Here is a 130568-nt window from a genome sequence, read left to right as displayed (position 1 = left end):
GACTGCATATAAGCTTATGAGAGAATAACTGTAATGCTCACTTAATATATGTCCAAAGTAAATACTTTCCAGATAACTTAATGGTCTCAATCAATGTTCCCTCTAAGCTGCGCACGTGCGCAATTGCGCACTGCTGGCATGGTCTCTGCGCACAGAAAATCTGTGTTGCGCACAAAAAAAATCTAACCTGAATTGAAATTAAAATTAATACTTTAACAATTCTGTTTTGCAGTGTTAGTAAGTGACTGGCTGCTTCTATATGGGATTAGAACGATGCCACCTTATCCCATAGTCCAGCCAATGATGCGATTTACATTCGTAAATACGCAGCTAATCAACGTGGTTGACAGGCTATGACAGCGTCCTTATGTGCCGACACCGGTGTTTTAGCTAGCAAAGCGGTGTGTCTGATGTGGAGTGAAGCCACGTTAATGACAATGTGTACAACCATTGGAGATGTGAGCAGGACAGACGGAACAACTGACGGAAAAAGTGTGGACTTTATACCAGTTTTTAAATTGTGTTGATAGGCCACGTAAAACCAGAGTTATGAAATAAAAATGTGCAATGTTTGGTTTTCTTCCTGAATACTGTCGTTGTTTATATTTACTGCGGGAAGAAACGGTAAAAACGGCGTTTTATAAGAAAAAAGACTCGAAAGCATTCTCCACCTGTGAGCAAAAACAAACCCCCACCCCCTCTCTCTTTCCTATTCGTCCAAAAAAGTACCATGTCGACCAATCAAAAAATGATATGGCAACCCGGCATTTAGTTGTTAAGAAACGGGAGGAAGTTTTAGGAGTGACGGCGGTTTTGAGATGTGAGAGATTTGAGACGTTTAGCGCAAATCTTGTGTAGTTAGTGTGTAGTGTAGTCAGTAGTTTTGTTGTGTGTGTCAGAACAATGAGGCGACTGCTGAATGTTACAGGTGTTACAGGAGTGATACATCTCCTGCTGTCAGGCCTGCAGGTATCAGGCTGTTGTTCTCCTTTATCTCATAGTGGACAGAAATTATTTTTGGAGTGGCACAAATAATTTGTGTGGCATCAGATTTGATGCAGAACAGCTGATTGTTCTGTAAATAGTTTGAAATGTTTATTTAAAAACGCCTTGACTGCATTTAAAAAAAAAACAGCTGCAAAAAACTTTGTTGTTTGCCAAACTGAGTTACGTTTTTGAAGAACTATATAATTGCCCAGCATTGGTCATTATATACTGTATTTTGCAGGCAGAGAACTACAGGACTCTCTCCCAGACCACAGACTCATACTCATAATACAAGTCAGAGCTTTTTTTTTAAAGAAAGAAAGTTGTGTTTTCAAAATTGGAGTTCAAGTTATTTTTACTTCCAATGGTGTTAACATACTACACAGGTCAATGGCTAGATTTTTTTTTACATTTTCATTGTAAGTGGGCTAAAGGAGTTAATTAAAAGTAGTCTAACATAAACGTAAATGCTGTAATTTGATTATTTTAATAAACCATGTAACTTGGATGGATTAGATGCTGGTGTGACCACAGTGCACATGTCTGATGTCGCTCACAGTGGTCCAAGGGATCGCTCAGGGAGTTTGTGTGTTCGCTCAGACACATGAAAAATTAGAGGGAACATTGGTCTCAATTACTGGTTTGAAGTCTTAGTTAATACAGCATGATGTTAATTTTGTGAATTATGTTTCCATTTCGAAAAAAGTCCCTGATAAATCAGGGTGTGTTTTAGGGTGTGGCTAAAGTGATTCACAATATTCTACTGTTTAATCTCTTCTTTTCTTGATCAGATCCATCTCTGATTTGATAACCCTATTTTCAAAATAGTAAGACATCCATCCATCCATCCATCCATCAATCCATCCTCTTCCACTCCAGGATCATGGGGAGGATAGACTAGCTGTGGTGTCATAGTGAGAGTGAGAGTAGGGTGCACTCAAGATAACAGCGAATCAGCAATAATCAAAATCTTTCACATAGTCTGTCATTGAGATATTTAGTAAAACACCACAAACAGTTACCTCAGGAAAGCGTTAAAAGAGATTTATTTCTCTAAAGCTGTGTCATTAACTATAACAAAAGCTTATCCAAACACATTTGTTGAAATTTCTCTCAGGATTTCTCAGGTGTTACAAAATGAGTATTATATTCTATCAACCTGGCTCCTATAGTTGGATAATTAATCTTCATTGAGCATTACGTAAAATGAGACGTCAGCCTTTGGAGACAAGGAGTTACAAATGTCTGCTTTAACAACCCTGTTTGTTCAGCATCTGCTGCCAAGCTCATATGTGGCTCGTCACACACCACTGGGCTCTCAGCATGAGCTGCTGCTCAGGCACTTCTAAAAATAAGCAGGCAGAAGTAGTCTACCTTGTACGCCCATCTGTCATGTAGGTATTTGAATTAGTATCTGTCTGTTGAGAGTGAATCCTCTTCGTTAAATACTTCCAGATGTCCATCTTCTTGACATTTTACACAAGCGAAACACAGTAAATTGATCAGGGGTGGGAAAAAAACAGAAAGGACTCGTGGTCATCATATGGGTGTAACATGTCAGTTTTGCTTAGTCAACCCACACCTGGCGCACATCGAGGTGTGGGCTAGTGCAGGTCATACAAGTGGCAATCATTGAAATCTCATTAAAATTACAACAGCTGCACAAATCCCTGTAGACAAATATGTAAAGAAAAAGGCAGGCTGCCACTAAACTGCAGTGGGTCTAAATGACCTTACATCTTGAGTTTACCTTCAGATGTATTGATTGATTGATTGATTAGAAAAATCAAATAATAAAAAATTATAATAATAATTAATAATGTAAGATGATCAGTTTTTGTCAGTGATAGAGAAGCAGTTAGGAAGCGATGTGAGGACAAATAGTGCTCTTAAATATAATTAATATAGAAGTCTGCATCATCAGTTTCAATACAAAACAATTGGAAAGAATTACACAGATGACCACAACAAGTCACAGCTGATCGACTACTCTGGCACACGTGCAGTTATATGCACACAGCGATTGCGGCTGATGGATAAGGCAGCCAAGTACACACAACTAAGCGGTGTGGCACATTCTTACACAGACGCACGTTCAGTCTTCCTTTGCTTTACACTGAGATGGAAATATTAGCACTGTCTCCCACCCTCACGCCTTCAGACACATCTGTCTCTGACATCTGTCTGTCTACCCTGTCTGACAGACTTTTCTCACTGTCTCCCTTTCTCTCTGTGTCTGCACAGAGACATGTCTGTTCTTCAGCATCAGTCGCGTTTCTTTCCTTGATGTCTTCTCCTGTCTGTTTGCTCCTACTGACCTTTTTCCTCCCTTTGGAAACATACAGGCTCAGCGACCTGAGACCACTCAGTCACCTCCCAGACTGTGGTGGAGGTCAGAGGACAAGACAGCATGTTTCAGGAAACCACAGCAAGGAACGTTTAGTGCACACAATATTCACTTAGCCTTTATGATACAGGCTGTCTGACAAAAACAGTTTAATCCCCACTGAAATTGCTTGACAAACCACACTGCCTTCCTCTCTTCACCGCAAACCAGCTGCAGATTCATACTTAATGCCAGCAGTACCCTTGCACTCAATCTTGGTAACTGCCCTGGTGTTGGTTGTGGTTTCTCGGCGAAAGGGAAAGACATTTGCAGCTCCTCGGCTCCCTAAATGCAGCTTTTATCACAAAGCACACCTTGTAAAATTAACACCTCCTAGAGTCAAGCTGCAAAAGTCCTCATTCAAACAAACCCTATACACAAACCGCAGCAACACAGCTACACACACACTGCCACAGCTGTGCAGCTAAATGACCAAACTGTTTACTTCTTTCCCTCTGCTTTGCTCAACCATCATTCTGGGTTTTCACAGCATTCTTTTGTCCCTTTGTCCAATGCATTCCTGAAGTTTGGTGTTGTGGGGTACAGCTATGCTGTGCCTGCACACACTCACTGTTTAAAAAACTTTTGTTTTATGCACACGGCCGACTGAATCTGTTGCACAGTAAGGTCACAGGCCACAAGGTCACAGGCCACAAGTCAATAAAGAAGGACGAGAGAGGATCACTGAAACATTGGAGGCCTTCAGAAAAATCTCGTAACACTTGAAATAATTGCATAAAAATTCAAACTTTTTGAAAATGAAGTGTTTATTGAACCTTCTGACGAAAACAATAAATTGTTTTTTTAAGGGGGAGGGGGTCACACTGATCAAAAACTCACAGAAATGCATGTGTCAAATATGATACACTTGGCTTTAAAGGCTTAATAAAATATGTTCCCCTTAACATCATGTGCAAAAACAAAACGTATGCACAAACCAATGTAAATGGTTAGTGTCAGATTATTAATTTAAAAGTGTTTACTGCTGTTGTTGTTGTTATTTTATGTTGAAACTGTATGTGATGTGGTTTCCACTGAATGTGTGACCAAGAACAGTGTTAAGGTTTAGTTACCAATGAGCCACTATCACTGAGACTTCATCTTTAGGTTAGTTGCTGAAATGTTTAATACAACAGCCTTTGCTAACTGGGTCATGCAAGCAATGAGCATTCTGATAAAAGTTATGCTGTGCCATACTTAAGCAATATAAATGTTATTTTTCACAGTAATAAACTGTTTATGGATACTATAGAACTGTATTTTTTTTACTATAAGAAAATAGTGACACTGTAAAACAACAGTAGAAAGCCTGTAATTGTGCCCCTGAGGACCGTATGTAAGTAAACAGTTGCATTTTTGTATTGGTGTGTTGTTTTAATTAAAAGTCATACAGCTTTAAAAAAAAAAATGTTGTCTCCTTAGTGTACTGTTCACTGGAAGTAACCTACCAGCTATTGTACATAGTCATAATCACAGACTTTAAGTGAGAATATAAATTTATCATTGCTCAGGCTCAACCTTTCCTCAGTTTGCACTCTCCTCCTACATGTCTGATCAGGTGGTTTGATCCTAATAAGAAATAGCCAAATCACGATCCTTTTACTGACAATGAGTCAAACCAAACTATGGAGAGACGTCAGAGAAAGAAAGCATTACAAAGCAAATCAGACCGCAGAGACAGAGCTGCTGTGGACCAAAGGCAGTGTTTGCTCTACAGTCTCTTCTCACCAAACTGCTGCTCTTACCCCCATCACATGCATCTGCAAGTTTGGCTTCAGCCTTTTTGCACACAGGCATGCACACAAAGCATTTGAATGGATATTTGCGTTCAGCGCTGGGTTTACTGAGAAGCTCAGAGTGATGCTGTGCATGAAGGATTTAGAGGAACGCCCATCCATCTAACTTAAGGGATGCTCCGCCAGCTTCTCAGCAGCATAATGGTGTGTCAAAATATTAATTAGATCTTAGCAATGTGTCATAAAACACAACACATGAGTTAAACAACAACATAATGGAAGATTAATATTTCTGGAACTTTAAAAAAATATATCTGTAGTATAATTTTATTCCTTAATAAAAGCATGCTTAAAAAAATCACAGAGAGAAGTGGATACCTTAAAATGAATGTCATTTCTAGTGTTATTAAAAAATATGCTATAAACAAACAAAAAGAAAAAAAGTATTTAAAAGATAAGATACAAAATTTCAATAATTCCTTACCTTTGTGAATAACTTTACTGGAAAAAAATCAGACTCTCAGACAGAATAGCAGACAGCCAAGCAAAGAGAACTCTAGCAAGTGAGCTCATAACACATGCACACCTTGAGAACTCAGCTTTTTATCTGCTGCAGGGTGGAGTCACTGGGGTGAGAGAGAAAGAGGCAAAGGGAGAGAGAAAGGGGAAGGGTGGGATGGAGGAAGCAATGGAGCGACTGAGATTTGACTGAGAGTAAATATCACTTTGCAAAAGGTTATGCCAGAATTTATAGTGGCAAAACATCCTCACATCCCCCTGCTGAGTGTCAGCAGTGGATGACAATGATGAAACGGGAATGTTTCCCTAATTAATCATGTGATATACTTGATGCAGTAACAAGCAGAGTAATTAATTAATCTATGTGAGCTCAGACACGGTGCAGCTGGCTGTTTGCAACCACCTGTTCTGGTACACACCTGGGAAAAAAACACCTTTAAAACAGTTGAGCCTATAAATAAGTTAAACATTACTGTACCTGCAAATTAATGAACTTCTAAGGAAATTGTAACTGGTATTGTCATCTTTACTTTTAATGTACTTTATGATCTGCACCTACATTAGTATTTAAAATAGTGTTCTTTGTATATAGAAGGTTTTTCTGATTAGGTAGATCTGCTCCCACTACTTGACTGTATTTCAGTGATAATACCTTCCAACCCCATGTGCAGTTCACTGAAACACATCCTATGTTGCCAGGAGCTTTGGTTTCACTCATGACGATTGCATTTCATCATGAGTGTTTATTCAACGTTTGTCCAAAACAGAGGGGAAAAATAACATCCTGCTGTGAACGCCTGTGCATGCAAAAGTGCGAACAAGTCAGCATCGAGTGCGGTGGAAAGCTTGCTGATGTGTACCTGGAGGGAACATTCAGTCACAGCCTCAGACTAAAAATACTCTTTTTCTCAGAGTTTCTTTGTCCGTCTGTGACGACAGATGCTTTCCAGGACAGTTTTGACACGTGTGTTCGACAAGTTTCTTATAACAACCTAGTAACTCTGACGTGTCTCGCCACCTAAATATATACAGCATGTACACAAAGTGTGACTCTGTTCTTCAGCTCTGACTGTGCGTTGGCATTTATTTCCTTTGCGTAAACTGCCATGCTCTTTGCTCGTGAGATTTTAGATGCTGAACAGAGACCAGCAGTGTGTCTTTCCTGAGGGTAAATTGAAAGCGTCTGTATATAAGGGACAGCGCGTGTGTGCGGTTCCAAAGTGACACAGTGGTGTAAAAGGGTGGATGTCCTGTTGAATCTCCAACAGCCAAGTGTCAGCTGAGTCAGCTTACTGGTTCAGGCCTGATTTGGTTGACGAGGACTGTTAATGTGGATGATGTTCTCATTGGTATCAAATATTTATGGCAAATATGTAACACAGTAAAAAGACAAATGCTCTAAAGAGGTTATCCTTCATTAAAGAGATTATCAGCTCAAACCATCTTTTTTTTAAAATAAACACTGCTGTGATGTTTGTAGATGTTGTGTAGGCCTGGCCTTAAGTCCAAACACCTCATGGCAGTTTTGATCTCTAAGGACCTTTGCTTGTAATTGTTCTCTTCCCTCCCACACAAACAGATAACTCATATAAATGCAATAAATGCGCCACGCACACACGCACGCACAGACACAGACACACACTTTGAGTTGCAGTGTGAACCGTACACGATAGCCAGGGGGTAATGAGTTGTGTGTGTTTGCCCTCGTGCTTTAACTCTCTTCCTGTTCCATTAATGAAGCCTCAATAGGCCCTCATGACTGCTGCTCACTGTCCAAACTCCTCCTTTTTGTATCCTGCAGCAAGTGAAAGTAGGCCCGGTGTACTGATCAAATAGTCAAAGAAAACATTATTGCCGCTTTAACAGATAGATACTATAGTCTCTTTCAAAAGAGGAAAAAAATAAATTATTCCTGGTTACTTGCTCTGTTTCATTTGAAGTAGGTAGTTGGAAGAGCTGGGCTCCCAGCCATAATGTTCAGTTGGAACACCCCCTGTAGGTGGACTCCACGCTCAGAAAGGCAGACTAGCCACATGAACCCCAACTTTGCTATTCAAGATGGCAGCAGTGTGCGTAAACAGCAGCAAAACTCGAGAATGTGTACTTTATGCTACCATTGTTGTGTATTATTAATTTACTAAATAACCCACACAGGAAACTTTAAATAAGTCCCAGTACATTCATAAACTGCTCACATATATGTTTCATATTTTTAAACTCACACTCAATTTGCCATAAAAGAGATGAGACTAAAGTAAATCTGGATGTTTTGCACATAATATATAATAAGTTAATAAAAAACCTGAATTTTGCTTCGATTCCTCCTTTAGAGGCACTTTTGTAAATGGCCTGTATTTGTATAGCGCTTTACTTAGTCCCTAAGGACCCCAAAGTGCTTTACACTACATTCAGTCATCCACCCATTCACACACTGGTGATGGCAAGCTACATTGTAGCCACAGCTGCCCTGGGGCGCACTGACAGAGGCGAGGCTGCCGGACACTGGCGCCAACTGGCGTCAACGGGCCCTCTGACCACCACCACTTGTTTCACAAGCTAATGACTGGAAAATCAGTAACTCACTAAAGTAGCGAAAAATGTAAAGACCAATAAAATGTAGCAAATATGTGAGAGGGGAAATTACTTTTCACTATATTATGAAGCTGGGAAGGACACTGAGGAAGCTCCTCATGATCACATTAATAAATGAAAGCTGACTGTATTCACAGTCGAGCTGTGCAATACTGCAAATGGATCTGATACCAAGTAAATGCAGATTGCCGACTACAATAGCGATACAGATACTTTTAACCTATAAAAGCAGCTTATGTAGGGCAGAGCATTGTGTCATGATTTATTAAATGAATTCATTTGCCTTGAATCATCAATAATTAATCATGAATTATGAATTCATTCATTCATTGGATCTGTTTAGAACACATTTTAATGACCACTAAATCACTGTGGTGTTTGCTTTCCGCAATAATTAGTTAACAGAAAAAAAACACACCTTTCAGCTTTTCATGTATTTTGAAACTGGGTTTTTTGGAGACCTGGAATGTAAATTTGTCAACGTAAAAAAAAGGTTCAGACATGTTTTCATAGTTCATGTTTGAGGTGTATTTTATAATTTTTAAAAAAAATTAACACAATTAAGTGGGCTACATACTGAACATAGAGGATAGAAACAAAGTATCGATTCTATCACACTAGTATCAATCTGACACCAATACCAGCACTGGTATCGATACGCCGATATTTGGATTGAACTTCCCACCTCTATCATACAGTGGCTGCAGAGTGAGTTATTAGGAGACTCATTGCTCAGACAAACACTGACTTGCATGCAGTATATAAGATAGAGTGGCTTTGTTTTTCCACCAGCTGGCAAGCTCCCTCTGTGCTCTGAGAAAGTTTATGATGCATATTATGCACGCCATTGAAAAAAGCCCCCGATGAGAGTTACACTGAGTATTTGTGTTTCTGCCTAAAAGAGTTCCAGAGGGACGAGCACCTAGACAATTAATTAAAACACTCATTTGGCCCAAATATAGGATATAGTTTGTTAACAGTATAAGCGAGTAGATTGCACATAGAATGGTAGCTAGACAGAAGACACAGTAGTATTGTGTGGAAATGTGCTGTCCTTAATTATTAGATGTAACCAATGTGTGCCCATTCTGCCATTCATTCTCACTTCTTGACTATTATGTGTGACCTCTACTCTTCAAATCATGAATACTTGTGTTTAGTTCATACACAGTGCATATACATCCCACCAACTGAATTCAACATGGCAACTGTCGATGCATTTTTAAATATTTGAAGGGCTGCAAGTGTACCTTTTACAGTTATAAAGCCCATCACCATAGGAACTGACTGTTAAGAATCTGCTTTTAACAGCTTAACAGTTGCCATCCCATAGCTTGGTCACAATTTTAGATGAGTTTATGGCATCTGAGTTTGTAAGGCAGCCACATTCCTTACTCCTTCCTTCTTCACCATGAGGCAATCTTGGAATTTGCAGTGCAAACAGGAGTAAACATCTGAAAGTGTCCATGTCACCTCATCCATAGGGACAAAAAGTTGTGGAATTTAGACCTGCTAGAAGCACCCCAAAATACTTGTGATCACTAGGCATCACCAACATGTGATCAGCAAGCTATGTTTATCAATCTTGTTGGCGTGGAACCAGTTCTATGCTTTTTATGAAAAAAAGTTCCTCCGCGATTACACTTAGATACCTAAATATAGACCTAAAGTCTTAAAACACATAGCATTTGCTGATTCTGATCTCACAGTAAGCTAATATTTACCTCTTTGTGATGTCACCGGCCTACCGAGGGATTCTTTAAGAGGTCAGCAAGTAAATCAAGGTGATACAAAGCTTTTCAGCAAGCGTGTGAGCCTCTTTCATTTTAGACTTTTACTATTTTGACCCTTTGCCCTCAGTGGCCAGAGCTTTGAACCTTGACCATCCTTTCCTCACAATGAACATTCCCTGGAGATATTTTAGGACACATTGCTTGAGAACCTAAACTATGTCAGGAATAACCATCACTATAGTACATGAGGCAGTTAGGTCTTGACTGATTGCTATGCATTTATTTACACACCTGTTGCATCACAGCTACTTTGGTTAGTGATAAAGACCAACACCAATGACATCACCATTAGCTTCAGCAGTACTGTGTGCTGTACTGCTTACATCTCCTAAATGTCAGTGCTTTAACATCATTCTCTTGAGCATGTAACAAGCAAGATGTAAGTTGTGGTTTTATCTGTTACTGGGCTCTTAAATCTGATTTTTTTAACAATTAAAAAAAACCAAAACATGTCAGCTTTGTGAGTTTATTTCTCAAAATCTACTTGCTTTAGAAACTTTTTGGATGCTAGTGACACAATATTGCTTTATTCATTCTTATTTTAAGATAAAAACCTTGATGTCTACATGTGTTTGGAAGAAACACAAGGTGTTTGTTGATGGCCTTAAAGAGCTTCCAATGCCCTAAAGTCAGAAAGCAGCTATCACGTTAGCACCTGGTACTTATGGCTCATTATTGCATTGGGGGTTGGGCAAAGTTATTATATGGTGGCCCTGAGAGGTCAAATGGACTGTAACTAGCAAATACAAAAACTAAAAAAGCATGAAAAAAAAATCATGAAGTGAAAGTTGAGTATTTAGGACTACGTAAAAGGATGGACGACAGAAGCAACAGAAACCAAAACATGCAAAGAAATGCACTAAGACACGTTACTGTGTTTTAATCACAAACATCATACGTATATAATTTTAATCATTATATGATTCATATAAAGCTGCAGATACATGTTTTTTATTAGCTGTTTACTGTTAGCTTGTCATTTCTGCTCCATCACATTATTCTGATCAGAAACACAGAAACACTATCAAAGTGAAGCGACCATACCTGGAAACAATAGTGGAGAAGTTATCAACTTAGTTAGCCCGTTAACTGCTAATCACTATTTAAGCAAAATTCATTTTTTCACCTTCAGAATTTGTTGCCAGGATTTCTCCCAGGCAATGTTGTAAATGTCAACTAAAGAGCCTACTGCATTATAATGAACCACTGCATTATATTTTCATTAGGTTTAATTTCCCAACAGGCAATTAGCATAATATGGTTTTTCCATCTATAAATCATTAGCATTTTAACAGTTAACATATAATAGATTCAGACAGTTAAATACAAGGTATCCCTGCACAGCCTGCTGGTTACCACATTTATTATACATCCACAGTTGCCACAGTTAAATCCCTTCCCCCCTCATCCTTGCTTGTGATGATCGAACTGTTGAAGCCTTTCACCCCACACCTGCCATGCTCAGAACATACTTCTTCTTTCTTGCCCCCTACCATGTGTTCTAGCAATGAATCATTGACTTTAGGAGCCCCCTGTGCCATTTAAAACCACCTCTCTCGCCACCAACAAGGTTAGAGGTTTGTTATTGAGTTTTTTAAGAAAACAAGCTTGTCTCTCACAAATTTTAGGCTGCCAGGGCTTGTACTGCCACATCCCTTGCACACAGAGCTCAATCTCATCACTGATGATAAAGAGAGAGCCATTCTAACAAGGTCAAAACTCTCTAACCTTGCTTTGGTACTTGAGCTGGTAGCATCGGGCATCTGTCATGTGTACAGTGTACACATGTACACACAGGAAAGCATTTTTTTCACTGTGGAACTAAATGTGTAATGTATCACAGGCCTGACCACCATAGCCATTCATCATCACCTCAAACAACAGAGTCTCCACTCAGTCTGGTAGACTGACCAGGCTAATGGTACAAGCAATACAAACCATTTGGTAACAGTCCAGCTATACCTGTACCTGTGCCTCTAATGTTTAGCTTTGGGAGTTTGCTGTGAATGTACAGGAGGCCCACATGCTCCCCCACTCACAGCTGGCATTCACCGTCTTCACACAGCAGTGTCGCAGCAAAGCCTCATACATGATGTTTAAGGGTAAAAAACACACACATACAGCACCTGGCCCACAAACCTTTGTGTCAGTCAGCAGACTGTAACATTGTAACTCTCACCAAGGACTTTCCAATTATCACTGTGCCAAAAGAGATATGTTTACAATGCATGAGGTATTCAGTGTTGGGGAGTAACGGAATACATGTACCGCCGTTACGTATTTAAAATACAAAATATGAGTAACTGTATTCCGTTACAGTTACCATTTAAAAAGGTGGTATTTAGAATACAGTTACTTTGTTGAAATAAATGGATTACACTTCGGTACTTTCCTGTTTCATATTGTTGCCGGTCAGGATTGTTTGGTTTTGTTTGACAGCTACGCTCTGTTGTTCCAAGCAGCAGCGTTATGGTTGTCATGGTTACAGGGCGACGCTCTCTCTCTCTGCGACTGTGTGTTTCCTGGGTGAGAGAGCGCCTTTTTGTTGTTGTTGTTGTGCTAAGCTAATAGGCAGAATGCTACAGGCCTAAAGAATGTAGCCTCATGGGCAGTGTAGTCCGTGTTGCAGGGAGAATGGACTGCCATACACGTTATGTGTCTGTGAGCAAGAGGAGGGAAAAAAAGGATAGTGGAAAAGTACGAGCTGTCATCGAGCAAAAATGGGAGCTGGAAGCATGTAAATATATTAATAATCACTGCAGCCAAGAAGAGTGCCTGACGAGCCCAGTTGTAAGTAAGCTATTAAGACTCGACTGTACACTGTGTTCGTGTTTTCCTCCGAAAACAATAAGTTCCGTTGGAGCAGCCTTTCAACGCCTTTCTCTGTCTCTCGCAAGCAAAGTTGACCCACACAACAAAGTAAAGCTATTTTTCGGCTACGAGCCCGACACGGATCCCGCCGTATTAGCCAGAGGTCCCTTTATTATGGTTCGGAGCCGCGGACCTTCAGTAATAGTAATAAATCACACAGCAATAGTACATTCATGTAGTTGTAAAAAGCATGATAATATATTAAGTAATCCAAAGTATTCAGAATACGTTACTATCATTTAGTAACGTAACGGAATACGTTACAAAATACATTTTGGGGCATGTATTCTGTAATCTGTAATGGAATACATTTTAAAAGTAACCTTCCCAACACTGGAGGTATTTTTGGGGGGAGTCAACGGTCTGTGTGGAATCAACACCTCAAGCAAAGAGGTTAGTACAGCAAAATGTAAAACTGACACTTGAGCTTTTGAGGGGGGGGATACAATAAACCAAAGCAACACCTATATATAAAAGACAGATGCACCCATTGGGCCTGAGTTACAGTTAAGCCAAAGAGAAAGTGTCTTAAATTGGCACTTCTTTTAAATGGCCAACAGAGGGTGGCACCTTTGATTGCTGAGTGCTGACATGATTTATGACCTTATTAAAAAAATATTAAAATCTTGATAAACTGAGTTTATGGCCTCAGTTGATAGTTTCAGGTGTACATAATGTTTTTGTTTTTTGTTTTGTTTTAAATATGGTCCCTTTTAAAGTAAAATACATTGCTAAATCAGGTTTATTGTAGGCTAATAGTGGTGTTACTGAATAGCAGCACTTACTAAAACAACAGTGCTTACTGACTGAAAACTTTGGGAAATCCTCAAAAACTCATCTCAGTATACCCGTCATCTGGCAGAAGTGAGCATCATTTTTCAGAAATTTTGTCAGATATAATTTTTTTATTCCCTATTTGTTGCTGTGTGTACAGAGGGTTAAGATTTTAAAATTGATGGTGGCTATCACAGGGGCTTTGACCATCTCTTATATACAGTCTATGTAAGCAAACTAAGAATCAAACAGACCAAACTTAAAAACACTGGGTCAAATATCCAGGACCAGGACTCAATACTTTTTATATATCTGAAGTTAAAAAAAAATTAGCAAATTAAGAAAATGTAGGATATATAAGTCCATAACTGAAAATATTTACAAGGCGCTCGAAAAAACAAACTAAATGATGTAATGCTGAGAATCAAAAAATGTTCCCCATTTAAGAAAAATCTTTTAGCATTAATTTATTTTTTGCTCATATTAGGTTTTGTCCCAGTTTCTGTTTTTTCTGTCCTGTGGTTTGACTGCCGCGTTCCTATTCAGCATCCACAACTTGACAAACAGACGGCGTCTCATGAGCCTTACGTTGTATGACATGTCAGAGACAGGCAGTCTGCAGATTTCTGCCATGCTTGGTGCTCTTCAAGATATTTTAGGTGGGTGGGAAAAACAAGTGAGTGATAAATAAAAATATTTGCAGCTGAATATAGGATTATAATACAGGTCTGAAAAATATGAGAAAAATATGAGAATAGTACAGGGTCAGAATATTTCACTCTTCAAATACATGTTCTTAAATCTGCTTTCTTTTCCTTTAATATCATTCCAGCCTTTTCTTTTCCCACAGGTTTCCCACACGCTTTAGATATTTGATGAGTTTTACTCATTTGCTTTACCTTTGACATGACACTGGGTTATTTTCATTAATTTTCTTTATTAATTTTGGATAATAAAGAGATTTATAGCATGGAGCCAGTCAGACATGAGCATACACACGTAATCAAATGGACGTCACAACTGCATTTTTTAAAAAACTTTGGCCTCATGTGACTAATGCGTTTCATAGCTTTGTGCGAATTCTTACACACTGCTTTTACCTCTAACCCACAATCTGATTTATTAACTGCTTGTGTGAGTGTGCTTCTCCTGCTGAAGAAGAATTTAAAACCAAAAGGCTGCCTTTAAATGACATCTATTATCTATGAGGAGACATTTTTTTTCTCAGTTGACAGGCAGGCAAACTACCTTTTTAACGACAATATTCTCAGTCTACTCTGTAAACAGGTATTGTTCATGTGTATTTTTTTTCCCCCAAAAAGGCGTAAGTGACTTTGTGGCTTACTTTTACAGACTGATAATTCATAATAAACAGCTCATTGCAGTCAGGAGTTAGGGGCTTTCCACAGTGTTGTAGATGAAGGCATCTCTTAGCAACAAAGCTAATTCAAGTGTGATCAGAAACAGGATGATTGCTCTGGTGACTGATTTTGATGTAATTATACTGGACTACAACTTCATGATGCATCAGTGAGCACCAGGATGATTAAGGTGGTAGTGCAGGGGGAAAACAGATTCTACAAACTTGGGATTTTGCTTTTTTTATCTTCAATTTGTGAAAGTTAAGACAAATACAACATGAAGGAGAGGGCTATAGTGTGAGATATATGCAGTTATGGTCAGAGGTTTAGGCATAAGGCTCATGGTAAGTTTGGGCTTTTAATGATTTCTTTGAACGCTTCCTTTTCCACACCTGAATGACTGCACAGCATGCATCTTCAATTGACTTTAAAAAAATAAAAACAAGAATTGGGTGCACAAGATCAGGATTTAGGAAAACCAGTAGATAAAATGTAGATTTTTATAAAGTTATGTTTATGTTTGACTGATGTGTGAAAATAAAACACAGAGTCATTCAGGAAGGAAAAGAATGGAAATACAAAAGGGGAACCAGACAACCATGGGGACAGGACAAAGAGAGACAAGACAGGCATGGGAACATGACTGGGGAATGGGATAACTGAATATTACAAAACCAGGAGGACGAAGTAGAACATAAACAGGGACTACAGAGGATATGATAAATGCACAAGGAAACTATCAACCAAACAAATATACATAAAGAGCCAAACTAAAACACAAGAAATCACGTAACTCATGGAAAAACACAAAACGACCCTGATGACTATGGCATGTTGTGGGAGGATGTATGGCAGCCAGTGGAACTGGGCTACTAGTGTTTACAGATGATGTCACTGCTAACAGAATCAGCAGGATGAATTCTGGATCTGCTCAGATTCAGCCAAACACTGACACATAATTTAGTTTCATCTTGCACACACTCACATACACCCTTAATCTTGCTGCCTCCACTTGCTTTCAACCTTTATTTTATTCCTGTATTTATCTGTGTGCAAAAATAGCACTACATTCACCTCCAGGTTAATTGGTTTGGTATTGTGCCATAAACACACATGCTTTCTGAAATGCATTATAGGGTATTCTGCAGTGAGGTGTTAGTATGTGTGGAATGCTCATAGGACTCAGTGTTGACTTGGGACAAACACAGAGCAATCTGAGATACAGCATGTGGGTAGACAATTGGCCCAGCCTCCCATGTGGTAACTAAAGCCAAAAAGTGAAGCCTGAATCATAGATAAAGAGAGCGTGCTTACTGCACACTGAACAAAAAAGTTTTTATTGTTGCACTCAAAACAAGAGGAAATTTCAACTGGAGGAGAAAATATGTGCAAAATATTTATGTAATTAAAATGTGCCCCTGAAGCAACATTCAGCTTTAGAGCATAATAAAAAACAAGAAGATATCATAAATCAGTTTTTATATTCCACTCTTCTCTGCTAACGAGTCAGGAGCAGTGCCACATGCAGACAACACGTAATTAGTGAGTTTGCAGTCTGCTTCACTTTATTTCAAGCATTTTATGCTCTACAATCAAAGTCAATCAGGGCTCAGCACACACAAAAGAACTATTTAATATCTACCCATGTCAGTGACAGCACACTGGAAGAATCTCTATAATAATGTGAATGTTGGCACTGATCAGGTAGCCTATATAGCTAATGTGGAGTCCACACAGTCCCAAAGGGCCTATATGTTAGGTAGCCAGCTGCAATACTCTATGTTATTCCTCCAAACACAGCTACCATTATTGAATATTACATTTCTGACATGGCAGGTCAGATATGTGTAAAATATCAACAACATTTCTCTCTCTCTTTGTTTGTTTTTGTGTGTGTGTGTGTGTGTGGGGGGGGGGGGGGGGGGGAGGGTTGGTGTAATAGAGAAGGAGTAAACTTAGACAAAGCAAGATCGTCTTTTCTTTTCTTTTCCAAAATTATTATCAAAATTAATATGTGAAACAAAAAATTTTGAATATTTTTGTTGTGCTAATTTTTCATAGAAACATCACAGGAAAAACTTTACATGAAATGTACTTTCTGACATGGGTCTGTGTGTAAAATTAAAGATGATAGCAGCTCTTCAGGGTTTATTGAGCTAGACCTAAAACAAGTCATAACCAGCAGAAAGAAACTGAAATATATTAATGTTAATTGATAATGAAGTAGAAAAGCTGTTTGCTGGGCCCAGTTTTATCACTAGCCGTAGCAGACTGTTGAAAGCCTGTGATGGATTAGTAGTTATACTGAAGGAGCTAATAAATGAATGAATGAGGTGAGCAACGGAAAGGAGAGGACGTGCAGGTCAGGTGATGCTTTTGGCAGGAAATGCAGGCAGAGGAGAACAGCAGATAAAAAACTGAAAAATACAACAGTTATGTAAAAACATTGAGAAAGACTAATTAAATGAATGACATCAGCCAAAACTTCTAGATATAAACTGAAGGCTTCTTTCTACCAAACTTACCACATATGTTCTCAGAGCATTTGCACTGTCAAGACAGAAATTTCTTCTGAAACCATTGACAGATTATCCTTGATCTCCCAGGAAGAAACTCAAAACAACCAAAAGAGATATAAGAGACATAAAATGAAGGGAAGAGTAATGAATATAATATCTCAAAGAGGCATCAAACAAAGAGATGCTTAGCAGCCAAGATGAGATGAAAAAGACACACGAAGAGATACAAACATACAACAAAAAGATACACAGATTGGTCAAAATGAAATCCAGAACGACCAGAACGAAATGCACCCACCCATAAAGCGATGCTAAAATGACAAGTATGTGATACAAGACAACTGTGAAGACATACAAAAATTACAGACACAGACTGGAGCAAATAAGAAGAAAAGATCAAAGAGAGGCAATGATGATCACAATTAGATGTACAATCATGCAAAACGTCTGGAAGACATACAGCGTATAGACAAAAAAAAAAAAAAAAAAATGCCACAGCGTATAGAGACCTGCTTTATGGTTGTTTCTATCTTACTTCTCCCTGGCTTAAATTGGGAGGGCTTAACACACATGGCCCATTTTTCTATAATCTATCCATGACCAAATGCATTCACTTTGTATCTCCAATCATACATGTTGACAAATGTGGATCAGGAATGTATCATCTCCAGGAGCAGGAGGCTACTGTCTGATTCATTCCTGCAGTGTCACTCAGCAGGAAGATGATTACAAATGTCTTCTTGTACTGCATAGTTGCTACTTTAAAATAATACCTGTAATGTAAACAGGATGGCCTGGAGCCTATATGAAATGCAAATGCAGACCACACACATACCCACAAATATGCTCCATATACTGTACAAGGAAGTTGCCTGTGGTTATAGGGACCTCCTACAAGTTGATCTTTGAACCCCAGAATACAGTATCTACTGCAGTTTATTTATCTTGTCTTGGAAGATAAAATATCTATAAAATATTTATTTTTTCCACCATTTAAAACTAGTGCCAAAACATCCTATAGTCACTAAAAATGGTACCCTGGTAACGTCAGGGAAAAACATATAATATTTATTTTCTTGTTTCTTCTGAAACAGGGTAAACGACTAGAGGGTTTTACGGGAATATCTTAACAAGATACATTTAAGGGCTCATTGGCAAAGAGATTAAACTTCTTTTATTGCATGCTTGAATAATGAATGAATTTGGCCAGGGATGGTTTACATGGAAGGCTCATGAGGAATAAAAAGAAAATACACAGCACATGGACAAGGAATGTGTTCTGACATCCAACAAAGCATTCTGGGTAGTGAACAATCTAGCCCAATTCAGCTCCAGCTACATTTCAGCCACAAGAAGAGCTCCAGGCCTTCAACCAAGACAACATATTACTGAACACTTTGATTTGTTTCCGTTCCAGAAGCTGCAAAATCAACTCCTGTCTTGAATCCAAACCAGGACCACAGCTTGTAAAAAAATTACAGTACCTGGATTGCGCACTTTAAATCTTTGCAGTGTGCCGAAAGGCCAGAAAAACTGAAGTGTGCATTAGAACATCACAAGCCTCAATGAGGACCACAAAACTGAAGCATCACTGCTCCAGGACACTGTTAATAACGAACTAAAATCATACGCAGTCACTGTAAAAAGAAAGCATACCTACTTTCATTTCTACGATTTGCTATATCAGGAGATAATAAAAATAGCACGCCTTAAAATTAGACAATTACAGTTTCGGATGAGCATGAACATGACATGTTGCATGGTCTCATTATTTATGTAAACAAAAATGACATCAAAATGCAGAAACAGTTTGTAAAGAATTCAGTACACCTGTACGACTCCCAAGGAAATATAAGAGGTCGAGCAGCAGCTAGGTGTTGCTAATCAAATGAACTTGATTAAATAATCATCAGCAAGTGTGAGCACCTCTATAAAGGTTCAGGCAGTTAACACATTCAGGTGTGTTAACACAAGAAATCAGTTTTTTCTCTCTATTAATCTGGGAATTGTTATGAGGTCATTTCCAAACAATCTTAAGTGCTTTAATCCAGCGGTCCCCAACCCCCGGGCCTCGGACCGGTACCGGTCCGTGAGTCGTTTGGTACCGGGCCGCGAGAGTTGAGGCTCAGGTGTGAAATGTATGGTTTTCAGGGTTTTTATTGGTTTTCAGCGTTATTTTGTTATCGTTTTTATCGTTAACTCGGTTTTCCTGGGTCTTTTCACGTGTGTTATGAATAAATCTTGTCTGTGAAGGTTCTCAGTCATCCAGGTCATCGTAGTCTAAGGAGCTTGGAAAGAAAAGCGTCTGGACTTCTTAAAGTTGCTTGAAGACGTTTCACCTCTCATCCGAGAAGCTTCTTCAGTTCTAAGGTCAAATGGCCGAGAGTCCCAGATTTAAACCCAGTGGGAGTATCCCCCCAAAGAGGGACAAAGGACCCCCTGGTGATCCTCTAATCACATGAGCCAAGGTGTGAAAGCGGGTGTGGGACCTAATCAGCCAGGGTTTCGGGTGAGCTCATTGTTAAACCTGGCCCCACCCTATCATGTGAATTCCTGAGGTCAGATGGCCCAGAATGTGAGTGGGCGTTAAGGCTGGGAAGGGATCTCAAAACTGGATTATAGATGGCAGACAATTGGTGTCGTAAACCACCGCCTCTGTTCAAAGATGGTCGCTCACAGTGGACATAGATGGCCTCTTTCACTCCTCTTTCAAACCATCTGTCCTCTCTGTCCAAAATGTGAACATTGGCATCCTCGAAAGAGTGACCTTTATCCTTAAGATGCAGATGGACTGCTGAGTCTTGTCCTGTGGAGGTGGCTCTTCTATGTTGTGCCATGCGCTTGTGAAGTGGCTGTTTGGTCTCTCCAATGTAGAGGTCTGGGCATTCCTCGCTGCACTGTACAGCATACACCACGTTGTTAAGTCTGTGTTTTGGAGTTTTGTCTTTCGGGTGAACCAGTTTCTGTCTGAGTGTGCTGCTGGGTCTGAAGTACACTGGGATGTCGTGCTTGGAGAAAACTCTCCTGAGTTTCTCTGATACACCGGCTACATAGGGGATGACAACGTTGTTGCGTCTGTCTTTCTTATCCTCCCTCGCTGGTGTCTGATCTTCTTTTCTGTGCATCTTTGCTGACTTCATGAACGCCCAGTTGGGATAACCGCATGTTTTGAGTGCTTCCTTTACATGTGTGTGTTCCTTCTTTTTCCCTTCAGGCTTAGAGGGAACATGTTCTGCCCGGTGGTGTAGGGTCCTGATTACTCCAAGTTTGTGTTCCAGAGGGTGATGGGAGTCAAAGAGGAGGTACTGGTCCGTGTGTGTGGGCTTCCGGTAAACTTCAATGTTGAGGTTGCCGTTTTCTTCAATGTGCACAGCGCAGTCCAGGAAGGGCAAACAGTTATCCTTTGTGTCTTCCCTGGTGAACTTGATGTTTTTATCCACGGCGTTAATGTGCGCAGTGAAGGATTCCACTTCTTGTGTTTTGATTTTGACCCAGGTGTCGTCTACATATCTGTACCAGTGGCTGGGTACTCTCCCTTTAAAAGAGCCAAGAGCCTTTCTTTCCACTTCCTCCATGTAAAGGTTGGCTACAATAGGTGACACGGGCGAGCCCATGGCGCAGCCATGTTTTTGTCTGTAGAAACCCTCGTTGTACTTGAAATATGTAGTGGTGAGGCAGAGGTCTAACAGTGTGCAGATCTGATCGGGTGTGAAGTTGGTCCTGTCCTCCAAGGAGCTGTCTTCTTGTAATCGTTTTCTGACAGTCTCCACAGCCTCTGTGGTGGGTATGCAAGTGAAGAGAGAGAGACTACATCAAAGGACACCATGGTTTCATCTGGATCTAGGGTAAGTTTCTCGACCTTGTCGGTGAAGTCGGTGGAGTTCTTGATGTGGTGTGGGGTGTTCCCCACCAGAGGTGCAAGGATGGTAGCAAGGTGTTTCGCAATGTTATAAGTGGCTGAGTTTATGCTACTGACTATGGGTCTGAGAGGGACACCTTCCTTGTGGATCTTAGGAAGTCCATAAATGCAGGGTATGGCATCCCCTGGATAAAGGCGGTGATATGTGAGGCGGTCGATGATTTTGTCCCTTTCAAGGTCTTGAAGGCAAGCTATAACTTTCTTTTTGTAGCTGCTTGTGGGTTCTCGCTTTAAGGCTTTGTAGGTATTGTTGTCACTGAGGAGAGTAGTGATCTTTGTGTGGTAATCCGTTGTGTTTAGGACTACGGTGCACCTTCCCTTATCCGCTGGTAATATAGTGATGTTGTGGTCTTTGCTCAGGGAAGCGACGGCCTTCTTTTCTTGTAATGTGAGGTTAGACGGAGGGACTTTAGCACTGGAGAGGGTGGCTGAGACTTTCATCCTGATTTGCTCTGCTTCTGTCTGTGATAATTTGTTGATCCGTATGGCAGTTTCTGTGGCTGTGATGAGGTCCACTATGGGCAACTGTTGCGGAGCAATGGCAAAATTGAGTCCTTTGGCTAATACGTTCTTTTCAGGTTCAGTGAGCTTCCGGTCTGAAAAGTTCTTCACCCATTTTTCCTGACTGTCCTCAGGTGTATGTTCTTCTCTGAGTTGTGTAGATTCAGACTGAGGAGTGAGTGTTTTTGAAAGCAAGGTGTGGAATTTCCTGCATTGTCTTTCTTTTCCTTTAGAGTGTTGGGCCCGCTGAGCCTTGTCCACAAACTTGTAAACCTCTTCTAGGATGGAGAGGGTAGAAGGGTTTCAGATTTAAACTCCCACTGGGTTTAAATCTGGGACTCTCGGCCATTTGACCTTAGAACTGAAGAAGCTTCTCGGATGAGAGGTGAAACGTCTTCAAGCAACTTTAAGAAGTCCAGATGAATAAATCTTCTTTTTTTCGGTACCCGTACTAGTTTTATTTTGTTGTATTTATCCGCGACACCTTAAAGGCCGGTCCGTGAAAATATTGTTGGGCATAAACCGGTCCGTGGCGCAAAAAAGGTTGGGGACCGCTGCTTTAATCTACAGTGAGAAAGATTCACAGATGGAAAAGATTCAAGACAGTCAACAGTCCTCCCGGGAGTGGACATCACAGCAAATTCACCCAAAGTTTAGACCCATGCAATCCTTAGAGAAACTGGAGAAAACTGTAGAGCTGCATCTCTACAGGCCTGAGTTAGTAGTTTAAATATTAAAGTTCATGACATTATAAATTGAAAAATACTGAACAAATATGTTTTGTTTGGAAGCATTGAAAGGAAAAAAGTCTCTTCTCTCTAAAAAGAACATGTCGGCATGACTTAGTTTTACAAATATGCATCTGAACAAACCCAAGACTTCTGGAGCACTGTTCTTTGTATAGATGAGGCCAAAGTAGAGATTCTTGTCTATAACGCACAGTGACACAACACAACATATCAACCTCATTTGACTTCATTTTTGTTAAATAAAAAAGGACACAGTGTAATATGTTGTGTGTAATTTTAACACTTGGTACGGATTATTATCTGCATTATTATTATTATTATTATTATCATTATTATCATATATACAATTATGCATGGCAGAGGGTGTACTTCCTTTTTACCATGGCTGTATTTAACCATTCATTTTTAGGAAAAGGTGTTTCTATTATTTTGAGCACTGTTTTTATGTTAGTGCTATACAGAGTTTGACTATAACATATATAGCAAGGTGATTGGAGCCCTGATCCCTCTCATTTACACTCTGTACAATGATTTACTGGACAGTTAGCATAAATATTAATAATTGGCATCAGGAAGCAGTTGAAGGCTGAAAGAAATGACATAAATCACCACATATGAGAACCAGATTACATGTGGTATTGATATTAAATGAAACAAACATAATGCAACACATGAATATTCCCCTTGTTTCAGTCAGAGCAAACAAATGAAAAGAGGCATCAGAGGTCATGCAGGGATTATACACCCCGTGCATGAGTCACAAATCATTTTACTAATTATACAAACTGTTTTTTATATTTGTATTTTCATCTGCTTTAAAAACTCCAAGAGAAAATAAAAAACACTTGTAGAATAATGGAAGGAACAGGTTTCAGTTTTATGATTGACAAAAAAGACTTTGCCTGGAGTGACATTTTTCACTGCTATGTTGTGGACTGAGCAGTTGATTTGTGTATTTGGATTCTGCAGTGACTCTTTCTTGGTTGAAAAAGCAGCAGTGTATATAACCCTGATGAACAAACGCCATTCGTCTATGCCGGCAATAAATAGTAGGGGACAACCAGAGGTCAGGAAAGAAACTAAAGAAGGGGAGAAAGAGAGGGAAAAAGCCAAAAATGAAAATAATAAAAACTGATAATAAGTAAAATGATACAGAAAACAACTTTCAAGATAGGCAGATGTGTATTATAGGACGTCTTAGTTTCAGTCATTATTCTAGCTGGATCATTCGAAACCATTTGGCAATTAGTATCATATAATACAAAACAAAGCCACGATGAGCTCCGTATTAGCAGAAAAAGATGTGTAGAGGAGTAATGAAAATGTATAGCATTTTTTTAAATTATTTTTACTAAGAAGTTAAATAGGCCAAGAACAGAGCCTTGATGTACTCCTTATTGCACATCATGATACTGAGTGTGAGAATCAAGTCATATATAATATCAAAAGGATCAGAGACTGAATGCCGCTTTGTATACAAGGACAGGTTAGACAGGTTTAATTATGTGAATTAGGATTTGGACAGTACTTAATAGGAAGTAGCCAATGATTACATACAAGTAATAAGTAATAAAGTGATTAACTATATCTCCTGCATGTACCTGATAAATCTTTATAGGATATTTTATTATTTCTGTGCATGAATGAGTGAGCTCCTTGTTCAGGTGTTTAATGCGTTATTATTCCCATAAATATGTGAGGCAAAGGACACCCCTCAGTTACACTCATCTCTGGTTTGGTTTGGAAGTCCTGGAATGATTTAGTCAAATAATTTGTTTCCAAGGTTCCCATGAAAACTACAGCGAATTCGTCAAGCTAAAGACAGCCATCTGTGCACTGGGTCTGATTACCACTGTTGGTTTGTCTGTAATAAACTGTCTGTTTGAATGAGGAGGCATGTAGGAAGCTCAGTATGTGATGTATGTATTTGTGTTGAGTGTCCCTGGAGGGTGCTGTGGTGTGAACATACATAGGTGGACCACCAGCCATGACGCCCATAAGACCATAAGACAGGATACTGACTCATCAGGTCATGCATGTTTGTTTAATGGAAGAAAAAATATTAGTAGAAACCACGTTTCCTTCCACAAAACCACAGACCCTTGGATACTTAAGCTGTCCTGTTCTTCTGCTCAACATCTGTAATGATGGATGAAGAAAGACACATCATGCACATGAACACACAAACACAAGTGCAAACAAACTGAAAACATTGAAAAATTAGATCAATTAAACGTCAGATGTCTTTCAAAGCTACATTTATTTTGGTGAACATAAATCTGAAGGGAACGAAATTTATTTGAATATTGAAACTGAAGCATGTACTGTGTGGTCATAGTACATCACCCAATAGCCTTTTAAGTCTCTTAAGTCTTTTAGCACTACAATTATTTTGTACATCTACAATGACACTAAAGGGCTATTCTATTCTGTTCTAGTGATCAGATTAATATGGCTCTTAATGACATTTGAAATAATCTTCTCTTATCATCTATGGACAAAAATCCCTAAAATGCCATGTCACACAAACACCAGATCCATACATTAGTAAGAAATGTGTGAGACTCAAAAATATCACTATAATTTCCCTTTATAGATTTATAAAAGGGTTTAAGTTATGTTAAAAATACTAAACAGTCTTAATATAATATAGTTTTCATTTCCCAAACAATAGTAATACAAGTATTATTTGCTAAACATGTTTTATATATCTTCAGAACATATATCTGTATATATAAAATAATATGGTGTCATTGCGTATGTCCCACAGGTTGGATGTTCGTAAAAGAGGAAAAAGAAACCTGGAGTTGGATGAAGTTGTAGAGTGGATTGGACTTGGGTTAAGGGAACATGGGTGATGCCAGGAATTGTTGGGTAGATATTATGTTAGGGAGAGGAATGCAGAAGGACGCACGTTAGAGGATTTTGAGAAAATGATGAAAATGGCTGTGGTAAACAAATATTTCAAAGAGAAGGAGAAACAGAAACTTAGGATGACGTACAAGAGTGGAGGAAGGTACACATGTAGACTACATCTTATGCAACCTGAAGGAGATGGGAGACTGGAAGACAGCAAGGGAGAGTGAAGCTAAGCAGCACTGGACGATAGTCTATAGGACGACTTTGGAAATCAAGAATTTCAGGGGTGAATTGTGGCAGAAGGATAGCAGCAACGGATTGCAGTGAAAGGGAATGGTAGTGAGACCTGCACAGCTGAAGATGTTAAGCTATTGGATGTTGGGAGTGACCAGAATGAACAAGACTAGAAATGGGTATAAAAGAGGGACAACTCGTGTTGTGCAGTTTGGAGACAAAGTTAGAGATGCAAGGCTGACATGGTTTGGACAAATGCAGAGGAGGGATAGTGTATATATGGGTCAAAGGTTATTAAATATGGAAGTGCCAGGCAGGAGGAGAAGGAGGAGGAGAAGATAAAGAAGAAGACAGCTTTATTTGTCAGGACAAACAGAGAAATGAGAATGAAAATTAGTAAAGGTCAAACCAATTGAAATCTCTGCTTATTGTATTTTAACCCATATCACTCCGTAGGATATCAACCTTCAGGTCACACTTATATTTAATTTTACTGCTTTTGTCAGAATGGATTTTAACTTCACAAGCTGTAACACTGTTTGAATACAAATGTCCCATTTTATCTTCTACTTTTATTTTTTATGTCACACGTGATGCTGTAAGCTTATAATATATTCTTTTTTTTTCCTTTTTTTTTAGTTTCAAGTGTTTTATTAGTCCCTTATCTTAGTCATTACTTGGCAGTAATTAACACAAAATATATAGTTGAAAGATGGAGCTTGCTAGTTTATACTGTAAGCTTATAATTTAGGAGTTTACCCTCTTTCCAAATATTGTAGGGTGATCATATAATATATTCTAATTAACACAGTGAGAAAAAGTTTGTATCTTTTTTCTTCACATATCTGCATTCATACAACATCTAACAACTCTAAGCCTAATTTGTATTCCTTGTAGTCAGAAATTATGAAGTATTGCTGATAAATTGTCACTTTGGACCATAACAACATAAGTATGCTATTAATAAGTATCTTTATATTTCCAGCATATGTTTTAACATGTTTGTAGCATGTTAAAACACGTCTTGTGCCCTATGCTGACTCCCAGTGGAGATGTTATGAAGTGCATGGATTTCATGTCTGGGACTAAAACAGATAACTTTAAACAGCAAGGTTTGTCAACACAAAGGACTAAATAAAATGAATTTCTTATTATGGATTTCATACACCAATGTGATTTTTACTGGTGGTTTATCATGACATTCCTATGTAAACCTATAAGCTTTGCATCACAGTGCCCTGAGGCTAGGGTCACTGGAAACTTGTGACCCTGTGGTCAGTATAGCTTCCTGGTTGAATTCTTTAAAGCTCAAAGCCTCCTTTTACAGCTGAGTGTGTTAGAATACCATCAGGTTTCTACTGCATCTGCTGACATTTTTCAGCTAAGCGGGCGAGAATGGCAACATGCTGAGACTTCAAATATCTGGAGGAAATTCCATGAACTTCCCTCAACAAATAGATCAATATAACATAGAGACGTGCAGACATGAATTGACTTGAATACAAGGGCAAACATATTAGTTTTACAATATAAGTAAAATGACTTACTATGCAGAATAACCTTATAAATCATCTTTAAGTACTGAAAATGTAGAAATATTATATTAACTGAATGTGTGAATTATGATAGTTCTCAGCTTCTGATTCTAACATTTATGTACTTATGGTATTTGCTCAGTTTTGATAATAAAACATTTTAATCTTAGTGTTGGCAATTCTGATCATGAGCTTGCTTTTCAAACAGACAGCCTGTACAGACAGGAGCCTTACATGTGATGACTCACTTTCTTGTAGACTGGTTTCCCCCCCTCAATAATGGGTTGCCAAGGCCTCATTACATTGTCTGACATGGAAAAGAAAAGAAAAGAAAAGAAAGAAGGATCAAACTTCCACAGAACTCTATCATTATATTCACAGGCTAGGTAAACACAATCATCTGTTTGTTGTCCAAATATCTAATCAGACAACTGAATGGAAGCAACTCTGTGGATTTGGGCTTCTAGACATTGGTCAAGATGACCAGCTAAAGTTTAAACTATCAGAATGGTGAACAAAGGTGACTTAATGTGGCATTGGTTGTAGGTGTCGTACGGCCTGAGTATTTCAGAAACTGCTGACCTACTGGGATTTTCCTGTACATCTTAGAGTTTCCAGAGAATGATCTAAAAAACAGAAAATACCCAGTGAGCGGCAGTTCTCTGAGTGAAAATGCATTGTCCAGACTGCTTTGAGCTGAAAAGAAGACAAAGTAACTCAAATCACCATTTATTACAACCAAGGTATAAAAGCATCTGAGTGCACCATGAAGCAGATGTGCAACAGCAGCAGAAGACCACATCGGATATTATGGACCTTTAAAAAATGTGGGTGATGTCAAGGTGGCTACTGTCATGTTTTATGCACAGTCTGATCTGTTTGTACACAAAACATCCTGTATGGCATACAGCTGGCTGTATAAGTATTTGGATACTTCAAATATATCCTGATTGTTCAGATTGTTGTGATTTTAAATGTACTATGGTTGTGTACAGAGGGAACATTACAAACAAATGTGGCATACTACAAAATTGTTATGCAGAAAAGTTTTTGTTTTTTGTGTTTTTGCTCCTGTGCACTGTCAATGCTGTATTTATAAATGTATCAGTTTAAATTCTGGATTTATATATTTTAATTCTTAACAACCACCTACTTGGTTGCTCTTTTGGATAAAGTACTATTCAGCGATGAGTACATGTCATGTGATGTGATGACAGGATATCATCCTATACTAATATGATATAGGGCAGTAAAAGAATTAGCCAGAGAAATATCACAGAAAATGTAACTTTTCCACAGGGTAAACCCAAACAAAAAAAGGAAGCTGTTGCCAACTTGTTATAATACAATGTGACCACAAAGTGGCGCAATCATTTTAGTAGTTAGACTGGATGAGCTTTCTCTCAAAATATGCAGTTTTCCAGCAGGGGTCCTCTCTGTAGCAGTTTATCAGTGTTTTTATAATACCAGCCGGTTAAAATAACTAATGTTTGATAGTTCTTTAAACAAGCTCAGCAGTGCAGAAATCCAGGAAACACTAGTGCAGCTCCAAGGAAGAGAAAGTACTGTGCATGTTTACTTCCAGTCGAGTAAATCATATACTTAGCAATCTCTGGTCAACAGAAAGATGACATTTTGTCCATGCAGAACGACATATTTACATCAAGTGTGGAAACAAATTATCATTAATTTTATTGATATATAAAATGTTATGAACGGTAATGTGTACAATAAATACCACCATAAACTCTGGAACAGAAATCACCAGACTGCATAGTTAAGTCAACACGTGTCACACTTCTCACCCCTGTTATATTGATTTATTCTGGATACTTCCTGACTTCTGCTAAAATTATGCAAATAAACATGATTTTGAGAAGATAACACAATGCAGGGAGAGGAAACAAAAGATGCATTGCATAGGGTGCTGTTAAAGTCACATTTTAATTAGATTGCTGTGCCAATAATCTATTTGTAGATTTGTTGTTGAAATTTGCTTATCAGATGCTAAAAATGGAGTTTGTTTCACTTTGATGTATAAACCATTTTTTTTCTGTGAAAGACATTTTTAAAGCAACAAAAGTAATTCACACTTAGTGAGATTTTTAGAAGATACGCCAGCAAACTCACAAGCCACAACCCAATACAAGAACTCAAATATCCAACCTACAGAGAAAAAATAAAGTTCAGTGATGTTATGTGATGTGAGAGGTTTTTAGGTTCACTGTTGGTTATTTAGTAGTGGTGTAGAACTGGACTGCCTATTATTAGAATAACTGTAGAAACACATTTCAGTATCATATCCAGCAAACCCTCTATAATGGTATTAAAGGGATACTGCACCTCACAGTCAATTATACATGTTTATTTTTCGCCCTCTGGCCAATGAACCCATTTAGACTGTACCGATGTTGGTGACCCAATTTTTTTAGACTAAACTGGACTAAATTGCTATCTCACTGTGACGCTCAAAGTGTAAAACAACACAAAACATTTGAGCAATTTCATGTAGAAATTATTTTCTTTCCGTACATCTGCCAACCAAAAGGAGTACGCAGCTAGCTAACATTACAGTTTAACTGAGTGGGGTGAATTAAAAATCAGAAGTGCACTGAGTTTATGAAGACCAAGTATGAATCATGGGTTAAAATCTATTTTCTATAAAATATGCTGTTTGTTATATTCCACTGGGTTGAATTATTCACCTTCCAGCCTCAAACTTCATATAGCGTGTAATCTATATTGAGCTTTTAGGGAAATTTGTAAGCGTGTCCCTCTAAGGGACAGCTCGATAAGTCTGCCACTGAGAATATACTGGAATTCCCCCTTGTGCACAAATGTCTCACAGAAAAACAGATAAGGAATGCAAAGCAGAAAGCGGGTGGGCCATGTGTAGAAGAAGTGGACATAGAAGTCCACTTCATTTACCCACAGAAAAGAATAATTTCAGCATAAGGGTCTATCTAGCTATTGTATACTTTTATACGCCCTCAATGATATCTGCTTATGGTCTATGGTACACACAGACACCCACATGGGCCCATCCAGCCAGAGGGGGGAGAAATAATTCTGAATCATCCAACATATTACTCACATGCTACAGGCTAAAAACTGTGTTTGTTGCTACATGTAACTATTGGTTACTCTGACAATTCCTTCACATATGAGCTCTCTGCCAAGTGAGGGTGTATTGGAGAACAATGATAAGTGGATATTTCTTAATTCTCTGCAGTGTCCAGCCAAAGCCTGGGCGTATGATACAGTATGTGCTACCCACCCATTAATCAACCTTAATCAGTGTCTTTCTATAAAGTCTCCTTGATAATCGGATTTCCCATTATGTAAATTCTCTTGTGTGGGATCTGGGTTTTCAGACAATACACTAATGGTGTAATAAATAATGGGTAAATGGGTAAAAAGACACTAAGGTCATTTGCTCACACAGATCCAGGAAAACACAAGACCCCTTAAGTCCCAGAAATTGCATCAAAGGTTAGATTGCTGCTGATTCACCAGCAATGCATATTCAGTCGAGTGCTTTATTATTTTCTTTGTTTACATTGTGCATAAAAATGCAGTTTAACTTCCTTGTAATTATATCAATTGTAGTGTTTAGTTTATGGAAAAGGAAAAAAACAGGAAGTGTGAGGCACCCTGTATTAGTTTCATAGCAAAAATACATAAAATTTACCATTATGTCATTTTGAATTTCCCTCTGCTAATTCTACTATTTTGTTTTATTGCATATACATGATGTATGCTTCCTAGAAGGTGGACCCCTTCTTTGCTGAATTCCCCCATTTTTATTTATTTATTTTTATTATTTCTTTCACCACCACCATAAGTATAGAAGGTGATTTTTTAATTAATTGGACAATAGATTCAGTGATACAGAATTGATATTAAATTAATGTATGTACAGGTGTACAGTCACATGCAGTCACCTGTACATCCCCATTTTGCTAGCAAATTGTGCTAATGAAATGCATTTTACTAATTCATTGTCACTGAATGTTGCCATCCACTGAAAGCAGAAGTTCTCACAGTTTGGTGGTCTCGAGCTTTCAGGTGTGTGTTAACACAATACTGCAATCTTTGCGGGAGTTGACATCCCAGCAAGGTCAAACCGAGCAACGCTCAGAGAAACTGCAAATAACCAAAACATATATCTCTGACTTTACGGGCCTCAGCTAACATGTTAAATACTAATGTTCACAACAGTAAAATTAGAAAAAAGCTGAATATGTATAGTGTTTTATTTAGAAGGGTTGCCAGGAGAAAGCCTGTTTTCTTTAAAAACAACATGGCAGGACAGGTGACTTTTGTTCAAATGCAAGTTTGCATTTGAACAAACCACAAGACTGCTGTAACAAAGTCAATAACACACAGTGTCGTGATTGGAGAAAACCAAACATAACATATTAACACAAACACCTGATACGAACTGTCAAGCATGGCGGTGGAGGGATGATGAGTGGGGGTTGTTTTGCACTGACAGGACCTGGATGCCTTGCTGTCACTGAGTCCACCACGAACTCCGACAGCTAAAGCTCCATTTCCAAGAATTATTACTTTGTTTTCATTTAGATTATTAGTATTGTCATATATACTGCTTTATTGCAGTTACAATCACAGTATCCTAAACATTACTATTATTTACTCTGTAAAAAGAAGAAGACTAAGATGAAGACTAAAAAATAAAATCACAGTGAGATGTGAAATAAAAAGTGTGTAAAAAAATAATAAAATGTTAAAAGCAGTAAATTCTATCATTTCATTGTCTATCTTTTTTTTTTTTTAAATAGCACCTTCTTTGTGTTGAACTCTTTAATCCGTAAAACCCAGCATGATTTGGTCCTGTTTCAACTTTAAAATCCTATTCAGTGTTTTAATAATGGAATAGAACAATATGGCTTTATACAGCAGATCCTCTAACTTGCCCTTGCAGGATGTGATCAGTTATTATTGACACCTGTGCTGTTCCTGCTCTGACATGTCTAAACCTGTGCGAAAAAGAGATTCTCACAAAGAGAGCTTTTGTTTTTGAAACATGAGCAGACTACTCTCTGCAGGACTTTTACCTGAATAAATGATTTAATTTCGCATTTACTAAGACTGGGGGAGTGTGGTTTAAGAAGCAAACAGAAGCACGGACTGTGGGGTCTGCAGGGTGTTGTCTAAGTGTTTCCTTTTGGTGACCAGGTGGATTTTTTTTGGGGGGGGTGGACGTTTTTATTATATGAGTGCAGCAGGTGCTGAAGGTTGGGGTGGGGGGTGCTTGCGGGCAGTACAGGACCATTTAGACCACTTGGGGGACTCGGGTATCCCAGTCCAGGAGGAGGAGCCTCGGTGGAGTGGAGGAAGTAGCTCCACAGATTGGATATGTGTGTGTGCGAGTGGAGCGTTTACCTCCATAGTGTGTTTGTCGCAAACCACTGGACTATTGAGCGATAAGCCAAAAGAAAAGAGAAGAAAAGAAGAAAAAATCCTCAGGAAGACACCACCCGCGGACTGTATCTCGAAGAGATGAAGGGTTGCCTTTCTTTTTATTTCCACGGTACAGGTTGAAGCAGCCGGCCAGGAAGCGAGCATTATGCATTCAGACTGCAGGCTGCTATGGGCAGAGCGGTAATGGTGGGCAGGGGACCGACAGGGGCCGGGGTTCTCGTCCTGTCGATACTCATCATTCTCACCACGGAGAGCTGTGGAGGGCAGAAAGGTTTGTACCACTCGGCAGTGCAGTGACAACTGGACGAGCTGTGTGTGACCGCGGAAACCCGCGGCCATGCCGATTTAAAGTGTAAACACAGACGTCTCGATGTTTCGTGGGATGTTTAAAGTGTGTTGTCATGGTCAACAAAACTTAAACCTACCTTACATGGCCCTGTGTGTGTGCGCGTGTACGTGGAGTTGAGCACAGCTCGCCACCGCCCGTCGTGATGTTTTTCTTTTTTGGTGGGAGACGGTTGTAGTAAAACCAGGCAAACCGGTTCCTAAAAAACTGATACTGTTGGGAAATAACTGCCGCCTTATAAAATGGGTGCTTACTGAATTAACGTGCTGCATGAAATGTTTTGGCTAACGTTGAAAGCAACAGTATGCTGCTTATGTGCTTTTCCTGGTGCCCCTGTTCTCTTTAAATTGACAGATTTTTTAATGGAGTCTGGTTTTTGAGGTCTCTACGAGAGGACAGCACGTTTGGGTGCTTGTGGCCTTGTTGCCTTTTTCAGGTAGCCCAATTTTTACTTTAAAGCTAGCATAACAACCCCGGATAACAATATATTTTGGTTGGAGAATGCTAACCTGACGCTATATTAAAGCTAAATGTAAATATAAGTATATATATATTTTAAAGTCAACAGTCCTCAGGTGGCCACAGATTGGGGGTGGGGTAGCAGTGGGGGTAATGCTGTAAACACGTGTACATAGTGTGTCATAACTTGCATTTCACGTTAACTGTACATTCACATTAATAGATGGGTGTGATGATAGACATTTGCTTTTAGTATTGTTTCTTGAGCCTGAGAGCTCTCCTTTTATGAAAGTAATCTGCACTCCTGTTAAGCACCATACAGTTGCTCGGTAACTTTTGTGAGTCAGGGTGAGGGAAGCTGCTTTGTTTTTGTCCTGTTCATCTGGATAATGTCCACTGAGAGGCTCTTACGTAACTGCAGGTCCACAGAACATCGAGTTAGCACCATGAAGCGTGACTGCTTAGTGTTATCTCAGAGCCACACACAACATCCACAGACTCAGAGGCTTTGCTTTCTCTCTCACACACACGCTCTATTGAAACACAGCTTTTAATTTTTGAAAAAGTCTCTAAATCATCTCACGTGTAATCATTAACTTTCAGGTTCATGTGTTGTTCTCTGGAGAACAGCCAACATTTTTTTTATTGTCTATAAAAACTAAACAAGAAGTAATACTTAGCCCTTCACTGAACACCATTACTGCATTGGATTACATAATTTAACAGGCACTGTTATTAAAAGTATGGCAGCATTAAAAACTTTGTTTTTGTTGTTGACCAAATGCTATAAGTTTTCAAAAAGTAAGAAGTTCAAGTGTCATTACGTATAGATTTTGCATAAAGTATGGCAGATATGTTAAAGTGAGAAACTGGTCATTCCATAAGTGTTTCACAAGCTAGTGGGCGACTTACAGTGAAATCCCTGCTGGACTCAGCAGCACTGGATACTTCTGCATGTGCCACAAAGGTCATTATAAACAACAGGAATCAGTCGCTCTGGAAAGCAAGCTGCGTATGTGAGGACACCCTCACTAAATTAGCCCAAACATCTTTTTCTGTATTATGCTCTGCTTAAAAAAAAAAGAAAAGAAAAAGAAAGAAAGATACTAGTGCATATTGGTCAACATACACTCACCAGCCACAACATTTAGTTACACCTTGCTAAGTACTCGATTGGACCCCTGCCTTAATTCTTTATGGCATAGCTAAACCAAGGAAGCATTCCTGAGGGATCTTGGTCCATATTGACATGATTGAGATCTATTAACTGTTCAGCCTGTTTGAGCTTTGTTACATGGTGGTTTATCTTGCTGGAAGAAGCCATCAGGAGATGGCTACACTGTCACTGATGTCATAGGTAGTACTCAGGTAGACTGTGGTATTTACATGATGCTCGGTTGGCGCTGAGGTGGCAGTGTACAAAAAAACCATCCCCCACACCATTACACCACCACCAACAGCCTGAACTGTTGATACAAGGCAGGATGGATCATTTATTTCCTGATGTTTAGGCCAAATTCTGATCCTACCTCTTATCAAGACTCAACAGACCAGGCGTTATTTTGTGGGTCTGTGAGTTGTAGCCTCAGTTTCCTGCCCCTAGCTGACAGCTGTGGCACCCAGTGTGGTCTTCTGCTTCTGTAGCCCTGCTACTTCAAGGTTTCATGTATCACGCATTCAGAGATGCTCTTCTGTGCACCTTGGTTGTAATGAGTGGTTATTTGAATTACTGTTGCCTTCCTGTCAGGTCAAACCTCTGACATCATCGGGGCATTTTTGCCCACAGAACTGCCACCCACTGGATAATTTTCTCTTTTACGGGTCATTCTCTATATTCCCAAGAAATGGATCTCAGGAAAATCAGAGTACATCAGAAGTTTCTGAAATATTCAATTCAGTCCAGTCCATCTGGCAACAAAAAGAACATTTAAAGTCACTAAAATCACGTTTCTTCCTCATTATGATTCTTGGCTTGGTCAACTTTACAATTTCTATATGTCTAAATGCATTGCGCTGCAGTCATGTGATTGCCTGATGAGATAATGGTGTTATCGATATGTTGAACAGGACAGCTTTCGACATTTTCCAGGGTTCACGTGCATTGTCATTGTTAGCCCCTTTTAAAGGCGACGCTTGCCTCGAGTTCTTCACCTTTTTCTCATAGACACCCTTTGGAGGAAGCTCATTTGCATTGCTTGTATGCAACCTCATTGTTTCAGTCACTACCCACTGCTTGTGTCCATAGCACAAGGTAGGAATGTAGACAGACAAGCTAATCAACAGTTTTACTGTCACATCTACATTACTACACTACATTAGTTCTTCCGCTTCACGCTGCAAAACGCCCAAGTGTGAGTGAGCCCAAGTGCCCAACTCAGCAGGACAGTGCAAGTTGAACTGACTTAAAATAAACCTCAGTTGTCACGTTTTTGCAATTTAATTGCTTAAGGAAACATTAAACCTTACATATCTTTGCTTGTTTTAAGTGAAACTGAGTAAATATATCCTCTATTGCAACAAGATCTCAGTGACCATGAACACAAAATCAACAAAAGCTAGTTTTTGCCCAGTAACCAAGAGATGTGGTGTTACTTTTGTCCTTTACATGGTGTAAATCACACCCACTCTTTGCTTGCGTTTCCTGAAACCGAAACTGTGTTTTTGTTGTTCCACAGGTGATGGCTGTGGCCCCAGTGTACTTGGCCCCGAGAGTGGGACTCTGTCCTCTCTGGGATACCCAAGGACGTACCCGAACAACACTGTGTGCGAGTGGGAGATCAGTGTGCCGCATGACAAGAGGATCCATTTTCTCTTTGCTTTATTGGACATAGAAGACAGCGACTGCCAGGTCAACTACCTCCGCCTGTACAACGGCATCGGACCAAACAGGAGCGAGATTGGTGAGGGTGACAGGCGGATGTTAAACTGGACTTAATGTTTTGTAGAGGGCAAATTCAAGTTGTTGTTAAAAATAAACATGCAGCAAACAATACAGAGTAAGGGAATCCTGCTTGTTTCAATATAAAGCAGCAGATCAGTCTGTGATAGGTTTTTGTCAGGTTTTGGACTGATCTTTGGAAAGCCCTTCTCTGTGCGTCATTCTAACACTGCCTATTGGGTGTCAGAGTCTAACAATTTTCTGAAATCGACAGTTCAACATTCACACCCACTCTGTGTCATGATTGGCCGGTGTCCAAAGATGAGAGAGACTGTACCCACAGTTTAATCATTTTTCTCTAGCTTTCCTTTCTTCTGTCACTCTTCTTACAAATAATTAACTACCACACTACTGAAGAGACTGTGTCATTGTTATTAACCCATTATCTTAATTCCGTTGCGTCTTCCTTTTCTTGATGATGTCTGGCTTTTCACTTCAGTGTTGTGTGCGGACGTTTGAAATGCCTGCAAACGCCTCTTCTTTCAGATGAGCTTGGAAAACGCGTCTTATGAGCAGATAATGAACATTATCTGTTTATAGGCACAGGAGAAATGTGGTTATTACATTAAAGGAGTTAAATGTCAGGAAATTGGAGGACATATTGTCTTTCACTGTTATAACCTCGCCATTGTAAGTTATTAGGCAGATTTCGCCCTGATCTCAGCCAAGGGTGGATTATTTTAAGCTATGGGTGTTTTTGGGCAGTTTAATACGCTAAAGTCAGAGTCATTGCATGATGCATAGGGAATATAAAGCCTGCTAAGGTCATGCGTTTGTTTCCAACATTGGTCTTTGCTAATACGAGGTGCTAATACATACTACTAATACAGATGCACAGCAGCGTCTCTGAGCCTTTTTATTATTGAGTTTCTCATATTTTTGCCATCAGACGTCTAACTTTGGTAGATCAGAAGCTATCAGAGCAATAAGAAAATTTTGACCTATTATCACAAGTGTTATATTTAGTATAAACTGAGCAAAACTCATTTTCATTGCCAAAGCCATCCACCTAACTTCCAGAATCCAGGTCAAGATTTTTTACTTTCCTATTTTTGAAAAGGTTAGAACACTGTATATCTTATTATAATGATTGTAGTGTATGTATGTACAAATACGTACACATGCAGCGATTATAAACATCTATACGTTTAATTTTTTAATTATAAATACCAGTTCTTCGTATTTTTGTATATATTTTACTTTCGTCACCCCCGTCTGATTGCGATGTTACGTTTGTGTCACTATATCAGATTTAAAGTAACACATGCTTAAAATAATTAGTTGTAACATTTCTTATGTCTTTGTGCTATTTCCAATTAAATATTGGCTTTAAATGATTTACAAAATACTGCACTCTGCTTTCATCTCATACAGCCTTAGCAACAAGTTTATGCCTCCTAGAATATTGGTCAAATTCTAGTGAAATGTGCACATGTTGATCACCTAATGGGTCTTTACCTGAACTGCGCTCACGGTCAAGGTCACATTTGTCATTTTATGTACAATAACCTGTGAATTGAGCCGGACGAGCTGCTGCCTGATTGTGAAAATTTTCAATAACCAGATTGACAATGCCCCAAGGTTTTTGGAAACAATGTTGCCTTATATCAATCTAAAATATTGCTATGTATGGATGTAAAGCATTGGAAAGTGTATTATAATAAATGATGGTGCACATTAATATTTCAACAAATATATCAGTCTGTGGCTGACGACTCTGCATCGTATTTATATTATCATTTAGGCCATTATGACTGTAAAGGAGGTGTTAGGTTGCTCTTTATCAGAAGGTTCTTATAAAGACCTGCATTTAACTTGGTGAATCCTGCAGAAAGAAAGTTAGATTGACTTTTCCCAGAATATATCCGAGACACTCCTCAAGTCCATCTTACTTAATGAAACTGATGAAATCTTGTTTTTGTGGTATTGTGTTGAGTTTTTTTTTGTTTTGTTTTGTTTTTTGGGGCATTAATTTGTGTAACTGACCGGCCTCTTTGTATCCCTGTTCTGCTTAACAGTGAAGCTCTGCGGGTTGGGTCTGAAGGTTGAACATCTGATCAATTCCACTGGCAACCAGGCCACTGTGCAGTTCATGAGTGGGACCCACCATACTGGACGTGGTTTCTATCTGTCCTACTCCACCACTGAACACGCAGGTAACGGCAGACTCTCAGCTCACCCACGCGCAAAGTCTCTCATCGTCGTCTTATCATCCCAGCCTGCAGTAACGGTCGTGTGGTTCAGAAATCTCAAGTTTGAGCTTGTGTGCATGTCTGCTTCGGGCCTGGGGGTGGGGGAATAAGACTTGATTCAGTGATTGTGAGTTTGGGTTAATCACAGCTATTTCGTTCTGCACCTTCACATTATTTTAACAGCTCTGAAGTAATCTGGGTGTTCTGGAAAAGTCTTGCACGCAGATCAGTAACACATGGGTTTGTCTAAAAGCTGGCAAACTGTTACTGTTGGTGTGTGAGAACTGCAGATCTCCCTCCTGTTGGATCATCCAGTTTTCTCTATGTTTGTCAAAAATCCTGCCGGTGTTAGAGGATGAAAACGTCAGTCGATCAGTCTGGGCAAAAGTGATACACCTAACACCTAATTGGCTAACACTGCAACCTCTAGACCGGACTGTCTAAGTTTTCTGTTTCTAATGGGTAAAGTTGGAACAGGTCTGACTTTCTATGGCTGCGTTAAACATCTTTTCGAGGATTGTGCATGCAGTTTTTCCACTGGGCCATTTTAGATTGTGTCCAAACACTTGGAACCAAGAGAATCTTTAATGGGGCTGGGCAGGGAGGGTGACTTGTTATTTTATTTTGCTAATTTAATCATCTGCCACTTAAAGAATTCTATTTGGTAAATAACAGACTGATGTAATGGAGTTGAAAGCACGTGCTAATAAATAGATATTTGGCCATTGTGCACATTCTTGCTGCTAGTTTCTGGGAAATAAGCCTTCTTCAATGTTCACTGTGCTTAAAAACAATGTCACTCTAAGTCATATTTGAAAACTAGTGCTTTTGTATCTCCTGGATATTTAATATCGTATATTAGTCGCAACAAGTTAGTCAATTAGAGGCTGCAGAACATCCTTTCATCTGATTGCTCGATTTAGATCCTTTGGCTTTCCCCCCCCAGTTTAAAACGAAAATGGTTCTAAATATTTGTGTGTTTGTGCAAAAAGCCCCTTCACACACACCGGCTAATATGTTCTCATACTGACAGTGTTATATGTATGTCGAATGTTTTTATGATCAGGACCAATGTAGATGACATGCATGCCTCATTATCCTATAAGCAAACGATATCCATGGTAAAAAAAAGACCACAAAAAAAAGAAAGGTGGGAGTTGAATAGAGAACTGTGTGTTCACTTCTGTGGCGACGGCGCTCGAGGCCGCATGAGAGGCTTTTTACGATGTGGTGTTTGCTCACCGCTGAATACGAATTTAACCATGCAGCAAAGATAAGGAGCTGCTCTGCTGTGAATGTGATGTTCTCATCAGCCACATGTCTGGAATTCCAGCTGCAGTATGTGAGGGTGATCATGCTAGTGGGCATCGTTTCAGATGGATGTTTTTCTTACATAAATGCGAGAACAGCGAGGGGTGGCATGAGCAGATGCTAACCACTGAATGTGCACAGTTTTTGGTTTAGTCAGATTGAAAATTAGCACAATACCATGACTGGGAAAAAAAGTAAATCTATTGTTTTCTTACTGGATGTGTTCCCACTGGGCTGTGATGGTTAAAGCTGAGTGTAGTTAATGAAAGTAGCAGGGAGGGGGTGAAGGAAAATCCAGACTTTTTGGGAAGTGGAAAAGGGGCAAAGCCACAGTGAAGCCACAATGGCACTGAGGGGTGAGAGGAAGTGAGAGTAATTGAAAAAATATTCATGGTTTGTGGTTTTATTGTAAGACTTGCATCCTGTGAGAAAGTCCTAATTGAGCTCAACTGTGATATATTACACAGTAGTGAGGTTGCAGGATTAGATGAATATTGACACACATGAGAAACAGCTGGTGGCAGCTCGATCCAAGCCACTCATGTTAAGAGTTCTGCACAGGGACAATGGGGACAAAGCTGTACGTTAGCTTATTACCAAGGCCTTAAAATTAGAGATTTATTTCCTTAGTAAGCATGTCCCTTGTTTCTGAAGACGTGCCTCGTCATGTGGATGCTTTGGAGATAAATGGATAATTGGAGCCACAAGAAGAAAGCCGCAGCAGTGACGTGTGTGTGGCGCAGTAATATTTTTGTCTTGGCGGTTATCTCAGCTCGACTGAATCACACTGCAAGGCAAACAAGGCCATCAGTGCGCCCAGCCACTTTTTCCACAAAGGCGCTGATGTGTGTGATGTCCTCTTGTAACTGATGCGTGCAGATGAGCGTGGGTGGACAGTTTGCACAGCTAAGTAACTGAGTAACCATGGTGACCTGTGGCGATTGGGGGTGTTTGTCATTTTTTTGACTCATTGGTTGGTCTGCCAGATAAAGGGTTTTATTTTTCTCTTTGTAATGTGGTGAAGACTCCCACACACTGACCATCTCCACGAGGTTTATTTACACTTCTTAGTAGCCCACATCATCCTGTTGGACTTCACGTCCACACCCAACTCGCATACCCTTCCAGTAACACACATCTTTCACTGGATGACTTTAACGTGTTCGGCCTGGATGTGGAAAAACAACCAAAACTGCCCCAAAATGAACTGATTCCAGCTACTTAATGCGATTACTTTGCTGTGTTTATTTGTCTGCTGTGATCCAGTGAGAGTGAACTGAACATCTGCTCGCTTGAACAACACAAAATAAATAAAAAAACGTTTCAACCTGAGTGCTCTGGATGGTTGCTTTTAGCCATTCTAGCAGCGGTGCACTCTGTTGAATGGTCCATCTCACCACTTTGCTCCACAGCTGTTTAATGTTTAATGTACCCACCCTCGTGGCACTCCGAGGAATCCCAGTGGGGCTTATGATTCGCTCACTGTCACCGTGAGGCCAAATTTAGTCAGAATGTTGGATTTGTCGAAATTTATGTTTAGCATTAATCAGCGATTACGATGACGATTAGCTGGATATGGTAAACGGTTCAAAAGGTAAAGAAACCAAAAGGGTGGATTGAAGAAGAAGAACAAAAAAAAGTGGGTGATACTTTATCAAGAACGTGCAGAGAAACCAGTTCTGACGCTGTTTATTTGCCTTTGCAGATCTAATCACCTGCGTGGACAAGGGAATGAACTTCACCGAGGCAGAGTACAGGTAAACAGTTTGCTTTTTGTGCATGTCGGCGCACTGATTATACTGGTAGATATGAATTGTGCATGTGCCGCTCTCTTTTTAGGAAGTACTGTCCGGCAGGCTGCTTGACATCTACAGAGGAGATTTCTGGAACTATACCCAATGGTTATAGAGAGGTGGGTACACACCCCGTCTATGCACAAATGTACACGTGCATCGCTTTTATTTATGTTTTCTTAGCTACAAGTTATCTTTGTGAAGGAGGCAAAAGGAGCAGTGGCTCAAACGTGTCTTGGATTGATGACCTCACAGCACCCCCGCTGCGTGTGAGGTCACGGGCACTAATTCTCTGGTTGATGACCTCATGTTTAGAGCTTGAGGATGTCTCATAAGGAGGGAAGGGAGGAAGGGAGCGAGAGAGGGAGTGGTGCTGCTGGCTGACGGGAGGATAGGGAGGAGCGTGGGGTTGTGCTTCAGGGAACGAGGCGCCCCACAGGAACAGAGGAGGGGCAGGGTCAGCGGGTGAAAGGGAGGTGAGATAATAGTTTGGCCGAAAATAATAACCTTGTAATCCAGTCCAGCTGGAGGAGGGTGCTGAGCAGAGCTGTGTGTGTGCGTGTGTGTGTGTGGAGTGTTTTTGGAGAGCAAAAAGCCTCAAGAGTGAATCAGTGTGATTAGAAGTTGGAGAAAACCTTTGTGTACGTGCATGCCTGAGCCGCTTTTGCTTTTGTGCATGTGATTCATTCATGATTGTGTCTTTGTGAGTGTGGAATATGATGGTGAGTGTGTGTGTGCGCGTCTCTCACAAGGATCAGTTTCTACACCCAGATCGTAATCCTGCAGCTGACTTTAGTTTTTTTAATAATTTTACTTCACAGATTTATTCGGTGATCCATGTTCTACTATTTATTTATTTATTATTTATTAAAATCCATCTCCCACTTATAACACGTGTTAGTCTTGTGTGTTAGTGTGGTTTCCTCTGCTGGAGGCAGGGCACTGTGGTTTGGAGCATTACTTTGTGTTTGTGTTAGTGGTTTTGGCTGGCTCTCTTAAGGATGCGGTATGTGTTTTTGGGGAAGTTTAAGAGTCACACGGAAAGTGTTGATTGCTTGTGGCAGCCTCTAACTGCTGTGCGTGTTTGTGAATACATGCGTGGGCTTGTCACTATTCCCCCCCTCCCCCTCCCACAATGCCAGCGTGGGTCTTTCCCGTAAGACGATTTTCCCCCCTCACACCACCAGCTGCTCATCGGAAGGAGCTCGTGGCCAGAGCGGGATCAGACTTTGTCAGTTTCTCAGTGATGTGGCACCAGGTTTTGACAGGAATGCAGCCGGGAGGGAATCATTACCTTCATTGCCACTTATTATCCTCTGCGCACAGAAGTGACATCATCCTGACTCATCAGCCTTTATCTCCCTCGGTTTGAAGGTTAAGCGATTATGCTGCAAAGCGGTACTGCCTGTTTCCACTCAGCAACTTGAAAATGGAGCAAATTTGCAATGGCACCACATGTGTGCCACATAGGAACACCACTACTACTCAGATTTTCTTTCCTTTCCCAAAACTTCATGATTCCAAAAAGTTTAACTTTTCAAAGTCTGTGTTTGTGAGGTAGTAAAGATATGGTTTTCAAGTTTTTTTTTAGCAAAGAAACATAATATGAAGCGTTTTTTTTTTTTTATTGATGAATCAACTTGTGGGTCCTCTGTTGGGGGGCGGGGGGATCCATCCATCCATCCATCCATCCTCTGCCTATCATGTCATGGGAGGCTGGAGCCTGTCCCAGCTTTCACAGGGGGAGAGGCGGGGTGCATCTGAAAGCCTTTTTCTAGTCTGTTTCTACTCTATATTCAGACTTGATGCTGAAAATCTATGCAAACTAATATGACCAGTCGTACATTAACAACATCAATGACAATGGCCCAACAGACTACAAGTCACAAGACTACAACATGCGGTCAGCATTCATGCAGACAGGAACGACTGGTAGAAAACAGAAACATCAAGACTGGATGTTTCTCTTGTGACCTGCGGGGTCTGATAAGGTATAAGAAGTGGACTTTTTAGGTGATTTAAAGTGGTTATAGTAGAAAACAAAGTTTCTCTGAGATGACACTGTTTAACTTTCATTCAAATTTCAACCTCTTTAAATGTCCTCCTTAACTGATTTACAAAGAGCAATAATTTTTTTTTTTAATCTCGTGAAAAGTGCATTTCAGACGTTAGTTGTATCTTTTATTTTGGTGAATCAGGTCTGATTCACCTACTCTTTAGTTAATCTGATCTGGTTTGTAACAACAAAAGGACATAATGATAAGAATATATCAGTTTAATCCTTTGTTCCTTTCGTTCCACAGTCCTCCCCTCTGTGTGTGGCAGCAATCCATGCAGGTGTGGTGTCCAATGCAGCAGGAGGGAATATCAGTGTGGTCAACAGCAAAGGCATCTCTCACTATGAGGGCACACTGGCTAACAATGTCACTTCCACTGTGTAAGAGATTCACCACAGTACACACATGCTCTTCTTCTCTGTTTGCTCCTCTTATTAAACCAAATGTACTTGGTCTCTGTTCTAGAGAAGGTTAAATATATATGCAAATATAAACAATTCTGACAGTTTGGTAAATCATAATATTTGCTGGATCTTCTTTCTTACTCCTTAGAGGAACTCGGTCAGACAGCCTGTTCACCTTCACGACCAACGGTGAGTCATCCAGGGTCTTTGCTGTATTGTTTTTCCTATTAAGGACATGATTTTCAGATTCTGTTCACTTGCTGTTGATGACATGTTTTTGTGACAAATACAAGATACAATTTAAAATTGATTTGTAAATAAGTTGCTTAAATGATTTATAGGTTGCTTAAGAAACATCCTCAGTTTATCAAACGGGGGGAAACAAGGGAAAGAGACACTTGTTTAAAGAATTATGATGAATTTCACTTCCTTACTGTCATTATTTTGGTAGGGGTGTTTTTAGGTGCTTATATGGCATTATTTTGTCAGGGGGCTTTTTAAAATGTGATTGTCTGTAAAGAAAATATCAATGTCCGAGCTGGAAAATTCTACAGGGCTCCAAAACTAATGTCAGAGACTGGACATCCAAATATTTTGGGGGACTTTCCCCTGGAATTTCTGTTGCTACAGGTGTTATCAACTAGGACGTACCTTTTAATGTAATGCAATACAAGCTTTATTTCATTTCTTAAAGATTTTGCATTCTTATTAATGAAGCTAAGGGTCTGTTTGTGCTTTCAGGCTGCTATGGAACGCTGGGTTTGGCATCTGGGGGCGTTGCTGATACTCAGCTCAGTGCTTCGTCTGTGTTGGACTGGAGCACTCGTGTGTGGGCACCGTCAGGGGCACGGCTCAAAAAGGAGGGACTGCCATGGGCCCCTTCTCAGAGTGACCAGCAGCAGTGGCTGCAGGTAGATCTCAAGAAGGAGAAGCGGATCACAGGTAAACAAAATTCTAATAACAACGTTGTGTTTATTCAATAAACACAACGCATACACATACATTACAGCCACTGTCTCTAATTTAGGTTATAGGCTTAGCTGTAAAATCTCACCAGGCTTCAGTTGATGATTGGCTGGTGATTCTCTGACGTTGTGTCTTGTGACACCTTCCTTTACACAAACGTTGACGTCATCCTCAGGATAAACTGTGACCACATACTTAATCTGTACCTTTACAAAACAAGGTCACCTTCAGGCGAGCTGATAAAGTTTGCAAACCTTTATGAGCAGTGGCTTCAGTGTTTAAGGAAGTTTGGCAGCTTTTGAGTTACATATCTGTAAATTTCTCTTTTCTTATATGCCATGCATTGTTGCTTTGTAATGTTATCACAAATCAGTTAGATCACTTTATTTCAAAACATTTAACAGACTAAAGTACAGTTGATGTATACGGACATTCAACAAAATAAAACACCAACTATTTTAATCAACTGTATATAAGTAACTCAGACTTAATGTTTGAGTAGAAAGAAGTATTAACACATACGATCCTTCCCCCTCCTGTCTAGTGAATGATCACAATAATATCTTACTTTCAAATCACATACCTGTGAGCCATATACACATACAGGTGCATTTATACCTATCCATTGATATATACATGTAAAGAGTGACGGTATTAATGTATTCATATACACATATTAGGGCTATGCGATATGACTAAAATCTCATATCCTGATATAAGACATCTATCGTCCCGATAACGATATAAATCACAAAAATTTAACATTTTCTGTAAATTCTGTGAATCTCGGGCAGCTCGACTTGCGTGAAGTGTTTCCAGTTGGGCGTCGTGTACCTGGAGTCGAGTGTTTTAACCGATGCATGAAGCAATACATTTTTAGACAGACGTTGTAACGGTCACCGTTTTCTTTGTGAGTATTTATTACACGGCATTGCTGCGGGGAAAAGCCTGTTCTAACGTTTGAATCTAAGGTTTATTTTTTAGCACCTGACGGCTCTTTTTTGCTTCTCATCTGTAAATACTCTGCATACTCTTTCACGTGATTCAGTTTATTTTGAAAAGTATCAACAGGATCTTGAGCTTTATTGTGAAAGGTTTATGTGGAAAATAAACAAGCCGACACGCGATGGTTTTACCGTCTTTGTTGCCAACGACAACGCATAAAAACAGTCGCTTGTCCGTCTGTAGTGTGGTTATATTAAATATAAGAGAAAGAGAGAACTTTAAGAAATTAATGTAGCCACTACAGTGACCATCAAAACAATGACAAACGATAGCGTAAAATGAAATGATAGACGTTTTTATATCGTCATCCGATATATATCGTTATATCGAACAGCCCTAACACATATGTACATACACTCACATGCATATGTACATATACACCTTCGAATGCCTATATGGACATTCAGATACCACTCAGACCTTCCTCATCAGTATTTTAGGAAAATGTTTGAACATTTCTGTGTATATGTAGTGTGCATGTCATGGGCACAGTTATAGCCCCTACCAGACATTTGTGTTATGAGTCATTATTGTTGTTCTCAATTCAGAAGACAGTTGTTTCCCTCTGAGCCTCTATAAAAGGGGCGGGGCAGTTGCACCACTATGGGCTCAAAATGTGGTCATAAATATTTTGTACTTGTAAATCAGGATTTGTATGTGTAAAAAAGATTTGTGTGTGTGTAAAAAAAGATTTGTATGTGTAAAACGAATTTGTGTGTGCGTAAAAAAGATTTGTGTGTGGACTTAGCCAAAAAAAAACCCTGCAAGTTACAAGTATGAATTTTGACCCTATTTTTCTTCCTTTCATCTAATTGGTCAATGTCATGTCAATCACAAATGTAACAATCCAATCAGAGAACAGATGGGTTTGGCTGTCGGAGGGGCACTTTTTTGAACTGCAGGTCCTTGAAGGGTAATACAGTTTGAAGCTGGAGGATCTCTATATAAATATCCGACAGAAGCTAGGTCCCCTAACTTTCAGCAGCTGTTGAAAGGATAAAGTTGTGGTATGTCAGTGGTTAGAAATACCATTATTACTTTAGGATTAGTTTAACACAAAGTCAGGGCTGACCCGGGACCATTGCTGTGAGTCACAGTGCGCAGCATAAAAGTCCTTTCACATCGGACGCAGGATGTGCTGCTAATGCTAACTAAAAGCAAAGGATCCAAAATTTGTTACGCTGGCTGCTGGGCTCTGTGGGTTTTTGCAGCAGCTCTACCTGTACTAGATGCACCTGCTCCTTGTCGTTTCTATCTCTGACTTTATGTCCTCTACAAGAGTTTGTTTTTTTTGCTAGTTCTTCAAATGTTCAATAAAAACATGTATGCTAATTCATAACGAAGAAAGCTTTGTAATGAAGACGGTCATTTCCAAAACACTTTTACACATACAAAACTGATTTACAAGTACAAAATATTTATGACCACATTTTGAGCCCATACACCACTGGCAGGCCACAAGTGTTTGGTTGATGCTTAAAAAAAATAATTCAAAAAATATATGTCAATGATAGAATTAAAACTGGTCGTAGCAAATGGCTGCCCTTCCCTGAGCCTGATTCTGCCGTTGGGTTCTTCCTGTAAAAAGGGAGTTTTTCCTCCCCACTGTTGCAAAGTGCTAACGCAAAGGGGATCGTCTGGTTGTTGGGTTTTCTCTTTATTATTGTACGGCTTTTACCTTACAATATAAAGTGCCTTGAGGAAGTGTTGTTGTGATTTGGCACTATATACATAGAATAAAATAAAAAACCTTTTACAAATTAATGAAATCAACAATTTTACAATATCTATGACTTTTTACTACTTATGTTATAATATAATTTCTATATAGTGAGATGAGGTGAGGTACGCCATCTCATTTACAACAGAGTCACAGACTTGATCATAGCTGAGATGATGATTGCATAAAAACAGATCTAAGAGATACCAGAGCTCAAGCTTCACAACAAATGCATTCCATGTAAACCATTTACTGTATGTGGCGCTTGAGGATGCCTGATGCAAGACTGTGGTTTCCATATAACTCAGTATCTCTTCTCATCTCTGATAAAAACGGCAGACGGTAAATACAGGATGTAGTAAATGGGGAGTGATTCTGGACACAGCCGCAGTCCTGAGCTTTCAGTCGAGTCAGCTGTACGTCATCTTCCTGTTTCCTCTCTCTGTGCATGCATCCAGGAATCATCACCACTGGTTCTACCCTCAGCGAGGAAAAGTGCTACGTTTCAGCATACCGGGTCCTGTATAGTAACAACGGCAAGCAGTGGTCCGGCTACAAAGAATCAAATTCTGTACAAAACAAGGTAATCAATAAACCCTGCTCGCTCAACAGTTACAAAAAAAAAGAGTGCAAAGCAAAATGACGTAACCCCCTTCTTCCAATTGGTGCAGATGGACCAAAATATCACTTTAGAAGTCTGCAGAGACACTTATATGGATTGTTACCAGAGCAGCTACTATTGACTAAGAGATGTTTATGGCAGGAAATTGGAGCAGTCAGTGGTTTGAGTTAAGTGCTGTGGTAGACAAGTCTGGACACTCGGGCATTAATAATGGATGGATATGGATTTAGTGGCAGAGTTCTTGGGCTGAAACTGCTGTCTACCAGTTCCTTTCTACTGGGATTCTCACAGTCTCATATTGTGTGGAGGAAAGTAATTATTAGCTTGCCAAGTTGGAAAGTAATCAGCTTATAGTGCATTTGTCCTCAAACTGAATTGTTCCTGCAGCTGTTACTACAGTTGGGTTCAAACCTGACACAAATAAGAGAGCTTGTTATTATTTTGTGTTAGATTTTCCAAGGCAACAACAACTACGGAGACGAGGTGAGGAATAACTTCATTCCACCAATCGTGGCCCGGTTTGTGAGGATCAATCCCATCTCGTGGTACAAGAGAATTGCACTCAAGTTGGAGCTGCTTGGCTGCCAAGTTCCTTCAGGTAAATGGAGTGTTTACTGGCAGATCAGCAAAGTGAGCTGATCAACACAGATGTATGTATTGTGCAAAAGTTTCGAGACATTTTTTAAATATTTTGCTTCTCTGGAGCCAAGCTTTCTCTCCAAAGTTTTTCTTGTACCTGATTATTATTCAACTACTTAACACTGACCTATGAATCATTCAAGCAAAAAAAAAAAAAACCCAACAAAATAAACAAACAAAACAAAAAAAGGGTACCAAACTCAGATGAAGTAGGATTGCCTCCCCATAAAACAGACAAACTAACCAAAGAGCCAATTTTCAATTTAGATTTAAATTTTAAATCTTTGTTACTAGTTACTAGATGGTCTCAGTGGAAGAGTGGTTGGCATGAAACCAGTCTTAAGGAAGGGAAACATGGAGAAAAGAGATGCCTAATTACAGAATAACAAAACTAAAAAACCAGGGGGAGGGGAGGTCAAAAAGCAGTGAGCATGTACAGCTACATGTAAAACATGGTGGAGGTGCTTTCATGGTTTGGGGCTGTATTTCAGCCAGTGGTGTTGTCAAAGTTGGTGCAGTACCATCTGGAAACCAGTAAAAACATATCTGAATAGGAAAAAAACCACAGTGGAACACCTCTCAGTCATGGATTGGCCTCCCAGGGCTTGGATCTCAACATTACTGAAGGAGCGTTGAATCATCTTGCGATGGAACAGAACAAAAGGCAGCCAACATCCAAAGAAGAGGTTTGAATGTCTTTTAAGATGGACAACTATTCCTGAAGGCTGCTTAAATAGATTATACAAATGCTGCCTAGCAGAGTTCAGGCTGTGTTGAAGAATAAAGGTGGTCATACCAAATGTTGACTTTCAAGCCCGTTAGAATTGTACAAACTGTGTATTTCCATTGAATATTTGCACATTTCATTAACTTGCTAGAACAAAATGTTTCCATTTTCCCAGCAACAAATAAAGAACTGCAGGGTGGCTTGAGACATTAGCACCGTACTGGAAGTACATTTGTATTCATTTATTTGCAGAAAGGCGAACGACAGATTTGAGGCCAAGGATGTCCCCTCCCCGTCATACTCCAGCAGCTGCCGGCACAAAACATCCACCTCACCTTGGCCAAACAACACCTACCCCGAACATCAGAAACACCACCATGCCTCCCCACACTGGTAAAGGTGCGTGCAGTTTTTGACAACGACACTTAAAAAAAATAGTATTTTATATTATAATAACTGTGCATTTCCCCCCTCCCCCCCTTTTTAGATGTGGCTCTGGCAGCAGTCCTGGTTACCGTGTTGGTCATGGTCGTGACTCTCATCCTGATTGTGGGTTGTGCTTGTCACTGGAAGAACAGGTATTCATCTTCTTCTTTCTTCGTGTTTTTGTTTGTTTCTTTTTTTTTTTTTTTTGCCCTTTTGACTTTACTCGTCTCTGACAGGAAAAAGACTTCTGAGGGAACGTATGATCTTCCTCACTTGGATAGCACAGGTATGTCATCGCCGTGCAGGACAGCTCAGTTTGCCTGGATGTGTTTTGTGGACTTACTGTTGCACCTCTGTGCATCTGTAGCAGACTGGTGGAAAAGCATGAAGCAGCTACTGCCCTCCAAGATGGTGGAGACGGAGGATTCGGTGCGATACAGCAGCAGTGAAGTCAGCCGGCTAACGGGGAGGGGTGTCGTACCAGGGCTACATGCTGAACCTGCAGGTAAATGCTGTCGCCTGCAGAAGCTGCTGAAGTAACCAGGCGTTCTTAGTACAGGGTACTGTGTTGATCTGTTTGCATATTAACACTTGAAAGATGCCTCCAGTATGTTAACATAAATCATTCAGTGGTTCAGTAGAATCAGTGCTAATTTTGTCGAATTAGGTTTGTATTTATTGACATGCAGTGTTGGAAAAACGCATCTGCAGCCATCCTGATTTCTTTTTTTTTAAATATTGTTTTTATGCATATTTGTTACACTTATACATTTCAGATCATGAAGCTAATTTTAATCTTAGACAAAGAAAACCAGACTAAACACACAGTGCGGATTTTAAATGATGATTTCTTTTATTGAGGGGGAAAAAGTGATTCAGACCTATCTGGCCCTGCGCGAAAATGTAATTGCCCCCTAAACCTAATAACAGGTTGTGCCACCCTTGGCAGCAAAAACTGTAATCAAATGTTTGCAGTAACATAACGATGAATCTTTGACATCACTGCAGAGGAATTTAGGACCGCTCTTCTTTGCAGAATTGTTTTAATTTAGACACATTGGAAGCTTTTCCCAGCATGAACAGCTTTTTTAAGGTTTTCTCATTGTCCTGCTGCGTAACCCAGGTGTGCTTGAGCTTCAAGGACTTCCGGGAAAAAACAGAATTCAGGATTCCACCAATGACTGCAGTTAAATTATCCTGAAGCAGCAAAGCAGCCCTAGGCCATGACACTACCACCACCATGTTTGACTCTTGGTTTGATGTTGTTCTGGGGTCTTTTGTGACCTGGATGAGTTGTCGATGTGCGAAGTTTTGTTGAAAATTTCTCCTATTGTGGATTGTGTGGTTCACTGGAACCTTAGAAATGCTTTTGTAGCCCTTTTCTACTTTAGCTCCAGAGTGATAGGTGTCAGTGACTTTGTTTCACAGCTGTTTCTTTAGCTTGTAGCATGATGTGTTGCTTTTTGAGATCTCTTAGCCTGCTTCAGGTTCGACAGGTACAACAGGTTCTATTTGAGTGATTTCTTGATTCAACAGGTCTTACAGTAATCAGGTCTGGTTGTGGAGAGTGACATTTACCACAGGTTTCCAAAAAATGTCATTAATCACAGTTAAGTGGGGGAAATAGTATTTTCCCTCCTTAATAAATGATATAATTTAAAAACTCAAAATTTTGTGCTTATTTGTGTTAAAATTGGTTTGATCTGAACCAATTAAGTGTGACAAATACGCAAAAAAAAACACAAATTGGGAAGGGGGCAAATATTTATTCACAACACTGTAAAATGTGTTTCTATCTAGTGTTTTCTTTTTCACACAAATCCAGAATCAAAGACTTTCACTTCCTGTCTGTAGCACTTAGCTCTGAGTGCACACATTCAATATCTGAGTGGTATTTATCTGATGTCCTCTAAATAAATCACACTTCTTAACATGTGAAGCTGTGACACAGATGTCTATTTTTATCAGTTAACTGTTGGTTTTGTTCTTTCTGTAGAGTATTTGGCTAAAACAAAAAAAGGATTGAATAACATACTTTTATATATACCAGTTTTTCCCACTTCAGGGCAGAGTTAACATGTTTTGGGAGAGAATAGATATCCAATTAGTTTTCCACTAATTGCAGGGTTAGCGGTTTGATTCCCCACATCCTGGATTGCTGCTATAAACCTCTGTGCAGCTGCAGATTGCTTCTATAAAATTAGAAAGTTAAAGGCTTTTGTAACATAGAAATTCAATTGTTAATCGGTTTCCTTAGTTGCTTAGCATTCTAGAGAATTTGGGAGCAATTTCAAGAGGTAACCTGGTATCTGTACGATGCCCTTGATTTTTAATATTTCTTTACTGTACACTTTCCTTTCAGAATATGCCCAACCACTCGTAAGTGGCGTAACAACGTTAGGAGCAAGGTCAACCTTTAAACCAGATGATGGGCCTTCCCCAAGATACTCTGATCCAGACCTGTATGACGCCCCCATCTCTTCAGGTTTATGCCACGCCTACGCCGAACCCCTGCCATCTTCAGGATCCGAATACGCTACGCCCATTGTGGTTGACATGGGTTTGAAGCAGCCCTCGACTTTGTGTAATTTCATGGGCGCCAGGCCCGGCTCACTGCATCCATGGACAGACAGTGGCCAGTCAGGGAGCACTGCGTATGATAGACCCAAAACTTCCACTGAACTTGCCACACCCACTGAGGATCTGACTTATCAGGTACCTCAAAAAAGCACTCAAAAGCCAACAGGACAGGGCTGAAAAGCTTGAATGCACATGGCCTTAATCTGCCCCTCACTACCAACGCGACCCAGAGGATAAAGATGGGGTTGAGAGCCGTTGAGCTTTGGGCTTGAGTCTTGAATGAACACTACCTTCGCTTTAGATTCATCCGGAGATGTCTGTTTCCTAATTGTTTCTGCATGGCCACAAACAGCTTGTGTAGTGCCATTAGAGTCCTATCACTGAAATCACAAAGATGAATGTGCTCGTGCCAGGCGTGAGTCGGAAATGGATGAACGGAAAGAGTGGAGGGTGAAAAGAAGAAAGCTGACTACTATTTGATAAAGACTTTGTCCCTGTTTTGTGATTTTTATTTTTTTTTCTCTTTTTAAAGGTCTTGCATCCTGTGAAACTGTGATTTCCATTCTGCCGCTGTCTGTTACACACTAAACTAGATCCAACTGAAATGTACCCGATGATTTACATCCATCGAATCTGAGGGTTTTCGTACTGAATTAATTGCATGTTGAGGAGTTCCTCGTTTGCAGCGAGACTCTTGCTTTCCACGGTACGTCTTTGTCTTATTTTGTTTTAAAAGCATGACTTGAAATTGTGTATAGTTCTAGTAATTCCATTACTGCAATCCTGTTTAAAAACTCAAATGATTTATGAATATTTATTTTTTATTTCACATCCTGCTGATAAGGAGAGATTCTTTAATAGTAAGCATCCCGCCACTCAGTAACGCGCTGTTGTCGACACCTGACTGACAGTAAATTTTGTTTTATAGATGTATAAAAGAGAAGGTCAGGAGAATCAATCCAGTGAACGTCCAAAAATCCTTTGAAAATACTCTTTTTGTAGTATTGGGAGACCAAATGTTGCCTTTTCTGTGTTTATGCAATGTTGATTCACAACAGAGCCGACTTTCACAATCGTGCCAACATCCCAAGTTTAGCCAAATAAACATTTGCGCAGTCTTAAAACTGATTTTTTTTTTCTGTTTTCTACATTGTTGGATGAAACAAAAAAGGTACAAGTATAATGCGGTAGATGAGCAAACATGTTACAGCTGTGATAACTTTATAGTTTGTGTGTTTCTTAGATCGCGTTTTGTGGATCGTGGTGATTGTCTGGTGATGAAATTGGGTGTTGTGACTTGTTCCATTATTCGTATCTCTGTGCATCAGTGTCTGTACGTGCGTAAAGCTGTCGTCATATTTTGGCCTTGTGGGGTTTTTGGACAATTTACAGTGTGGCTTATAGTAGGACGTCGTCTGTAGCACCGATAGACCTGCGTTCCTCTCCCTCGCCTGTGCTACTCATGTGGAGGAGAAATGCAGAACAAGCTGCTTCATATCTTTTACAGGAACAGCAACCTGATCCTAAAGGTGTTGTTCCAACAGCTGTGCCACTGTCACGCTTTGATCGTGCTCAGTAACCAGTTTTCCAGAGCTCCAGGTGCTCCCTGGTCACAGAAGGGTTGAGTTTATGTGGCTCTCACTGATTGTATATAGAAATAAAGAGTTTTTAAAATAAAATGTTGTAGTACTTGGTATTTTTCAAGAAGATTTACTAATTATTTGTCTGTTTGCTTAATGTTTGGTGAAAGAGGTTCTGGGTTGAATCCAGCCTGGCGGCCTTTCTGTGTGGAGTTGGATGTTCTTGTTGTCTGTGTGGGTTCTCTGGGTTTTTCTGCAGGTATTCTAACGTCCTCCCACAGTGCAAAGACATGCATGGGTTTAGGTTAATTGGTGACTCTGAATTGATAATAGGTGTTAATGCGAGTGTTGGAGGGTTAACAGTCTTTGTGTTAACCCTCCAACAGATTAGTGGCCTGTCCTGGGTGTACTCTCCCTCTTGCCCTATGACAGCTTGGATTGCCTCCAGCCCATCTATGACCCCGAGCTGGATAAGTGGAAGAGAATGGATGGATGTTTTTTCCTTTATTTTTTTGTGAAAGCTTTTTAACGTGACAACCCCTTACCATAAAAGATGCCTACCCCTTTATGCTGGACTGTGAGCTATCAACTTGCTAATTACTGCCACATTTTATGTTCATGTTCTCTCCCCACCCCAGAAAGAGTAACATGGGTATCAAACTACTTCCTCAGGATTTGCTTGTCCAGTGTGTTGGACTGCCAGTGTAGCAGTTAACACATGGAAGACTGGCAGGAGACAAAATCCCAGTCTAAGAAGCTAGAGTACTCCCAGCCCCAAGCCTGGATAAATGGGATTGTGTAAAATCTAATCTACAATCAAATGTGGCTCAATCTGCTGCGGTGACCCGTTGGGAAATAAGAGAGGGGCCAAAGTACCTTCAGTACATTTATTTGACAAAAACTGCAAAACTACACCCACTTCCTTCAACCTGCCCATGCTTGTAGTCTTAATTTGTAACTTAGTATAGCAATACGCTAACAACGGAACCTGTAACTGTTTGCAACACTTGATTCAACAGGTCATTTTAATTACAATCCTTTATTCAATTTTAAGATGTGGCACTTTGACAGTTTTCGCACACAAGGATGCAAGAATACACTTTGCATTAGGAAAATAAAAAAAAGTTGGATCTGTGCTTTTGTTAATGTAAGAATTCTAATAAATATTTGTACATATTAACAGTACATGAGAAATGGTGTGTATTATAAAAGCAAACTTCAGCAAGTAAAAATCAAGTAAACAGAGCTCAGATGTGTAAACACAGCAGCACCACGATAAACCCGTCACACACATGGATCTGAAAAAGAAAGCAGTTTTCCTTCACGTGCTGCCGTGAAATCGAACACAACATTCCTATTTAAACCATTTCCCCCATCCATCATTTACTCACACATGATTAGCATTTAGCTTTTGTTGTCTCTTTAAAAAAACAAAAAACAAAACTTCAAATCAACCCAGCAATAATCTCTTTTAATCTGCTTGTAAGTTTTTCCCAGCATTCCTCTCATTAGTTTCCTGAAGCACCTCTTCCTCTTCACTTCTTCATGTTCTTCCCATCTTTTCCAAACTTCCACCAGACCACCGTGAGGACGACAGCTGTCAGGAGGATCAGGCCGCTGGTTACGAGGTAAGCAATAGGCAGGAAATAGTTCTGACCTCCAAACCAGGTCACCGTTGTCAGCACCACTTCCTTTCTGCCTCGAAAATACTGCACGGGAAAGTCTGAAAGAGCAGGAGGTCAAGGCCAAAAATATCTGATCAAAGAGAAGCGTGTTTAAATTGAATAACAAAAGATGGAGGGAATGTGCATTTGGGAGTTAAGATGCCTCTAACAGCAGTGAAAGGATACTGTAGGATATATCGATGCTGTAATTGCCTGCTGGAAGCCCCTTCGTGAAAGGGTTGTCGTTTCGGAATAAGATTCCATAAAGTTTCTTGAAGTTGGGGAAAGCTGCCTCCCTCATCCATACAATGAAATCGTCATTGATAAAACCGTTGTTCATGGGATTCGAAGGATCGAGCTCGTACACGGGCTTCTGCCAGTATGGAGGTGGCGCCGTTCCTGTGGGGAAAACATTTAAAACGTGACACAAAATGATTTCTGAGGAAAGAAAAAAAAAAAATTCCTTCTTTACCTTCAAACACTTCGGCTAGAGTCAAGTTGTCAGTCTTTGGGTTGCGGAACTTGATGTATTTGTCCGTGTACCACGTGAGGCCTTCCCGCATCAAAGGAACCTCATCTTTGCCGTTGGGATGATGATACCACAGGGTGAAGGAGTCTGGGAAAACACATGCAAGTTAAGAGCGACAGGAAGGGGAGAGCAGCTATCTGCTAACTGATGCCGTGTGTTTTGAGTTGTGTTTACCGTTGAAGATGCTGTTGGCCACAGCGCCACAGGGAGCAATCGGGCGTCCGCTGGGATCTTTCAAAAATGGCTCACAATATGAACTTGGGTCCTAGGGAAGATGTGGTATTTAATCAAGTCGAGTATTCAAGTAAAATTCAAGCTTCTTCGGCTTTAAACACTACAACGCATGTCTGGTAGCTGAAGATTCATGCATGTGGGGTCCCAAAATACACGAAACACACTAAAATAAGGTCTGTTGTCATAGATTAAACCGAAGATTACCGAAGGTTAATTTTAACTCCGCCAACAACATGAAAGCGCTGCTTACACTAATCACCCAGCATTATCATGGGTGTGGCTCATCTGTACTTCTGTTTTTTTATCTTCACAAACCAAGTACAACAGATGACACGACTTAGCTTTAGTGACCATACAAGTCAAAGTTTCTGCATGATTAGTGTGGTCCTGTTTCTATAACGGCTCTTCGGAGCTGAACATCTCAGAGAAGCCGTGTTGTGGGAGGAGATGAGCATCTCCTAATGCTGCCCAGCCTCTTCTTTAACCTCTGGAATTAGACGGATCCATCCCTTTATTCAGAACTGTCACTCCATGCATAAGGTGACCCAGCAGCTTTATGCATCACACTGGGGAGAAACTTCACGTAACTTAAAACAGCAGGTACTGCCCAGTGCACGCTGTCAGATTTATATACAGGCAGTACTCTTCACACCCAAAATAACTTCTTTCAACTACACCCATCAAGATGCAGCTGATTTTAAAAATAAAAGGAGAAATGATGTGCTTTTCCCCCCACATGAACAAGTATGGAATTAATACTCTAAGAGTTCAAGAAGAAAACCACAGCTGACTAAAAAGAACACACAGGCTCGTCTCACATTTGCCAAAAATGGTCTTGAAGATTCCCAGAACTTTTGGGAAAATACTCTGTGGACTGACGAGACAAAAGTTGAACTTTTTGGAAGGTTTGAGTCCCGTTACATCTGGTGTAAAAGTAACACGTTTCATAAAAGATCACACCAACAGTCAAGCAAAGCAGCTGCTGGTCTGCAGCTGCTTTGCTGCTTCAGGACAATGGTGAAATGCTGTAGTTGATGAAAACATGAATTCTGCTCTCTACCAGAAAATCCCGAAGGAGAATGTTCTGCGATCACTAAAGCTCCAGTGTACTTGGTTATGCAGCAGGACAATGATCCGAAACTTATCAGAAAGTCACCTCTGAATGACTCCAGATAAATTCAAATGAATGTTTTGGAGTGGCCTAATCAAAGTCCACACTTAAGGCATGACCTTAAATGGGTCATTCATGCTAGAAAACCATAGAGTGAGGCTGAATCAAAACAATTCTGCATAAAACAAGTGGTTCAAAATTCATCCAGTGATGTGAAACATTCAACGCCAGATACAAAAACTTGACTACAGTTCCTGCTGCCAACGGTGGCGTCACCATTTATTAGGTTTAGGAGGCAATTACTTTTTCACAGATGATATTTGATCTGAAACATGCATGCGTGACAAATATGGAGAAAAATAAGATATGAGGAAGAGGGCAAATACTTATTTCTTGGCATTGTCAGCATTTCTGATGACATGACGATGATACCTTTAAATTTTTCTTCCTTCCAACCGTCTGCCCATCATCTCTGGAGTCCATGTATCTGCGAAGGTTCTGATGAAAGTTACGGAGTCCGTAATAGAAAAAGACATCTCCCTGGGACACACACACATACGCATTCACATCGTCAAGTGGATGAGTGTAGAACCACAAATCCTAAGATGAATTTAAGCTTTAAGCTTCAAAGCACGGACAACAAACGCAAGCACTGACAGTGGGGCCTGTTAGATACAGAGTGTGAGAGTAATAATCTTCACACGAGACCCACTTCCAAGCTGTTTCAGAGCTTTGTGCCATACTTAGCGTGTGCTACTGAGGCCTCTGGAGTAAGATTATAAGTGGCCCTCAAGTTAGGATTATGTTGTCACTCTGCCGAGAGGTTCTTACCTTAAATGGTTTGTCAATCCTAAAATTCACTGTGCAGATGCAGGTCTTGTTTGCGTTGCTCACATTTTTACGCATTTCAAAACACTCATTGCAGGTTTCGGCCTCTGTGTAGTCCAGCTGAAAAGACAACGAGAGAGAGAGAGAGAGGGAGAGGGGAAAAGTGCAGATAGTGAACTTGATCTTAAACTTTTTCAAACATAACCTTCGACCTTTCCTCATGTTGTCACACCCTGTTTTTATTACACACAGAGGCACTGGGGCCTCTCTGACATGAACAAAGACAAACACATAGCGCTCTTACGCCATCAAATTTCTAGAACTGAAAGTGAGTGTTTAGAAGCAAATGTGGTTTTCACTCACCTTCATTTCCTGGGTGTTCTGCACAGTGAGAAGCAGCCATACTCCCAACAGCAGACAAATCAAAGCCATAAAGTAGAAAAACGGCAGCACGGTGTTAGCAGTTAGCATTGGAGACCAGGCAGGTAACCGCTGCTGTTTGAAAGCAGAGTTGTCGGGTCTCCGAGCCAAGGGCCCGGACTTGCCTTTCACCTTCCCCATGAGAGGGAGAGCTTTGGCTTCAGAAGAAGAACTTGATTGACAGCTGGAGACTCAAAAATTGCGTGTAAACCAGCCCTCCTCTTGTCTTCCTGTTTTTTATTTCAGCGATATCTCTCTGCACACATACTCACACACCCCTCTGCTTGCCAAGGGACTTTCCCAGCAGGCTTTGCATCATGGGGGCGACCGTTGTGTCCTGTTACTTATTAACCACAATTCTTTACTCAACTACCTCTTTCTGTTACTTCCAATTTACCACAAGATTGTGTACTTCCGTCCTACAACACACAGACTCATACAGAACAGCATTTTATATCGTCACTGGCTGCGGGAGATATCGGGGTGGTTCTGGGCACCTTTGTATCTGTAGGATGCTGAATGGGGCTCCCCGGTGGTTTAAGTAAACTCATGACCTCACATTGTCAGTCGGGGGGACTTTCCAAGGTCAGAGTAAACAAAAAAAAGGATGTGGCTTTAATTTGAAGTCTGTTTATTCATTCATCACACTCCCTGACATTGTGTTGGTCACAAAAGTGAACAAACAATGCCGTACATTTCACACAGGGTCTGGAAATATTAAAAGCTCGGGACAGGATCAGCACAAGGAATAGTGAAGACAAAGTCTCTTTAAATGTCAAGCAGTCAGTTAAAATAGTCCAATTTTGACTTTGTCTTCCTTACAGCGAGCCAAGACGCCACTCTCCAACAGCTTCATAAGATCCTGTTTGATCTGAAAAAAAGAGGCAAATATGAAGTGAAATTAAAAGGGAACGAAAAACTAAAAGATCCTCTCCAAAAAGATTACTCTGCAATGCAAATAGGGTTCAATATTGAATAACTTTTAGCTCTTTTTTTACTCATTAAAGGGAACCCTGACTACAAAGGCATGCATGCTTTACTACACAAACAGTAACATAAGATTTTCAGGGTTTTCTGTCTAATATTGTAGGTTCTCCTTGAGGCGACAGTTGCTGGATTTGGTGCCATGTAAATGAAATCAAAATGAACTGAATTTCAATGTAAAGTCTTTTCTTACAATAATAATTGTAGCATATGAATATCTATATGTCAACTTGTACCACCTCCCCTCTTAAACAGGTGCATCAATATGAATGAAACTTTGCATAAACATCACTTATAACCAGAGCATCTGTGACTTCTATTAGTTAACTAAAAGTATCAAATGGATCAGGTGAGAAGAGCAGACAACACAGCTATGGCTCTTCTGGAAGTTCCCCCACAGCCATTTTCTTGCTCCTTAACCCACGCTCTGTGCCACCTCCACAGTGTCACCAGCTTACAGCATACACCCAGTGCATTGTACACACAAAATAATGGAAGGTCAAAATATTAATTCAGGATAAATATTTAGGATATTTAAAATAATGGAAATATTTGATACGATTCACATTTTAACGCTGTTTTTGCAGGAGACGGGAATTCTAGGATAACAAAACTAAAGTCAAATTAGTCAGGCTTCAGAATCTACGACTAAACAAATATGTCCAGTTTTTAAAGGTTTAACTGCTGGAAAAAAGTCATAATGGTTTAAAACATCCCACGTACATAAAGTATATGTTCAATTAAAAGATCTCCACTAATTTCTTCCTCATTTCTTGTAGACAACAAGCCAAATCTAAAATAAAAAAAAGTGCATCACAAATATTTAAACTAATTTTCTTCATAATGTACTTTAAAAGTTAACTTTTACACAGGAGTGAAATATTTAAAGGTTTTTCCTGTTTTAATGTTGATGATTATTGCTTACAGATCATAAAAATCAGGAATCCAGTTATTCAAATTATTACAACATTTGATTTCAAATTTGAGTAATGTGCTGATACATAAAAATGTAACTTTGACATCAATATTTTTTCAATCTTAGCATTTCTTTTCTTTTCTTTTTTTTTTTTTTACTTAAAAAAGACTCTTCAGGTGATCTCTTTTCTTTTTCTTTGTTAATTAACTAAAGGATTAAGTTTCTAATCTTAAGCGCAGCTTTAAGGTGAGTACAGAGAAACGATGATCAGGGAAAATTTGCATGTTAATTATTATAAACAAAAGAAAAAGAAGCTCCAAGTCAAAGTGGAGTAACAGCAATAAAAACACATTTTTCTAGCCCAGCAGGGGGCAGTAGCTCACCTCAGGAATGTCCACCATCCTTCTGAGCTTCTGGTCCCTCCAGTTCCAGTCCAGAACCAGGTATCTCAATGCCTGCAAGCTCAAACCCTCTGGGGAACAAAATCAGAGTAAGAAGACTTCAAAAGCTTTGAAGTTAAACGAAAGAGGCCGATCACAAACACACACCTCTCTCAATGAGAGCACTGATCCTCCCTGGTGTCCCCACTCCTATGTGGGAGATGCCTTTCTGCAGCAGCTTCACCTGCTCTTCTATCTATGCAAAAAAATGACACAGACAATAGTTCTATGAAATCATTCACGGTTCACAATCTGCACACACCGCCTGTGATTAACAGTCATCTCCACTACCTTGATATGTTTCGCAAAAAGCTTCACTGCTTTGGCTTCACCCTTGAAACTAGTCAGCTGCCTGTGAATGACACAAACGAACATCATTCCCATCACTTTAATTTGAAAGTGGTAACTGGAGAAACACGACAAACATCAGTGGTCTGTCACTTACTTGATGAGCTCGATGGTTCGGAGAGCAGAGCTGCAGACGACAAGCAGAACCACAGAACTTTTTTCCGTGTGCTGCTTTTGAATCTTTGCCCACTTGGGAGCAACTAAGAGGAAAAAAAGAAGAGCAATTAAAGTGATGGGTGTTTATAAGTGGAATCTAATGGAAGACTTGGTCAAAGTTTGCAACGGCACTCACTCTGTTTTAGATAAGAAGAGAGGGTGTGCGTCAAGTCATTACTAGACAGGAAAAAGGAGTCTGTAGGATGGGAGAGGACACACTGTGATCTCTGTGAGTCAACATTTCAGCAGATATCGACTGAATGTGCAAGCTTAGGGTGATTTGGCTTGACTCACCCTGCACTTTGAGCTCCTCCTGCTCGATTACAGACCGCTTGTCTTTAAAGTACTGCGTAACCAGATCCTGCAGGTCAGCTGGACAGCCTGGTTTTGGCTCAGAGGTGGCCAAGACATCTGTTATCGTTTTCTTTTTCTAAAACAAAAACAAAACAAACAAACACACAAGTAAGAACCCCAGAAGCAGCCAAATGATAGCCCCACTTTAGCCAGTGCACACTGTTGTAGTTGATATTTGCAACACCAGGTGTCGCCACTCCCACCTTTCTCTTTTTGGGGGGTTTAGCAGACTTTTCATCCTGAGTCTCCTTCCTTGGAGGGATCATCTGCTCGTTCTGTGACAACAGTGCATGCAGAACACACAGTTCAGGCAATTTATGTTAATGAACATTTGAAATTCTAAATACAAATTCAATTAAAACCTAATAATCCTCAGAGGTAAAGAGCACATTTTATAATAAAATTTAAATGTGTCAAATTATATTATATTACATTAAAATTACATCAAAATGTCCAAATGCTAGGACAAAATCAAAGGATTTCCATTTCCGTCATCAGTTAATATGATAATTGCTTTTAACACTCTGGTTTATTCACCGTCTCAAAGAATGAGGGTGTATGTATAAGTATGTGGTGGACATTTATTTTGAAGGTATTCTATTCATCTATCCTGACTTCTTTCTTCTTCCTTGCAATGACCGTTGAAATTACCATTTGTGCCTGTGAACTGGTTGAGTACAAAATGACAAGGAGAGGCTCAGTTTGCCCTATTAATATGATACATTTTCTTACACACTTTATACTGTAAAAACATCTAACAGGCAGCCTTTGTAGAGAAAGGACATAAAAACCTGCTCATTATTTTTCTTCTTCTTGGCTTTAGCAGGCTTCTCTGTTACAATCTTCCTCTTCTCTGGTTTTGTCTTTGTTTTTTCTGCTGGCTTTTTCTTTTGTTCCGTCTCCTCCTCCTCCACCTCAGATGCATCTGGGAAACAGAGGGAGAATTTCCTCATTAAACTGGCAAAAGAGCAAATGCGTCCACACCTCAAACTATATTTAGTTCAGGTGAGGAACAGGACAGACACTGTCAGCAGAGTAAAATGAGCACATTTAATGCGAAGGATTTGCAAATTGCTCTTTACAAGTTTTGGTTTTATGGGTTAATTTGTAACTGTGCGCACTATGAAAAGAAGAAAATTGCTAAGAAGGGCCAACACCACGCTTGTTTAGTTTGATCCTTGGGCCAGTGATCTGCAAAGTGTGTTCAAGTCTTTGGGTTATTCATCAGGTGTGGCTGTGAGTGCAGGTTTCAGTCAGAACTACACAACTAAATGCTACCTGAGGTAACAACAATGCAGCAGATCTCAAACAGCGCATCTGGTTATATTTAGCCTCCCTGTTGCTACCACTTCTCTGTGCATTCCTCACATCTCATGCTACGGGGTCACGCTTAGATCTTTTGGCATTTCTGGTTTCTTGGTGAAAAGCCTTTAAAACAGCTGTCGGAGTGAAATCAGCAGTAAATCAGAGCATTTTCCTGCAGTGTCTATCCTAAATGTGCTGTTTTATCACACTGGTGCCATTGCACTTCTTCCTGTGGCTCTGTAATATCGAAGACTTTTTTGAGCCAAAGCTTTTACATGGCAGTGTTTCATTACTGAAAACTTCACATTGCTTGGACTGTGTGGATAATAAATAAGCACATCTTATCTCTGCCAAATCCTGATCATTACCATCAAAACTCCTTTTACCATTAACGTGAAAACGAGAACTCTGGTGTGTATGCAAGCTGACCTCAAAGTGATTTTTCATTGAACAGTTTGTGGAACTATGGTCAGCATTTTCCAGCACTAACCAGTATATGTACTTGTATCATGTCATCTTCTACTGGATTCAGGGTGCTTCACATGTTCACAAAGGAAATAACAGAGCTTGCTGTCCGATGTATATTTTCTTTACTTGATATATACATTTATGTTTACTGTTCATTCTCTTCATTGCTGCTGGGAGGCTTTTATAATGAGGCATTTACAGAAAACACATTGAATTTGTTGCCAAGGTTACAGATTTTTAAGCATTACAACTTTTACCAATTCGGAGCTATAATGCTCTTTGAAGCTGAAATGAAAGAAGGGGCGTGTGGATATGCTCATATAATATGGCTGAGACACTTGAGCATGTCTCTGATCTGCCACAGCGGGTTTCTGCTCCGGGCCACGAGAACTGACAAAAGGCACACCGCACGCGAACAGTTGACCAAATTTTCTGCCTTGTTCTCTGATTTCCCATTTTACAATCAATTTTGCAGTGGTTACCATTAACTCCTTCCTCACTACTGTGCGTGTGTTTGTTTTAAATACAACTAAATATCTTCAAGGATCATTTAAAAAGGAAACTCTACACGGCATCATTGATCCATCTTGCTCTCCCTTTCTCTCAAGGGTCTCTCTCAATCATTCAAACACCACACCCATTTACATGTTATCCCTCACAAGACCTTCATTCATCCTTGTTTTGTGCATTCATCTGTCCAGCAATGCACTCCTCCGTCTGAAAGACCACTCCCACTATTAATGGACCAAGCCAATCATTCCCCACTCCTACTCTTCTTGGCTCTCATCCTGTTCTCACACTTGCTCTGGATGGTTGTAAGGACAATGCCGGAGGATGAGGGGAAAGACAATTAAAGGCAAGGTTAATTACAGAGGCAAGGAAGCCTTTATGACAAGATGCTGGATGTAAATGGACCATAATTACAGCAAAATCCAGGCCTATATATAAAAAGGGGACACTCTACCTGTCCCATAACAAGTAAGTGCTTTACTTCCTTTTGGTACAGCTAACAGCAATCTGAATCTGGCACTGGGTTAGTTGTGTTTACTAAGGAATAAAACAGGATTTAAACTTACTGCTACTCATTATTTGTTTATATGATCACTGGGAAAAGAAAAAAAATTATATATATATATATATATATATATATATATATATATATATATATATATATATATATATATATATATATATATATATATATATATGCACACAAAACTTTTACAGTAAAAACCTTAAACTAGTGATGAAGGTACTTTCAGGAACACGTGGTCGCTGCATTAAATGTTTGCGCGTGCTGATTTGACACCGATTTTGGGGCTAGGAGGGGGACTGGAAGTACACTAGCTTGTGGTCACCTGAGACTGGGTTTGTATCTCTTCCTGGTTTCATGTCTAAGGTGAATGTAATAACTACTGAGCACTAATGCGCGGCAGCTAAACTGAGCTACAAAACACACCATTGAAACCAGCTGCAGCTTAAGTAGGTCCCCCTTGTGCCACCGAAATACCCCCGATCCACCGAGGCATGGATACCATAAGACCTCTGATAATGTCCTCAAGTATCAGCTGCCAGGACTTTAGCAGAAGATCCTTGTAAGTACTAGGATAGAGCCTCAAGATGGTGTGATCGAACTGAGATCTGAGGGATGTGGAAGTTGAGTCAACTTCTTGAATTCTTTGTTATGTCACAACAAACAGGATATACTGTCACCATGAAGACTAGTTCATGGCCTACAATTTTCATGTGGGTGATGTATGTCAGAGTAACATGAATTCTATGACCCAAGGTCTTCAGCAAAACATCACATAGATCGTTATATTGTTCAGTTCTGACACTTGCATGTCCACTTAAAGCAACTGAGGTGGTTGGTGACAGCCAACAAGAGTACTCTGTGCATTCTGTGGGTGAAAACTATGATGCTCTGTGTGACCTTTATATCACAGCCAGCCTTCTCTTCCTACACATATTTTGAAACCTTGAGCCTCTGTCGTCAGTTCAGCAGTCATCTTTTCTTGTATTAATTTTGGTAGCACTTGTGGAGATGCCCTGACCATGTTTTCAAGAATTTTGTCGCTGGTCAAAGTCATTCAGAAAATTATGCGTGCATATTTGTTTCTGCTTCAACAACTGATGATGAACATTTTCAAACTTGTCAAGTATTTTAATGTGCAAAGTCATTTTGTTCATCTTGTGAAAACAAATCTTCAATAGCTATTATTTTCGAATATTTGCACCGTCCACAAACAGGATTTATGTGCTTAAATTGACTTAAAAAAATGTAGCTACTTATTATCGATGCTAGAAGTTAACCAAACCCATAAATGTGCAAAATAGTTCTGACATATTCATGAAAAAAAAAAAAAAAAAAAAAAAAACGACACAAAAAACTAAAAAGAAAAAACAATTTCCTAATCCAACAAACATTAGTATTTACAAAACGCCATCCATGCAGTAATTTCTGTTCTGGCTCATCCTGTACTTTTAACATTTTCTCTCTCTCTCTCGTATTTATCCCTTTAACATTTTTTTCCCCCTTCACTTGATGACTTAACATTTCTACATTTCAATTCATTCTTAATGAAATGCAAGACGAAGCAAGACAGCTAACACAAGGACATGTTGAGGTTGTTATCAGAAAGTTGAAAATTAGCTAGCTTCCAAAATGACTGGGTGTGTATCAAAATTTAGTGAGGGTGATCTCTGACTATACAGTTTATTAGGGATACCCTTGGAAAAACCTGGAACCTGTTCCAATAGTTGAAAAACAAGGTCTTTATTGATACACATTGAGGTGTCAAAACTTGTCATTAACGGTGCAGATGAGGTCGTCAAATGTTAGGAAAGAGTTAGGAGTAATACTGAATTCATAGATTGTTTCCAAATGAAACAACTTAGAAAAAGATGTCGGACATAAAAATTTAGTGGTCTACATAAATTAATTTCATGGTCACATGAAATTCTTAAACTCAGGAGTTCAAGAAAAGATTCCAGAAAGGAATATATACCTCAAGTGAATTCAGTGAATGAAGGGAGTCTGTGAGGCCACTTCCATCTACACCAGATCAGTACAGAAAATGACTATTGAATATAAAACTTCCTATAAAATGAGTGAGGAGAAAAAAAACCCCCCTCAGTCTCAATCATCATCTGAAAGAGGTAATTATCTTGAGGAACCCCCAACTCTCAATTGCCTTCTTGCCACAGTCAAACAATATGGTGGAGTAACGATTAAAACGCATGCTTTCAGATGAATGGAGCACAGTAAGGTTACAGCTCAGATAACCAGAGATCAGTGAAAGCTAATGCCTGTGGAGCAGAATCACATGCAGGGGAAATGGGGCTGCCTGGTAATCTTTAACGCCCGATCAATATGGATGACTGGTCTTAAAGGGTGGTCAATGGTGCTGGCTGGATGTAATGAGGATCAATTGACTAGCTCCAGGAAACAGTTGATTGTTTCAATTCCAGACAAATGGCACCCAGAAATACTGTTTAAGGCTAACATGCTCACTCGAGTAAAGCACCCCGCCAACAGAACTGCATAAAATCCAGTTGGCCATGAACCCAGAAATGCTCAGTTTAAAATGCTCAGTTTTTATATGTTTGAATAAAAACAGCACTTTGGATTAGGAAGAGGGATCAGACAAAGTATTTACTCTTTTCACCATACTCCAAACCCAATATTTCCATTACACAGTAGAACTTCCATCCCCACTACCAAAGATACTTTGGGGCAATTTTCTTGTAATGTTCATGTTTCTATAAAAACAATAAGACACTTTCCATGAAATCAATTCGGGACATGTTGAAGTGATCAATAAGTCATTTCAAGGCTGCTTGTTTGGTGTTGGGAGTTGTGTGGTTCGGTGGGTGAGTGGGCACAGCAGTTATTGGTTTTGAAAGCCAACAACTTCCTCTTTAAAGCCACAATTTAAATATATGTTACCATTAAATCAATGGGGACTTTAGACAGAAGGCTAAAAATGAAGTGGACTGGTCAAAGACAGCAAATACCGAACAGGGACTGGTGTTCTGTCTCAAACACTTCTGGCCTGTTTAATCAGTGCATTATCCCAACACTCGAACGTTTGGGCACACGTTGACATTTTGTTTGCAAGTAAAAGTAAAAGATTGGATTGTAGAACTAACTAAAACATGTGGACATATGTCTCGAAGGGGTTTGTTAGTACATTTAACCTTTTGTCAGTGGCAGGAATTAAATATCGCCAGGAGGAGCAGTAATGGGTGCACAGTGAGGTTGACAAAGATAAATTCTCCAGAATTTTTACAGTCATTTAGGTCTACAAAGCAAGACATGCTTCACAACCACCCACACACACACACACACACACACACACACACACACACACACACACACACACACTCCTATTAGCTCACGAAATCTGGATCAGTAAATGAAAGAACAGCTACACACACAATCTGGTATTTATTGCCTTCAGAGGGAACAGATGTTCACCAGCGTTCAAGGCAGCTCGACTTGACCTTTACATAAAACCAGCCTTAATGTTAAGAGAACTCGGTCACCAGTATGTGGGATGTGTGTGTTTGTGTGTGTAGGAACGATCACTGTCATGTCTTATCAAAAAAAAAACAGAAAAAAATCAAGTGTCTAATTCATTAAAGAGTCTTTACTCTGACCTCTACTGTCTCTTGTCCTAGAAGAGTGGTCAGTCATGAAAAATGTTTAATTACCTCATGTCAGCGAGGCTTCATTTTCAGCGCTGGCAATTGACTGATTGATCTGTGTAGTTTAATGTTCAAAGTTATACTGAAAGACCAACGTGCACGTGTTTGAGTGAAGCCAGTCCTGGCTGGCAGAGAGTGATTGTAGCTCCAGAGGACATTGCTAATCAGAGATAGGAAGGGTATGTAAATAAGGCAAAGCTTTTAAGCTTTTACGAGAACCAAATGAGAAAACCTCTTTTGAACCAGGACCACATACTGCAACCTATACTGGTACTGTACTTAGTTAAAAATCATTTATTGCTTCTAGATACCTCAGTGGCAGGTATCACATGGGTGATCTTTACATTTATTTGATATTAATAATCACCATATATATAAATAAAATACTGATTCGGTGTATGAGGAATCTAGCATCTGATCTCAGAATGAGGGTAGGGGGCTGTCTGTCTGTCTGAACAATCCTGCACTACCACAGAGTCTCGTTGAACAAAAATGACTCCAGAAGGACACGGCTTACGTCACAACAAAATAATGTACACTGTATTTTATGAAACCACTGGCTACTAAATGGCTGTTGTTTTGCTCTCCGCAATTATGGTTACCATTTGATTTATTGAGCGTTTACTGTTATGTAAGAAAGACCACCCACAAGAGCTAAACCATAAAACAACACAACTCAAAACAACGATTTGGAAAGAAGACTAACACCATTAACATTATTTAGGATAGTAAGTGTAAAATGTGAACTTACAGCACAGTACTGCATTACCTCATGGCCCTAGAAATGTCTACTACACTCTCTTATTTTAGTTGACCAGCATTACAATAATTAAACTGACTTAAATACAGTCAGATAGGTATGTGATATCAAATGGCATATAAAATGTATATAAAAGTGAAGAACTATGATAAGGCTTATGTCCAAAAGGATTTTAAATTAACAGTAATTCAAATCAGTCACAAAACAAAACATTAAACGCCCTTTATGCTTGAAACATTTAGCATATGTAGCCTAACCACACTCATAATCATAAAGACCAACAGTTGCATTACTTGTGACGAAACTGATTTACAGACTCTTCAGCACTCCGCACCCCTCTATCTAGCTGGCTTGCAAACTGTATAATTTCTCAGTTATACCACTCTTGAAGTACTGTGCTCTAGCCAAAACACACATCAACCATACCGAATATGAATTATAGAGTGCTGTGCCAGCTTGACCCTGAAAACTGAAGGCCAAAGAGGACTCCAGCACTCAGACTGATCCAGCCTCCCATGACAGGTGGATATAAAATGGATGTGAGCTGCCTGGTGAGAGTGAGCAGCTGAAGCAAGGGCGTCAAAATTAAATTACCCGGGGGCCATGGACCAGGTTGTATTGCCAAAAACTGTAGTCATGTAGGCTTCCATTATAAAAGAGCTGTCTGTAAAACTAGCTGCTCAATATGACTGTGCAGGGTAAAAATGGATGTTTTTAACTGTGACCACTAAAGCAACTTATAAATTAAGAATCATCAGCCAGAGAAAAAGTTAGAGAACAGACAATTTGTTGCTTCTCATGCAGCACTCATCCTCTGTCTGGGTAACAAACCCCTCTCCATATACAGAAATGGTGCAGTAATGAATCTTAACACCGAAAACCATATTTTTAATCCAACAAACAAATACCTGTGACTTTTACTGAAAAATGATCAGGGTACAGGCATGGGACAGACATGACAAATTGCCTCCAGATAAATGGAAAGAAGATGAATGTCCAGAATCTCAAGAGATGTGCTAAAAAAAACTAAACTGTGTGTCTGAAATAAAGTTAAAGCAGTCCACTCAAAGCTTCATTAAAAGTGGCATATATGTGACAAACCTCACCCTTACGGAATTTTTAACACATGAATGGAACATGCCTTCGCTCATTTTCCTTGTCGCCTCGACAAGGTAATGTCTAGAACAGTCCAGGGCTGTACCGCATGTGTGAATGCAGCTGTAGTTTGGAGGCCAATTACACAGCTGGTTGGATAATACCAAGGAACAGGTGAACGGTCGTTGTTTTTGGTCTGTGGACAAATTAGCTGCAAAGATACTGCCTGTATCTGCCTGTGACCACTTGTGGCTAGGACAAGGTGTTGTGAATAAGATTAATTTTAGGAAATGGTACTGGTCTATTGTGAGGGCAGCCAGTGCCCTCTTGGGTAGAAAGGAGCGGGCAGGAGGGGTGCAGGCATGTTGCCCCCGGTGGTGTTCGGATAAACAAACAGAGGCACAGCCACATGTGAGGCTGCCAACTTGCCTGCCAGCGGACTGTCCTCAACAGGGCAGACCTGGCAACCATTATTAAGGCTGACTTTGGCTCTGAGCCACAACTGAAGTACCGAGGTATTTTCACATGCCTGGCATTGTGTGCGAGTGTGCTTAGACATCAGTAAGCATGTGCTGGTCTAGACACTGTGTGGGCACTAAAGAAAGCACAGCCTGGCTCGTGTCCGTGTGTGTGTGTCCGTGTGTGTGTGTGTGTGTGTGTGTGTGTGTGTGTGTGTGTGAGAAAGCGAGAGAGTGAGAGCAAGAGACAGCAAGTGAGGCGTTCCGGCCCCATCGCTATTAATCAATTGAGTGCCAAGGGCAAGGAAACAGCAGCACGTGTCATGACTCGACTTGCACACATTAAAAGCACCGTCGGACGGAACGACAAAAGGAACAAGAAATATGTTAATGCTCATGTCCAAGGAACACAGACCCCAGGCCATCACAGAAAATATGTGCCAAAGCTCACTAACTCACATCAGACCCTCTGCATTTATCTGAACCTATTCAAGATGAGTTATAAACTTTCCCTTTAGTGCACAAAACTCAATTCCTTCCATCATTCAAATCTTGGCCTCAGGACAAATAATATCAAATTATAATAGGATATGATAACTTTGTAGTCATGTATATTGCAGCACTCAGCTTTCCAATTTCTATCTACACTCCCAAAGAGCTGTGCTGAGTTTTTATTGTCCTTTTCTGTAGCTAAATGTCAAGGGAAGTACAAAAGAAATGCATCGACAGCCCAGACAGCTTCATCTGTCTTCCTAATTGATACAGAGAAGGCATCAAGAGGAGGGGGGAGAGTTTGAGATTGTCACTCACTCTCTTTCCAGACCAAGGGCAAGAGAAAAATACTTCAATGTGGACACCTTCCTTTAAGTGAGCCAGCACTCTCACAGTGATTTAGTATCTGAAAGATGTTATTGGCTAAAGTCTGAACTAGTTAAAGGTTGTCTTTTTTTCTGTTTGGTTTGTTTCTTCTTGCACAATGTTTGTCTCTTATGTACCAGTGTTCACCTTGTTTAGAGCCTCAAAGTTGCTCTCAGGCCTTGATGAAAACAAGCAGATGCTGCCTGTCTGTGTGCTTGTGTAAGAGCAAGAGCTACTGAGAAAAATAAAGACTCTTACTGCTTTTCTGTTCAGTATCAGACTTTCTAACATGCACCAACGAAAGGTATGAGAAGGTATAGCTGTTTTCAAACAGACATACTGAAACTAGGGCTGCCACAAACGATTATTTTGATAGTCGACTAGTCACCGATTATTTTTGCGATTAGTCGACTAATCAGATCATGCATCCACTGGACGTACAACGTACAGCTTATTGCACCAGCACGCATCTGCTCTTATATAACTATCATTAGCTTACAGCTTTAAGTGTTTAAGGCATGTGCTAACTAAAAATAAAGACAAGATGATAGTTTATTAAATTTTAATGAAATTTGCAGATTGTTTCGGTGAAGTTTAATAAACTCAGCCGTCTGCTCCGTGCTATCTAAAATATAACAGGACACCGGAGTATATTCTCGAGCAAAATAATTTCCCCTAGGGATCAAGTATTCTGATTCTGATTTCACACTTCTGATAATCAGTTGTCTGCTTGACGTTTATTCAGCTGTGTACAAACTATAACTTTAATCTCAGCCAAACCGATTTACTCAGGAACAAATAAAATACTGAAAAAAGCCAAACAATAACATTTTAAGTTAGCTAAGTGACTTATATATCATGTTTAACCTGAGTAGCGAAAGACAGCGGTGGGTTTGAAAACGATTTGCCGGGACTCCGGTGTTCTCACGGGCGCTAGTGAGCCTTGCCCCCGGCTAGCTATCGAGCTAGTGGGTAACAGGCGTCTCCGAAAACGTCGGAGCGCTTTTGAAAATATGTGGTGTCTTGATAAACTGAGCAGATATTTGAGATTTACACAGCTACATTCTCGCCTGAAAATATGTTAAACGTTTATTTTGTGACCCAGAAAGAATAATAAGAGTAATATTAAAACTAACTAGCGGCCGCCATTGTTGGAAACTTAGCTATGAATTCTGGGACACAGCTTCTTCTTCTTCTTCTTCGGGGTTTAACGGCAGCTGGCATCCTTGTACATGCAGTGCTGCCATCTTCTGTTTCAGTCCGTTATTACACTCTTAAATCCTGCTACTTATTCCTGCGTGTTTTGGAATCTTACAAAGCTTCAAACGACGTGTCGACTATTAATTCAGTCGTCGACGATTTTGATAGTCGACGTAATCGTGACTAGTCGACTAATCGTGGCAGCCCTAACTGAAACCCTCCCCCCCCAAAAAAAAAATCTGTGGGCACTTTAAATTTTTAAATACTTTTTCTCAAAACACAAGGCCCTTCAGTTACTAATCTAAAAAAGAAAGGACCAAATACTATAGAATAAGGACTGTTCTTGCCCACAGGGAAAACTTGGGCCTGAAAAGCAGAGCTGAAGAGTAGCGAGATGACATCATCTTTCACTAATATGAACCTGATTGCTTTCTGTGTCTCGGGTGAGAACATACAGAAAGTTGGCCGGCAAACAATGTTTAACTTATGTGATTAGCTTTAATAACACACACACACACACACACACACACACACACACACACACACACACACACACACACACACACACACACACACACACACACACAGTATCTAGATATATGGTCAGTAATCACTGTCCTACTTATGGAAACATTTAGTCCATTTTATCAGCCAAACTAACAGCAGTTGCTGTAAATGTGCTAAGAGTAAGACTATGAGATGACATAAGCTGCACGCAAAGTAATGCCAGGCGCGGGCCTATCTATTTCAGTAACACTAACTGTTATGACAAGAGACCCCTTTGACTTTGGATTAGCTCATCAAAGCTTATATGATCTGCATCACTTACAAAAGCCACACAATAACCATTTGCACTGTAAAAACAACTCATGACCTTGTTTAACTTCTTTCATGCCAAGCATATATTTTTCTTTTTCACCAATGTTCAGCTGTCACCTCCAATCATTTCCTATTTCTCAGCTTTTCCAGCTCCACGACAGACTTCACATACCCCATTGGTAAAAGCAGCAGCATTTCTTCCCATCTTCGAGGTTTTATAAAGAAATACCTAAACGGCTGTCTTTTAACCTAACCAGGCTCTGATAATCAGAATTGAAAAGGACAATATGCCAGAGAAGAGAGAGAGGTGGAAGGGAAGACACACAAGAGAAGGCCTGTCCTGTGATGACTTGCTGTTTCTGCTCAGCATTTTGGAGGGGGAACTACAGGTAGGATGATTTACTTCATATTGGATTTGCATTTATTTTGTAGTTCACTCTAACTCTTGTGAACTCATGAGAAGAAACTGAAATTAAAGCCACTGTTCTTCTGCTGTGTTTGTTGAACCAGGCAAGGGATGAGGTAATTGCTGTTTTGAAATCAGAGAAGACAGATTCAGGTCTACTGAGGACCCACTATGGTTTCAGCAGACAGAAGATGGTGCTTCATGCCCTGCGGAGAGACTCCCTCTGGGCCCAGCAGGACCACTTGCAGGATGTGTATGAAAGACCTAATGCTGAGGTACTAACTGCCAACAGAAAGAAAGTAGACACCATCTGGAGGAGATAATCAAATTTAATGAGATGGATGCATTACTGTCTGACAAAAGAGTGTCTATTACTGCTGCATCATTGCACACATTTGTTAAATTGCAGTACAGGTGTTGCATGTTGTGAATCCATCCTTCTGCCATGGTTACAAATCTGTAAGTGAGCACTTTTTCAATTAATTTCTACCACAGCAAAGTGGACTGGGTGGCAGCAAAAATCTTGGAAGAAGCTCATCAAAAATGCCTACTGTTATAATGTGGGCAGAATAATTCTTGTTGCTTTTACATAATAACAGCTTTACTCATCAGATTTACATACTATGTTGCATTTTGTAAGCACGGATGTTTGTATTGTGGATTCGGTCTTGGTTTCAGAACGGCAACAGGAGAGAACTTTCTCCCTGTGGTTAACTCTCAGCAAGTCAAGGTAAACTAAAGTTTTACTCTTCATACCCATTTTGTTTTCCCTTCCCCCTCTCTTAGCTCAAACACTTGGTGGAAGCCCACGAGCATTCCTCAAAACAGATGATGAAGCAGCTTCAGGAGGTTACCCTCTCTCATTCTGAGGCTCTGCACAGGCTGGAGGAACAAGAGAAAAGCCACAGGGCTTTGATCCACAAGAGCAACAGCCTTACCACTCTGCTGAAGCAGGACAGAGAGAGGTTTGTGCAGCAAACCCAACACATGTAAATGCATGCCCAAGCAAAGACAACACTGATATTTTATATTTATACTCCATGCTGGCCTATATTGAGGCTAGGCTTATAAAAATATCCACCAATTCCTTTCAGGAAGGGAATGTTACAGCAAGCTAGGAAAGGCTAAGGGATTAAAGTATTTCAGTACACTGGAATAAGACCTGATGGGACAGACCTGAGCTCTGATGTACACTTGTGAAGGCTTAAATTCTTTTAGTCTATGTTGGTCTGTAAAGCTCTTCATGGCAAAGTGAGTGGCTGCTCCATCTCAGCATTTATATATACACACATGTGACCTTAAGACAGTACTTAGGAGTTACTCCACTCAGACACAGTCCATTACGTTCTGGACTTGGTTAGACTTTGTGGCCAACCTGGCTCAGCTCACTCCCCCTTGTAAACACATAAACATGCACTCACTTGCAATTACATGTAGAGGCTAAATTGGCACTCTCATGCCCCATTCAACAGCACAACACAGTATAGGCTAAAGGTTTCTTCTAAACTAAGGAAATGTGCTGAGGGTTTGTTGGTGGGTAGAAATGTTCCCTTACCAAATAGAGACCGTATTTAGATGTGGCCTACGGGTGAAGCTAGGTCTAACATGAAGGTGGTGACTGGTTCTCCTATGCAATTTAAAGGTCGTTTTGTCGAAGTTCCCGGTTGTCTTGGTTCATGTACCTCCAGCGTCCACTCTGTAATCTAGCTATGTAGAGACTGGACCCGCACTGGGCTTGCAGCCTTGGAAGGAGACTAGTTGTCTGCTTCTGCATGCCAAACTGAAAAAAGGCTTTTACTGATCCACCACAGGCATATATGCAATTAAAGACCAAAAATAGTCATACCAGTAGAGTGATTAAGTTCACTAGAATTTTCTCTCTTCAAACACAATGTGGAAAGCTAAAATATATTCACTTAAAGAGTCTGTGGTTCATCTTGGCCTAATGATGATTAATACATGAGTACATGGCATGTCTGTGGTGTGTCTGTAGCCCCGTGTGACGCATTTATTCCTGAGTGTTCATAACATACAGGTTCTTTCATCTCTTTGCCCGCTCTCCTTTCTAAATATCTAAAACATCATTCTTTATTAAATAATCTAAAGCATAATCCGACTGAACACACACCTACGCTGTCTTAAAAGAATGATCTTAAAAGAAGGAGACCATAAAAAGGAGCAATATCTAGCTGCCTCTCCAGTGAGTCCCTCGTGCCCTGGTCAAGTCTCCAAATTCCACTGTCATGGGGAGCAGCTAGTGCTTGTAGTCCTTGTTCTGATCTGCAGCCTCTGTGAGACGGTGGAGCTTGAGCTCATTCATCTGCAGGATCAGACTCGGGAGAAGTAGGCGAATGATGGTGGAGGGCCACGACAACAGTGAGATGGGTCAGCAAGCCAGTTGGCAGGGAATGACGTGATGGAAATTATGAGTCTGAGTCACCAAATGTTCTTGGCCAGGAATTAAAATACCTGTATACACTGTCCAACTAAAGTCTGTGTGGGAAACACTGGTTATTGACTGGTTCACTTCCTACCCTTGCTTTTAGGCTCTATTTGTCAGTTAAAAGAATACTTAACCGTTTTGATAATCGGTTAAGTGTTTCAGTCTGCTTTTAGGCAAAATGCTAAAATCTACCTTGTAAAATTTTCTGATTTTGTAGCATTTTACAGCATTAAAATTTGCTCTACTCTTAAATCACAGTGGTGAATCACATCGGATAGAGCCAGATATTTGATTTAACGCAGACTTTATGCTGGTTCTTGACGCAACCCTGCCATTTATCCAGGCACTAGGAGAACACCAGTTTCAGACTCCCTGAGGATGGGTTTTCTGTCTCTGGCTGGTCTCAAATTAGGGATGTTTAACGTGTTGGGTATCTGTCCAACTGCTGAATTAAAAAATTTTTTTGTTTTAAATGCACCACTAATATTATTTTCAAAATAAATGTATTCCAAAGGTATAGTTTGTCTAAAGTGCACAGGTTTCTATTGCCCTTCTTTGCATTCCTGACTACACTTCAGCTTCTTTGAGCTTGGCTTAAATAGGTTTGAGCCGAGTTAAATCTTGCATTTATCCCCTGGGTAAACAACATAAGGCACATGGTGATACGCTTGTCCCTTTCATCTCTTTCCCAGTCCTGTCTTTTTTTTTTTCTTTGCTTCTTGCTTTGCAGATGCCTAAATATTTAAACGAGAATTTCCACTCTTACTTCAAATCCTCTTCAACTATCTTTCAATCTCACTCTGTTTCTTCTCAAAGTATATGCTCCAGGCCAAGAAAGCCACACAGCCTGGCTAAAAATCGGCACCCCTCACTTTTTTCCCCCCCCCTCGTTTCCCTGGAAAAGTAGCTCCACCAGGTGCCATATGCTCAACAGATGACTTGTTTTAGCCATAATTTAATACAGAAAATTCAACACACATCGTATCACCACTTTGCGCAACAGTATGTGTCAAAGGATGATTACATCTTCACGTCACTATGCCATTGCAGCAATCTGGCTGTTCCAACCTCAGCTATCAGAACATGCTCTAAGACTGCATATTTTCTATGGTTTATTACTGGGCTGACAGCATCTCAGCATTAACCGCACACACATGTTCAACATACAAGGGACATCAATGCTCTCATCTGTCCATTTCAGTTCAGAATCACAACCTCTTCATAGACTTTACCCAAAACCCACAAAGCACTCTTAGAGCTATCATGTTTTCACTTTACAACTGATGTGGCTTTCTCATCAATACATCATCAGTGAGCACTACAGATGCAGGAAAGGAATGCACATGATCTAAAAAGGATTATTTAAAACAGCCCCATGAGGCTGTACACTTTAGTCCTTTGGGTTAAATTCTCAAGTTAGCTAAAATACTTTCATCCTAACATGTTCGTTTCATATGCTCAAAGGGACAATGCTTACATATAACTGTTCAGTGTTTATCGCCTTAGTTTAGGGTGTTAGCTTATATTGTTTGCCAATTAGCACTACAGCCCCCCCCATATTTCTTTTCCTGTGTTGAAATGCCAAAGGAGGAGGAGACTAACCAGACGGGAGAGCTGGACAGCCTAACTCTGTAAAGTCAAATTAGCATATCAACAAGAATTAACGTCAACCTGAGTATCTGGTACAGTTTTGGTTTTCTTCCTTCATTCTTTGTTTTTCTAATCATTTAGTCCATTTTAGCATCATAATAACATCCGTTACCAAGTGAAAACTGTGGCCTCGGGTTTAAAGACGCTGATGTGTTTTGCAGCTGCAGCACGCTCAGCTGCAAACTGTTTAAGTGAGTACTGGGAGTCCTCCTGGGATGGTGGCTCTTTATCACCTGCCCGATGCCTTCCTTCCTCGCAGCTTCTATGCCTTCAAATCTGGCTACAAAATTTACAAAAAGTAATAGAGGCAAGATCAAGCCTAGGCCAAAGTTCAACACACACAATAAACAGGTCCAAATTATTGCCAAGAAAGTAAACACGTCTTTCAGTTCAAGGGTTCAGGCAATGTATAGCAAGGAGAGGCAAACCCTGGTTTTCTCTGTGGAAAGCCCTGCAGAAACCCTTGGGGAATCTGCATTGTTAGTCTACATACCACATGTAGACTTATTTAGTAAACTCAAGGCTCCTCAGTGCAACAAAAACCGCAGGAGGGTAAAACATTAGTCTGCTGCACTATAGCCTAGATGAAACCAGCATTCAGCCTAAAACTGAGGCTCAACTATCAGTCTCAACCCATTTTTCAGGACTCTGGCAGAGAAAATAAAAGGCAGGCGGGAAGGGTGATATCCATGTAATTGGCACACACTGTCCAGTCCCTTTTCTTAAACAGCTTGACTCCAGACGGTGAAACTGTGATCCCATTAGTGCTAGCATCAGAGCAGAGCCTTGATGCCCAGTCAAAACAATGCATCTTAGCTGGTTAATCCAGCATGTGTAAAATGTCTGTAGACAAAAGGAGTTGTTTGATAAATTACTATTAAACACAACTGGAAAGGAACTGAATAGCCTCTTCTGTTTTTAATTTTATTAATTTAACACTGGCTAAAATGTAATTGCACTGGCTGCCAACTCAACACAAAGACTTGAAGTTTTCACAAAGAGAAGAAGAGGAATATTTGTATTTCACATTTGCTTTCAAGCCAAGTTTTTCAGGTCATAATGAAAACTCTTTAACTAATGAGGTATTGTATTACATGGTTAATAAACAAAACATTTTCAGAACTTCATATCCCATACATGCAACAGATGTGCTGTTGCAAATGAGACCCGCGGCAATCCTTGTACAACGTTTTATAGTTGTACAAAGAACTGAAAATGTTATTCCTGTATTACCTGAATTACTAGAAAACCAAGAGAAAAGCAACACAATAAACACGGCTGTGCCAAAGCAGAAACCCGCAGATGTTCTGTTCGTCCCTCACTCAAACGCATTCGCCATCTGCCTGCTCAGCCAATGAAGTGTCAGAAGATGTTCATAAATTATCAGGATCTGGCAGTGAATCAACTCAGAGAAGAAGCACTGCCCCGATCACAAGCTGTTGGGCCCATTTATTAGCTATAGTGAGCAGATGAGGTCAGTTTAGTCATACTTTCAATTTTATTAAACATTCAGATAAATGAAGAGAAGAAAGCCAAGACCGACTGACTAAGCAGCTGCTTTTCTTTCTGTACTTTCAATGTGCCATTTATATGAGCGCTCTTAGAAAAAAGAAGGATTTGTCAAATGTGACAGCCTTAAAAAAAAGAAGAAAAAGGAAAATTATACCTCTGCATGAAAATAGGAGCTAAGAAAACAGAGGAGAGTGCTACACTCGGATAAGAGACATATTACATATCGGCATTTCTTGTGTGTGTGTGTGTGCGCACGCGCGCTCTTTTAACCCCCAAATATGAGTTTTCAAGAACTGGATGAAATGCCAACTCCTCCTCTATGTAAAAGAGGACCTCATGAACTCTGATATGGGAGTTGGTATGTGCATAGATATTCAAAGGAATGAGGAGGATCTCTCTCACACAAGAGAAATATCTCAAATCTCTCTTTCCTGGCAAAATAATTATAAAGGTCATGGCAAAAAGCAAGTTTGAATCTTATAGTATTTAGTATATAATACAGTATAAGTATATAATTAAGATAGTGTCACTGTCTTCCATGGTGGTAGAAGTAGTAGAAATGGTTTTACTGATAAAAATGCAAAACACAAGCAATGCAACTTGGCCTGGCTTTTGATCATTTCAATATTACTTTGATCAAAAGTTAAAAAAAGGTTCTTTTAAGTGTTGTAATTTCCAAAGCATATCAAAGCATAAAAGGCCACTTTTGATAGTGAACATATTCTAAGATGGCAAAGGTACTTTAAATAGCCAATAATAAATCATCATACGTGCCTAGACTTTTATCAACCAAATCCTGTGACTCCACTTTGGGTATCCTCCCAGTTGGGCAAGATCTGTTTTCCACTAAGGGGCTTCAAGTAAGGTGTGAAGTTTTAAAACTTGGAAAACTGACTTTCAACTTTAACTTTCTGCATTTTGGTTATCAGATTAACCCAAAAATCCCAAATGAAAATAAAGGAAAATAACTGTAAATCTCAGACCCAGAAATAAAGCAAAAAACAACAAGGCTGTGTGTGTCTTAGGTGGCTACTTCATGGAATTTTTTTTAATTAAAATTCTGCTTGTGTCGTGTTAATTACCCTGTGGCACAGTACATTTTATAATGACCACTGCAGACCAAACAAGTCTGATGACTCATGAACTACCCGTGCTTAGCTGCTGCCATTTTATCAGCTACATTTTATTAAAACAGAGCCTAAGACAAGAGGTCTATTAATCCTGCACTAAAAAAAAAGAAGAAGAAAGTTACAATTTATGCAATTAAGGGCAAGCTAAATATTTTCAATGCCACTCAGTGTTTTAATAAAACATGATAATCTTCTTCAACAATAAGTAATCACCATTACAAACCAAAAACAATTAGAAATGAAATGTTATCAACCACAGCTATCTATGCCTTTAGAACAGGCAGCCACAGTTGCCATGAAGCAATTAAGGGATTAAAGCAAATACCAACCAGGCACAGAATACAGCCTTACATCACCAAGTTATGCAACTTGTAGAGTCTGTTATGAAGAGGAGGTTGTGTCTCTAAATGGAAGACGTTCACATGTTAAACTATGACACAAATGATTTGGGATGGATTCTCTGCTGACAGAAACAGCTTAAATATTTTTTGTGCATTGCACACACATTGCATGTGCGATTTCTTGTTTCTATACCTGACCTGTGTCTAAGTAGTTTTAGTGGGGTTTAATTTGGCATGCCTCATATAAAAAAGCTTGTGAACATAAATGTCTAAAAAGCGAAGTTTAAGTGCACCTTTTTGGCTGTTTTCTAAATTCTTGTGAGACTGCGACATGCCTCATGAGGGAAAAGGCCTCTTTTATTTGAGGCCTACATGAGTTTGCTCGACAGAGGGAAAAAAGAAAGTACCACCACAGGTTTATTTAGCAGTGAAAAACATTGCAAATAAATGGAGGAGCAAAACCTATATTTTTGGATTTTGTTTAGCACTTTCAGCACAATCATTTAAAAAGCTTAAACATTAACACCTATTTATGATCTTTTTCATTCCTGTGACAGATGAGACTAACTGCGAGAATAAAGGAGTATAATCACGCTATACTGAGCACGCAGTTCACGACTTGAGTAATCAAAAAGAAGACATAGATAAAGTGAAAGTTGATGATGGCATGAGAGGGAAAAAAAGATTGGCATTTTCATAGCTAGAAGCAAAAATGTAGAAAGAAAATAACTCACAAAAGAGAGAATGTGGTGAAGAGAGAGAAAGAGAGGAAAAAAGAGGGACATATGGATGCAATTGAGGGCCGATGAACTGATGATGTCATCTCCCAGTCAGGTTATCGGGCCCCAGGCAAAGCTGCTACAACTCACAAAACATGTTTTTTCTTCTTGAAGCATATTCAAACTCCAAGCACACAACATATAAACTGGTCTGCATGCTTCTGGGACACGCCAAGGCAGGTTAAGCATTTATATAGCATGGTTATGGTTAAATGTTCAGTTAAACTAATCCTGCAAACTGAGGGTGTTATCCTTGCAGATTGAATGGTGATTGAAGATTTTTCTTTGCACGCACACACACAGACACACACACACACACACTCCTTCCCATTAGCCTCTTTGGCATTGCTACACAATGACCTCATCTGCAGTGGGCTGAACTCCAGAAAAAAAGACACACACACAAACACACATGTTCACACACACACAGAAGTAGAGCCTGTACAGTCCCATATAAGGACTTGCTGATGATGTAATGGGCGCCACTGAGTGCGAGAGTGTCTCAGTGTGCGGAGCACTTCTCATAATGTTTGGTTTTCCGGATGGAACGTCCACATCACTGGGATCTCTGGGAAAGGGAGAGGTAAAAGAGTGGAGGCAATTTATTCTTTGAGGATTTTTTTTCCAAAAAGAAAAAAAAAAAAGGACACGGGCCAGCTGAACTGCACAGGTAGGAACGAAAAAAAATTTGTTCTACAGCGAAAAGATGCAGACATGCATTTAGAAACGTTTCCCAATTTAAAACCCGATTTACAACTGCAAGATAAGCTGATAAGGATAACGTAACTGTTGGCTAATTCTACACAGATTAAACAAAGAGATTGCTTTGCAACAGAGCTTTCAAAAGGTATCCAAGCTGTTGATTTAGACGTAGAAAATTATTATTATTATTTTGAAGATTTTGCTTTTTGCAATTTTCTGCATTTAAAAGGAATCAACACATTACTCAAAGTCAAGAGAAACAATATAACAACTCATCTTACGGTAAAAGTGAATCATCTTATTAATAACAGAAATACTTAACAGCGAGTTCATAACCACCCATTTGTTCCACTTACAACTATTTAAATTGCACTAATTAAACTCACTCAAACCACACTCCAAGATTAAAGTTGTAAGAGAAACATCTTAACTAACAGCGCACTTGATTCTTTTCACTAACACAATGTTCAGTCTCATATTTGAGATTTAACAATAGTAGCCTAATATTTTAAAAAATTAAACAAAAAAACTCATTAGTTTAAAGTCAATATAGAGGATCTGGAATTATACACAAGTAGAGCTCAATGTCTGGACTACACTGTCACTGTTTTGTCACTGCTATGTGAACTGTGGATATACCTCTAGAGTGCAAAATAGCATGACACAAAAAGTCCAAACTCTCCCATTCCAAACAGTAAAAATACACCGGTGACAGATCACATTGGAGTATATGTCCCATGCACTAAGATGACAAAATACACAGTATGAATTAATGATTGTACAGAACTCGTGCGCATCTGGGGGAATGTGAGGAGTGACAGCACTTGGTAAAAGTAGCCAGTCTGTAATTACTTTAAGAACAGAGGGGAATTCCTGACTCTCTTAGCTTAAAATGGGGTTTACATTTGAGGTGCACAGAAGGAGGGTGATTGGATGCAGCATTGAGGGTACTCAAGGGTAAAGAAACTTCTTAATTAACAAATACTCCCTGCCAAGGGACCATCTGCCATGTGAGTCAAAACATCCCACAGAATGGCTGTTGCTTTGAAAGAAACACACAAACATAAAGAAATATACACACATGTCCTCATGTTGTACATTTCACAGGAATACACAGATGTGCACAAAAAAAAAAAAAAAAGCCTCCTTTGCTTCTGGGGGAAACTGAGTGGGCAACAAACTGTTATTCAGATTCTTCTAAAAAACAAAATAAATGTTTATGCTGGAAATACACAGCTTAGGACATTTTGTGAGTTCAAGAGGTTAGCTGTAAACAAAAAAAGTGCCCTTTGGGGGCTGAAATGAGTCAGTTACACAATAAAACTTGGCCGCATTATTTTGTTTGACAATACATTTCAATTCTTTTCCTCTGCAGACTCAAGCTGTTGCTTATAAAGGAAAGAGAGTACCAGGAAATTAAAGAGAAGAAACATGAAAGAGAAGCATCCATTCTAAAAAAGGAGCTGACCGAACTGAAGGCTTTTGCCCTGCTGGTTGTAAAGGAGCAAGAGAGACTGAGCAAGCTGCTGGAGGAGCAGAAACGCTGTACCAAAGAACTGACGGCTATCACTGACCATATCAAGCAGAGGCTTAGTGCTCCTAGACGAAGAGCAAAGGTGGGGGAGGAACTGAAATCTCTGCATATCGAGGTTGAGCGCCACAATCAAGTTTCCCTCTTCCACGAAAGCCAGAACAACATGACAGCCCTAAGCCTCCTGTCAGAGGTCGAGGTACTGAGGAGAAGGGTGGTGCAAATGGAGGGAAAAGACGAAGAGCTGATACGCATGGCGGACCAATGTCGAGACCTGGACAGCAGACTAGCGAAGGAGACCAGCAACTGCCGTAGCCTGAAAGCTGAAGTGGATAAACTCAACAGCAGAATTAGTGAACTGGACAGGATGGAGGAGGCTTTAGGCAAGAGCAAACAGGACTGCAGCATCCTAAAAAACAGCTTGGAGCAAGAGAGACAGGTCAGCAAAATGCTTTCTGATGAACTTGACACTTTAAGGCTAAAGGTAAGAGATCTAGAGGCTGTTGAGAGCCAACTGGAGAAGAGTGAAATGGTCGTCAGACAGGATCTTGGCAAGCTCAGGTCACTTACTGTAGCTTTGGTGGAGGACAGAAAAACTATGGCTGAGAGGCTCCGACAGGCTGAGGAAAAACTACATAGGAAGGAGGGCAAAAGAAACGAGCATGGCAATTTGGCCACAATGACAGAAAAGCTGAGAGAGGACAGGCTGCAGGCACTGAGGTCTCAAGTGGACTTGGAAGAAACAATAAAGAGCATAGCAAAGGAAAAAGATGATCTCCTGGACAGTCTGAACAAAGAGGAGGAAAGAAACAGAGAACTACAGAATAAGGTAACCATAATGAAGAAGAAGTTACAGGTCTTGGAGAACAGGAAAGAAAAAGAGGACAAATACTCATACACCTCTATTCCAAATAACACTGCCTATTACTGCCAAACTGAGGACAACAAAGTTAAAGAACTGACCCGTGAGTTAGAAAAGCTGCAAAAGAGACTCCAGGATAAGGAAGTGCTGGAGGGAGAACTGATGAAACTGGAAGAGGACTTTGAGTGTCTTGAAAAGAGGCTCCATGAGGAAAAGACGAGGACCCAAGCTCTAACAGAGGAGCTGGAAGTGACAAAGAGCGAGCTTTCAAGGTACGAGCAGGCAGAGAAGCAGGAGGTCAACCAGGAGCACCTTCTCCTTTGCCGCCTTCAGAAGGAGCAGGTTAAATCTAGACTCTTAACCAGAGAAGTAGACAGCCTGAAAGAAAAACTCCAGAAGCTGATGGGAACAGAAGAATCCATCTGCAGGATGCAAGTGGATCAATCCGCACTGCAAAGAAAACTGAGCCAGCAAGAAGCCAAGAACAAAGAGCTGGCCAGAGAGATGAAGGAACTTACTGGTGAGCTAGACAGATACAGACAAATCAATAGTGTGAAACCCAGTGCCAGCAAACACACTGCAGTCCATGATCAGACCACCAGAGAGGTACAAACTGAACCTGCACAGAGCCTGCTTCATGACTATCGGAGGCACAGCAAGAAACTAGATGAACAAAATGGTGACACAGACCCAAACCATAATGTAGAGATCATGAACAAAAGGAGCTCTCCTGTCAACAGCCTTAACAGCTTCAACAGTTCAAATAACAACCTAAGCCAGGACAGCAGCCACTCAGGGACAGAAATGCACCCAACAATTAATGGAGAAGTTATGATGTTAACACACACACCAGGTCAGCCACTGCACATCAAAGTAACACCGCATCATGTCCTCAACACAGCAACGCTCGAGATCAGTAGCCCAACTGGAGAGACAGCGTCATCATACACCAGCACAGCCCTAATCCCGACAAGTGGAGCTTCACCTAAGCAGAGAATTACCATCATCCAGAACCCTAAGACCCCCACTTCCAGCCCTGACCGTGCCATATCCCCCCTCGACGGAGCGAACATGTCTCGGATGTTGAGCCCAAATTCCTCACGCTCTGTCACACCCGACCACAACAGCTCTCCTATTCAGATCGTAACTGTCAGGAGTTGCTCTCCGGAGCCAGCAGAGGTTACAGATCAGACCATTTTCTGCAAGACACCTGAACAGCAGAACGGCTGGCACCATTCGAGGTCCAGTACCCCTGACTCAAGTCCCAGTATCATCACAACAGAGGACAGTAAGATCCACATCCATCTGGGGAGCCCATATTTCCAGCCCCGACATGGTATGACCCACAATTTCCCACAGCCCATTGGGCCATACTATGTTCGACATGAACAAAGAACTCAAGTACTCACTAATGGCTGTCATGTAAAAGGTGTTGGAAAGATTACAAGTAGCATCACTATATCCCCTGCTAGCTTGCCAGGATCATAATCCTTAAATGTTACAATAAGCAGCCTTTGTATTTAGGTGAAATACAAATATATAATATGTATTTTGCAAAAAATATGTCCTCAGTCATCATTTTAAACTCTACACAACCAAAATAATTCTGCAAATGAAAAAGTATTTTGATGTATTTGAATGTTTCGTCATGTTTGTTTAATGAGAGCCTTTGTAAAGCTTACTTTATTTGATTACTGTCTCAAGATTTATTGACTTTAACAACCCTTCATTGTATGTCAAGTGCCTGTCTAAGACATAAGTGAGATGTCAGTGTTTCATTAACGTTCCTTTTTTTCCCTTGTTCATTAAAAGTTATCTTGTTTTCTATGTATTCATACTGAATACTTCTCAGAGGAACTGGGTCGCTTGCCAGTTTAAATGCAAAACAGCTGGATTTGGGAAAAAGTGAGTGCAAAACAGTGCTTTGATGTTTGATGAATTACTGGAAGAAAAAAAAGCTTTATATGTTTGCTGAGCTGGGTTCGACTCAAAAACCTTTTTTCCCCCCTAATGCAAGGAAACTTGGAACACTTGGTGATGGAGGAGGTGTCCAAGTTTAATTGTGAATTGACCACTAATTTACTTTTTAGTAAATATTATGAACTGTAATTGTTATTATTAGCATTTAACTCATTTCAAAGTGACAAGTGATCCAATTAAATCATTTAAAAAGGTTTAATAGATACATTTCCACTGCTTTCCTGTGCTGTGAAAACAAGCAAGACCCCCCAAAGTATTCAGCATGTGCCTTCTCCTGCCACACAAATATCCCAATTTATAGATTAATGAGGCATTGTGTCACCATACTGATGTGCTTACTTTATGATTCTACAGCCTGTATGATGTAGACAAAAGTAGTTTTGGTTCTCAAAGTTTCACTTAAGTGATAAATTCAGCTAAACAATAATTCTGTTGTTTTCAAGACACCTATTTAAGATTCAGATGAAGAATGCTAAAAAAAAAGCAAGTGCACTGTTGAAAAAAGTAATGGAAAATTAAATCTGTTATGAAAGAAAAATATGCACAGGAATAAGGAATTACTGTTTATCTTGGAGAAAATACAGTTTACTGCCTTAGTTTCCGAAATAGCACAGATAATCCTCACACATTAGGCACAGCGATAACTTCTGCAAAAGCTCAATAAGGCTGTAAAAACACACAAGTTAAACAACAGCAATCAATTTATTATTTTTAATTAGGTCAGCTGATTCCTTTAAATAAGCTTGCATCAACCCTGAAACCATAGCAGCAGCCTTTGCTGTTTTAAGTGAACACAACCCTTATTAGATATTTTAAGTGCAACATGACAAAATGAACAGTTACACAGTGTGGCAGAAATAAATAGCCTAAGACACTTCAGCAAATGAAATCTAGTTATCAAGTCATGATGAGCTGTGCCATGTAAATAGGAAACTAGCTGACAACACTGGGGGATACCATTACATGTCCTGTGGGGGAGAGATGCTGGCAGCAAGCCTACACATAGTGTGTATCAAACAACAGTTGCAGAGAAATATTAATGTGCAACTTGACAGGGGCTCTCGTGAGAATCTTTATTATTGGTTTGAGAATTTGGCCACGAGACACATCATCACAAAAAAGGAAGAAAAAAAATACAGGAAAAAGCAGGAAAAAGTTGCACTGCTTCTTGCAAATTGCTGCTTTATTCTTAAGACTTCAAAGTCAATCCCATCCTCCGTCTAACAGACTTCAACTCTGCTTTACAGCCCTGTCAATTTTCTGTCAGCCTTGCAGCCATTTCTGTCAAGCAGCTCTGTGATATGAACGCATGGAAGGACGGTTATGCCAGGGGCAAACCTACAAAAAGAAAGCGCTGCACAAATCTCTGGACATAAAAACACACATGGGTTTACATAAGTAATAGCATGAAAGGTTGGAGAGTATCACCTGTGCAGATAATACATTCTGCTGAAGCGTTTCAAGGTGATCACAGCTCATTGCCCAGGACACATGGAGAACAGGCAACTTGTAGAACCCTTCTCACTGCCTGGTCATGACTTTCATCATGAACAAATCCTAACTTTTATGAAAGAATGCAGATTTTACAGAAGTGGCCAATCAGCCCCAAGAGGAAACTGTAGTAAACAAATAGGCAAACTCTAATAAATTAATATATAAGTAAAATATATGTATTATATAAGTAATAGATCAACTAATCAATTAAAGTCTGCGGCTGATCAGTAAACACATAGATGTTTATTATTTTAAAGCAACGTTAACACCTGTATAATATTAAAGAGCGGTATATTGCATTATATAAATAACGTAATAGGGATCAGAAATTGAACTGAGGCTGGTATGGCTCAATTCAATATATTTTACTGACACATGCACTAACACCTGGCATATTGTGTTTCGTTTCTGCGTGCATGTGCGGAGACAACAAATGCAGAAAACGTGAATGAACATATTTAGCTTAAAAATTGCTAATGACTCTCGAAAATACAGCATCATGCTCACATTCCAATATGATCGCTACACAATCAGGTCATTCGTCCTAAAACAGCACGACTGCCCTCTTTTGGTATGCAGAGTGCATGAAGCTGTTCCAGAAGCAGCCGCAGGGAACTTCCTGTGTTGATATGTGGCAAGAAACGTGGGTACAGCCCACTGAATGCTTAAACCTATATGTGTGTAAGACAGTTAACTTTTAAGGTGAAAGAAAGCGAAGGGCACGATAGGGGACATCAGAGCAACTTTACCGGTCCTATAACCTCGTTTTCTGCAGTGACCCGCACATAAAAAAAACAGGTGAAAAAAAAACAAACACGTGTTAATACACCCCCTGCTCATAATAACTACTCCGACCAAGGCGGATAATAACTAACGAGACGTAAGTCACATTTAGCACTGCTTTGTCTTTTCACTTGCCGCTAAGTGTACTTTAGGTTAATGTTGCAAGAATGTACCCAGAGGTTAACAGTAACTCAGACTGCTGCGATTGTTGCTAGCTAGCGTTAGCTTACTATAGCCGACAATTTCTGCAACAGCTCCAAGCTACCGTTGTGTTTCCTTAGAATACACCAGGACCTCCAATACAACAAGAGAAGTCAACTGTACAGGGTTAACCCAAATACCTGATTTGTACTCGTGTTGCCACCACTCGTCACCCAAGTCGTCACCCATTTTCTTTAGCTAATACTCCGTCCAATCCAAATATACCGCTAAGAGTCAAGCTAGGGTTGCGTTCACAGTCAGTAGGATTTTTAAATGTACCAAAGTGATACAATACTGATAAAAAGACTAGCTGACACACTTTATACTGTAGGCATACATGTGTATTGATTACACATACAGATTCAATAATTATACATTTTTCGAAGTTACAGTTGTTTGCACATTTTTTTTTTTTGGCTTGGTGGAACTCCCATTGAAATGTTACAGTATTTCAAATTATGCTAAATGTTTTTGTCTCATCACAAGATTACTAAGTGGCTTATTGTTAAATAATCTCTGGGACTCTTAAATAAAGGTGGGTAATATACGACAACCAGGTAAACAAAACAAAACAAAACTGGTCTCTACTTGTGTACACATGGACAGTGAAGGGGCCTCGGCCTCAGGATCCCTAACTATCAGAGAGCGCATAAAAATAATGTGTCTGGGAGCCACCCCATGTAGTGACAGTCAATGCATTAAGCAAGTTGCTATTGCTTTTTTAATGAACAAGTGTGATTTAATAATAAAATTACTGTAATTCACTGTAATACTATAATAACTGGCCAAAAAAGATATATATAAATATGAAATAAAAATGAGGTCAAGTTAAAGATGAGTAAAAAGTAAGACTGTGCAAGCAAGTAGTGCAAATTGCATTAATAAGTTATATGTACACTATAAATCTGAGAAACAGCTGCAAGAAGAAATCAGTGCAGTATTTTCTGATTAAACACTGCAACATTTTTTGGCACTTTAGATATATCACACAGTATCATGAGGGAGACATGTGACTGGCCTCAAATTTATTCTTCAGCACAAATAAAAACAACTCTAAATTTGCAGCAATGCAAAAACATAAAGCATCTTATCAGCTACAAGAAGGGGTTATAGCAACAGATAGTGTCGAGCCACAATTTCAAAATTCTGGACTCATTCTAGAATAAACTTTACATGAGCAGCTGAGACAGCCTTGCCAGAGGACAGTGGGAAGTTCTTCAAGATGCTTTGAGCAACCTACCTGGCAGGCACCTTAAAAACAGTGCACAACACCCATCATTTAGGTGATTTATGTTTTTTTCTGTGTGGGCAGTGGGTCATCTGCCCCTTGAGCATCCTCCTCTGTCAAACCAACACTCTCTTCGTCCTCCTTTGCTGCATCCACAAGTCTTCTCTGTGATCTTCCTCTTTTCCTGTGAGCAATAAAAACAAAAAAATATATTTTTTTAAATTTCCCAGATGCTGACTTTCTTATCTGGGTGATAATGATAATCTGTTTATCATGCAATTAATAGTAAAGATTTGCTTAAGCACTTAACAAAAGCTCCAAAATAAAAAACAAATTCTTTCCTTTCTTGCACTGAGGGCAATCACTCATGCCTCACTCGGCATACATTTGTCCTTTGCTCTTCAGTCATCAAAAACAGCTTTTCTTTTTAGGGCTGTTATCCTTTCAGTAGGTAGTACTTTACCATTTCGAGATGACGGATGTTTTGTTGGATGGGAGAACAATAAAGATGACAAATAGGTTTGCGAAATAAATTTTACAAATGACGAATGCAATTACAGGATAAACCCTCATTATTAATCACACAGTGACATTTCTCTTGAGGACGAGAGCGCCGTCTTACTGTTCTTTTACTTTGTGTACATTACAAAACACGTCTTTACATCCTCTGTCATTATTGTTTGGAGGAGGAGGAGTTTCAGCACAGAGAAGAAGTGAAAGGAAAAAGGAGGAGGATGCGTTTGGAATAGTGCCCTCGTTCCTGCAGCTGTAGTGGAGAGGAGGGACGGCTCCTCTGGGAGTAATTGCATGCTTTTTTGTTTTTCTGTCAGAATAACACATTTCTGGCTGGTATAGGGTATGAGATGTTTGATTAAAGCTTTACTGCAAAAAAAAAGAAAAGAAAAAAAAGAACAGACTGATTACTGTGGAAATTATGGAGGGTTTAGAATGGCTGTGCTGTGTAACCCTCAAATGGGGGGAGAAAAACAAATAAAGACAGAGAAAGGAAGGATGCAGTGAACACATTGTGCTAATGTCTGCCAACTTTCAGGCAGGACAATAGGCTCTAAATGGCAGCTATGTATGTAATTAAGAATCATTCCTGTAAAACACAGGGCTCGTCCTCATTTGTCATTCTTTCTGTTCACTGTTTGGCTGCGTTTTCAAGGGAAACAATGCTGTAAAAACACACACACACACACACACACACACACACACAATCCAATCTTTTCTAGGCCATTGGGGAACCTGTATGACTAAAAATTTCCCTGTGTTAATCATCCAACTTGTCTGAGATGAGATGCATTTTAAAAGGGAAAATTCCCGACGTTGAAGAACTTAAAAGTGGAGCTTTCTTTTTTCTTTTTTTTTTGCACGAGTCATTTCGAATGCATGAGCGCTCATGCATTCGAAATGACTCTAAGGAGGTTGTTTGAATAAACACAGTTGAAATGTTTTTAATAAAATATAGATAGGTATATTTTATCCAAATTTAGCTAGACTTTGTTTTAAACTTTAGAAGCAAAATGTTGTGCTGTTTGATATCACCCTTAATCTCCAGGTACACATTAAAGGGACATTTCCACTTTAAACTTGAAGTAGAAAAAGAGCAATGACAGAAAAACACTGCTAAGGCCTTTTTTGTATCTCAGATTTCAGAAATTTTATATTTGAACTTATGGACTTAAAGCATTATCTTATTTATATATAAGTAAATGTATATATTTCCAGATGGGCCTAGTATCTCAGAAGCTACAGATAACTTGGGATTTACTGAGAATTTAAAAAAAGAGAAAATATCCAGTGAGCGGCAGTTCTCTGGGTAAAAGCAAAATAGCTATAGCCAATATCTCCCTTAAAATGGATCTAAAATGAGCATAATTGGTCAGTAATTGGACAAACACACCAAGAGGCTGGTCACTAGGAAACATTTGTATTTCCCCACCTGGTTGGGGAGTGGTTTTCTGCAGATTGCTGGCAGTTGCTAGGTGAAATTTATTTTAAAGAGCTATAAGGTGCTGCACTGAAATCTTGCAATAATTTTAGTGGCTAGTCTATAGCGGTAACTTGTATACGAGATACCAACTTGTCTAAAAGTCTGCAACTGTTCGCTAAGTCGTAGTGAAACTGTTAAAAGTGTGATGCAAAATACATACAGAAATAATTTGCCTTCAAAATAAAAGCACCACCTTTCAGAATGTATTAGTTTCAGTGTTCAGGCAAAACTTTTACATTAGAGTGCGTGCAGACAAGTAGGTGTCCTCCATGCAAACTATGGCCAATTTGCTAGCAATCTGCAATTTGCTGCAGCATCCTCTTTATGATTGTAGCGACAGGCAGTAACCACTTGGCAAGTGGTTAAAAAATACACATTTTCCCCTAGCAACCAGAGGTAGCTGTGGGGAGTGGTCTCTAGCCATGTAAGACTGAGGTGTAAAGCAAGTCAATTTAGCTCCTCTTTAAGTCTGGTTACCCCTGAGATCTACATATTAAGGATATGAATCCTGTTTGACAGCACATGGAGCCAAGAATAGAAAAACTGTATAGAATAAAGTCAGTCTGAAGCCTGGCTGGTTTTAGTTCATAGACATTACTTGCAAAAACATTGATTCTTCAATATATTTACATATACAGACATGGCAGGAAATAAGGAAACTTATAAAAAGTCCACATAAAGTTAATTTTTCTGAACTTAGAAGTTTTTTAACCTTTATGCCTTTCTACTCAGCTTGACCACTCAAAGCTCAAAGCGCTTTCATTCATGCAGTGCTTTTATCTATACCTAAGGCCTTTTTATCCAACATTCAAACTCCGATGGTTGCATCTTGGCCACTTAGGGAATAGTATCTTACTCAAGGATGAGGAGCCGGGAGTCAATCCAACCTTTCAATTGGTAGATGGCCTGCTCTACCACCTGAACCACATAACCTCTGACATCCTGTAGAGTTGAAAATCTCTTACTTAAATCTCTCTCTCTGGCCAAGGGAGCAGCCATATGACCTCTTAACAAGACCTGATCAAGCTCTCGGTGGAGGAAAGAATCTGTGTTTGAACAATTTCGTTGTAGCATAGGGAAGAACTGGGATGCAACAAGATCAAAAATAAAGACAATAAAAGTTTGAAAAGTTGTCAGAATAAAAGAAAACAGCAGAAGAGAAGATAAACGTCAGGCTAGTGTAATTAAAAGCGGGCAGCTGTCTCTTCGGGCCTGTGTGATTGCACACTGTGGAACATTGGTGTTAATGTGTTTATTTTGTTCTGAGCAGCTGTTCCTCCTTTTTTTCATTTTAATGATCACAAGAGGATGTGGTTTTGGTTGTATTTTCTTTGGCTGCCTCTCTTTTTCCCCCCTTCTGAACACAGCGGAGGAGAGGTAGGACAAAACAAGAATTGACACAGACTAATTATGTCTTTGAAAAGTTCACACCTAATTACTATACAAAAGCCATCATGCCACGTGATTTCAGTGATAAACACACTCTTCTTTACCTAAGACTTGTGCTCATTCTAGATTTCCCTTTCTTTGTTTTGCCCACTGAGGAATATGCAGTTCAGTTTGATGTTCTAACAGTTAAACGATGAGATGACATTCACTGAATAACTTTGTTGCTTAATTGTGCAGTAACCTTGTGTAAACAGTGGCCAGGAGATCTGAGGAGAATCATATATTTATAAAAGTACAACAGTGCTGTCAAAGTGAGGGGGGGGGGAAAGGGATGAATTAAACGAATATGAAATTAAATACAGTAACTGTCATGTCGGTATGCCACAGTTTGAAGAGGGGGGGGGGCAGAAAAGCGGTCAGTGCCTTGACAGCAAGTTTGTGACCAGAAGAGCAGCAAGTGACCTTGAGCTTTCGAAAACTTCACAACACGCAACCCGTGCTCGTCTGCGACTTACAACTGTATTCATGAGCATCTGGCTGAGCCTGACCTGCATGGCGATGGGCTGCATTTTAAGCAACTGGTACGTTTTAATCTGTTTTATTTGTTTGTTTGCTTTGATTTTCCTTTTTTGTCCTTTATGTGTGTTTGAGGCAGCAGTAAAATCTGAAAAGCATTAACGATACATATCAGTTAGAGACATCTGAAAATGTCAAAAATCTCATTTTCAAAGCAAAGTTTTAGTGGAATCCTCCTGCAAGGAGAGTGATGGTATGTGACAGGGTTTGTAAGTGTTTGGTCACATGTATACACGTCTCTCTGTGACCACGGATAGGATTAGCAAGCAAATGCCCTCCTGTAGATGTGTCAGGGGGTTAAAGGTAAGACAGTAGGTATCTCAGTGCAGATGACATTATCCAAAAGGTCCCAGTTACTGTCAACCTCACCAAATGTCCGACCGCATGCTCTGCAAAGTGTACTGGAAGACAATGGACTAGAAGTTACAGCATTACATGACATCCAACTTTTTTATTTGCTGGCATTTCAAAACAGGGCTGTAGGATTTTAGAAAGTCATGTTTGTCTGCCACCAGGCCCTGCATGTCGAGTTATAATGAGTTCAAACTTAAACTTTTTTCTCTTTTGAAAGAGATTTAAGGGCCATGTCACTGATTGTACATCAGTATTCATTTACAAGTCCAGAGTAGTTCTACTACAAATACACTCATTGGCCACTTATTTAGTTGCACTCGTTCATCTGTTTGTTAATGTAAAAGAATATAATCACCAATTACATGGCAGCAACCTGATGCATTTATGCATGTAGACAGGGTCGTGAAAATCTGCCCAAGTTCAAATCAACCATCAGATTTGGAATTAAAATGTGATTTAAGTGATTTGAACATGTGATTCTTTTTTTGTGTCGTCTTGGTGTTTCATAAACTGCTGATCTTGAGTAATTTTCTCACACATCCATAACTAGAGTTACGAAAATGATTCAAAAAAGGGAAAATATCCTGCGTCAGTTCTCTGGGTAAAAAATGCCTTGCTGAAGCCAGAGGTCAGAACAGAATGGCCAGACTGCTTTGTGCTGACTGAAAGGCAACAGTAACTGAACCACTTTTTACAACCAAGGTATGCAGAAGGGCATCTCTGAATGCACAACATAGAGAACCTCGAAGCAGATGGGCTACAGCAGCAGAACACCAGGTGTGACTCCTCTCATCTAAGAACAGGGAATTTAAGCTACAGTTCACACAAGCTCACCAAAATTGCACAACAGAATATTGAAAAAGGGGAAATCCTTGCCCAATCTGATGAACATCTTTGTCTCTGGTATGATATTTGTATGGTAGGGTCAGAATTTGGCATAAACAACACGACAGAATGGATCAACTTTGGACCTCTTAGTACCAAATGAGCATTATTTAAATATCACAGCTCACCTGAGTATTGTTGTTGACTACAGTTTACCCATTTTATGCTGTTACAACATGTTAGCCCAGTCCAGCTCAAAATGATTTCTTAAATGTGGCAATGAAATCATTGTACTCAAATGGCATCCACAGTCACCAGATGGCTTGCAAGGAACAATGGAAGCCAACCCAGTACTAGCAAACTGTAACTAATAAGGTGTTTGGTGCCTGTAATATGTTGAAAATGTTATAAAGTCATTTGCGGTTCCAGAGCAAGCTATTTAAAATTCATATTGTTCCAAGTGATCTCACTTAAGTAAACCTTGGTTGGGGTGAAAACCAAAAGTTGGAAAAAAATGTGGGTGTAGAATTAGAAAGAAGTGAGCTCACAGAACCTGTTTAAGCCTACTCCTAAACTCAGCTTGAGGCGTGTTAGCTGCTAATAGCATTAAACACCCAACTGTTAAATTTCTGCAAATGTCCCCGCCCGTTTAAAATGTTATTTCAATTTTTTCTCTGCACTGTTAGATGAATAGTTTCAGTCGAGAGATGTCTCTATATTTAGCTATATATATCTATATCTTCAAATTTGATTTGTATCACAATGATCAGTACAGCCCTCGGAATAAGCATAGACTGTAGTTATTACACTACATTGTCAAGTATTATGTGAGTTGAAATGAGTGATATGTCATTCTTATTTTAAATTTGGTCTGTTAATGCATTTCCAGATGATGAAAGTAAATGAATAAAACAAATGTGCTGTCAAAACTTTCAGCTGTCTGGTGCAATTGTTATCAAATGAGTCTTTGTTCTGCTGGATTTGTCTTCTCATTCATGCCAGGGTTTTTTTTTTTCCAGCAGATGCAGCAAAACATCAGTTCTCATGTGTGACACCTCCGAGTGCTCGGGGATGGTGCAGACAGCAGAACCAACTGTGTGGGAAGAATGACAGGACATCGTGTCCCCTCTCTAATTAGGATAAGTGACAAGAGTGATTGTTGTTAGCTGCAGAAGTGATGGCATTAAAGGGCTGAGGGCCAGCCACACAGCTGGGAGATTAGGACACGTGCATATTTTGGCCTCGACACGTACGTCACCAAAGGGACACGGAGGAAGAAAACAAGGTGAAAAGGGACTGCTACGTAATGCACCTGTCAAATGGGTCCTTGCAACATGTGTGGTGTTATGTGACCGAGGAGAAGAAGGCCAGGGCATTTAGAAGAAACAAACACTTGTGTTCTTAGCTAAGTGCGATGAGGCTTATAGGATGCAGACTGCTGTGTGAAGTGCTGCATCCTAGGTGCACAGATGATGTTTTATTTATCACATTTAGACTTTCATGTCCATTGTTCTGTATCAGTATTTGGACGTTTCTGAGTGCAGTCTTAATAATGCTTTGAATTAATTTGCTTTCAATAGAAGTTCAGCATTACCTTGTAAAGTGTAACACTTTGTGTAGTTTCTCTATCGCAAAACTGTGGAGAAGTGAACAAAGTGTGTACTAATGGAACCTGATCAAATGTTGTAGCTAATGTTATTGAAAAAAATAGACCCCAAAGTGAACTCAACCATAAATAAAAATCGTGTTGCTCGATGCACATCAGAAGCAACAAATCTGCAGAACAGTCTGTACAACTTGTCAGGCTCTCAGTGGTCATCAATAGCAATTGCTCACGAACTCAGTGTGAATGTTATTGAATTAAACTTAGGCCTTGAAAAGACCAAATGCTCCAAATGTCTGCCGCCATTGATTGTTAGTCAACAATGGAGAGCTGACATTTTCACCAATCTGATTCATTCCATTGTTACAGAGCTTTGAATTTATTTTGTCTGTTCAACCATGATTTGTAGAACGATAGACGGGACAGACTGTGTCGGCCCATGTCACTTCCACATTAAAAAAAAACAAAACCCAAAAAAGTGAGTAATCAATGAGTGATCATGTTCCCTCCTAAATATTTACTTTGTTTCCATACTAGTTACTTAATGTTTATTATACTATTTATTTCCATACTGAACACCGTCTGATAAATCTTTTTACAACTACTAAAAACTGCTATCCAAGGTCAACAATAAACTGTTAGCTTTCAGCTAACATGGGTGCTAAGAAAAACAAGCATCTAGATAATCTAAAGTACCGTGACAACAGGGCACTGCTAGAAAAACATTTAGTTTAGTATCTGTACAGTTTTTCTTTACTGTATTTTCATTTATAGTGCCTAGCTGCCTTTTTATTCCACTACATATAGGATGGGAACTATAAGGTTTAAGACAATAATAAATATCATAAAACATGGATTGTCTGTTGTACTGTATAAGTGGCCATAATAAAGTCTTACTGCAGAGTTTGTCTACACAGCGTCCAAAGTCATAAAGTTGAAACATGAATGGAAATGCATGCAGGAGAAGTTTCTTCTCCTCTACTTCTTCTTTTCTATCCTATTAATCACCTTCTGAGGCTCTACATTCTGCCTTGATCCCTTGGAAGAGGCACAAATCCAAGATTTGAACCACTGGAGTGCAAAAGCTAACTACTGTACAGTGTATGTAAAGAAGTTAATGCTTCATCTCCAGCAGCAGCAGTAAAATATTACTCAAGCATTGATGCATCAGTATTAAGAAGCTACTGTAGTAATGTTATATGGAATAATATAACATTTTTAACTGTTAAGACGTTTAACCAAAGTAAGAGCTTGAATAACTTTTTAATAACTTTTAATGGGATATTAAAGGAAAATAGATTGGTAAATAATATTATGTTACTGTAAAAGATACTTTAACCTTTGTGGTATTTTTATGTTCCCAACATCACCAACAAGGTTTAACTTATAAAAGGTCAAATTAAAAAGGGGGGAAAAGAAAGCCTAAACTTGCGTAATCTACAAAAATTTCAAAGACTAAACAAATAAGTTAACAGCCCTGCTAGCATCATGCAAACACTGGAGCCTATGCCTGTTAAGAGTGTGGTACACCCAGTGTACTAATACACAATGATTCATTCTCACATTCCCAACTACAAAAAGTTCCCTGACATTCATGTCAGCAAGCTAGAGTAAACAGAGGAAACTCATGCAGGCACAGTGAGAACATACAAACTGTAAACTCCACACAGACCTGAGATTTGAAATGAAACATTAAACTTTCATTATCAATGCATCTGACAGGGGAACAAATTCTTTAAAAAAATTTTTTAAATATGTTTTTATGCCTTAGAAGCTCATTGAACCTCTGCATGTGTGACTGGGAAGTACAAATGAGCTGAATTCAGTTGAATTAAAAGGAACAGTTGACTGTTTGTCCATTTAATAAGCCACAACAAAATGAAATATTAAATGAACAACAGCAGCAACAAACAAAAACAGGAAACAGCAAGGTGTCTGTCCAATACAAACAAACAGGGATTACAGAACAGAGAGCTGCTTAAAATGCTTAGTTACTGATTTTTTTTTTTTTTAAATCCACTTGATTTTTATGTAACACATCACAATCTGACTAATTTTCTTGTGCACAAAAAGTTTTCTGTCCCTCATCAGTAATCTTAACACTGTATAATATCTTTAATATATCAATCTGGGCATTAATTCATCTTATATAATATAATAACATCGCCCCTTTAACTAATCTTAAATGAACCTGCCATTAATTTCTCAAATGGATGTTACTACCTTTAATGCATAATTAGAGCTGATTATAATAATGAAAAAACATACTCGCTAATGCTCTTAGGGCTGACGCTTTACCCAAACTCCTAATGCTGCACTATATATTTTATGTAAATAAGTAATTGCTCATGAATGCATAAGCTTAGCGAGATATCACACACGGGGTTGATAAGATGGCAAATGAAAGAATGAGGAGAATGCAAGAGTGTGCGTGAGAGATAGCGAGAAAGGAGTGAGACTATGAGCACAGCAGTAAGAGGGCAAGTGAGGATGTCCCGCAGGTCATGAATAAAAGACGAAAAGAATAATTTGGGTGTTTCTCATCCTGGTACAGAACACCATAGTGTGGGTATCAAAGAGATTAGCACCGCTGAATAGCATCTCGCTCCCCTTCTCCTTTTTGTTTTTATCTCTCTCTCTCTTACGTTGTACACATACTGCAGTCTCTTTCTGTTCCTTAGATTAACATGTATAGTATTTTTTTCCCCACAGCATCGCAGACACACACTGAGCAATAATATGTTCGTCTTTTAGGTGTAGTCACCACGGGGGGATTTGTATGGCGCAAATTAGGTTGGATCTCCTTCTTCGAGAAGCTATTAGCCCCTCATTACCACCCTCTGCAAATGTGTGCGCACGTGTGAGTGTGTGAGCGTGTATTTGTGTGATGCCAGGGTGCGATATCATCAAGGAAATCTCTGCTCCAGCAGTACATCATGTTCTCTTCTTCGGAAGAAAGCCTGATTCTTATACGTAAACAAATTACAGTTACTTACCAGAGAAAGCAAACAACACCAAGAACAATCTTATTACATTTTCCTGCGTTTGTTTTCTGTGGTTACATAGAATAAAGAAGGACCTGTGTGTTGCTTCACACTATGTCCTGAAGGACTGCGAGTAGAACGAGGGAGTCCTTTATACATACAGCAGCAACTCATTTTCTGATCTAGCCGGAGATAGCTCCTGTGAGGGATCACGCTGTGGTTTCTAAAAAAGATGTTCCTACGAGAAAGATTTGTCTTGTCACCGTTCTCTGCAAGAGTATTACCATTTTACAATCAGCTCCTGAACAGCTGTTTCCATTGATAACAAACTGATGTATAAGTCTGTAATTGTAGGAAGATAGGAGCACTTTTACACTTACACATATACAGACCCATAACTGCTATGGGCGGATACATAGTCGAGAAAGTGCAGATAGCCTGCGCATTTTGTCCGAGACCCCGACATTGAAATGCTAAGCTGTGTGTTTCCACTGTAACTAAATGCCCCACAAGCTCTTCTTGCTGGGAGGAGAATTTTTACAAGGAGCAACACAAAAGATTTTATTATTCTGCTGTTCTTCTGTAGGCTATAAGATGAATATGAAAAGCACACTGCCAGCAGAATCCATCTCAAAACAGCTCTACAGCTACATAGTTTAGCCAAAAATAATACCACCTTCAAGCCTTCCCTTTATTCAAGGGGACAACATTATTTTGTTACATGTGCCTAGAATCGTTTGAAAGAGAGAAACCCCTAATATAAGTATAGTAGGTAATTTCTTGTCCTAGTAATCTGCATGAGCGTTAAGAAAAAATGAATTTTGAGGTTCACGTTAATGTTATATATTTCTGTTAGTGAACTTTTAAAATTAGCATCAGTGCATAGATAAGCAAACTATGCAATGAAGTCAAACACCACCTTTTTCTTGTTTGATTAATTATTTTAGTTTTACAGCTCAAACACAGTTGGTGTGTATGCTCAGAGCCTCTAATGAAACAAACTGTATTGCTGTAATATGGGAAACCCATCAAATTGTGGGAAAAAAACCCCTTGCCTTCTTGCATATTCTTCACAATAAAAGGTCTTGATGAGTGATAAAAATGTAGTGTGCTGCTGCCATGTCAAACTGTAACTAATCAGATCAGATTAGTTTCTCAGCTTGACAGAGGTGTAAATGGAAAGCGTGAGGCTTGGCAAAGATGCTGGAGAAAATGATTTTAGGGAACTGATTTGCCTTTGCCTCTGTGGAGCAGATTGTTCATAAAGCCGCCAGCAGATGGTGCTGAGATCCTCTCGATGCTTCCGCAGTATGTGTCCACATATGTGTCTGTGGGAAGATCAGCTGCATGTTTGCCATTATTGCTGGTATATTTGGGAGCATTTTAATATGGACACCTGTGTTTTCTATGTGCTTGTGCGTTTCCCTCCCATGAGGGCAGTGTTGTTATTGACACAGGTGGAGAGGCTTTTCTCTTTGAGCCGTTTACTTATGTGGGAGGTCAAAGTTGCGCAGGACTTTAAAGATAGACCTTTTCAAGCAGCCTCTCTGCAGGCCCCTCCAGTGAACTGGAACTTCAGATATTGGGTTTGGGGGCTGTTGTTAGTGAGCTAGTTTTGCACAGTGAGAACACAGTTGGCCTTTGAGGCAGAGTAAGCGTGTCGTTTCTTGCTGTTTTTGCCTGATATTTTATGTTTTTAACTTGCCACAATGCCTCCTCACCCTTCTCTGTGTCCCTTTTTCAGTTTGCCCATCAGCCCTCTGGCCCCGAGGAGCATCTGTGCCCCTCCTCATTTCCCATATGCCCCATGCCTTTAAGCCTAGCCCCGAACTGTAGCGCTGATAACTTATTCATCACAGACATGAATTAACAATCGTTTATTTTCCATCAAACCAACAACCTGATGGTTTGATTTCACTCCTGACCTGCTTCTGGTTTCACTTGTGCATCACACAAACATACAGGCGGCACTGTGTAAACTTCAACATGTCAACAGAGTAGAGTGAAAGGATATCTCAACAGGCAGCACAATGACAAGATGACAGTCCATACTGCAGCTAAACCGTAATCTTTGTTTAGCTATTCATACAAATCAGCAAGGGGGAAGAAAAGAGAGAATAAAATGCATTTATGGGTAAAAACGCCAACCTTGGCTCAAAAGCTGATGTAGCTTGTCAGTGACAGAGAAGAACAAATCCTTTAGGTTTCATATATACACAAAGGAAAAGTTCCAAGTTTTTCATATTGATGCTTCACTTTTTTTTTCTCTTTTTCCTTCCTGCTTCCAAATAAATTAGCTGACTTAAGGCATTATAGTCTTCAGATCTTTACTTCAGTCTTTACGTCAGATATTTCCATAAGCCCTGCAAGCCAGTTATCTTCCTTTTCATTCACCTTCAATTTTAATCAGGACCAGCATGCCAAAGGGTCCTTCCAGTAGGTTCATTCCAAACTACACTCAGTGTTTTTTACCCTAGCACCACCAGTGTCTAGAATTCATACTCCTTATGGCATGCATGATTAATAATGGTTTCTAATATTAAATGATGGTTTCCATTCAATTTTTAATTCAACTATATTCATATTGCACCAAATCACAACAGTAATTAATCCCAGGGTGCTTTATTTTTATAAGGTTAAGACCGTAGAATATCACATAGAGAAAACTCGAACAATCAGATGACCCTCTATGAGCAAACACTTGGCGACAGTGGAAACAAAAAACTCCCTTTTACAGGAAGAGATCTCCGGCAGAACCAGGCTCAAGGAGGGGCAGCCATCTGCCACAAGGGGTGAGGGGAATGAGACAGGACAAAAGACACACTGTGGAGGAGCGGTAATGCACAGAAACACACAGAAAGTGAAAAGAGGTGAGTGCAAAAGAAATTCTCAGTACGGAAAGCCCCTAGGAGCCAAATTCTATTGCTGTGTAACTAAATGAGAGTTTAGGGTCACCTGATCCAGCATTAGCTTTATCAAAAAGCAAAGTTTTAAGCCTAATCTTAAAAGTAGAGCAAGTGTTTGCCCCCCAAATCCAAACTGGGTTCAACAGAAGAAGGGCATGAAAGCTGAAGGCTCTGCCTCTCATTCTAAATACTCTACAAGTAAGTGTGTAGACCAAATGCAAAGTGCTTTATTGGGGTGAGAGGGTACTATGAGGTCTTTAAGATAAGATGAGGCCTAATTATTCAAGACCTTGTATGAGAGGAGAAGGATTTAAATTGGATTCTGGATTTAACAGGGAGCCAATGAAAAGAAGCCAATATGGGTGAATATTCTCTGGTTTTCTAGTCCCTGTCAGTACTCGCTGTAACATTTTGGATCCACTGAAAACTTTTCAAGGAGTTTTCAGGAAAGCCCAGTAACAATGAAGTACAATAGTAGACCCTACAAGTAATAAATGCATGTTTAATATGCGCATCGAAGGACATGTCCTGGTCAAAAATGACTCCAAGATTCCTCAAAGTGTTACTGGAGGTCAAGATTATGCCATGCAGAGTAAGTATCTGGTTAGACAATTAGAGGTCATCCAGGTCTTTATACCTTTAAGACATTCCTCAAGTTTAATTAATTGGTGTTTGTTATCTGGCTTCATGATAGAGAGAGCTGGGTATCATCTGTATAGCAATGAATGTTAGCCCTTAATTAATTATATTGCTTAAGGGAAGCATGTGTCGTGGTGACTATCATTGAACGCTGCACTGCGGTCTAGCAGGACCAATAGAGAGCTGAGTCCACTGTTGGAGGCCAAAAGATGATGATTCATAAACTTCACTAATGCTTTTTTTGTATTGTGAAGAATTCTGAATGCTGTTGTGAACACTTCGATTTTCTTTTAATGGACAGGCTCACATTGTGGCTTCTTGTTTGTATTGGTTGCCCATAATGACATAGAAAGAGGTTTTTCTTGCTCTATGTTTGACCACATTTTTGAGCACAATGTCTCTCACATCACTTACATTGAAAGGAAGGGGTTTTAAAATGGCTGTATATATAGAATGAAAGAACAGCAAGAAGACCTGGTTCAGTGTTCATATATGCTCCTGTCTTCTTTTTAAGAACAGATCAGAATCAGACTTTTAATCCTTATTTCATTATTTTGTTTTGGGTACATTATATTCACACAAATTGTGTTATTGGTTGGGGCATTCCTTCAATAAGTGAAGGAAATCATCTGGTTAAATACTTCAAGACTAACAATAACAAAGAAAATGGAGCAAATTACAGCTGCGGGGGGAAACATCAGAAGTAGCCCTAGAAAGAAAAGTGAATAGAAAATACACACAGTGGGAGAGAGGAGAAATAAACAGAAGAGGTGTGCCTGTGTAAAAAGTACTGCAAAAGGTGGCTGAAGTTTGGTAATTTAAAGTTATTCAAAAAGCCTGCTCGAACAATAGCTAAAGAGTCTTTTTTCTCCAGCCAAGTTAGGTTTGAAGGGTGAAAGATGAGTCTCACACTGAAATAGTTGGTATAGGTATGTGTATCAGAGGAAGCTCTGTAATTCCCTACAAAAAATAACCAGGAATAAGCCAAGTCTATCACCTGTTAAATCATAAAATGAGAAATGACATGTTAATTAGCCACCTTTAAAAAGTGCCGGCAGTCAGATTTTATCAGCTTTGGACAGAACCAAGCTAGCTGTTTTTGTGTTTTGGTTTTTGTGTTAGTCTTTGTGCTAACCCACTAAATATTGGATGTTGGATAGACGTGCAGATCATGTCTATATTGGGTCCGTTGGTCCATGGCCAATTCTGCACATCTATACCACATCTGAATTTGGTCCAAAATTTGGATGTCCAATCATGACCCAACCTGGACATCAATATGAAGTTCAACATTTGAACTTGGTAATTTTTTGGGATGTGATGTGGATGTCTATGACAGGTGCAGGAAATTTGATTAATAAATGTAATATATTTTATTTATAAACATCAGCATTGTTGTTATTAAAATGATACAATAAGGATTATTTATAAACAAACACGATTTATTATGTGTTGTCTTATTGATTTATTCAGTACATGTGGGTTGGTTTTTGTTATTTTACATTTTCCTGTGTTTCCTTAACTACTTCAATAAATAAAAGAAAAAGTCTTTGTCTTTGTCAATGCGCACATTTTGAAAACTGTCTGTGAGAAGCTCCGGACATTTCTGCTCCAAATCCACCGAGCGGCTGCTCACTTTTGACTTAGCTCAAGAGCTGCGCCATCTTGGAGATGGCCCGTGCTCGGAGGTCCTACGGACGTCAACAATAAAATTCAGTAGACTTGGAAAAGAAGACGTTGCCTGGCGTTACAAAACAGCTCCCTTACGTGGACGTCCAAAAATGACTTATAAAAGACATCACTCTGACGTTTGCTGGCTTTAAATTTGCAGGAGACATGAGATTGGTATTAATCTTCTTATCAAACACTCAAGAAAGCAAATAAGTCTCTTTCTCAAAATGTCCAAATATTATTTTCATCACTTAACTCTACACATATAAAAAAAAATGGCTACCAGCCATTTCAGAGAAGCATCAAGTCAAGAAGTATTACCAAACATCAAAGGAGGACTCACTTTCATGCTTCCCACGTGTGCCTTATAAAAGACTGGAACCTTTAACCCAGAAAACTGCAGTGATGGTAATTGGTTCATTGGAGTCTCAGTGATTTTGCAGACAACAGCAACATGTTACCAGTAGGAAGTAATTGCTCATTTGGAGGATAGTAAGATCCTTGTTGCGTTAATCAGTTCCTGGCTCCAGCCACAGCTGAACAAGTGTGCGTTTAGGTATAAGGGTAAAGCAGTGTTGACATGTTGGTACTATCTGAGTACATTTGTCTGTATACTATTCTGTTTGTAAGTGGATGACTGAAGGGAGTGTCTGTCTTTCTACATGACAGTCCAAGGACACAGTTCAAAGCTTTGCCAGGTTTCAATCGAGCCCTTTGAAGCCTCTTCTATCACCGCTCTCAAAGGGTAGATGGAAAAGAATGCGTGGAACTACTATTAGTGTTTTCACATTATGCCATGCATCTAGTAGTGAACTAAACATCTTTTGTTTAGGAGAGAAAATACTCCTCGGATGGGTGCATTAGAGTTGTTCTACGTCTTATTCTCTGTATTATATTTCTTTTCATTGCCTCAGAAACCCTGATTTGTGCCATGTAGCTCCCCAAACACCCCGCACCTCCCCTCCAACACCCACAAAACACGCCCCACACCTCCATCACTGCATTTTAAGGGCAGGCTAGTGTCGCCTACAGCCACATTAGCATGGCAAACTCGGCGTGACAGCAGTTTTGCTACAGTGCTGTTATGATGGAGTGAATATGCTCACAGTTTGGGCTGCTCTGGGGGAAAGCAGCTCACTCCAAAGTGTGTTATCATGTAGCCCTGAGTGCAGCTCGAGGGGGGGTGGGGTGGGGGTGGTTATAAGATTGGGAGGAGAGTAGAAATAGAGGAAGTGGAAAGGGGCTGTGGGGTAAAGGCTGGCGGTGAGCTAAATTCAAAAGTTCAAAGCTACAGAACATGACTATGAGCTGAGAGTGAGCTGGGGAGGAGATGTGATGTAGAGAGAGCACTGGGAGTTTGGATGTGGTGTGTGCTGGAGTAAATGGGCCTTGGCGGGTTGACAGTCACTCCACACATGTGTTTGACTGTGAGAGGAGGCGACAGTGCCGAGCTTATTGAAAAAGACAGGGAGAACACTGCAATCAGCTCTTCTCCTCCTTTGAGGAGGGAGTGCAAAATCACATGAAGCAAATGGAGACAGAATGTTGCCTCTGCAGCGCACAACCTGCATGAGGTGCATAATTGTTAGCATTATTTAAATCAACACTGGTAAAATAATTACCAGCTGATATTATATGCTAGGATAAAAGATTGTAAAAGATGTAGAATTAAGAATTCAAATTCTTAAGCTTTATTTAAAGGATGTTTAAAATGCTTTTGCAAGAGTTCAACATTTTCTATAAGATTAATAACAGAATTAATCATTTATTCAGAAAACTTGCTACCCAGATAATTATAATTAAGTGACCAAAGTTAGCCTTGCTTGTTCAACTGAGGCTCAAAGTGTACAAGAAATTACTATCAGAGGTCTGTGTCCAGCACCAAAAAAGTACATGAGTCTATAGTGCAGATGATAGTGCAGTGTAAATATTTAAAGGAAGATTTGTCATTCCCTCTGCTGACTGTTCCATATTTGATATTCCCTCTGAAGAGCAGTGGCTTTAAAAGTGGATATTTTCACTTCCTGTGGGCACAAAAGTAAAGAAAAATATATAAAAAAAAATACCCAAAACAAATGAAACTTGAGCTAATATTACAGGCTGAGTTCAATCTGTTTTTCTTCCTATACTCTTCAACATGTAGCTAAACCAGAGGAAAAAATAGCATAGCTATGAAAATGCTGCTTATAATGACCTCTATTGCTTCCTTGAATATTATAATTCCTGTGTTTGTCATGCATTAGAGTTGATATTTTGTCAGTGGGGTTGTTATAATGAAGGCAGATATGCTAACTTTGCCCCAGTGTGCTGTCTTTGCCATCTTTCTAGCTAGCTCCCATGTACCGTGGTCACTTCGACGACACTGTTGCGTGGCCTCTAAATAATGACACTCCCTATATTTCTCAATGGAGAAATGTGGGAATAGGAAAAAGACAATGTTTCACAATGGGAGAAAAGAAAGTAGACACATCCAATAAACTGTCTTATCAATTTCCGCATAGCCTGTAGAAGATATTTATTAATTTAGGTGCTAAATACAACTATAGCACAGCTGCAGTCTTTTTTTCCCTCCTTCATTATTACAGCATCAAGCCAAGAGCCAGGTGTTCATTTTGGCAAGGAACAGAAGTACAAGTCTACACAGCAATAGAGAGCAATTACTAGCAGCTACACTTTATTTCAAAGTTCTCTCTACATCATTAAGAACCAGTATTGCAGCCTGTGTCTAATATTGTAAGCTAACCAGCTTAAAATGAAGTTTTTATAATCTACAGGGAATATGAACCAACTATTGTACCAACAAAAAAGGAACAAGGATTTTATGACAGCACTATAAAAACAGCCACACTGGTGACTGCAGTGATGGTCAATGTGTGGCATAATAGGTTACAATGTAACGCATTAAAATGTAAGTGTTACATTTTTCTGTAATGTAACACAGTACTCTACTAACCAACACAGTACTCACAGTACTCTACTAACTTCAGTTGTTGTTCCCTGTGTAACTAAAGTAAGAATATAATTGTACATTGATACTTGCATAAGAGAGGTTCAGTTATCCGATGGATGGATAGAAAAAAATGACTTTTTTTTTCTGTGTACTTGAACAACTTGAACTCAGGTGTTTCCAGGATTGAAAAAAAAAATCAGAAATAAGAGCCAGCATAGAAAACCGGAATAGAAAATATTAGGCACAATGTTCAGGTTCTGTGTCCCATTGCACATTTATCATGTGAAAATAGTGCTGCACTAACTTTAAACATAACCTTGAGTTTTATAATAGTTTTCTGAAGGTGAGAAAAAATTAAAAGTTCCAATATTTAGTTTTATCATCAAAATATACTTAAAATATGTAAAATCAACATGCTCATTATGTATAAGGGCATTTTCAGAATCATACACATGATATTCTTAGATCATAATTATTGACTCATTGATATATATCCATACATATGTGTTGCTGGCTCCCTTGAGCTATAATAATGCAATTTATCTGTCAAAGAATAAGTAACCAAAGCTTTAAATTAACAGAGTAGACAGAGCAATGTTTGCATCCAAAATATAGTAGAAGCAGAAAATAGCAGTATTATAGAAGTATTATAGAAATACTTAAAGTGCAAGTCAGTTAGATTCAAGATTCAACGTGTACTTCATGTTTAACATGAAGTTTTCTGAAGGTGAGAAAAAATTAAAAGTTCCAATATTTAGTTTTATCATCAAAATATACTTAAAATATGTAAAATCAACATGCTCATTATGTATAAGGGCATTTTCAGAATCATACACATGTACTTCATGTTAAACATGAATGAGCATGTTGATTTTACATATTTTAAGTATGTACTTCAGTACTTGAATAACTCCACTAAATAATATCCCCACTCGTTTTCTCTGTGCTTTGATCCAGTGGTGTTGGGGTAATCATATTTCAGGCATAGCTGAAATGGAAGTGGAGGCATGGTAGCTGGTGCCCCCACTTCTGGAACGAAACAAGTCCACTATAGCATCTGCACAAACAACATGCTAATGTGAAGATAATGAAGAACTCAAACACCTGATCTATCAGGTATCTAATGCACAAGTGGGCACCGGTGAGTATAATGGAATCCCCTTTCCCCATGAGGGAAGTGGTGGAAGAAGGTAGAAAGGCAGCTATGTTTTGTCATGAGAGGCGAGTGTGAGTTAAGTTTAACTCTTGAGGATGAGGAGTAAAGTTTGAGGCAGATGACAGGCTGACAGATCGGGAACCTGAAGCAGGAAGATGAGAGACCACAGTAAGTAAAGGGAAAAATATCACAAAGGCAAAGAAGAAGATGAAAGGCAGGTGTGTCAGCCAGAGTAGGACAGGTAGGACTCACCTCGGGGCGATGTTATAGGCAGGTAAGTATTGCCCATACAGATTAGGACAGAGGAGCAGGAAAACACAGGAGCAGAGGAAGAAGGTGAGAAGGGCACTCAGGGCCATGACAGTTTTGGAAATTTAAAAAAAATTTTTTTTTAGAGTGTACAGTATTTGTACCTTAATTCTTCATTTTTTCTTTTAAATCCCAGAGGACCCAAAATTAAATGTAGCATCTGCTCATCCTGGGCTAAAATCTGGTTACCCCAAAAGGGACTTTATATTAACAAAGAGACAGATTATTTTGAATACTCTTCACACCAAATTTTAATAATATACTTACCAGCCAGCTTTTGCAGTGTTTTCACAGTGTCAGAGTATAAATACACACGTGAAGGTAGTTTTGAAACTTTCACAACACGTGCCAGTCAGTGAAAACAGGTCCATAATTACCACAAACAACCTGTTCTGTGTTTGGCACAATTTGTATAGGAATTGTTATATGACATTAAACAGTAAAGCAAGTGGGTTCCTTCTTTTATTTGTACTAGAAAGTAAATTTCCGACTTTATTTTATACATTGTAATAAGGCTAAACAAAACTGGCATCATCAGCATATAATGATAGCTTATGCTTAGTGTATTCCACCCTTGTTCCATAGATTTGTTAGTGAAGTTGTAAACAGCAGTGCTGACAGATGGCAACCATGGTGGAGACTCTTTAAATAGAAATTGGGTGTGAATTATTCCTGTTTGTCCCCAAAAAAGTGTCTGTGCTTGGCTTTTTATGAATCAGCTGAACACACTTTCTGAATTTTTTCCAAACAAAAATTTTCCAGCACATTGAACAAACAGAGCCATCTGTATCTGTGCTTTATCTGACTTTTATTTATAATATTTACTCTTCTACCATTATGAAAACCCTGCCTTACAGTGAAAAGAGAAAGAAAGAAAAAAAAATCACTTCTGGTGTTTATTATTTTTATTACTGGTTGACACATTTAGACTTGTTCTTGGTAAAATTCTTCATATTATTTTAAGATCAGAACTTGTATTTTCTCATGTTTGATAGAAAGTTTCCCATGCTTTGAAAGTAATATACTTAGAGCACTGTTGATAGAAAACTAATGCTGCCATGGTGATAACAGTAGTACTAACTATTTTATTTTAACATTTTCATACAAATCAACAGGAAAATGATCTGATCTTGCCCCTTTTCCAGATTTCATACTATCAGATGCCCTTCCAGTTTCTTCTTTATTTCTTACTCCAGAAACCTTTTGTTCTCCAGAAATCTAGTAGCCTTTCATCTGTTTTAATCTCTGCACTGTACGGTGATATCTGGGATTTTCACGTACCCTAAACCTAGAGCTTTACCTCTGCCATGCCACGGTCACTCCCCAGGCCTCTTAGCTTTAGACCTGGCTGATTTGGTGCTACTTCTCTCCTCTGTGACTAAGTCTCTTCCACCCAAAGTTAATTTTTAATGACACACTTTGTTATGTGGGTCCATAGGGGGCCCTTAGTGACTGTGCTTTAATAAAGCAAGTCTCACTGCTCACTCCCTTCTGAGAAGGCTTCATTAAAGCCGGTGATGAAAAAAGCTCTTTGAAGTCCCAGATTTGAGCCTATCCAAACTTTATATTTCTCTGTCCATCTGTCTGTCTGGAATTTTATGACTTTATTTTCATTTTTACGTCAATGGGCACAATAAACAAACAACCTATTTTGAAGGACAGATGATGTGATCCCCTAAGGGGCACTTCATAACTGTAGTGTATTGACAGTGTGTTATTAGAGACCACAGAGATGGGGCTAGTGTAAGGAAAGAAGGCACATATACAGTGCTATCCCTTATTGCCATCTCACAATATTTCCCTCATCTGAAAACAAAAGAAATATATCGAAGTAATTTTGATTGGTGCTGTGTAATTGGAAATCAATAAAATCTGAAATGGGGTGGTAAAATGTTACATTTTTATCACTGCTGCTGCTGCACAGCAAGAAGGTTTAGATTTTAGCTGACATGTTGTGCTGTGTCTCTGGGCAAGATTTGCATGGCACTTTGCTTTTTCTCAAGGTCCTCCTGCTTCCTTCCATGGTCCAGTGGCATTCACACTAGGAAGTCTTTCAGTGGCCGTAGAGTGCATACATTACAACACAGAGCATGTAATATATGTACACGAGAGATAATTTATTCAAAGATTCATGTGCATCTTTTGATTCATTTGTTTTTATGTTTTGATTAGTCTGTCCAGATGAGACACATGGATATAGAGAGTAGGGCTATCAACTATTCATGTCAAATATTCTAAATTAGATTATTGAATTAAGTGCAAAAATCAATGAGACGTGATTTTGAAAATTAATCAATTGCAGAAATGCTGAATTTCCACTAGAAAAGCTGTTTGATTGAGAGTTGCAGGGGGCGTTAGTGGAGCACTATCCACCTGCAGTACCACGCGCTGTGCGTCAAAGTCAGAGCAGCTGTGGGTTAACGCTCACTGCTTCAGACTTCAGACACACCACTGCTTCTGTGAGGAGAGAGGGACCTGTGAATTTAGCCTACTATGATTAGTGAAGATAAATGACTGATATCAGCTGAGCAGCTAAACTTTAATGGTGTTAAGGCACAATAGTTGCCTTGTTCTTTTATTCTACAAGCGGTTTCCACTTGTTTTGTATTTGTGGGTGTAAATGAGGGTTCATGTTAACAGTAAACTAATTACAAGTTGTAGTTTGTGTCTTGGATTTTGTGGTGGTGAGTGAGGATAGTAAATCCAGACCATCAACAGTGCTGGTGTCATTACTTTAAAAAAGTATTGTATTACTTATTACTCGTTATTAACCCTTTTAAAAAGTATTGCATAATGGTACTTCCTGGAGAAAGCAATTTGCTCTTTCTTGTAGTGTTTAAGTTTTAACACTACAAGAAGACACTGTACTGTATATTTAAATTTATAGTAAGTGTATAGTTAAATTATTGTATAGTTTTTATAATCTCGTTATACTATGTATAATGACAATAAAGGCTTGCACAGGTAATAAATGAAGGCTACAGTGGTACAAGCCTCACATTGTTGTGGCATTTTAACATATGGTGCCCCTCATGGACAATACACACATTAGCCTGGATTTTACTCAGTTGCACAGACATGGACGGGTTCGTTCTCGTACATGGGTATGTTCTTGTTATACTTCTTTGAAGTCCACTTGAAGTGTTGTATTGTAATGTAAATTCCCCCCTGCCAAAAACAGGCAGGGACACAGACTCCACGCTGTTTAGTGATGAATTTACGTAGCGGGGACCCAAGTGGACGCTGGCAGAGTTGCAGATCTAGAATATATAAAACCCACTTTAGAGTGTGGGTATGCTGTGGGCATTCACAGGGACCAACTCAGCTTAGTGTGGGTTGCACACTTTCAGCCCACACTTTGGCATGTATGTCACTCCTAGTCGCTCTTTGGCAATAAACCAGTTGAATGTCTGGATTGATTTGGTGCATGCTTTTGAATCCTGCAGTCTCATTCACTGTGACAAAAAGGTTTGTAAAAGCACTTCAACAGAATTCAGTATTTTGGCCATGTACAAAGATTAGAACAGCTTGGAATTAGGTCAGACTGATATGTGAAAAGATTATTTCAAATGAAATTCCACTAGATTCAAACTCACTGGTCAAATATTACATGCTGGATATGACAAATAATATCAAATCTTCCACTAAAACCCCCAAACATATATCCAGAAAGAAAAACAAAAGTTATTTGCAAAAGTTTGGGGACTTTTAAAATATGTAGAAGACAGGGAGTCAATCATTTGGCAATTTTCTTCTTTTTCTTGAGAGTTTTGAATTACTGAAGACTTCCCTTTTAAAAAAAAAAAAAAATGCACATTTTGCTTTTCAGTCACGCATTGGGAGAAGTAATTTGTTGTTATGTTTTTGTTCATGTGTTTGACTTAGTTAAAAATCGAATGACTATACTGTTCATTAAAAGCCCTTGGGCTGTCCTTGCAGAGAAGAAAAGGTGGTGGCTATCCAAACCTGACTGATAAATATTATCACTAGAGTTCAGGGAATAGGAATACTGTTATGTGTTTCTTTTTGTGAGCCAGCAGGTAGAGGTCAGCAGCTAATTGCAGTATTCTTCTTCTGTCTTGTCAAAGTGTCCTTGAGAACCTACGGATGTTTATGCTAATGACTTGAATGGCACTGAAGCTTGCTGCACTATTAGTGTGCAAATTGGTGCATGAGAGTCGAAATGTAGGGCACTTTGGGTAAAATATACAATATGTATATATATATATGCTGTTTGGGTTTATCCCTACAATGACTACAATTCAGCTTCTTAATAAATTATTACAGAGGCCCCTTTAGAGATTTAGGAGCATTTTCTGTTTGTACTTCAAAGATATTTTGAATGTAAATGATGTATTGTCACATATTTACTATTGGATTGTTTGTTTCAGGGCTTGCTGAATTCCCTTGTACCTTGGCATCTTCTGTTCATGTGGTAATGGTTAATCTTCCCATGCCTTATTGTCTGAGATCTGGCAGCTTGTAAGGCATTCTTCTTGTATATTTGTTGTATAATGGTGGTCGACAAACAACTTCTACATGCATTACCATCAGCTTATACTGGGTCACATTGAATTTCTGGAGACTCTAACCATTGAAAATAAAATTTATCTTAAAATACATATTTAACACACACACACACACACACACACACACACACACACACACACACACACACACACACACACACACACACACACACACACTGAACAGAAACTACAGAAACAGTTTTGCATGTATGAAGACTTGGTTAGCAGTGCCAGTTTTACTTTTTAAATGACAACAAGTCAAGGTTGAAACCAAATGAACTGATTTGTTTAACATGTGATTTTTGATTCATTTTGCACACAAATTGGCAGACACAGATAGTTAATATGGGGAACTTGTTTGCTCTCTGTTTTTAATTACCAAGTGTAGAAACTTACTTCAAAACAAACAAAATCAATTTCTTTAGGTTGTAAAATAATCAAGAAATGGAAATTTGTTACTAATGCAACCCAGCATTTGTTAGAATAATTGTTCCAATTGTTTCTGGTTCATTTTAGGGTGAATGTGTGAGAGTAACTCTCATACCTCCAGTATGAGTTTGCAACCAAGTAGTGTGTATGTGGGCTGCTCTGTAATTGGTTGTTTGGACTTTGCATTTTGATGAAAGCTTATTGGTAATTCTATTTTGCATTTTTCAAGACTCAGTGTTATTGAACATTTAATACTCCAGACCTCAGTCACACAGATCCAGAGACCGGTCAGTGACCATCTGACAACCATGGTCACGAGGAAAAATGTGAATTCTTTCACTGGTTGTTGGCGGGTTCTGGTTATAGCCAGGTGAAATAGAACCTGAACAAACACTTGCCATTTGCTCTCTCTGCTGAAGATAAACTTGAAAAAGTGCAATGCAAACTAGAAACAGACAACATTTGTGTTATACTTTTTACAGTTTCAAAACTGCTTGATTGCAAGTATTTTCAGACATGACATGCTAACCACTGGCAACCATGACAACTTGCTATTGAACAAAGGAATCACCAGCAACTTGTAGCAACCATTCACCAACTGGATGGGAAGACACATTTTTACCTCAAGACTGGTTGTTGCTAGATAGTTTCCAACAGGTCTCTTGTGCCTGTGTAACTAAGATCTTAGCAGCACTGCTTCTGAGCAACAGCCCAACCCACTCAAGACCCATAAACCCACTTTGGCACCATACACAACAGCAAATGTGTATTTAATCTGGATGATGGCTCATCACCTGGCTCTATTTAATGATGGATACAGAAAATAAAAGGGTCCATAAATTGAACCTTGGGGAACACCATGCATAGTGACACTTTACTAAATTATACACAAACCTCTCATAAAGAAACAAATTTGACACAATTTTAAACGAATAAATACCTTAAAATCACCATGGAAAAATAATAATGTTATAATGTAATGTAATGCAGAGTACTTTAGGCAGTCAACTCAAGCTGCACTGTGTCATATGCTAACATGACTCACTCTTCACATGACATAGTGATACACCCTCCCAACTCTTCAGAGTTTCACACTTCTCACTCTGTTATGTTAGTGTTGTTTACATGTCTGCTAAGTTCTGTATTTTTTTTTACTCAACACTCCCCATTTTTTGTTTACTTCATAGTGGCAGGGAGTTATGAGCTCTAAGCCCAGATGCTAGACTGGATTCTGCTGCTTGAATCAAATGTGAGCCTCCTGAAATATAGGAAAATCACATATGCAGTCAAACAAACTCAGCTGTACCTTAATCAATTTCATGACGTATCATAGTTTACCAACTTACAAGAAGAAATTCTGGCAGCAGTCATTTTAATGCTCATCTTAACATTAAAAGGACCAAGGTTACTTTTTATATTCTGTGCAAAAGTGCAAGAGTTTACAAAGTTCTTTTTTGTCAAAAGTTTGGTCAAAGCAATAAAGTTTCAGAGAAATTAATGAGAACAATGAAGTTTTAGATCTGAACCATCTTAGACTAAAACAAATCTGGTATCAGCTGAACAATCCAAATTATACAAATGCACTGTAGAAGACCCCTTCTCTCCTTGCAGTCTACTGCATTTGATACACTTGCTCTTACACATCCTCATAGAAGCTTAGGCCTTTCAGATCCGTCACTTTAAGACAGTCCTTTCAACTAAATGTGTCCAGCCTGAGGCAGAAACATCCCCTCCTGTGGCTTATTCGCTGTAGGTACAAGGTTACCTACAACCATGCATCTGAGATCAGGTGTTTCTGATCCTGCTGCAAGACTTCTTGGTACAAGAGAGAAAGAACTGATGATGTTTGTTAATGTTTGTTGCTTTCACCAGAACAATTTTTTTTCACGTGTTCCCCTAGACTATTGTGTAATATGCAGGTGTGAGGGACCAAGCAGCAACGGCATAGAGGAAACAGGAAAAATGTCTTCAAAATGGGCTTTTTAAAATTTTAACCCCAAAAAGACAAACTTCAAAATATAATTAGCGAGCCCATAAAAGAGGTCAACTAAATATAACTCTACTCAAAGAGTAACTTCCAGAAACTTAACCAAACAAAATAGACACAACTTAACTCACAAACTGACCTAAACACAAAGACACAGGAGGGTAACCTATATAGTGGTTTCACTAAACCATTTACACACAATAGGGGAAACAAAAACAAACACCAATACCAACTAAGCACAAAAATAACATGACTAAACCTAAAACAGCCCCCGTTTCTGACAAACACTTGGTTGGTCCTGTGTTTTCAAAGTCCTCGGGCCTTGGCCACGCCTTTTGTCCAGACAGGAAACAGCCACCTCCCCAGACCAGGTAACTCAAAGAAAGAGAAAAATAATTAATATAACAGAAAACATTTTTAAAAATCACACAATGCTACTATGCGTGCACTTCATAATATCACTGTTAGGTTTAAGTAAGGATATTAATGAATTATATTACTGAAAGCTAACTGCAAACCAAACTAATGAAATGTATGAATGGACAGGTTTTACCCATGTGTGGCTGATGCCATCACAGTAGATCTGCATTTATTTTTGCATTCATTCAAATGAAAAATGCAGTTCCATCACTTGTGACTTTTAATCTTCGTGGATTGACATACTGTGTGTTTTCATCAATGTTGATCTATACTACCATTATTGCAGTAGTAGTTTGTTTTCATTTCTAACATCATATTTCAATTTGGTGATTGATTTGTACTTGAAAATGAATTGTGTTGGCTTGGCCAGTAACAAAAACCAGAGGTGGGACCAAGTCATTGTTTTGCAAGTCTCAAGTAAGTATCAAGTCTTTATCCTCAAGTCACAAGTCAAGTCTCAAGTAATGTCAGGCAAGTCAGAGTCAAGTCTCAAGTCACTGGTGTAAAAGTCAGAGTAAAGTCACAAGTCTGAAACTTTGAATTTCAAGTCCTTTCGAGTCTTTAAAAACAAAAGAAAAAAAGAATGTTGCAGTTATATGCTAAATGTAAATATTAGACCATGTGATTTTTAAATCTCTGTTTTTCTCAACACATGACGAAATAGTGAACTTAGAAAATATACACAAATTGTGAAATTGCACCTCTATAAAATGCAGCTCAATTAAACTTAGCTCCAAGAATAATTTTCACCGACAATTCTGAGATAAGCTGCATGTTATTCTTGGATGCGCTTGTAGGACCGGCTTTAAAATAGCATGACAAAAATATCATACACATTAAAACCAAACAGTATCATCAACGTAGCCTGGACAACATTTGCTAGTTAGATGAAGTCAGCTATCTCATCGTAGCAAAAGAGAAGCACCTTTATGCAACTTCAACTGCTGGAAGTTGGAAGTTGTTCCATCTCTGTCTGTGATTCTCTTCTTGCATGTTTTACATATTGCATTTCGTTTTTTTGTTGACTACTTCATAGTTTATGTACCTGAAAAAAATAACTCCTTGCAGCATTTTTGAGCGTTTTTTCTTCTTAAAAAAAAATCTGGTTAATTTGATTGGCTGTGCTACAGCTCACGCACACATACGTACGGAGTGTGGTTTGAATAAATGAATGAATGAATTGAATTAATGGTGCACACTTTCTATATAATATGCATGTTAAATTTTAGATTTGGGGTGAAATATCAAGTCTTTTCAAGTAAACCGGTTCAAGTCCAATTCAAGTCCCAGGTCATTGGTGTAAAAGTCCAAGTCAAGTCACAAGTCTTAGAACATTTTTTCAAGTCAAGTCTAAAGTCATAAAATTAATGACTTGAGTCTGACTCGAGTCCAAGTCATGTGACTCGAGTCCACACCTCTGACAAAAACTAACAGGAGATACTTCTACTTTAGTCAGACAGTTAGCCAATCACCCAGTACTGCATTTTTACAGCCTTTTTGGGGTTTAAAAAATGATGGTTTAAGACTTTAAAACTTGCTATTTCTCTGTATCCACTTAAAAAATGTATTATTAATGTAGCTAGATAGCTAGCTAGCTTTTCTAGGAAGATAATGCTCATTCCATACTGAGGCCAGTCTGGTTGTTTCTACAGATACTGGCCTGTTACAGAATGGCTGAAAAATTTGTGATGTGAGCAACGGTTCATTGGTAAGAAGGGTTAAGGTTAGCCTATAAAAATACCACCAGGGCTCATAACTTGTGTCTCCTCCAGCAAATCAAAGTCAGTCATGGCTTCTTATTCTGTCATTTCAGACAGACCACAGATGTCTGCAGAGGACACGCAAAGGACCGCTACACTCGATTGAGGCCATGGAGAGGTAAAGGATGATTATATTCTGCTTGCTCTCTCTGCTGTCATCTTGTAACATTTCTCTTCAACACACAATGACCATGAGGAGAATAGGTTAGAACACCCGTCACCCTAATGTCTTCGTGCCATATCATGAGAAGCTCATAGAGATCCACTGCCTTCACTTCAAGTAGGCCAATCTTTGTGTCAACCACAAGGGGGAACAATGCAGCACATACACAAAGCCTTTACTTCAGCTATGGATCCCTAAAACCATGGTTAGAAGAGTTTTATATGTAAAAAAACAACAAACAAACAAACCCAAAACACGTATTTTAATGACTGGAATTCTAATGGCATAGCTCTCTTATCATAGCTGATTACGTGCATATTTATTCAGATTATATTCCTTTTGATATGTTTCCCTTCGTAACCTGAGGAAGATTAAGCAAATGGGAGTCATATCTGGAGTCATTTAAGTTGCTTAATAGGCTGCTGTGGGGCTACAAATGATCCCTACACTCTATGGTTGTAGCTGAAGGGTTAATAGGTCATCCATGTAATGGCTATGCCATCTCAAGACTGATGGAAAGTCTTGGATTTTCAGTCTGAATATTTGTACTAATTTTGTCTAATGCATCTCTCTGTACGTTAAAGAGCAAACAAACCAAAAAATAAAAAATCAAATTCAAATAAATTAAAAGATGCACTAACAACAGTTAAACTTAAATATTTTCCGAATCCTGCCAAATAGCTCCACTTGGGCTGAATGCATCTCTGCTCAATGGCTCTTTGGTCTTTAACAGACAGAGACGGCATTGGGATGTCACAAATACATGATGTGGATGGGAGAGAAAGAGGCAATTTGGATCCTCATTAAATTTTCAAAAGTCCTGATGGTCCTCCGAAAATTGAACCAACTGTTCCAACGCACCCTTAATTTTATGCTACAGTAAGTGCAAATTAGTTTCACAAAAAATATTTTTAATCACACTCTGCCGAGTTAATTTGGTGTGTGGTAATTTTCCGTTCTCCTCTCTTAGCATCACACTCAGTCATGAACCATGATGGCTTGTATGATCTGTGCTCAACACAGGCCCACCCCCAGTCCAGACTCTGTGTTCCTCTCGTTACCAATCTGGCAAATGATCAATCCTTTCCCTACATCATAAATACAGTAAAGGGCTACTGTATGTGTTTGCTTGCATGTTAGCCATATATTCCAAACCACTCCTTTACATAGAATCATGCTAATGCTCATTTTCTGTAAGTCACTGTTGAATCATGCAAAAACCCCTCATTACGAAAAAATACATTGATTTGAATGCATGCTAAAGATAAACATGCAGCACTAATTGACTGACTTCATTTATAATTATGGACAGTACTGTCCAGAAGTGTTAGCACTTCAGGTGTTTGTATCACATAATACCATCAAGCAACAATACCATCTGATCAGTCTCAGATTTATTTAGCGAAAGCACAACAGAGTGATAGAAAACTAGCTTCAGCGATTAAACAAAGAGGCATTCTTTAACAGATGGCATGGCTCCATCAGAGTCCTGATTGCAGCATCAATGATTCAGTTTGTATTAGGGCTATAGAGAATTCAGGCCAATATTTTGCTTAAATATATTGAGCCACATTTAAAAGTTTTCCTTATGATCTTTAATTTGTAGCTCGTAGTATATTTTATCTTGATTACTTAACTTTGTAATTTAACATATTGCACTCTATTAATTCATCCTGCTTATATTAATCTACTCTGTGGTCGTCGCTGGGCTCCAGCGGTCACACCTGTTGCTAATAATCAGCCACAGTATTTAAGAACCTTTTTGAACATCATCTGTGTGCCAGACTGTTGTTGCCCTCGTGGAGGTAATCAGGCCATTTGATACTAGTGTAGGTTGTTGTTGTAAACTGGTGTATGTACTTGGGTCAGCATGCGAAGAGTAGTTTATAGTTGTTTTACATATAATAGTAACAAAAATGAGAAATAGATAAGCAGGACTGGAGACATTTTGTATTGTAGTTGTCTGTTGTAGATGGAATAATTAACATCTGTCTTGTTTTTTAAACTGAATGGCATGCAAACTGCTTCTTGGAAGCACGAGTCAGAAACTGCAGAAGGTGTTAAGGTTCAGGATTGCATAAAGAGACAGAATCATTGAAACAGTCTTCACAGAAGAACTATAGCATCTTTTCCAGTGCAGTTATTTCTAGGCAAATTTGTGTTGTTTTTGTATGAAGATGAATGATAAATAAAACTAATGACATTAGTTTTACAAGCATCTGTTTTTTTTTTTGCTTGTTAGCACCTTAAACTCTGCCACAGCACTAACACATTTGCTTCAAATATGTGATAAATCCTAAAAACTATGAAATTTGCAGTTGCTATCATAACATGTCATGTTCCAACATTTCCAACAAGACAAAAAGGGCAATCCAAGTTTATTAACATGCATTCAAGGAAGAATTTTACCTTTAAATTCAAAGAATGTCGTGAGCAGCTGTTAGTGTGGGCGGTGCTTCCTTATAGAGCTGGAAAGGCTTTTCAGTGGGAAGTTGGAGAAACATGAATTCCTCAGTGATGACTACATCATGAGCAGATGTGGGCAGTAAAGTATTACAAGTAATCTGATTACTTTTTTCAATTAATGAGTAAAATAAGGGATTACTATTGCAAAAAAAATAATTAGATTACTGTTATTTTTCCCGTAAGCACGCTGCATTACTGCGTTACTAAACCGTGATTGTGTTTGTGAGACTGTCTCAGGACAATGACGTAGCGTGTGACGTCCATAGCAGCAACAGACGTGTGTAGATCAACAATGGATAATATGGAGTGCGGGAGAGAGTGTGACCATGCAGCATTTAAAGCTTGGAAGTTTTTGAGTTTGATTCTGTAAGAAGTGATAAAAACATTAGCATCTGCTGTACACTCTGCGTGGGAAGAAAACTTCTCTCTGCAGCAAAAAATTCAACTTCAAATCTGAGCAAGCACTTAGCACGCTGCCACAGGAATGTGAAAATCATAGAGAAACCCCTGGATCGCCCCACTGACATGACCACTGTGGCACCAGGCAAACCTCCACCGGCCCCAAAGAGATTTAAGAGCAACAGGAATTAGTGCTGCTGAATCTTTGATTTTATTTATTTTTTGCTGCTTTACTTGCATCTATTTGAAAGAGTGAGTGTAAACACAAAAATCATTTTATTTTATTAATGGAATATGCAGAAAATAGTTAAATGTTAAACAAATGTCTTCCAGTCAGAGAATCTTGCATATAATTAAATTTTTACTTGATGCAATATGCATAAAGTTAAAAGATTAAAACTAATAAAACAAGTTTTAAAAATAGACTTTTTCCTTTGATTTAATTTTATATGGTGGATTATGCAGAAAAAATAGAATTGGGCTGAAAGGTCTATTGCTTTATAACGTATTCAGGTTGTGTATCGTGTTTTTAAAAATTAACTAAGTAATAAGTAACTAATTACTTTTGAAATTGCATAATCAGTAAAGTAATGGGATTACTTTCTTGAAGAAGTAATCAGTAATTAGTATCTAATTACAATTTTAAAGTAACTTGACCGACACTGATCATGAGCAATAAAACAGAACAAAAATTGAAATTTAACATTTGGCCCAGTGGACGCTCATTCTGAACCACATGGAATATTCCATAATTGAGAAGTACATGTAGAATGCAAAGGATTAGCTAGAGCTGTTCAGAGACATCTCAGATATCCCAGGGCACCTTTATCTAGATTAATTGTATTGTAGGGAACGGACTGATGTTTACAGAAGGCATTTTGCAATTTTGCAGACATTCTGGATAACTCTCAGCAGATTAAGAATGCTTTTATTTAAAAAAAAAAACATTTTCACTTTAAAAAAACATATCAGAAATTTCTTATTAACAACTCACACAGGTGCCACAAAAGCATTTCAAATTAATGGAAAAAACCAACATGAAGTGTGTAGGAACAGCACATATCAGCAGGAGGACTTCAGCTTGCTTACTTTACATCCTCCAACTTTACAGAGCTGTGTTGAACAACATAGTTGCAAAATGCACCTGAGAGGAAATGTTCCCCCCGTCCTCTCAGGTGACCTGTCTTCCCTGTCTGCTCTACCTCTATCCTTTTCTCATGTGTGTGTGTGTGTGTGAATTAACTCTGCCTACCTCCTTCCAGAAGTGAATGTGGCCACCCCAGATACCACTGGCACTTGTTTCCCATCTACACCACAGTCCTCCTCTCACCTCCTCACTGGATCGTTAAGCCACATAGCGTGGTAGTATTACTTGAGCCTCTTAGTCATCTGATGTCACTTGCCTGCTAACCTTTGCTATATGCTTACCTTATTTGTCCTCCTTCATCACAGACTCTGCCCTGATGTACCCTCCTGCCTAGTTTCTAGAAAAACCTGCCAGTCCCACTCTAGCCCCACAGGAGAATTCTTACCCAGGTTCAAACCTGAGGAAATTAGAAAGCACTTACTTGAACTCAAGCATGTGGAGAAACAGAAATCTTACCTGAACAAAGTCTTACCTCTGACCTTTGAAAGCAATGTTCACTTACTTGAGCCGGCAAAAACAGAAAACACTCAGCTGCCCAAGGCTTCGTCCTGTGGAGAATTGAAATCCTTCCCTTGAATAATAATGTCAGTATTTTCCTGAACAGCTGCAAATGCATACTTGTTGTTAACCTGAAGGAGCTCATTAAAAACACTGAACTTTTTTCCAAGGCATCCTGCAACGTAAGCATTTTGCACAAATTGTGATGCGTTTCCCCGCTTGGTGTCTTGACGTCGGCAGTGATGAGAGTGCTCTGTGTAACACGCCAGTCTGAAATCTACCACAGGTGGGTTGAGGTCATGTGATTGTGGAGGTTTTATGATATGATTAATTCACTGACCGTTCATGCCCTTTGGATGGAGGCATAGTCTGATATGATAGTGAAGGTCACTCAGAAAAACTTTGCAGTGACCCTTCCCCTTAAGGAAGCAAGTGGACCGGAACCACTTAAATGTCCCCCAAAGGAAACATTGCTGTAGAGTTTAGAGGCTTTTTATTCAACCTCATAATCCAAAAACAAACAAACCAAATGATTAAACAGCAAAAACCGAATTAAGTGAAGAAAAAAATTAAATGTACATATTTTCAGGCCGTCCTAAGTCATAATCAAAGTCTTCAGTACTAAATTTAATCTGGAGAGTTTAATCTCAACAGAGTAATTTGCATTAAATTTATTTTATGAGCCCCTTGCCAACATAATAAAATGTAATGTAATAAGAGAACATGTCATTCTAATAACATGATCAGTGCTTACTCAGTGAGTGTGCGTACTGCAAATTAAATCTAAGGTGAATGTTATTTGAGTGAAGACAAAAAAAGGTGCAAGACCAATAATTATCAGACACTTTTAATAAGAAACAAAAAATAAATTAAAACTATAAACTGCACTGTAATAGTGACTCCTAGGTTAACTCTCTTTGCACATACCTCACAATAATTTTGCATTTACAGTTCTTTCCTTTTATTTTTAAGAAAAATTAAATGAAGGGTTGAATGCTGAGTGGCAGAGGTGGAGACATTTAATAGCCTACTACCTGGATGAAAATCGCATTTAATTATCCTCTGCCATTGTCAAAGTGAAAGGAATATTGGATGGCGTAATTGGTTTTCAACAGCTACCTGAAAGAGCCAACAACCTGCACTGTGTTCTGAAAGGGTTGAAAAAACGTTACCTCATCCCCTGACAGGCGGTACCTTAACTGTTAATAACCTCTTTGTGTTGTACTAATCCTTCACTTCGGAGTGCAGGACTATGCCTGCATATACTTTAACTTCAAGGTGGTCACTGGCCATCAAGAGGTAGTCACAGCCTGCCGTGTGTTACATCGACAATAACTCCAACCGTGTCTGCTGAAAAAGAAGGTCTGACTAAACAATAAAAAGGCCCTTGGCCAGATCTCTGAGAGTGGCCTCTGTATGCGATTGTGCACTTCCTCCTTGAAGCAGCACATATGTTCCCCGGGGCAGGATGAACGGCTCCGCCTGGGAGAATAGAGAGGAGGGGGAGGAGAAAAGATGAGTGTCTCCATCTGTCTGTGGATCTAGGGGGCTCACATACTGTTACATCTCCCCCTGGAAGAGTGGGGAGTCTTGGGCAGATATCATCAAACACAGGCTCGCTTTGCGCTCCACGGCAGCCATGTCACAGCCATTGCTTGCCAACGACGGGATGGACAACAAAACCGCATATGGCTGCCGAAAACACATATGGCTTAAACGTCATGATGCCTTTTACTTGTGTAGGGCTTCATTAACTTTGACTTCAATTTTGGCTCAGCTGATATGGCAGCTCCAATTAGCAGTTAAAAAGATTCTGCATACCACTTTATATATTTTTTTTATTGTGTACCTCTTGGAATAATACACTTGTAAAGTTAATTTACAGTAGCATATTTTATTTTTTTAATATGTGTTCATGTGTGTGTGAATTTGCACGTGTGAACCTGGGGGACTGGCCATCTCCCTGGCAGACAGTGGCCATCTGGCCGAGGGGTTTGGAGACAGACACTGTCTGTTAAGCACTATAACCCTTATCTTCGTGCCATGTCTCAGATGCCCCTGCCGCTCTCTCCCGGGTCTCCCTTCACACCGGAAAAGGCACTTTGAGATGGATGAGAGGCGACAGACGGGATGTCTGGCATGTATGGGACTGAAGAGTGGGTGCTAGAGAGAGGAATTAAAAAAAAAATCACTGCTGTCAGTTGGCTTAACAAAGCAGACACATCATCATCCTCCTGGGCAGGGGTCCAAATCAATATCTTGCTATTGACAACGCTAGCAGGTTTGATGTATGTTGTTGCTCCTCAGGTTGATCACACATCACCAGTCATTATGGCTACGTTCACACTGCAGGCGAAAGCGCATCAAATCGGACTTTTTTGACCCTATGCGACCCATATCCGATCATGGTATGACAGTGTGAACGGCACAAATCCAATATTTTCAAGTCCGATCTGGGTCACTTTCGTATGTGGTACTGAATCCGATACATATCTGATGTTTTAGAAAGCGACTGCTGTTTGAACGGTCATGTCGCATTAAATCCGTCTTTTACGTCACTGACACAACACAGACGCCAGTTATCAGCGCCGGAGAAGCGCCCGATAAGACATCGCGAACGCTTCCTGGCCATCCCGTGTAGATGTTAGTGAAACTGTTTGGAAGACAACGTTGGAGAAACGTGAACATTTTATTTGTACTGTATAATCTGCAGATTCTGACAGAAATCTGCAACTAGAAGCACCGCTCCTCTCTAAAACAGCAATAAGGATAATTATTAGGCCATATGTAAATAACAAAATAACTTTATAACTTAAAGCAAAATTGGGAAACGTAAAGTCCGAAACAAGTCTTTATATTAAGGACCATCAGTCAAACAATACTGTTTGGTCTGGGTCTATACAGAGCACGTTGTGTGTGACGTCTTCTTTTGCGCATGCGGGCCGCTTTGAGGGTTCACACTAGAGCGCGTTTGCTGTCATATTTTATATGTAGTGTGAACAAGCAGACAAAAAAATTGGATTTGTTAAAAAAATCGGAATTGAGCATTAAGACCTGCAGTGTGAACGTAGCCTATGTGTGCATGTCACCTTGGTTGTGAAGGTGTGAAGTATTAGTTTATGGGTGTGAATGTTGGTTGTTCATTGGGAGTGGGACATCACAGACTTTCATCATTGACTTTCTGTGACTCATGTTTGGTTTTGTTCCTCATGGACAAAATGCCTTTCAACTATGAATGAAGGGAAGCATGGATTTCTTAGAGGAGAATAACTCGTGTTGAAGATATTGAAGATACTCACATTCAGTACACATACTGTATGCATGCAGAAAGACAGTTAAACGGCAAATGAGGGCTGCATAAGAATAATACAATGTAAATCTAATTTGATGAGTAAAACTGTCATGGGCTGGGGATATCTTGGCTTTGTTTTCCTTTTTCTCTGTTTCTCTCGCCTCTCCAGCTCTTTCTCTCTCGCTTTGTCAAACGTAATTTATGGTCCTGCAAATGCATCCGTCAGCTTACACGCTTATGTTCAGAAAGCAAACAGAGAGGGTTTTTTCAACCATCACAGATGTGCTCTCATGCAGTCCTCCAGTATCGTAACGGCCTGTCACAAGATGCGAATGACCTATGCATCTGCTGAATGGTGACTGGTTGACAAGTAGGCTGGAATAAGCAAGGAAGCAACAACAGGAAATTTAAGAAAAATCTTCCAAAGATAAAAAAAAAATCCACCATGAAAAGCACTGACACTCGGTCCAGTGGACACTTTTCGTCATTTTTAACATTCTTTTCTTATTTTAGCTCTTTGTGGTAGTGGACCAACAACAGCACAAGCAAGTATGGATTGAAGACCGGTTGGAGCACATACTTTGTACACTGCCTCCCTCTGACATCAGAGCTCTCTGCGCGCTCTCCCTGCTGAACCTTAAATCCTGCTTTAGGTGGATAGTTGGACTGGCTCTGTGTTTGCTCCACCAGTGGGTTGCCATTCATCAACCACAGTATTTAAGGACCTTCTTGAACATCTTCTTTGTGCCAGACTGTTGTTGCCCTTGCAGTGGTAATCAAGTCTGTTTGATACGAAACTTCTTCAGTCAGTGAAACTTCTCCTGATGACTGGATACTTCTGGAAACCTGAAAGTCATTTGCTTTGCAGGAAAGACTTCCCACACCCACAGCTGCGTATTTATCAAGCCATTCATCACGTGCAAAGGAAAATAATGCATACTCTTTGCATGCAAACATTTACCCGAGTACACATCTGTGAAAGAAAGGAGATACACTTACACTTACTAAGAGTCCAAGTAAGAACTCTATTCCATCACTGGACACACGAAAGAAATTGATTGTTTAATTTCCATAGATCACTAACTTGTGTTTCCTCTTCAACAGAGTTCACGCTCCCTTCCAGTCTCTCACTTATCTGTTGCATTCTGAGAGAATACTTGGCTTTAATAAACCTTCAGTAAAACTTGCAATCTGTATCCCCGTCTGTTTCTGTGTCCTCCTTTGTTTTTAGTATTATGATAATAATCACACAACGAAAGATTGACTACAGATAAAATGACGCTGCCAACATGGTAATAGCTGAAGTTTCAAATAAAATGAAAATGAATATGAAACAGCATGTGTACAGATGAGAGACTTTGGGCACATTAGATAGCAGCTTGTGCTCTATTGCCAAAAAAATCTCAAACTGAGCACCAGTACGTTATTTTCCAAACTGTTCTGCCTTCTTTAAAGATCCATTATCACCATCACCTACTTTAGCTCATATTGCTTTATATTCTTAACCTACAAAAAGACCTACAAACTCAGATAATGAGAGACAATCTGTTAGACAGATGATGAATAATAGTGGCCTGAATGAGGACAGAACTGGGGCTTTCTGATTTGTCTTTAAGGTATGACAAGAGTTTCCTCAGGATTTTACCCTCAAAATGTCAAATAGGTTTAATTATCTTCTTTATAATAACCTACAATAATTTCATTCAGTTTCATTTTACTTATGCAGCACCTTAGCACAAGTCAACTCATCGCAAGTTGAGATTACACCAAACTATACCTTGGCTCTTAATAATAAAAAAACCATACCTGATTTTGATTTGATTGGCTGCCACTCCCAAAAAGTCCTCTGTGACCACTTTAACTACATCTGTTATTCCAAATGCTTGCATTTGTGAATAATAAAAAGGATGCACAACTTGCATTTCACAATTGGTTGGGAACTAGAAGGCTAAACATACTAATGGCTTAACTTTCAGAGTGCATTAATTAAAAAAAAAAAAAAAAGGTCATAACTGTCTAGTAATTGTTTACATTTTTCCAGTGACTTGTCCAAGCCTTTTATATATCGACAAATTATCATAAAGTGCTAATTTTGTAGGCTTACAGTACGTGTTTATCAGGGCTCTCACAATTTTTTGCCTTCTGCATAGAGTTGGTATAGCTATAGGTTCACCTTTAGCTCAACAGCAGGACCCCAGTCACAGCAGCTATAAACCTACAAGGCCAGACACATGAAGCAATTTTTAAAAAAGAGAATTAAAGGAAAGGGAACCATTGAATCGACTTTCCAAATGGCTATGCATATGTTCATACATAAAAAACATTTATGTATATATAGAACAAAAAAAAAAAAGCGGGCTAACTGAATGTGTGACACACTGAGAAAGATATGAAGAGATGAAAGAGGGAGAAACTATATATGTGCACAGGATTCAGCTGCATCTTTAGGCAACTGTGGCCAATCCAGCAAAAGCATGCACTTTAAAGACTGGAGGTCTGTTAACTCCTGTTTGCTATAATAATTCCTGTTTGTTCCAAGTAAAAAGGCTAAAGCAACCCTCACGCCACCAGGAGATTCTCTGTGTTCCCAGTAGGCGGTCCAACCGCCGGCCATATCGATCATTTGTTACTGCTATTGAAATGTGATACAGGAGCACTTTACTTAAAATGGCCAAATAAAGAGATAAGACAAACCCACCTGATCTTCTGCCGTAAGCATGGAGCTTCTTCTGTGGGACCACATTTGGTTCACAGCAGTGTTAGCTTAGCACTTTGGTTGAGTTAAGACACAGAGCTACATGTCAGGTTGAGGAAAGATGATAGCTTGTGCTAAAAAAAACCCTTTTTTACAATGTTCAACAAAACATGTGTTC

At 39.4% G+C, this 130568-nt stretch overlaps 4 protein-coding genes across 6 annotated transcripts; 2 read left to right on the top strand and 2 right to left on the bottom strand.

The window, feature by feature from the left end:
- Nucleotides 1-32697: 32697 nt before the first annotated feature.
- On the top strand, nucleotides 32698-54647 carry dcbld2 (discoidin, CUB and LCCL domain containing 2). Of its 3 annotated transcripts, none has more exons than XM_063499514.1 (15): nucleotides 32698-33054; nucleotides 36264-36488; nucleotides 38545-38682; nucleotides 41735-41786; nucleotides 41869-41941; nucleotides 44126-44259; nucleotides 44432-44472; nucleotides 45025-45225; nucleotides 48433-48557; nucleotides 49047-49194; nucleotides 50215-50361; nucleotides 50450-50540; nucleotides 50625-50674; nucleotides 50759-50893; nucleotides 52751-54647. In XM_063499514.1, exons 1-15 carry the CDS (start codon nucleotides 32952-32954, stop codon nucleotides 53143-53145), a joined length of 2058 nt encoding a protein of 685 aa, XP_063355584.1. In that variant the 5' UTR covers nucleotides 32698-32951; the 3' UTR covers nucleotides 53146-54647. The 3 variants fall into 3 exon arrangements, with proteins under 3 accessions (XP_063355584.1, XP_063355583.1, XP_063355582.1); XM_063499513.1 differs by having other exon boundaries at nucleotides 50756-50893; XM_063499512.1 differs by having other exon boundaries at nucleotides 50625-50893.
- A 924-nt stretch (nucleotides 54648-55571) lies between these two features.
- On the bottom strand, nucleotides 55572-59807 carry tmem30c (transmembrane protein 30C). Its single transcript, XM_063499698.1, has 7 exons — nucleotides 59278-59807; nucleotides 58918-59034; nucleotides 58519-58626; nucleotides 56916-57006; nucleotides 56685-56828; nucleotides 56399-56611; nucleotides 55572-56271 (listed from the first exon to the last, which is right to left on the bottom strand). Exons 1-7 carry the CDS (start codon nucleotides 59473-59475, stop codon nucleotides 56084-56086), a joined length of 1059 nt encoding a protein of 352 aa, XP_063355768.1. The 5' UTR covers nucleotides 59476-59807; the 3' UTR covers nucleotides 55572-56083.
- A 152-nt stretch (nucleotides 59808-59959) lies between these two features.
- Nucleotides 59960-90269, bottom strand: cmss1 (cms1 ribosomal small subunit homolog). Its single transcript, XM_063499699.1, has 10 exons — nucleotides 90160-90269; nucleotides 63324-63457; nucleotides 62736-62807; nucleotides 62473-62608; nucleotides 62315-62374; nucleotides 62120-62222; nucleotides 61966-62026; nucleotides 61783-61870; nucleotides 61618-61706; nucleotides 59960-60205 (listed from the first exon to the last, which is right to left on the bottom strand). Exons 1-10 carry the CDS (start codon nucleotides 90206-90208, stop codon nucleotides 60122-60124), a joined length of 876 nt encoding a protein of 291 aa, XP_063355769.1. The 5' UTR covers nucleotides 90209-90269; the 3' UTR covers nucleotides 59960-60121.
- LOC134645593 (filamin A-interacting protein 1-like) lies at nucleotides 82938-87388 on the top strand. Its single transcript, XM_063499092.1, has 2 exons — nucleotides 82938-83136; nucleotides 84544-87388. The coding sequence occupies exon 2, from the start codon at nucleotides 84866-84868 to the stop codon at nucleotides 87047-87049; it is 2184 nt and encodes a 727-aa protein (XP_063355162.1). The 5' UTR covers nucleotides 82938-83136; nucleotides 84544-84865; the 3' UTR covers nucleotides 87050-87388.
- Nucleotides 90270-130568: the final 40299 nt, after the last annotated feature.

Source organism: Pelmatolapia mariae, linkage group LG16_19, assembly GCF_036321145.2.
Source record: "Pelmatolapia mariae isolate MD_Pm_ZW linkage group LG16_19, Pm_UMD_F_2, whole genome shotgun sequence".
NCBI lineage: Eukaryota > Metazoa > Chordata > Actinopteri > Cichliformes > Cichlidae > Pelmatolapia > Pelmatolapia mariae.
Note: the sequence above shows the minus strand (reverse complement) of the source record. Positions and strands in the feature narration are given on the sequence as shown.

Coding starts and splice junctions, on each gene's coding strand:
- dcbld2 (XM_063499512.1), top strand. CDS start 32,952: ATGGGCAGAGCGGTAATGGTGGGCAGGGGACCGACAGGGGCCGGGGTT. Junction 48,558..49,046: donor CAAATTCTGTACAAAACAAG/GTAATCAATAAA, acceptor ATTTTGTGTTAG/ATTTTCCAAGGCAACAACAA. Junction 50,541..50,624: donor GCTTGTCACTGGAAGAACAG/GTATTCATCTTC, acceptor CGTCTCTGACAG/GAAAAAGACTTCTGAGGGAA.
- tmem30c (XM_063499698.1), bottom strand. CDS start 59,475: ATGGGGAAGGTGAAAGGCAAGTCCGGGCCCTTGGCTCGGAGACCCGAC. Junction 57,007..58,518: donor GAAGGAAGAAAAATTTAAAG/GTATCATCGTCA, acceptor CATCTTCCCTAG/GACCCAAGTTCATATTGTGA. Junction 56,829..56,915: donor GGCCAACAGCATCTTCAACG/GTAAACACAACT, acceptor GTGTTTTCCCAG/ACTCCTTCACCCTGTGGTAT.
- cmss1 (XM_063499699.1), bottom strand. CDS start 90,208: ATGGGTGACGACTTGGGTGACGAGTGGTGGCAACACGAGTACAAATCA. Junction 62,808..63,323: donor AGAAGAAAAATAATGAGCAG/GTTTTTATGTCC, acceptor CTGTTGTCACAG/AACGAGCAGATGATCCCTCC. Junction 61,707..61,782: donor CAGTGCTCTCATTGAGAGAG/GTGTGTGTTTGT, acceptor TTTGTTCCCCAG/AGGGTTTGAGCTTGCAGGCA.
- LOC134645593 (XM_063499092.1), top strand. CDS start 84,866: ATGACAGCCCTAAGCCTCCTGTCAGAGGTCGAGGTACTGAGGAGAAGG.